This window comes from Trachypithecus francoisi, unplaced genomic scaffold (assembly GCF_009764315.1).
Source record: "Trachypithecus francoisi isolate TF-2019V2 unplaced genomic scaffold, Tfra_2.0 Contig00168, whole genome shotgun sequence".
Classification (NCBI taxonomy): domain Eukaryota; kingdom Metazoa; phylum Chordata; class Mammalia; order Primates; family Cercopithecidae; genus Trachypithecus; species Trachypithecus francoisi.
Window position 1 is genome coordinate 3,921 of NW_022680498.1, and position 143,548 is coordinate 147,468.

General features: G+C 45.6%; 1 protein-coding gene, 3 long non-coding RNA genes and 3 gene segments (V, D, J or C); 2 read left to right on the top strand and 5 right to left on the bottom strand.

The window, feature by feature from the left end:
• Window positions 1-11,772: 11,772 nt before the first annotated feature.
• On the bottom strand, window positions 11,773-12,455 carry LOC117074330. The segment is given in 2 exon segments: window positions 11,773-12,176; window positions 12,321-12,455. Coding segments are annotated over 2 exon segments (435 nt in total).
• Window positions 12,456-18,434: 5,979 nt separating this feature from the next.
• LOC117074433 lies at window positions 18,435-19,367 on the bottom strand. The segment is given in 2 exon segments: window positions 18,435-18,835; window positions 19,207-19,367. Coding segments are annotated over 2 exon segments (432 nt in total).
• Window positions 19,368-22,771: 3,404 nt separating this feature from the next.
• LOC117074671 lies at window positions 22,772-28,012 on the bottom strand. Its single transcript, XR_004433670.1, has 2 exons — window positions 27,889-28,012; window positions 22,772-27,688 (listed from the first exon to the last, which is right to left on the bottom strand). It is a non-coding gene; the product is annotated as an uncharacterized LOC117074671 (long non-coding RNA).
• Window positions 28,013-30,755: 2,743 nt separating this feature from the next.
• On the bottom strand, window positions 30,756-73,307 carry LOC117074067. The segment is given in 2 exon segments: window positions 30,756-31,198; window positions 73,258-73,307. Coding segments are annotated over 2 exon segments (474 nt in total).
• LOC117074868 lies at window positions 33,554-44,769 on the top strand. The gene is made up of 3 exons (XR_004433753.1): window positions 33,554-33,563; window positions 38,206-38,211; window positions 44,544-44,769. It is a non-coding gene; the product is annotated as an uncharacterized LOC117074868 (long non-coding RNA).
• A 16,482-nt stretch (window positions 73,308-89,789) lies between the features above and the next one.
• LOC117074802 lies at window positions 89,790-99,459 on the bottom strand. 3 transcript variants are annotated; one of them, XR_004433719.1, is made up of 4 exons: window positions 98,425-99,459; window positions 96,304-97,075; window positions 92,643-93,102; window positions 89,790-89,978 (listed from the first exon to the last, which is right to left on the bottom strand). It is a non-coding gene; the product is annotated as an uncharacterized LOC117074802 (long non-coding RNA). The 3 variants fall into 3 exon arrangements; XR_004433738.1 differs by lacking the exon at window positions 98,425-99,459 and adding an exon at window positions 93,299-93,415 and having other exon boundaries at window positions 96,384-97,720; XR_004433730.1 differs by lacking the exon at window positions 98,425-99,459 and having other exon boundaries at window positions 92,643-93,415; window positions 96,384-97,720.
• Window positions 99,460-102,588: 3,129 nt separating this feature from the next.
• On the top strand, window positions 102,589-115,287 carry LOC117073430 (melanoma antigen preferentially expressed in tumors). Of its 11 annotated transcripts, none has more exons than XM_033194306.1 (6): window positions 102,589-103,176; window positions 104,940-104,975; window positions 105,589-105,707; window positions 111,949-112,271; window positions 112,702-113,310; window positions 114,394-115,287. In XM_033194306.1, the coding sequence occupies exons 3-6, from the start codon at window positions 105,687-105,689 to the stop codon at window positions 114,968-114,970; spliced, it is 1,530 nt and encodes a 509-aa protein (XP_033050197.1). In that variant the 5' UTR covers window positions 102,589-103,176; window positions 104,940-104,975; window positions 105,589-105,686; the 3' UTR covers window positions 114,971-115,287. The 11 variants fall into 11 exon arrangements, with proteins under 11 accessions (XP_033050197.1, XP_033050374.1, XP_033050945.1 ...); XM_033194483.1 differs by having other exon boundaries at window positions 105,610-105,707; XM_033194397.1 differs by lacking the exon at window positions 102,589-103,176 and adding an exon at window positions 103,295-103,392.
• Window positions 115,288-143,548: the final 28,261 nt, after the last annotated feature.

Consider the following 143,548-nt stretch of genomic DNA (forward strand, 5'->3'; position numbering starts at 1 on the left):
CTCTATCTAGTGTGGTTTTCTGGAGACTTTTACAAGTTTACATGAAATATTGATGGAAATCCACTTTAAGCCCCATGGTTTCTGTGAGCATCCCAGGGACACAGTCTTTGCACAGGGTGTGGGCTCCGTAGGGTGGGTGGTCCCTGATCCCTGCAATGAGATATATCCTGTCAATGAGCCAAAGACCACCTGGTGGCCAGCTGTGGCCTGAGGCAGGTGAGAATCCCCTTCCCTGTGGAAACCATCTCCTTAAGGAGGCTGCAGATGTCCCATTCAGGAACCAGGGTCCTGAGTGTGCCACCCCACCCACTTGAGACTCCCCTGAGCACAGGAGCCGCCCCCTGAGTCAGAGTATGCCTGGAGCAGGAAGGAAAGGCAGAGGGAGAAGGGACGGGGGAGCCTGTGGAAGTGCCCGGGACTGAGGACTCCGCTCCTCAGAATGTTGCTGAACAGAGAGGGACAAGACCCTGAGAGTGGCAGGAGGCTCAGGCAGCAATGCTAGATGAAGGGCTTGGTCCTGGAAACCCTTATTCCTCACACCGTGCCCTCCTCCTAGAGCACCTCGACCTCGGGGCATCTTCCAGGGAATCCCCAGCCCTGTGGGAGCTGCCCGGCTGACACCAGGGCCCAGGCACCTCCAGCTGCATTTCCCAGGTGAGGTCCTCCCTGTTCCCCGTCTCCTGTCATTTGGGTGATGCTGCGTGAATGCAGCACTCAGGATGGGTTTACTGCAGCTCGAGGGGATAGGATGCACTTTACTGGGCTTCCAGACCCAGGACGGACTGATCCCCAAACAACCGTTGAGCCTTCAGGGCTGGCCTCCCTCTTAGGCTCCTCCTGGGCAGCCCCAGACTAACTTCTGGATGCAGCCCTGCTGCCCCCTGCTGGTGAAGAAGATGGACCCCAGGAGCTTCCCTCCTCCAGGTGACCACAGAGCACCTGACACCTAGGAGGCTGAAACTATGGAGTCCAGCCTCAGTCTGTGCTATATGTGAACCCCTCTGGCTCAGCACAGAGAGGTGGCATATATGGTTGCAGGGAGGTGGGGCAGGTGCAATTCTGGTAACAGAGTCTCGGGTTGAAATGCTCTTCTCTGTTCCATGGTTTTTGATCGCAGAATGGAGAGTGCAGGATAAACTGTAGCTCTTCTGTGAAAAACCTAAGTCCAGTAAATTGCGGTTCTCCCCACATGTACTCCTGCTTCCCATGTATACTGAACACAGGATTGATTTTCCCACCCCAATAAGAACAGCTGCACTGTAACTGGAACACCTTTGTTTCTGTCACTAAACCTCCGTTGTGTGCTTGAACCATCATCACCATCATTATCATGGTATTTTTTCTATTAATCATAAGATTAAGAAGATTAAGGTAGAAAATTATGACCATAAGTAGGTGGGCGCTTTCTGTGTTCAATCCACAAATGAGAAACCTCTAGCATTCCCTACAACTGTGGTTTAATCAGCATGGTTTTATTTTTCCTTGTAAACTTAAATATTTATCAAAGTTAACATTTCAGTGATTAAATTGATACCTTTCTTCCTGAGATTTTGATCATTTTTACATGTTTGATGTGAAAGTGTGCTTCTTATTGCTAGAAGGCCTTTCTTTCCCTGCAGAATAATCAAAATTACTTTTAATCCACATTAGGCCCTATTGGATCGCAGGCCCCAAGTGGATTCCTAGGCCCCAGGTGCATATCAGGCGCAGGTGTACAAGCAGGCCCTGGGTGGACTTACCTGTATACAGGTAAGGAGCTGACCTGGGGGAGGGTGAGCAGTAAGCAGCCCAGGGCGTTCTGAGTAGATCTTATGGAGAGGAAGGAGACGAGGATATGGAACCTTAAAGAAGTGAGTTCACTTCCTTGGTGACAGACCTAACAGAATTTAGAACTCTGGTAACCAGGCACCCACATCCTAGGAGACCCCACAGCCAGCTCCCTTGGTGGGAGATGCTCAGTAGAGCATGATGTTCTTGTGATGCATCCCCACATCTCGAGGTTCATGCTTCAGGAGGGCCCAGAGCGAGAGTCTTTTCCCATGATGCTGATGCAGGCTCATCCCTCACCCCAGGTGCCTCTGGCCAAAGGCACCTGCAGGTACCCAGAGCAGCCCAGAGCAGGCCCTACCCAGGCCAGCCCGCACCGGTGATCCCATCGGGGCCACATCTGTGCATTGTCCTCGTCCAGGAACATGGACCTCTGCAGTTCCTCAAGGCACAGGAGCATGGTGAGTTGGCCTATTGTGTCAGAGACTTTGTGGGGGCGGTGTTTTTCCCTATAGTCTTCTGCGGGGATGGTGTTTTTCAGGATGGAATTCCTTAAATTCAGTGAGGCTGATTCTGTATGTGGAAATTCCAGTGGAAAGTGACTGACATTGGGAACTCTTTTTTATCTTTTTAACTCCTGCTCAATGTGCAGCAATACAGGACCTTCCAGCGTCATCTGATGAGCCAGCGCCAGCACTAGGGAAGAGCCCCTGTCACGGAGAGAACTGGAGCTAGAGGCAGCCTCAGAGCCCTCCTGTCCCTGCCTCGGTCCTTCCCAGCACCAGCCCATTAAGCACTGCCTGACTGCTTGGCATCTGCTGTAGCCACAGGCCTCAGCCCTGGAGCTGAAAGCATGGCTGGAGCAAGAGGTAGAAGAGGGGGTGACCAGCACAGCCAGAGCTAGCATCTCCCACTCTGTTCTCAGTCCTGGGCACAGTGGGAGACATGGAGGCAGACACCAGGGTTAGGAGCCAGGGGCATTTCCAAGGGTATAGAAACAAAAGCTTTGAAACTCAGCACTCGTGCCCCAAAGTCGCCACGCCATACCACCACTTCCCAGAATTGATTCATAGTGTTCAATTAAAAATTTCTACAATGACATTTGAATCAAGCTTGACTTTTTGAAATTTCATGTCTTCTTTAACTCCCTGATGTTGTCAGATGGTGTTTTGGAGGCTATCCTGAAAATCTCTGATAGTTGTGTCACTTTGCTGTGGTTGTTGTGTGTTGGAATTACCATCTAATCAACTGTTACTGGAACTTTTCAGGCACGCCTTTTAGGAGACCTTGAACTACTTTAGCTTGTTTTTACTCTGGTTTATTGTGGAAAGAGTGATCATGTAGGTCCATTCCTCTAGCAGATCATTCACCTTTTGCCATCAAAGATTTGGCATCCGGTTTCCAGAAAGTATGTGTACAAGTTGATATGTTGGTACTTTAGCTAATCTGGGTGCCAAAAGAGAATGCCATAGACTAGGTACCAGAGAAACAAATTTATTTCTCATGGTTCTGGAGATGGTAAAATCCAAGGTAAACTGGTCATCAGGTTTTGTGTCTGGTGAGAGCTTGTTTCCTGGTTGATAAGCTGTCATCTTTGTACTGTGTCCTCACATGACCAAAGGGATGAGGGAGCTCTCAGCAGTCCCTGTGATAGGAACACTGTTGACATTCATAGTCTCAGCTTTCATGACCTAATCACCTTCCAAGGCCCCACCTCCAAATCCCATCACATGGGGAATTAGATTTTAACACATGAATTTGAGGGGACAGTAGATTTGGCCTATAGCATCAGGTCACCCTGAGCCTTTGCATGCACAGGAAATCTCTAATCTTCTACAAGTACTTGCAGGTCAATTCTAGGTTTAGGGAAATCTTTAACTGCAGCTCTTGATTCCACTGGTCCAAGCTTAAATTCTACATTTGCCCGCATAACTTGTTCACGGACGAGGAACGTTAGTAGCAACTGACCATTTGGAGCTTTAGGAGAATCGATGGAGAAGGGCTTGGATGTAGATGAAGAAGTGGAGGAAGGAGAGGACGATCATGCAGATGGACAGAGAGCAGAAAGTGAAAGGGAAAGGACCTCTGGATAACAGAGGGCAACTCTGGTCATCTAGATAACTCTGGTCAACTAGAGGGCACGAGGTTAATTTTCCTCGGATTCTAAACTCAGATCCCATATTACATCAGCATCACCTGAGGAATACATTTTTCAACGTATATTCCTGGGTTCTGGAAATTTGATTTCATAAATCTGGAGTTATGCCAATTTATCTGTATTTATCATAAGAATTTTGGATAATTCTAATGAAATTAGACAACAAAGCAGAGCTTGGCAACCGCTGGTTTGGGATGTATATCTGGAAGACATTTGATTATATAAAATAATCACAGAAAACTGAGGAGGAATCATTTATTTAAAATGCTTGCATATAATTCAACTCTTCCTATATGTGTAGTTTGACCACATATTGGTCTCTATAATACTAAGATTGGAAATGTGGAGAAAGTCTTTTTAAAATCAAGTAGATGGAAGAAAGCAGTTGGTGAGAAAAGAAAACTCACAATTGTCTGGTAAGAAGAGAACAGAAGAGAAGGGAAGGAAGTAGCATATTTTTGTACGTTATTTGATGCATGTAAATGATAAGCTCAAATGGTGTTTGTAAGAAAGCCAATAATACAAGTTGTCAGAGTGTGGAGAGTGTAGTGCCAACACTGATTTGCTGGGACAGAGAAGTGTACTCTGTCTTGCTGCATAATGTTAACCAGGTTCAAAAGAAAGAGTCATTCTTTAAGAAGTGTGAGTTGTATTGCTGCTGAATTATTTTATCTCATGCCTAGTCCAAAATAAAAGGGCTATAAAGTGCTTAGGTTGAACACAAAGTCCTCTGCTATCGGTAACATCTTCAGGAGCCACATTAGAGGAGGGACAGGTGGCAATAGTGGAGTGGATGGTTCTTTGCTTATGTATTAAACCAAATAGTATGGCACATATTTTATTAAGAAATCTGTTAAAATGAAGTAAAACTCAGGCTCACGTTCTTAATAGGCACACTATTTGCTATGGCAGCAATAGCAAAAGGCTTAAGTACCAAAAATGTACATTAACTACAATCATTTTCATATAAACAAAACAAAGTGAGCATCTATATATGACAGTAACTCCTATGCCCAAAATATTGTTAAGTAAGATTGAAATCATTTTCTACATAACAGATGTTATTGCTGTATTCTGAGATGATACATTATTTGTGTATAGACCCTATAAATATTAACTTATTTAAGTTCTTCATTATTTATTCAACAAATGATTCTGTGGAATATACAAAATGTTTGCTTTGGCATTGGATGTAGAATTAACATAAAATATAATTTTTAAGTGGTTGATTAATATAATAGATGGAGGTTGTACTACTAAAAATAGGCAGAGACTGACTTGCTAAGAAAACATTCAGGGAACCCAGTGTGATAATTTTTAATAATAATCAATATTTTAATACAAGTCTCTTGCTTTTTCTCATCAAAATATATTACAATGTGGAATTTCTGGTGTCTGCCATTGGAAAGTTTAAGTACAGCGGGAATGGTGAATTTTCCGAAGACATTTTACCAGCTTACCTGCTTATCAGTAACTCAGTATGATATTAAGTGGAACCACATCCTCTCCAGCAACCTCTAGTGTCAGTCTTTGTAAAGTGTGTCCATTAAATGGGTGTGGGTTTTGCAGGTGATTGTTCTGTTATTGAAAGATAACAGGATACCCAACTTTAAAAAGCAAGACATGCAGAGGCACATGTTTAGAGTGTGTCCCGACCTGGGAATTAAAACTAATTAGATTTGTGCCTCCACTGTTCAATAAAAAATTTCCTTAAGCATCCAGAGATAAGGCATTCCTTTGGGAAATCACTCCAATATGGTTTCTCACCTACTCACTGCAAGAAAATTGCTGTTATCAAAGCACAATCGATATCCATGTTGTTAAATGATGAATTGAAACGTAATTCCTCAGCCTTTGTCTTAATTTACTTATCAGCAGCATTGAACGCAGTCGATCTCTCCCTCCCTCTTTTTTTCAAAACTTTCTTTGATAGAATTCCAGAACACTTAACCTACTTTCCTCTTGACATTTTTGATAATTACCCCTAGTACTTTTGAGCTGGTTTCTTCTCATCTTTACTACTTTTTGGGTGTTAGATAACCGCTAGACTCAGGATTTTCACTTATGTTTCTTATCTTTGCTTTCTTACTAATTTTTGTGTCATACATTTCCTGATATTTTCTTTGATACCGTAACGCTAGATCACACCCAACACTGTCTGGCTTCTCTACTTGGATGTGGTTTAGGGACCTCAAAATTAATAAGTCCACATGGAGCCACTGACACTCCCCGAACTTGCTCTTCCCCATTCTGTTTAATGGCACCTCCCATTTTATAATTTCTCACCTCAATATTCTTGGTGTCCTCTTTTAATTCTCTCTGTCTCTGCAGCTCTGTCATTGTCTCTCTGTGTCTGTCTGGTTCTCATTCTCTCTTTCTGTCTCTGTCATACACACACACACACACACACACACACCACACACACACACACACACACTGTCAGATCTGATACATATGAAAATCCTGCCAGCTTTGCCTTTAAAGTAAAGTAATTTCAAATGGTATCTGCAAATTCAGCTTCCCACCCTCACCACTTGCTGACTATAGTACTTCCTCACAAGGCCAAAGTTCTACTGCAGAGATTTCTCGAGGAAATAATGAGAACTATTACACATTCTTATTTCAGGCACCCTCAAAATACAGGCTAGCCATATTCTATATGAATTTAAGCTTCTATCATCACTCTACTTTTCAATCCAGTCTCCACACAGCAAGCACAGTATGCAGTTAGAATTCCAAGCCATATCACAACACTCCTGTTTTAAAGTCCCTGATTAATTATTTCTTTTCTTCCTCATGAGGATTTAAGCTTAACGAAGCTGGGCAACTTTGTATCTTTCTCCACTGACCTATCTTCGGAGCTGGAGGTCACTTGGTGCAAGATAAATGATCAGTAAATATTTTCAAATAGTAGAATCAATTATAAATACTTTTACTTCTTTGAGTATACATTTAGACTTAAAAATCAAGAAAATAGACTCTTCAAGAGAATTGTTTTGATTTTGTCATCCCTTGATTAGATTAGCTTCTTAGTATAAGTTTCAGTGTGGGAAATACATGCCCATATATGTGGGAAGCTGTAAGCATTCTCTAAATTTTAAAATAAAATGCAAGGAATTTAAGTATCTGCTCCTTTTATTTAAAGGATAAAAAAAGACAAGTTTATCTTTTAAAAGACCTTTTATATGTGCATACAATCTAAATGTATTTTTCTCTCTTAACCCCTGAATCCTTTTTAAAGATATTCATGTCCTCATTTTTAAAATCCACTTCAATGATAACATTTTAAAATATATTTGCAACTTCCTTAAGAATATCTTGGCGTTCCATTGAACAGCTTGCCAAATAAGACATTAGCAGTACAATTTCCTTTTAATTATTTAATTTGTTTCATCAAATTTATAAATTTCCTACTCTCAACTCATAATTTCGTTCAAGTATAATACATCCTACTTGACCTTTGTGGGGTTTTCATATCATGTATTTATTATTGAAAATGGTTTTGATATCTGAATCAGAATTTTGTAATTGTATTGCTGGTTAGATTGCTCTGTAAACTTTTATTGTTTTGATTCTGTTGTTTATTGATTACAGAGTTACACTACTACTGTAAAGCTTGAAATATTTTCCTTCCTTCCTTCCCTCCTTCCTTCCTTCCTTCCATTTTCTTTCTTCCTTCCCCTTCCCTTCCCTTCCCCCTTCCCTCCTTCCTTCCTTCTTCCTTCCTTCCTTTATTCTTTATTTCCTTCCTTCCTTCCTTCCTTCCTTCCTTCCTTCCTTCCTTCCTTCCTTCCTTATATAAAGACTGTTCTCATATAACGAGAATTGAAGTGAAAAAAATAATACTAACCTCAACATAGAATGATTGGTTCATTATTTGATATACCCTGTGACTTTATTTTTTATTTTATTTTATTTTATTTTTTTTGAGACGGAATCTTGCTCTGCCGCCCAGGCTGGAGTGCAGTGGCCGGATCTCAGCTCACTGCAAGCTCCGCCTCCCGGGTTTACGCCATTCTCCTGCCTCAGCCTCCCGAGTAGCTGGGACTACAGGCGCCCGTCACCTCGCCCGGCTAGTTTTTTTGTATTTTTTACTAGAGACGGGGTTTCACCGTGTTAGCCAGGATGGTCTAGATCTCCTGACCTCGTGATCCGCCCGTCTCGGCCTCCCAAAGTGCTGGGATTACAGGCTTAAGCCACCGCGCCCGGCCTACCCTGTGACTTTATAACACAAACAATTGTGTTATCATTCCATGAGGTTCATCATATGTTACATTTGAAACCAGAATAATTTCAAATTTGATGTGAAATATGTTCCTTAGGGAAATAAATTTCAAGGTACAACCCCCTACTATCTATATCTATATCATCTATATCTGTGTTAGGCCACAGATGCAAAGACATTCTTCTAGGCCTTCTAAATTTTATTGGATCACACAAACATTGACACAATGGTGATAGACACAGATAGATGTTAATATTATTCAGAAAACCATTTCATTTCTAGTGTGATGAATGAACGATTAAGGTGTTGGTGATCTTAGGCATTATTTCCCAATAAGGTCCATATTTTTGCATGTGAAAAATAGTTACTAGAGGGAGAGAAAAGACAGAGCACTCTCATTGTTCCCAGAGAATCAGACTAGAGAAATATGAAGTCACTTACCTTCACCAGCATTTGTATTTTTTGTCTTTTCGCTCATAGCCATTCCAGTTAGGGTGAGATTGTATCTCACTGGGGTTTTGATTTTCATTCACTTGCTGATTAGTGATGTTGAACATTTTTCTCATATGTTATTGGCCATCTGTATGTCTTCCGTTGAGAAAAGTGTATTCAAATTCTTGGGCCACCTTTTAATGGTATTATTAATTTTTTATGCTAAAGGGTTGTTTCAGGTTTTTAAAAATTTTTTTTATACTGAATATTAGCTCCTTGTCTGGTGAGTAGTTTGCAAATATTTTCTGTTCTTCTACATGTTTTCTTTACTTTATTGATTGTTTCCATTGCTTTTCAGAAGCTTTTTAGTTTAATAAAGTCCCATATCTCTATTATTTGTTGTTGACTTTGCTTTTGAAGTGTTGGCCATACCATTTTTATCTAGACCAACGACCTAAAGAACTTGTTCTTCCCCTATGTTCTCTAAGTTTCCTTCTAGTAGTTTTACAGTTTGGGGTCTTATATTTGGGTCTTTAATCCACTTTTAGTTGATATTTTTATGCTGAGAGGGATAAGTGTCCAGTTTCCTTGTTCTGTACATGAGTATCCAGTTTTCTCAGCACCATTTATTGAAAATTGTGCCATTTTCTCAGTGGATGTTCTTGTCATCTTTGTTGAAAATCAGCTGGGTATAGATATTCAAATTTATTTCTGTGTTCTCTATTCCGTTATATTGGTCTCAGTGTCTGATCAAATGCCCATACCATCCTGTTTTGGTTACTATAGTTTGTAATGTATTTTAATTCTAGTAGTGTGATATCTTCAGCTGTGTTCTTTTTGCTCAGTATTGCTTTGGCTATTCAGGGTCTTTTCTGGTTTCATACCAATTTTTTACAAATTTTTTTATTTCTGTGAATAATGTCATTGGTATTTTGATAGGAATTGCATTGAGTTTGTAGATTACTATGGGTAGTAAGTTTTCTCATTTAATATTTTCTAAATATAACTTCACTGATTCAGGCTTGCATTACTTCTAATAAGAAATCCACTATTATCTGAGGATGGTTAATGGGTCAAAAAACCTGTGAGAAATAATAAATAAGGCCACTATTTGACAGCACAGCAGGATGACTATAATTAATTACAAATTAATTGCACATTTATAAAAGCGGAAAGAGTGTAATTGAATAGTTTATAACTCAAAGGATAAATACTTGAGTGAATGAATATCCTATTTTCCCTAATGTGGTTATTTCATGTTGTGTTCCTGTACCAAAACATCTCAGGTACCCAATAAAATATACTCCTACTGTGCAGACACTAAAATTTAAAAAGAAGTTAAAAACCAAGACTTTTCTTGTCATTGTGTTGTTCACCCGTATCTGTCTCTCTCTTTCTCTGTGTGTCTTTGGGACGTGTTAACCTTTTTGAATAGTAGGTTTCTAGTTTTCACAAAATTTGGGAAATTTTGGTCCTTATTCTTTCAAATTGTATTTCTACCTTTTCTCTTCCTGGTCAATCTTATCTCCTTTAATGACTTTTATATACCAATTTAGGCAGTTGAAAATGTCCTAAAGCTCACTGATACTCTGTTTATGCTTTTGTGCTTCATCTTGAATAGCTGTCATTGCTATATCTTCAAGTTCACTCATCTATTCTTTACAGCATCTACTCTGCAATCAGTCTCATTCAGTGTGTATTTTATTATGCCATATTATGGATAATTTATAAAAGTATAACTTGGGCCTCTCTTTATCTTTTTTATGTCTCTATTTAACATGTTTGTTCAATCCTGTATCCTCAGGAACAAGTAGAATAGAATAGAATGATAAGAATTGCTCTTTTTATACTTGTTTACAAGGTCTGTCATGTGTGCAACTTAATTGTCACCTTGGATTGATTCATTTTTCTGTTTGATATAGCCCTTATTTTCTTGTCATCTTGCAGGAAATATTGATGGGATGAAGACATTGTGCATTTTTCCTGTTGGATTTAAGATTATTTTACATTTCATTCTCTACTTTTGTCTTTTATGATTGAATTCAGTAAAGTTACATGAAAACTGCTTGGATTTTCTGTTTGCTTTTACACTTTCATAGTTGAGACCTGAACAGCCTTTTGTCTAGGGTCACATTTCCCCAGTACTGAGGCAAAGCTCTTCTGATGAGTCAACCTCGTGCCCTGTAACTCAGGCCCTTCCTCTGGGACTGTAGTCTGTGTGTGTGTGTGTGTGAGTGTGTGAGTGTGTGAGTGTGAAAGTACTTGTGTGTGTGAGAGAGTATATGTGTGCGTCTGTGTATGTGTGTGAGAGTGTGTGTGTGTGAGACAGTGTGTGAGCACACACTCTTTGGCATGTTCCCTCAAGTGTCTTTGGGTGGTTCTTTTCTCTTTCATAGAGTTTCTTCACACAGAAGTGCTCATCAGTACATGAATATTTGCAGACTTCAGAGTTCTCTCTTTGTGCAACTCTCTCTTCTTTGACACTCTTCCCATTAGACTGTTTTATTTGCTTTTTAAGTTTTGAGATCCTTGAATCCTACTCAGAGAGGTAGGATTCCATGCAGTAGGGTTTCAGGATATACTCTCAGGAGAGAAGTGTGGGAGGTGTGACTGGGAATGTGTTACAATGGACTGCTCAGCTAGAAGGCATTTAAGATCATCCTAAATTAAAGCATGGCTTTGGGATTAAGGCATCAGGCAGTCACTGCTCTTGAACCACATTCTGAAGAAGGGACATCTTTGCACGAAGCCGTTCTTTGCACTCAATGGCATTTTTCGGAGGGGAAAAGCTGTATGAAGCCAGGGGTGCCAAGGCATGCCACAGTCCTCACTAGGAAACTTTCCTGCTTAGAGTGTGAGATGCATGGATCTGGGGCTTGAGGGTCTCAGTTAAACATGGGCAGTTCAGACCAGTAATCCAGGGCATTTGGGCCACAGGGTCCAGGCATTGTGTTAGATCCAGTCACCACACAAGAGGAACTCCAGGGACCGTGGCCACTCAACAGCTGTCTGTCTCCCTCTTACTCTCCTTCCACTCAGGTCATCTTGAGGCAAGATACAGTCCAAACAACAGCAGAACAGCCTGGTCCTTCCAGACTCACATCCTATCCTGACACACCTTCTGCAGAGCCTACCTGGAGGGATTGAGGGAAGGGCAGCCTGGAGGTTTCAGATCCATGTGGGCCAGCTGTGCTTATGGCTTTGCTCACAGTCCTGCTGGGACTGGAGAGAGAAGGTGACACAGATAGTGAAGGGGTTTCTGTCTCACTTCCCCATCTGTCTTTGTCACTGTGGGATAGGTACCACTGCTGTCCCAGGAGTTACAGTAATAGTCAGCCTCATCTTCCACCTGAGCCCCAGTGATGGTCAAGGAACCTGTGTTTCCTGAGCTGGAGCCAGAGAATCGCTCTGGGATCCCTGAGGCCCGGTTGTTGTTACCATAGATGACCAGCACAGGGGCCTGGCCTGGCTTCTGCTGGTACCAGCTTGCATAATAGCTTCTGAGGCTGTCTCCCTGGCAGGTGATCCTGACTGTCTGTCCCAAGGTCACAGACACTGCAGGGTCCTGAGTCAGCTCAGAAGAAACCACAGAACCTGCAAAAGAGAACAGGAGGGGTGTCTGAGGATGAAGCTCTCATTTCCAGAGCCCCACACCCTCCATCACTTTCTGTGCTGAGCTAAAGCTCAGGGCTAGGTTGATCCCTGGTTCTGCAGTAGCTGAGCACTGGGAAGCAGCACCTGTGCAAAGAGTGAGGAGGATGAGCAGGGGAGGGGTCCAGGCCATGGTGGAGATGACCCAGAGCTCTGCTTCTGAGCCCACAGCTGGAGAGGAACCTCCAGGTCTCTCTTATCATAGGAAGGGGAGTCTCTTCATGCAAATTTACTTCCTTTATTCTTATGTCGCTATTAGGTGGCTCTAGTGAGCAGTGGATGCAAATCTGCTCTCCATTCCCTAAAACATTTGTCCTAGTTCTTGTCTGGGCCCTGAGCCTGATGGCCTTCTCTGAGTAATTTCTCAAGATCAGAAGAAGGGCCAAGTGTGTTTTAAGATTCACCCAATACAAGCAGCCTCAAAAAAAGCAACAGTCATGCCCTTTGCACTTGAGCATTACCAGGGGCTTGGACTCATTAGGGGCCTCAGACTAAATCTCACAGTGCCCCCTGGTGCCCACAGCATGAATGCCATTTTCTGTACATCGCTAGATCACTCAGAAGGGCTAGTTATGAGCCCGTAATTCATGCCAGATGCATTGGTGGGAGTTTTACAAGTGTTACCTCAAGAAGACTTTTATAATATGGAATAGGATGATGGGGAGCCTTATGCTCCAAACCTATCTTTATTAATGAATCAATATTAGGAGGTGAAATGTTTTTCCCAAGTCTGCCAGACAGTAGGGAGTGGAGTCAAGATTCCATCCAGGAGTTGCACCTCAGAGCCCGACCATCCAGGCCCTCCCTGCTCTGCCTCCTGCACCCTGCTCCATCTCCTCCTTCTCCCACATCCAAGGTCTTTGGGCTCCCTCCTGTTTTCTTTTGCTAAAGTTCCCACAAGAAGATACAAAAGAGCTAATGACCTAAATTGCAGAAAGATATTTTCTCACATTTCTGAAGCTTGAAAATCCACGATAAAGGTGTTGGTAGGTTTGGCTTCCCCTAAGGCCTCTCTCCTTGGCTTGTGTCCTCTCTCGCTACCTCCTTGCTGTGTCCTCACATGGTCTTTCCTCTGCACACTCATCTCTGGTGTCTCACTTCTGTGTGTGCAAATATTTACTTTCTAGGATGACATCAGTTAGATTGGATAAGAATCCACCCTAATTTCTTCATTTTCACTTAATCACCTCTTAAAGACTCTATATGCAATTTTGGTCACACACTGTGCATTACAGCTTCAGTGCATGAATTTTGAGGAACATAATTCAGCAAATAACCCCCCACCCAATGGACTCCAAAAAACTCACGTCTTTCTCCCTTGCAAAAATATTCACCTCATTCCAGTAGCCAAAATCCTAAACTAACTCAGCACCAACTCTAAGACCCAACTCTCATTTACATATCATCCAAATCAAGTGTGAGTGATTCCCCAGGATGATTCATCCTGAGGGTTTAAAGGAAAACAGCTTTGGGGGGGCTTCATCTCCAGTCTCCTGTTATCATCTGGGTTCCAGAAAAATAAACTTCTACTTCATTAAGATTGAAATAGGTCAGGTGTGGTGTCTCATACCTGTAATCCCAGCCCTTTGGGAGGCCAAGGCAGGTGGATCACAAGGTCAAGAGACTGAGACTATCCTGGCCAACATGGTGAAATCCCGACTCTACCACAAATAAAAAAATTAGCTGGGTGTGGTGGCGTGTGCCTATAATCTCAACTACTCAGGAGGCTGAGGCAGGAGAATCACTTGAACCTGGGAGGCGGAGGTTGCAGTGAGCCGAGATTGTACCACTGCACTCCAGCTGGCAACAGAGCAAGACTTTGTCAAAAAAAAAAAAAAAAGAAAGAAAGTGAAATTCACTGTACATTCCTAAAATAATTTAGAGGACATAATAATTTAAATGCGCATAAATTAAATTATATAATCAGTAGCCATGGGCTATTCTGACAGCATTTGAAAGGAGTCGTAGTTGATATGGAAAATATAACCCCAAAAAACCCAAAAATTGAATTGTTTTTAGAGCAGAATATGTCCGAGTTAACTAATATATATTGTAGACAGAAATAATATAGTCCAAAGAAAATTAAACACTTGTAAGCACATTAAATTACTAAATCCAATTTTAGCATTGAGCATCAACATTTTGGTGTGCAAATAAAGCAACCTCTCAATGGTTATATAAAAAGGCAGTTGTTGCCTACTTTATGTTACAGTTTATTGGTGGCTTAATTGTGCTTTCACAGTTGGAGAGAAGGATGTTCCAGATGTTTCTTTTATCCAAGTAAAAGGGAAAATACTCTTTTACACAAAAAGATAATTTGCAAGCTCCAATTAAATAGATGGTACAAGTATGTTCTTATGCAAAGAAAGACCTCAGGCTGCTATAGGAGGTGAAGTGAATTGCAGTGTCCCTCACAAAGAGGTCTCCACCTAGAACATATAATTGTGCAATTTTCAAACTTCAAATCACCCTAGAAACCAGGGATTGTTAAACCATATCCTGTGGGACGTCCCTGGTCTGCTACCTTTTTTTTTTTAATGTCCCCAGAACTGACAGTGGTTTTTATACATTTAAATGGTTACGTTGCAGATGGTGCTATCAGAACCTACATATTATCCCCAACATTGTCTTGTGTGTGGCAAAGACTAAAATGCTTCTTATCTAGACATTTAATAAATAGTTGAACAAATCCTAAAAGATAATGAGCCCTAAAATATGTGAGTAAATGCTGAACCTCAAGCAAAATAGGAGAAATCAAAACTCAAAGTGTACTAGATAACATTTTATATCTCACAGATTGGTACAATTTGCACTTTCACCAATGTACTCCCATCAATATTTAGGGCTGGCATTGTAAACTGGTAGAACCTCTCTGGAGGGGAATGTGAAAACAATGGGTAAAAGTTAGAAATGAACATCTTTTTGACCCAGCAATTCCACTTCTGGAAATTTATCCTACAGTCATATGCACACAGGAACTCAAAGGAGTCTGCATAGGGATGCTCATTGTAGTGTGATTTGTAAGATCAAAATCATGGTGATAACCATTAGAGGTTGCCTGGCTAAAATCCTGCTGTGGAATACTCTACAGCCTTAGAATACTTGGGCAGTGCTCTATGCCTAAGATGTCCTGGGAAAGAATAAGAAATGTGCATGTATGGGATGGTCTTTGACAAAGGCGAACCAGGACAGGCCCCTTACACTTCACTCTCTCCTTTTCCTCTGAGCTTTTCCACATCAGCCAAACGGGGTAGGGACAATAAAAGCCCCTCAGGCAGGGCCTGGCCACCTGCTCTGGTCTCTCAATGCAGCCTGGCCTGACAACTTGGCTGCAACTTCATGACCAACCCAGAGCCAGAACCACAAAACTAAGCAACTGTCAATTCCAGGTGCACTGAAGTGACAAGATCACAAACACATGTTCTTTTACCATGCTCACTATTGGGGAGCAATTTTTATGCAACAATAGACAACAAATACAATTTGGTTTCTGAAATAAATTTTCTTGTGGATATTTCAAGTATACAACATGTTGATATGGGATACACATATAGTAAAATGGTTACTTTGTTTTTCATAAAATCCATTTAATCAAAGTTTATGAAGCCTAAACTACACACTATCATGGCGATGTTTACCAATTGACTAAGGAAATTTAAAAATTGGATGCAACTAATGTCTGAATATTTTGTCAATTCATTCTCACTTTTAGTAGATTAATAAAGATTTCAGCTACAAAAGTATTGACGCCCATGGAAATCACAAATGCTGGATGTCAGTGAGGAAGAAGGAAAGGACTCAGGTTAACTCTTCCCTGTGGAGCCATTTTGGAAGCTCCCATCCTATAGGGAGACCATCCACTTCTGGGGAGTTTCCAGGACAGGGCCACAGTGATGTGAGACAGGGGGATTTTGAGGGAACACTGAGTCTGTTACTCAAAATCTCCCTAGCTCAGCAACCTGAGGTATTGAGGAAAAGAGGAGGAGCAAAAATAAGAAAAACACAGCCAGGTGCGGTGGCTCACGTGTATATTCCCAGCACTTTGGGAGGCCTAGGTGGGTGGATCACCGGAGATCAGGAGTTCAAGACCAGCTGGCCAACATGGTGAAACCCCATCTCTACTAAATACACAAAAGTTAGCTAGGAGTGATGGTGGGCACCTTTAATCCCAGCTACTCAGGAGGCTGAGGCAGGGAGAATTGCTTGAACCTGAGAGGCTGAGGTTGCAGTGAGCTGAGATTGTGCCACTTCATAAATCAAGGGTCTAAGAACTGTGTCCCCCATTGTTTCGGGGCCAAGAGCAGAAAGGCTCTGCAGCAGGTACAGGGGGGAGTGTGAGTGTCCTGCTACTGGGCCAGAGAAACTAGCATACTCTACCATAATGGAGGAACTGGACATAGGAACTGAAACCTTGTGCTTAAGGTAAAGCTTTAGAGGAGAATCCTACTGTAGACCCGTGGGATTCAGCAACATGTCTATGTCATGTGCAGTAGAGAATTACTTATCTTTTCAAAACAGCCTCTTTTATGTTCATGGGCCTTGTTATATACAGAACCACATGAGACAGCAGTGACCACACAGCCAGACCAGCTGGATCCCCTTGGTCATGAGCTCAGGCAGGGCAAGAAATGATCTACAGTGAGATGGATCTATAGTAGGATGGAGCAGGAGGAGAGCTCGAGGGAAATGTCCTCTGCACAAGCAGGTTGTCCTGTCTATTGTTCCAGTGCCTCTTCCTGGGTTCACACTTATATCATCTGGTGGTGATGGTGCTTCCTGCACCAGGTAGGTACTTGACAGCACCTGTCACCTGAAAGAGTCCTGATCAGCTCTGTCCCATAACGGTATGACACGATCCTCCTGTGACCCCTAGTGTCTAGTAATCACATTTAATATAAAAAGATAAGACAAATAAATTCAGATAAATAGTATATTTTATTTATGTCAGTAAAGCAAAATACTATCATTTTCACATGTTATAAACATGAAATTATTTATGAGATGAATTACATAGATTTTCTTGGCTATTGTTACTGTTATTTTTCTGGAGATTAATGATTTGGGGACTCTGTAGTCGATGGGGATGTGAATGGGTTTTCTGTTGATGAGGGTGACCTGCAGTGGCTTTTGATATCACAAGTGACCTGAGTTTTACCTAGTTAATCACATCTACATATCTGGTTGGGAGTGTAGAAAAGAGCGAAATTTGCAGAAGATACGGAAGGTGGAGGTGGACAGTGTCACCTGCAGCTCACCCTGTGGGTGCATCTGTGGTCCCTGCATGGGAGAAGGCTGCTCCGCCCACCCCGGGGTTCCCTGCAGGGAGATCTGGCTCCAACTCTCCCTCAACCCAGAGCACCTGGCAACTCAGGCTTCCTTTTCTTTCCATAAAATTTCAAGATACCATCAAATTTGGCATTTCAACATGTGCTCTGAAAATTTAGGACAGAAACCGGAGTTTTCAGTGCATAGTGGCCTCCTCAGGTCCGTGTTGGCCCATGTTGGGGACAGTTGGCCATTGTAGATGGGGTTCACTGGAAGCCAACTCTGCAATGGAGATTTCCATGCACAGAAGATTTAGGAGGGAGTGAGGGAGGAAACATGGGCAGAAGGAGACCCTGACTCATGGTGGGGTTGCCACTGAGGCCTCAGGTGTCCACACAGGGAGCTCCGGAGCTGGGAGGCCCTTCATTCAGTGGCATCTTCAAATGAGGTAGGGAATTGAGATCTTGGTTCATTAAACTGAACCCGTCTGAGAAGGGACATAGACTTGAGGAAGCATTCTGCAACCAACAGCACTTCCCAGTGAGGGCACAGCTCTGAGCTGCTGGGCTTCTCAGCAGTGCCAGGTGGGTCACATGGAAGAGGGGATCTGGGCAGACTTCACAGTGTCCCCTCCTCTGGTTTGCACTGTTGGGAATCACAGGCTGCCACACAGCCTCAGGCCCAGGACCTCAGCAGGGCTGGGCAGCAGTTCTAGGGCCTGATCCAGACAGTTGATCTAAGGAGTTGCCCTGTCCCAACCATATGACCATCCAGGGGCAGGACAGTGGACAGAGGTTGCCTCTGTGTTCCACCCAGGCCCTCATGATTCTGGTTCTTCCAGGCCATGTCTCTGCCTGATGTGTGCTCTGTAGAGATTCTGGGGGGGACTGGAGGGAAGGGCAGCTTGAGGGGCTCAGATCCAGGTGAATTAGACCAGATTCACTCATGACTTTATCCTCTTGGGGCTGCAGCAAGAGAGTGACAGAGGCTGGCAGGGTGTTTTTGTCTCACTTCCCCATCTGCCTGTGCCACTGTGGGATGATCACTACTACCGTCCCACACCTGACAGTAATAGTCGGCCTCATCCCCGGCCTCGACCCCGCTGATGGTCAGGGTGGCGGTGTTCCCTGAGTTGGAGCCAGAGAATCGCTCAGGGATCCCTGAGGGCTGTTCGCTATCACTGTAGATGACCAGCACAGGGGCCTGCGCTGGCTTCTGCTGGTACCAGTGCACATTTTTACTTCCAATGTTGTCTCCCCCACAGGTGATCCTGGCCGTCTGTCTTGGGGACACTGACACCGAGGGTGGCTGAGTCAGCTCATAGGAGGCCGCAAAGCCTGGAAAGGAAAAGAAAGAAAAAAAGTAGAGGTTAACTTGCAGGTGAAAGACCCTTTTTAGGAAATCCCTGTCCTCCTGGCCTGGACAAGCTACAGAGAGTCTGTGAACCCTCCGGGTATCCCCTGCAATCAGCCCCAGTCCCAGTGGCCCATGGACTTTCTTGTTGCGTGGAGCCTTTGAACTGAAAACCCACTACTCTCTCCTGGCAGGTGCAGCCGCTCAGGCTCTCACAAGCCCTTGAGCAGAGTGTGGGGGGAGGTCAGTCCCAACAGCCCCCCACCCTGCAGCAGGATCATGAGCGTCCTGCCCACCACAGGCAGGGCCCCGCTGAGCTCAGAGTCAGGGCCACGCTGGACTCTGGGGGCAGCACCTGTGCAGTGAGCAAGGAGGCCGAGGAGGAGAAGAATCCAGGCCATGGCTGAGGCACCGCCAATGCTGCCTCCTGAGGCCCAGGCTGGGCAGGTTCCTCTCAGGCCTCTTATCCCCCTGCTGGAGAGAGCGGCCTGTGATGCAAATCAGCAGAGTCAGGGGCTGCTGCTGGAGGAGATCTGTGGTTTCCAGTGAAGGGCTCAGCCCATAAGGAAACAGAGAGAGGAGGGGTGGCCCCTGCTTACCCACCCTCTCAGCCCATGCGATTTTCTTCCAGCCACTGGTCCCATAGTCTGGGCTCTCACCTTTACCCAAATGGTGCCCAGCCTTGCTCCTGGGCTGTCTTGTTCAGGCAAAAGCTCAGAGCTGAGTTTCTCTATTTTCTAGGGGATATAAAGTCCTTCCTATGGGATAGTGCTTGGCCCTGTTCAAGATGTTGCTAGAATCATAGTGGTGATGGGGGAATTACCTGGGGTCCACAGTCCCCTCCTCCCTTCCATCCTGGCTCAGGAGGGAGGTGGTTAGCTTTTGTCTGTGTCTCTAGAAATGTCCTGGTCATAACCATTTTACGTCAGATGTGAGATGTCTGGTATAGGCCTAAATCCATGTTGAAGACACATGCAGAGCCCAATGCAGGGACCCTCTTCATTCCTGCTCTACAGGGGACAGCACAAGCCTTGGACAGGTCCAGGCCCCACCCCAGGACACAGCTCCTAAGTGCTAGGGGAGAATGCAATTCTTGGTTGCCAAGTGCACATGGAGTGTTGGATGATCCATCTGATGTAGTAAGTTTTGCCTTGGCTGTGAGTTCTAGTGCCAGGTCATAGGTGCTGTGCCTCAGTATCTCCAGGGTGCTGCCAGGGCCAGGGACAGATCAGGAGGTGAAGGAAATGTTGGCTTCATGAGACAGTGAGAGGGGGCTGCAAACTCCAAGACTCTGGTAGTGAATGTTTATTATAATTAAGTTGTCTTCAGTTGCTGGGAAAATGTATCAATGGATAAATCTTAAGAATCTTAAGTCAACAAAAGATTAATGAGCAAGTATTTTGTGCCTCATAAGGAAATCAAGAGCTGTGATTTGGCAGGTTCCCCGGGACAGTTGGGAAAGACCGGGGACAGTGGACATTGAGGAGTGGCCAGGGAAGGAGAAGCCCCTGTGTCTGCAGGACAGGAGCTCCCAGAGCGAAGGGCCGGGAGGCAGGACATGTGTGACTACAGAATGGGATGGCAAGAGTGGTTGTGGGATGGGGGCCGGGCAATGGGAAGAGGAAAAATGCCTGAATCTGCGTCAGAAAAATAAGCACCATCTCCAAGAGTCAGATCTTAGAACCAGGAAGTCAGAAGAATTTAAACGCCAGTGTGAAGGACAAATACTCTAAGAAAAGGAGAACCTCTTTCCATCCAGGTCTCGAGTCATGGTCACTGACCCTCTCTTCATCTCAGCATCTCCCTGATGCCGGGCCCACTAGTCCCCAGGTGTTTTTTTCGGGTTACTCTCTGCTGCCCCCTGGTGGCCTCTCTACACTGTCAGCTGGAGGCTCAGGGGTCTCCTGGGTCCAGGTGTAGCTTCAGAATCTGCTGCTCAGGTCCCTGATTCCTTCATTCATGGACTGCTGACCTCATGGAAAGAAGTTCCTCTTATTGGTGTGGCCCCTTCCTGCCTCAGGACCTGGCACAAGGTGCTCAGATTCCTGATGGAAATATAAACGCTCCCACGTGGAGGAGGAGGTGACAGGGCCCTCCTGAGGCTCCCTGCACGTCTCTCTGAGTGGTGGGTGGTCCTGAGGGGGAACTGTGGCTTGGTACTGGGGGTGCAGGACTCAGGGGTGGCTGTGACTGGTTCTGGCTACAAATACAGTGCCAATGTGGGCTGGTGGTGACTCCTGCAATACAACAGAGACAGAAGCTCATTCACCCAACAAATATTCACCCTAACCCACTCTGTCCTGGCAAGACAGCATTTTAGGAATTCAGTGTGAGGAATACACAGTCCTTGCTCTGAGGACTTTCCTGTCCTGTTGCTGGGTCAGTGCAGTAGGCACACTGGGTTTACAGACCCAGCAGATACTCCCTACACCATCTACCTGTGTCATCCCCTCTATTCAACTGAAAACCAGGCAAATTTCCAGTTGCTTCCCCCAGGAGTTTCCAAGTAGCCCAGCGCTGGTCCATGGGATGTAAGAGTCAGATGGCTGAGGTTCTTTTCAGGGAACTTTTCCTACCGTGAAGGAAGGACTAGATTGGATTTGTGCTTTGCTTTTTCTCTTGAACATGGGTGTGATAACTGCAGCTGCAGCAGCCATGCTGAAGTCTTGCATCAACAACAATGAAAGCAAAGTCAACATCGCATTGAAAGGCAATGGAGAGTTACAAACATTCAAGCTTCCTATGGAATCGGTGAGCATCTGGATTACAACCACCAAGGACATGCAGATTTACTTTTGTGGGAGAAAATCGGATGCTCCCTGGTTCCTGCCTCATGTGTTCTTGTAGTGAAAAACATTTCTGACTGATAATGCAATGATTAATAGAAATCAACCAGTCAAAAGATAATGATAGAAAAAAAAACCGTGGAAGTGTAAGCTCTCTGAAGACAATCATGGAAAGTTCCGACAGAAGCTGACTGGCCGGCTGCTGTAAATTCAGTGCTTGGAAAAGGTGTCCTTGAAGGAGTCCGTGGAGCTCCTTTCAGTAAACAGTGAAGAAATAAGTGATGAGAGCATGTGCAGAGAGCTGTGTCTGTGCCCTGCGGGGAAGGGTCTCGGGTGTGTGAGGATCTGAAAGGACAGTGGGAGGCCTGAAGGGGATCTGGGATGTAACCCAGTTCAGGTCAGATGTGACATTTGCTCACAAGTGAAGAATTTGGGGACAGGCATGATGTGTAGTGTGTGAAATTCACTGGTAATAAATTAGGTGATCTGGGGCAGCATAACAAACAGAATCACCAATCACCTCCAGGAAGATGCTACTGTGTAGGGACAGGTGTGGCTTGCGTGGGTCCAGACCAGGTCCCAGCCCTTCACTAGTTCACCTGGCCCTAAGGACACTCAGGGAGTGGTTCCTGGTCCCACCCCTCTACCTGATGCCCACTATGCAGTCCTGTGGGGACCCACCCTACTGCCTGTGTGTCTGGTACTTAGCCAGCTTTCTAGGGCCCCATGTGGGTGACCCAGCTCTGCTTTCCCTGAAGTTCTAGAGATTTGCTGACCCAGAAGCAGAGAATTCAAGGAGTGCACTTGACAAGGAAAAGAAGGGCCTATGAGAGGGAGTGATCATTCCAAGGTCACTGGGGAAGGAAGAAAGAAGAGCAAGATCAGAGAAGTCTTAGATCCATAATGATGAGCTCCTCTTAGTGTTCTGGAACCAGCCTGGGCTTGGGGAGGGACATGGGAAAATCCTGAGCCAAATTTTTGAGGCCCTAATGCAAACAGCTTCCCCTTGTCATTTCCTCCAGCTGCCTGTGGGGTGTGCAGCTGTACCTGGACATGGAGTCAGTCAGAGCCTGGGAGGGCAGCCAGCTCCCTGCACTCATTGGCCAGTTGAAGCCCAAAGTAAAAGACTCCAGATTATAATCAAACTTTGGCCTTTTAATGATCTTTCAACCTGACAAAATTTTTCACACAATGTTTAAGGTTTAGGAATCCCCCCATAAAATTGATGTATCTAAGTTAATGTTCCATTAGCTCAACTAATACGTTGTAGACATAGCAATACAATAGCATTTTCTCAGTGCTTTTTTGAGCAGAGTATCATTCTCTTTTCTGTTTGTTTTTTTCCATTTCCATGAGATATGGCCATGAATATAAGACATGAGCATTGATACAGGAAGCCTGTGCTTTTCCTATTCAATACATCCCACACCTGACATGCCTACCTTATGTAAGCGTCCTACAGTGATTTATGAAAAACACGGGTTGAAGCAATAGGCAGAGAAATGTCACCTGTGCTAAGGTTTTACCCAAGAGCCACACAAGGTATTTAGTCCTGCAGCAAATGAATGATGCTCACATGCAGGTGACCCTGCACAGGTGTGACTGAGTCGTTCTGAGTCAGATGTGAGCTGAGCAAGTTTCCTTCCCACCGACCAAGGTGGCTTCTGTCCTGCTCACCCCTGTGAGAAGCTTGCTCTTTGCTCCTGGCTCTTCATGCTGGGAAGATGCTCTTTTATTTCTGGAATGCAGAGCTCGGGCTGTCATGGGAGAATGAGGAGACCTTATCTGTGGGCTTTGAACTTCCCGGAATCACAGGTCTTTGTTTTTCTCTGAAAACCAAATTATCAGGGAGCAGAATATCAGAGCAAGGGCCCCTTACCTCCCCCAGTTTGTACTGAAAAGACTTTTCTAGTACACATCTCCTAGGAGGTCTCCAGGAGCCTGAGACTGGCTGAGTCAGTCCTCACTGAGGCCCAAGCAGCAGGGAAATGTGTGATGCTTCCCTCTTGTATTGTGGTTCATCCAAAGATTGAGTTTTCTTTGAAATCCCAAAATCCTGTCACTTGAAATTCGGAGGCTTGCAGAGACGTGTTCAGTGGTTCAAGTGGTGGAAAAGTCTCCAAATGGATGAGTTCCTGCATCTGTCTGCACTTTCACAAGTCTCTAATTTAGAGGTCAGGCATGCTTTGTGGAGCAGAAGCTGTAATAAAGTAGGTATAGAAGAATGTGTTAGACAAGCAAGGGAGATGGTGAGAGAGACCATGAAGGCTTCCCAATCCCCTTCACCTCTAACACACATGGTCCACATCTCCCAGGAACATACAGCTGAGGGAGCATGGACAGCAGAGACTGAGAGCTGGAAATTCCATGTTTAGAGCCACAGGTTTCTTCATCTTCCTGTTCCACCAGCAAATCTAATCCCCTTATGCACATCAGTGATAAGGTGTCCTCAGCCACCATCTGTCCCTCCATGTGACTCAGTGTCCAACAGCTATGAATGACCTTTTTCTTGAGAATCAAATTCAGATGTAGACTCAGCAGTGGACACGGTCCTCCAAACACAGGGATCAGAGTCAGCAGCATAGAATCTGCCCCGTGGGCAAAGTGTGCACGGCTCCTCTGCACACCCAGCATAGCCCTACTGTGTGGAAACAGTCCTGCTGCCAACAGTGAACACTGTCATCTTGGGGGGTACTTTTTACAAAATTCTTCACAAGTCTTGTCAAAGGATCCTGGTTTAGAAATGCTGGCTGGAGACAACTGACACTCAAATATGAGCATGAGAAGTTTGAGGATTCTTCCTGGCAACAAATTAGCAGAATCAATAGACATTCCTGGAAGACTGGAAATGTGTGACCTTGGACCAGAGAGGAGATCATTGTTAGTTAGAGAAAGAGAGATAAAGTTGAGTTGTAGCATATAGAACAGAGAAAATGGTGCTTAGTACACAATTCTTTCCATTTTTAACAGTTGTATAATTTTAAAATTAAACTGGTATTACTTTGCTTCCAGAGTATGCAATATTATTATTATGGTAAAATAAACATAACAAAATATTTTACCCTTTTAATCATTCTTAAGTATGTAATTAAGCAGTAATAAGTACAGTAAAAATATGCAAACATCACCACTATCCAACCCCAGAGCTTTCATCAACCCACATGGAACTTCTGTATCTATTAGACAGCTATTTGGAAACTTGGACATTGTGGACAAAATGACGAGTGTGTGATAAAAAGAAGATCCCAATCATGAACCAAAGATGGTGTTTCCACTTCACCTGCAGCTTCTATGAAATCTCACTACAGTAAGGAGTTATGCCTTATCCAGGAACCCAGATGAGACACAGCCCCTGGGGCCCTTTCTAGGCTGTTTCTTCCCAAGGAGCAGAGGAATTTCAACAGGACGGTGCCCTCTGAGACAACTCTATTCTCTCCTGAAGTATGTGTAATCACTTCTGGGATCCTTATTTTCAGTTTACTGGACTGATCTCTATAATAGTTGAATGATCTTGGAAGATGAATTTGGGTTTGCACAGATCCATACAGGCAATAGAGGCATTTGCAATATCTGTGCCAGATGGGGATCTCCTGGAACAGAATGCTATGTCTGCAGGTGCACAGTTACACTGTTGAAGCAAATACTGAGGTCTTGTCTATTACCCTCAGAGAATAGGATCAGAATCAGTGCGCAATCACGTGGGATGGACAACAGTATACATTCACAATTTTCTGCCCAGCCTCATTAGCTCTCCATTCCCCATCATGGTATCATCACGGGGGCTCAGACCATCTGGACATCAGAGTTGAATCACATGTACATAATGGGCATGGCCTATTGCAAGCTTTTGTGAGATCCATGCAGTTTTCAGAGTGGGAAATAAATGAAGATGTTTCCTCCCCCGTATTAGCTGAAATTGGGAGTTTAGTTGTCTGGAGCAGCTGAGAGTCTCCTACAAAATAAACAACATGTTATTACACCCTTCATTTCCCCTCAGGAAGAAAGAGGCACAAGGTCTATAAAGGTCTAGTGGTAGCATATTTTACACTTGGGGATGTGGCTCAACCCATATATCAGGAGCCATAAATATCACCCATTGTTTTCCAGGCCCAGAGCATTGAGGCTATGCAGTAGGTGCAGGCAGGGTTGTGAGTGTCCTGCTGTTGGGGCCAGAGAATCCAGCTGACTCTACTGTGGGAACTGAAACCTCCTGGACATGGCAAGCCCCATTGGAGAATCCCAATGTAGACTCCTGGGGTTTTGGAAGAAGGTCATGTCATGTTCAGTACAGCATTACTTCCCTTTCTCAAAACAGCTCCTTTTGTCTTACTGGGCCCTGGGAGAGACAGGATAACACTGGACATCAAGCGACCATGTTGCCAGAACTGCCAGATCCCCCCAGTTGTGAGCTCAGACGGGCCAGCAGTGGTCTCAAGTGAGATAGATGTGACACAACTAAGACAGAGCAGGGTCAGGGCTCCAGGACTCAGTCACCTGCATAAACAGCCGGTCCTCATTTCTCTTCCACCCATGCCTCTCCCTGGCTTCACACATATGTCCTACAGGTGGAGACGGGCCTGAAGCAGGTTACTCCAAAGCACCTGTCATCTGAAGGGGTAAGACCAGACCAGCATTGCACAGTCACAACATGATGTGAACCTCATGTGAATACTACTGTCTAGTTACCATATTAGACATAAAAAATAAAAAGGTAAACTAGTTTCAATAATGTATTTTATTTAACCCAATGTGTGAAAAATAATATTTACACATGCACACAATCTAAAATTATTTGTGAGATATTTCATAGACATTTTCATAGATACTGTTACTATTATTATTTTGGGGAGATTCTTTATGTTGAGATTGTGTGGTTGATGGAGGCTTGAAGGAGTCCAATTGCCAAGGGTGAGCTGTGCTGGCTTCATCAACGTCAACTTTGATAAGCTGAAGGAGGGGTGAAAAGAGTGATTGTGCAGGATGTGCAGGGTGGAGGTGGGCAGCGTCCATCCTACAGCTGCCCCTGTGGGAGTATCTCTGGTCCCTGTATGGGGTGAGGCAGCTCCCCTTTCCATGGATTTCTTGCAGGAGGATCTGACTCCACCTCTCCTTCAGGACTCAGAGCACCAGGTATGTCAGGCTCCCTTTTCATTTCGTAAGAACAGGAGGAACACTCAGATGTAGTTGGGCATTTGGATGCTCACAATGGAAACTGAGGGAATTCGCTGGTGCATGCCAGTGTATAGTGGCCACCTCAGGTCTATGGTGGCTCATTTTGGTGAGAGCTGGCCATCTTAGTTTGCGTTTCCTGGAAATAGACTCTGAGATAAAGATTTGCATGCACAGATGACCTAGATGGAGTGAGGAAGGCACCACTCACAGGATACCCTGACCCATCATAGGGCTGCAACTTACACCTCAGGCATCAACAATGGGAGGTTGCGAGCTGGAAAGACTTTCAGTGTCATCCTGTATTAAGGCGGGGCCTTGGGTTCTTGGTCCCAGGACATCATTCAATGAAAACTCTCAAAACTGGACCTAAATATGAGGAAGGAAGGTTTCTGGAAACAATAGCACTTTCCAGTGAGGGCACAGCCCTGAGCTCCTAGAAGCTCCCAACAGTTGAGGGTTGGTGAGCTCAGAAAAGGGTACTGAGGCAGATGCCACAGTGCCCTCTCCTCAGCTTTTCCTGTTCAAAATCCCAGGCTGCCATGGAAGACTGGAAGCTCAGGTATTGAACTGAGCTCGGCATTTGTTGGGACTGATATAGGATATTTTGAAGGAGTGACCCAGTCACCATCGTATGGAAATCTAAGGCCAAGTGATGTTTCTCTACATCTCTCTCGCCTTTCATCCAGTTCTTATGTTCCCAAGTCACTCCCAAAGCCTGAAAACACCAGTAAAGTCTGAATATAGCAGCCCTAAATCCACTCCTGATCCACCCTCTGCAGAGCCAACCTGTAGGACTGGACAAAAGGATGGCCTGGAGGTCTCAGATCCAGTAGAACTTGGCCAGATCTGCTCATGGCTTGGTCCACAGTCTTCCTGGTGCTGGAGGAAGAAGTTAGCACAGATGAAAAAGGGGTTTGTGTCTCACTTCCCCATCTGCCTGTGTCACTGTGGGATTGCCCTCATCCTCAGAAAAAGAACAATAGCCTCATCTTTGTTCAGGGCCCTGCTGATGGTCAGGATGGTCGTGTTCCCTCAGGTGGACCCAGAGAATCACTCAGGTATTCCAGAAGGCCGCTCACCATCTTGATATATCAGCAGCACGGGGGCCTGGCCTGGCTTCCACTGGTACCAGTCAGCTTAATTTTCCCTCAGTACATCTCCAGAGCAGGTGATCCTGGCTGTCTGTCCTGGAGACACTGACACACACATTTCCAGTGGTATCATCCTGGGGCTCTGCCTGGGCTGAGCTCAGAAAATGCAGAACTTTCAGGGTTCAGGGAAGGACCAGCTCAGGGCCCTGCGAGGGCTGAGCCTGGGGCAGGGTCTAGGGGCAGCACCTGTGCAGAAGCTGAGGAGGGGGAGCTGGAGAAGGGTGCAGGCCATGGTAAGACACAGAGCCCAGAGCTCTGCTTCCTGAGCCCACAGCACAGCTGGGCTCCCAGACCTCTCTTATTTCGTCTCAGGGCCAGTGGGGCACTGCACGTTTGGTGTTTATGCAAATTTACTTCTCTGGGACTCCTCATGGTGGGATGTCACTCAACCTAGATCTGGGGGACACAGTTCAGTCAAGAACTCTCTACTCTACAGACTCCAAAACTCATGTCTTTTTCACTTGTAAAGCACATTCATCCCATCCCAACAACCCAAATCCTGAACTAACTCAGCACCTAAGACCAAACTCTCATTTATATGTCATCCCACTCAAGTGTGGGTGATTCTCCAGGTCTATTGATCCTGAGGATTTAAAGAATAACAACTTTGGGGGTTTTACCTCCTCTTTCCTGTTGTCATCTGGGTGTTCAGGAAAGTCAAATTTCCCACTGTATTTGCTAAGATTAGAAGAGAAGAGCGAGTCAGCATCAGCAACATCTGTGAGGTACATGTGGGGAAATCACATCTGTCCGCTCTTGAAATAATTTACCTAAGTCAAATACTCATTACTTGAATTTATTAATCAGTAGCCTTGGGATATATTTGTCAGTGTTTAGAAAAAAACAGAAATGATACAGAAAATACAACAAAAGTATATTAAGTTAAATTGTTCTAAGAGAAGAGTATGTCCTTATTAAGAAAGATAAATCACAGACAAAAATAGTCTAAAGAAAATTGATCTCATATGCATATTAAAATAGTATTTCCAATGTTAACATTAAGCATCCATATTTTGATATGCAAATAGAGACTCTGTAATGGTTATACAAGGTGCATTATTTTTTCTATTTGATATGACATTTTGTTTAGGTTCCCTTGTGGAGTGAGGTGATCTTGACTGTAGGGAAGAAGGATGTTCCAAGGGATGTTTACTTATACACACAGACACACACACACACACACACACGCACACACACACACACACACATATATATAAAAGGATGATTTGCAGCATAAACATATTTACAACAAAAAGGTGCTGTTCTTTTCCTGACAACTTGCCTTGGGGTCTTTATAGTTTAACATCTCAAGCACTCTTCCTTATCCCACTGTTGAATTCTGTTCTAGAATTTTCATGGATTATAAAAATATTCAGCACATTTAAAACTTAAATTATTTGTTTATTTGTCATTCTCAGAACCTCTATGTTCTCTTCTGTCTTTGGGTTCAGTCAAATGCTGATATCAGGATCCTTCTCTCTGAGCCTGCCCTGGATATTCTAGCTGTGGTACAAGCTTTCTGGTCCACGTGCCACCCCCCCACTCCCTCAGACATTTGCCTTAAGGGGAGTCTATTCCTGATAAATTAAAGCTCTCCCAAAATTCAGAGCAAGCAATGCAGAAAAATGTTATGTGATTGTGACCCACGGCTGTCTTAAACCCACGATCCAGTCAAATAGATGATATGATCATGTTCTTATCCAATGAAAGACCTCAGCCTAATACAGGTGAAATACAGTGACCCTCACAGAGAGATCCCCACCTAGATCATATGCTGGTGGAATTTTCAACCTTCAGATAAACCTACAAACCAGGCCACATCCTGTGGCCATCCCTGACCTGACACCTGTTTTTGTATGGCTCAGAGATGACAGTGTTTTTTTACCATTTTAAATGTTTGCATTGTAAATAATGCTATACGAACCTATGGAATATCCCCAAGGTTGATTCTCGAGCCACAAAGACTGAAATAATTCTTTTTAAAATTTATTTTTATTTTTTTTAATGTAATAGAGATGAGAGTTCACTGTGAGGCCCAGGCTAATCTCAACTCCTGGGAGCAAGCAATTGACCTGTCCTACTCTTCTAAAGTGCTTGGGATTACAGGTGTGAGCCATCGTGCCTGGCCTCAAAGACTCAAATTCTCCTTATTTGGATATTTAAGAAAAAGTTTACCAAATCCTAAAAAAGAAAATGTACTGAACTATTTCTGAAAAGGCCCAATCTTAAGCAGAAGAGGAGACTCAAAAGTAAAACTGTAACAAGGTACCATTTTTGAGTCTGGCAGATTGGCAGAAATTTACACTTTCAACAGTGTACTCTGAACAAGTACTTTACAACTGGCATTGCAAATTGGTAGAACCCCTCTGGAGGGGAATCTGACAACAATGGTAGAAAATTACAAGCACACATCTTTCTGACCTGCAGTTTCACCTTTAGAAATGAATCCTATGATCATATTCACACAGGAACTCCAAGGAGGCTGCATAGGGATGTTCGCTGCACTGTTATTTCTAAGACCAAAGTTGTGGCGATAATCATTAGAATGTAGTTGGCTAAAATTCTACCCACAGTGTGGGAGATGGTGATGCATTTAGGGTGGAGAGACACTGAAAAAAGCAGTGACTGCACCAATCAGGCAGCTCCTTGTCACTGTCCCTGCATTTGAAGAGCTAGGAAGAGTTGCACATTCAGGGACCACAGCACACAAGCATCAGGAAGCTGTCCCTGTCCTGGATGACAAACCACAGGGCAGGTTTCCTTTTGGACTTCACGGTGGGAAAGAAGAGGAGATGAGAGAGGAGAATTCTCTAGGCCGCGCTGCGGGAAGCCCCTTGCACGGGGTGAGGGAGCATCTTCAGAGCAGAAAGGGAGCCTGAGAGCCCAGGGCAGGTTTCGGTCTCAGTTCCCCATGAACTTGGACCACTGTGGAAAGTGCTACTGGTTGTATATGAACAACGGTAATAATCAGCCTCGTCCTCAGCCTGGAGCCCAGGGATGGTCAGGGAGGCCGTGTTGCCAGACTTGGAGCCAGAGAAGCGATCAGAGACCCCTGAGGGCCGATTACTGACACCATAAATCATGAGTTTGGGGGCTGTGCCTGGGTGTTGCTGGTACCAGGAGACATAGTTATAACCACCAACGTCACTGCTGGTTCCAGTGCAGGAGATGGTGATCGACTGTCCAGGAGACCCGGACACTGAACGAGGCTGAGTCAGGGCAGACTGAGGCCAGGATCCTGGAAAGAGGGAGAAACACACTCTAGTGAGTCAGTGCTGGGCCCAGGTGAGCCTGAGGAGCAGGAGACCGAGGATCAGGCCAGAGACCCCTGTAGCCCCTTCCCTGCAGTCATCACTTGTGCCCTGAGTGAGGAGGGTGAGGAGGAGCAGAGCCCAGGCCATGGTAGAGACGTCCCGAGAGCGTTGCCTCCTGATACCCCAGCACTGGGCCTGCCCCCAACCTTGTCTTATCCCCTCTGTCCCAGAGGAGGGCAGGGCATCCATGCAAATCTGCACCCTGAACTCCTCTCCTCACCCCACCCACACCTGGGTCTGGGCTCAGAGACTTCTGCTTCCCTGGACACCGGGGCTCAGCTGAGAAGATTAAAGTCCTTGTTTGTCTATTCTGATGGCAGGAACTTATTTTTTTGTACCTGATTTGCTCAGGAGAGAAAGATCTGCTGAAATCCCTTACCTGAGTGAGCTCCTGGCCTTCAGGGTCTCTGCTGTGTGGTGCCTGTGTCTCTGTGGCCCTCCAGGTCTAGGCACACAACACAGTGCCCTCGGCTTGGCACCCACCTCCAGGTTGTTTCTACTGTCAGGAAATGGGGCTGCCCACCCCGTGGAAACCTCTGCTGGGTGTTGTTGGTCTCTGGTCTCCTCAGCTGCAGCCTCATCCCATCCCCACCCCCACACTTCGTGCTGATGCATCTACAGCATTGAATCCCTGGAGCACATCAGCCTCCCCCGGCAGTGCACCTGCATCCACACGGGCACATGTGGGAGGGACCCTGTGGAGGGAACACAGAGCACCGACCAGGTCCACAGTCCTGAGCCTGAGTCCACTGCTCCTAATCCTGCCATTCCTACTCACAAGGAGGTGACTTGTCCTTCCCAGCTTCTGGTTCTCAGCCTGAGAATTGGCTACCACAGAGTCCACTCTGCACACAGGTGATCCATGGGAATACCACCCAGTAAGGGAAAAGGAAAGTTTGGTAACATGCATTTCTGAGTGCACCAGAGTGATATTTATTGGGAATGTTTTATTGAAAGATTTTTTCCATTTTACTTTGATTTTTGTTTTGAGTGGCAGATACGTTGTGTTTTTGACTTTCTTGGTTTCCTCCATCTTAGCACATTCTTTGGGAACCATAAAACTGACCTCTCTCAACCCTGCAATGCTGAAGACACACAGACAGTCTACAAGTACATTTTTGGTTTTTTCCTTAAAACGCTTTTAATCTATTTTCACCTTTCTCATTGCCTATGACAAATCTCTCTTAACATTTCATATTAGAAAAACTACTGGGCCAGGTATAGTGGATCACCTTTATAATCCCAGCACTTTAGGAGGCTAAGACAGGTGGGTCACCTGAGGTCAAGAGCTTGAGATCAGCCTGACCAATATGGTGAAACCACATTTCTACTAAAACACAAAAATTAGCTGGGCATGGTGGTGGGGGCCTGGAATCCCAGCTGCTCAGGAGGCTGAGGCAGGAGAATCGCTTGAACCTGGGAGGTAGAGGTTGCAGTGAGCCGAGATTGCACCACTGCACTCCAGCCTGGGCAACAGAGTGAGACTCTCTCTCTCAAAAACAAAACAAAACAAAACAAACAACAAAAACAAAACAGAAAACAATGAATGGATTCAGTTTCCATTTAAATATTATAACATACACTATCCTGTCTTCCCACCTAGATTCATCTCTGAAACCATGACGAGTGCATGGAGCAGCTATTTGAGCACCAGGAAAGGAAATCGTACACAATGGTATGGGGTGCTCCCAGCAGACGAAATGCAACAGAGTCAGTGCGAGACTCCTGGATTTCCTCAGTGTCCCCTGGCTGGGAGTCCAGACAGCATCAAACCTGAAGGGGCACAAATCTGAAAACCGAAAGAAGTCCAGGAAAGTCCTCTTGTTCAGAATTGAAGACAGAAAAAAAAAGTTTATTTGGCTCTAAGTGAAGGCTCAGTCCCGTGCACAAGCAGGTGGTCCACGCTCCTGTTCTCATTTCTCTTGCACCCGTGCCTCTCCCTGTGTTCACACTGATGTCTTATGGATAGAGATGGGGCTTCCTGCACCAGGTCATTCCTCAGCCCGTTACCTGAAGGGGTGCAGACCAGCACTGTTCAATCACAATATGATGTGAGCCTCATGGGAATCCCAAGGTCTGGTCCGCCACGTTGGAAATACAAAGAGAAGAAGGAAAATGACTTCAAATAATACATTTTATTTACCTTGCATATCAAAAATAGTATCATTTTCATATGTAATCTAAGTTCAATTATTTATGTAACATTTTAGATACCTTTTCATGGCTACTGTTATTATTTTTTGAAGAATCTTTATGTGGACATTGTGTGGTTGACAGAGATGTGAGTGGGTTGTCTGTTGACAAGTGTAGGCTCTTGCGGCTTTTAAAGTGTCAACTTTGATAGGCTGAAGGAGGGGTGAAAAGAACGATTTTTTCACAGGATGTGGAGAGTGGAGGCGAGCAACATCCATCCTGCAGCTCCCCCTGTGGGTGCATCTGTGGTCCCTGCTTGGGGTGAGGCTGCTTCTCCTGACCCTGAATTCCTGGAGGAGGATCTGACTTCAACTCTCCCTCTGATCCCAGAGCACCTGGCATGTCAGGACCCTTTTCATTCCACACAAATGCAAGAAACACTCAGATCTCACTGGGCATTTGCAGACTCACAACGATCATTAGGAATAAACTGGTGCTTTCTGGTAGACTGTGGCCTCCTCAGGTTCCTGATAGCTCACGTTGGGGATGACTTGTTGTGTTATTTTGGGATGCCTAGAAGCAGACTCTGAGATGGAGATTGGCTTTCACAGCAGGTATGAAACTAAGTGAGGGAGGCAACACCGGGCACAAGGACACCCTGACCCACATTGAGGCCATCCCTATAGGGAGCTGTGGAATTGGAGGATTTTCAGATTCTCCTACATTGAAAGGGAGGCTTGAGATCTTCACCTCAGGCAGTTATGAAACCAAACCTTGCTAAGAAGGGGCATAAACCTGGAGGAGACAGTTTTCTCCACTGTCCAGCAGAAAGAAAGAGGGTCTAGTTCTAAAAGTTTAACTTGGATCTTTCTCTATGCCTTCAATTTCTCCACTTAACACATTCAATCAATCCTCTATTCTCATGAGCAAGGAGAAAAGAGTTATAATAAATTGTTGCCTACAAGGTCTATCATGCGTGCAATTTTATCGTCACTTTGGATTGATTCGTTTTTCTCTGTGTTAGAGCACATATTTTCTCTTTTCCTTGCAGGAAATATTGAGAGAATGCCAATCATTGTGAATTTTTCCTTGCTGAGTTTATAATTCTTTTGCATTTTCTTCTCTATTTTTGTCTTTTATTTTTGGATTCAGTAAAGTTACTTGGAAACTCTCTTGACTTTCCTCAGTTTGCTTCTACACTTTCTTAGTTGAAAGCAGAGTAGCCCTATGTCTGGGCAACATTTTCTCCAATACTGAGCTGAAGCTCTTCTGACGAGTCCACCTCATGCCCCGTAACTCAGGCCTTTCCTCTGTGACTGGAGTGTGTGTGTGTGTGTGTGTGTGTGTGTGTGTGTGTGTGTGTGTGTGTGTGTTTTACGTAGAGTGTTCCCTCAAGTGTCTTTCTCTTTCAGAGGGAGTTTCTTTACACACAAGTGCTCATCAGTGCATGAATATTTGCAACTTCAGAGTTTTCTCCTTGTGCAACTCTCTCCTCTTCAATACACCTCCCCCTAGACTGGCTTTTTGGTTTGTTTGTTTTTAATTTTTGAGTTCCCTGGAATCCTACTCTGAGAGGGAGGATTGCATGCAGTAGGGTGTCAGGATATATTCTCAGGAAAGAAGTGTGGGGAGCGTGACTGGGAATGTTTTACAATTGAGTCCTATGCTAGGAGGGACTTCAATGTGATATTTAGGGTCTTAAATTAAAGCACGATTAAGGCATCAGGGAGTCATTGCCCCTGAAACATATTCTGAAATGAGCAATTCTCTGAGCAAAGCTATTCTCTGCACTGCATGGCATTTTCTGGCGGGGAAGAGTTGTGAGAAACCAGGGTCTCCCTGCAGCCCTGGGTGGATGGTGGGTTTGTAAGTCCTGAAATGGGAATCTAAGGTATGTCACAGTGCTCACTATGAAAAGCTTCCATGTTCAGAACATCAGGATTCACAAAGCTGGGGCTTGAGGGTCTCAGTCAAACACGGGCAGTTTGGAGAAATAATCCAGGGTACTTGGGCCACAGAGTAGAGGTACTGCCTTGGGTTCAGTCAACACACAGGAGGAAATTCAGGGACCATGAGCACTCAGTAGCTGTCTCCCTCTTACTGTCCTTCCATGCAGGTCACCTTGAGCCAAGGTATATCCATTCCAGTAACAGCAGGACAACCTGGTTCTGCCAACACCAAATCCTATCCTGACCCACTCTCCGCAGAGCCTGCCTGGAGCTCTGGAGGGAAGGGCAGACTGAAGGGCTTCAATCCAGGTGACCCAGGCTCGCCCTGCTCATGGCTGCCTCCACAGTCCTGCTAAGCCTGGAGAAAGAGGGTGACACAGACAGCAAAGGTCTTTAGATCTCACTTCCCAATCTATCTGTCCCATTGTGAGATGAGTAGCACTGCTTTCCCGTGAGTAACAGTAATAGTCAGCTTCATGTTCAGCCTAAGCCCCAGTGATGGTCAGGATGGCTGTGTTCCTGAGTTGGAGCCAGAGAATTGATCTGGGATCCCTGGGGGCTGGTTGTTGTTTCCATGTGTGACCCACACAGGAGCCTGGCCTGGCTTCTCCTGGTGCCAGTTTGTACCATGGCTTCTTAGGTTGTCTCCCTGGCAGGTTACCGTGGCTGACTGTCCCAGGGTCACAGACACTGCTGACTCCTGAGTCAGCTTAGAGGAGGCCACAGAGCCTACAAGAGAGGACAGGAGAGGTAATTATGAGGATGAGGGTCATTCCCAGAGCCCCACATTCTGCATCACTCCTTGTGCTGAGCTGAAGCTCAGGGCCAGGCTGATCTCTGGTCCTGTGGGCACTGAGTCCTGGGAGGCAGCACAGACAATGAGGAGGGTGAGCAGGGGAGTGGTCCAGGCCATGGTGGAGATGGTCCAGAGTTCTGTCTCTGAGCCCATGGCTGGGGAGGGACCTTCAGGCCTCTCTTATCACAGGAAGGAGAGGCTTTTCATGCAAATCTACTTCTTTTATTATTGTGTCTTTTTTGGGTGGGCTCCCTGATGAGCACAGGATGCAAATCTACTCCTCATTCCCCAGTGTGCCTGTCTTAGCTCTCATCTGAGCCTTGAGCCTTAGCCCTTCATATTGGCAATTTACTAAAGTCAGAAGAAGGACCAGATGGGTGTCAGGAGTGGAGAGTAAAATTTACCCAATAGAAGGGACCTGGGAGGAAGCATCTGTGAGGTTCTTCACACTTACGCACTACCAGGGGACTTGGTGTTTTTTAGAGTCCTCAAACCAAGGTCCACAGTGACCCCTCTGCCCACAGGACCAATGCCGTCCTCTACTCATCACTAGAAAATTCAGAACAACCACTTATGAGACTGTAGTGTATGCCAGATACATTGCTGAGTGTTTTACAAGTGTGACTTCAATAAGACTTGCATCATAGGGAATAAGAGGATGAGGAACCCTATGCTCGAGGCCCGATCTTTGTTCGGGATTTACTATTGGGAGGTTAATTGTTTTTCCCCAAGTCCCCAGAGAGCAGTGAGTGGAGTCAGGATTCCACCCAGGAGATGCACCTCAGAGCCTGAACTTCCAGCCCCTCCCTGCCCCGCCTCCTGCACCCTGCTCCATCTCCTGCACCCTGCTCCATCTCCTCCTTCTCCCACATCCAAGGTCTTTGGGGTCCCTTTTGTTTTCATTTGCTAGTGCTACCTTAATGAGATACCAAAGACCTGCTGGCCTAAAGAGCAGACACTTATTTTCTCACAGTTCTGAAGCTGGGGAGTCAAGATGAAAGGGTTTATAGGTTTGGATTCCCCTGAGGCCTCTCTCCTTGGCTCGCAGGTCACTACCTCCTTGCTGTGTCCTCACATGCACTTTCCTCTACACGTTCATCTCTGGTGTCTCATTTCTGTGTGTGCAAATTTTTTCTTCTCAGAAGAACACCAGTCAGATTGAATAAGAACCCTCCCTCATTACCTCATTTTCACTTAATCACCTCTTTAAAGACTCTCTCCAAATTAACTCACACACTGTGCCTAAGAGCTTCATTGTATGAACTCAGGGGGACACAAAGCAGCCAGGAACTCTCCAACCTATGGACCCAAACACTCGAGCATTTTTCACTTGTAAAGCACATTCACCCCATCCCAACAGCCCAAATCCTGAACTAACTCAGCACCAACTCTAAGACCAAACTCTCATGTAGATATCATCCAACTCAAGTGTGGGGGATTCTCCAGGGTGATTCATCCTGAGGGTTTAAAGGAAAACAGCTTTGAGGGGTTTCACCTCCTCTCTCCTGTTGTCGTCTGGGTCTTCAGAAAAGTCAATGCTCCCACTTTATTTGCTAAGATCAGAAGAGAAGAGCGAGTCAGCATCAGCAACATCTATGAGTTAGATGTGGGGAAATCACAACTGTCCACTCTTGAAATAGTTTAAATACGCTTAACTGAATTTATTAATCATTAACCATGGGATATCTTTGCCACCGTTTGAAAAAAAAACAGAGCTGATACAGATAATAGAACAAAAAATATCACATGTTAAATTGTTCTAAGGGCAGAGAATGTCCCTATTAAGAAAGATAAACCACAGACAGAAATAGTCAGAAGAAAATTCATCTCATATGCATATTAACCTACTATTTCCAATGTTAACATTAAGCTTCCACATTTTGATATGCAAATAGAGACTCTCTTAATGGTTATACAAAAGTGCATTATGTTTTGTGTTTCATATTGACATTCCCTTTAGGTTCCCTTCTTGGGTGAGGGTGATCTTTGACTAGTGAAGAAGGATGTTCCATGAGATGTTCCCTTATACCTAAATATATATATAGACATATAGAAAATGGTAATTTGCAGCATAAACATAGCTCCACCAAAAAGGTTCTGTTCTTTTCCTGACAACTTGCCTTGGAGTCTTTATAGTTTAACATCTCAAGCTCTCTTCCTTATCCCATTGTTAAATTCCGAGTTTTAGAATTTTTGTGGATTATAAAAAGAATGAATATATTAAAACTTAAACTATGTTTTCATTTGTCACCCTCAGAACCCCTGTGTTCTCTTGTGGTTTCGGCTTCAGTCAAATGCTAATATTAGGACCCTTTCTCTGAGCCTGCCCTGGATATTCCAGCTTTGGTACAAGCTTCTTTGCCCACTTGCCCTTCCCTCTCTCTGATTTTCCACCTTGGGGAGTATATTCCTGATATACTGTCACACTCCCAAGAATCACAGTAAAAGGACGGACACAAAAGTTAGGAGTTTATGACATAGGGCTATCATGGATAGACCCAAAATCCATCCAAAAAATGATAAAAGTGTGTTCTTATCTAGAGAGAAACCTCAGGCCACTATAGGAGGTGAAATATAGTGTTACCCACAAAAAGATCTCCACCTAAAATATATGCTGGTGAAATTTTTAAACTTCAAATGACCCTACAAACCACGGACCATTAAACCACATCCTGTGGCCACTTCTGGCGTGTCACCTGTTTTGTGTGGTTCCAGAGCTGAGAGTGGTTTTTATATCTTTAAAAGGTTACATGGTAAGTGGAGTTATAAGTTCCTTCATAATATGGTCAAAGTTGACCCTTGGCCCACAGGGGCTAAAACCCTCTCATAGTTTACTAAATCCTAAAAAATAAAGAGTACCAAAATGTTTGAGAAAATGTTCAACCTCAAGCAGAATAGGAGAAATCCAAAATAACACTGTAACAAGATAACAAAATTTTAATCTACCATGTTGGCAAAAACCCAAACTTTCAACAGCATACTCACATCAAAGATTTATGGCTGGCATTGTAAATTGGTACAGCCCCCCGTGAATAGGAATCTGAGAATAATCGGTGAAAATTACAAACATACTTCTTTTTGACCCAGCAATTCAATGCCTAGAGATTTATTCTATGGTAATCTTCAGATTACCCTAAGGAGTCTCAATAGGGATGTTCATTGCAGGATTATTTGTAAGATCAAACTCTTGGTGACAACTCTAGGCTAGTTGGTTAAAATACATGTGATGGTCTTTGACATAGGCATCAGCACAAGGGTCTTACACTTTCTTAGTTGACACCAGAGATGCCTTTTGTCTAGGGCAACGTTTTCCCCAGTACTGAGGCAAAGTTCTTCTCACTGGTCAACCTCACATCCTTTAACTCAGGTCTTTCTTTATGGAGTGGAGGAACAGGCACTATTCTCATTGTGTGTGTGTGTGTGTGTGTGCGCGCACATGGGTGTGTGTGTGAGCTCTATGGAGTGTTCCCTCAAATATCTTTGAATCTTTGAATGGTTATTTTCTCTATCACAGAAGTTTTCCTCCCACGCATGCGCTCATTGGTGCTCATGAATATCTGCAGACTCCAGAGTGCACCTCCTGTGCAGCTCTCTCCTCTTGGATCCTCTTTCTTCTAGACAGTTTTGGTTTGTTAATTTGTGAATTCCCTGGAATCCTACTCTGAGAGGGAGAATTCGTTGCAGCAGGGTTTCAGGAAATTTTGTCAGAAAGAAAAGTGTGAGAGGTATGACTGGGAATGTGTTACACTGGAGAACTCAGCAGGAGACACTTTGAAGTTATTTTAAATTAAAACATGGCATAAAAATCTAGGGACCAGGCAGGCGTTGCACCTGAACCACACTGTGAAGGAGGCACATCATTGGGAGAGCAGTTCTCTGCCCTCAATGGCATTTTCCAGTGGGGAACAGCTGGGACATGTCACAGTCTCCCACACAGCCTTGTTTGGATGCTGGATGCATGAGCCCTGAAAAGGGCATCTAGACAGGCACACAGGGCCCACCGCAGTGGCCATCATCCTTCAGACCAGGATACCATGAGAGGGGGGTTGGAGCATCTCAATCAAACATGGGGAGCTCAGAGGAATAACCCAGGGCATTTGGGCCACAGAGTAGGGTCACTGCCTTAGATTCGGTCACCACACGAGGAAATACTGGGACTATCACCACTCAGTAGATGTCTCCCTCTGACTGTACTTCCATTCAAGTCATTTTTCCCAAAGTTGCACTCCAGCCCAGAAAACACCAGGACCAACTGGACCTGCCAGTCCCAAATTTATTCTTGACCCACGTTCTGGAGGGCCTGTGTGGAGATCTGGAAGGGAGGCCTCAGAATCTCAAATCGAGGTGAACTGGGCCAGACTTGCTCGTGGCTTTGTCCACAGTCCTCCTGGGGCTGGAGGAAGAAGGTGACACAGATGGCAAGGGGTTTGTGTCTCATTTCCCCATCTGCCTGTGTCACTGTGAGATTGTTGTCATCCCCAGAGTAACAGTAATAGTCAGCCTCATCCTCAGTCTGGGCCCCGCTGATGGTCAGGGTGACTGTGGTCCCTGAGCTGGAGCCAGAGAATCGCTCAGGAATCCCTGAGGGCCGCTCACTGTCTTTATAAATCACCAGCACAGGCGCCTGGCCTGGCTTCCGCTGGTACCAATAAGCATAATTGTCTGGCAATGCATCTCCAGAGCAGGTGATCCTGGCCGTCTGTCCCGGGGACACCGAAACCAAGGGTGGTTGTGTCAGCTCATAGGAGGCCACAGAGCCTGCAAGGAAGAACAAGAGAGGGGGCTTGAAGACAAAGGACCCATTGCCAGGAATCCCCCCTAGCAGCAGTGGTGGGGCTTTGCTCAGGATTCAGGTCAGGTCCAACTTGGGGTCTGTGGGGACTGAACCTAGGGGCAGCACCTGTGCAGAGAGTGAGGACGGGGAGCAGGAGAGGGATCCAGGCCATGGTGAGATGTTCAGAGCTCTGCCTCCTGAGCCCACAGTACAGCTGGGCTTCCCAGGCCACTCTTATTCCCTCTCCAGCTTTGGGGGGCAGTCAGTGTTTGGTGCTTATGCAAATTTACATCCTCTGTGACTCCTCCTGGACAAATGTCACTCAAACCAGCTGCAGGGGCAGCACAGGCAACAGGAGGAAGAAGCAGGGTCTCAGATTAGAAAATCAGCTGCAGCCTTCAAGCTCTGTGATCACAGTCACCTTTCTAGGAATTGATCTCATGACTACTGTCCCAAACCTCGCTGACCTGGGGTCTGTCCTGGACCAGGCTCAGCAGGGCTGTGGACCTTCCAGGAAGTTAGCCATGGGGCTGAGCTGGGCTCTGCTGAGAGATCATCGATGACACCTGACTCAGCAGCAGGTGGACCAGGGACCCATCATCTTCCTCCTGCTGGTCCCTCAGACTCAGTCCCCTCTTGTTCATTCCATCTAAATGCTGTGCTGTGTCATCAGGACACTTGCTAATTACTTCAGTAGGAATATTTGGGTCATTTAAGCAACCACACACCCCTGTGGAGTCAACAGGGCCTCTGGTCTCATTTCAGCCATGGTGCTGCTCCTTCTACATCACCCCTCATTGCCACAAGAGATTAGCAATTGGCACCCTCAGCTTGTCTGTTATTTATGTATGTTTTTCTCATCAATGTTTTATGTAAACTTGCAAAAAGCAGGAGAAAACCACACTGGACTGACAATCTAACTTTAGGCCCCATGGTCTCTGCAGGGGTCCCAGGGTCATGGTCTCTGCACAGCACGTGAGCTCCAGAAGGTGGGTGGTCCCTGGTTACTCCAGCCAGGCTCCTGGCCACTTCAGTCAGATGCCTGGTCAGTGTCCTGTCACTGAGCATGAACAGCCCCATGGTCAGAGCTGAGGCAAGTGAGAAGCCCTGTCCTTCTGAAGAGTGTCTCCTTAAGGAGGCTGGGGATGCCCCATGAAGGGATCAGGATCCCACATGCTTCACCCCATCCACCTGAGACTCACCTGAGCACAGGAGCTGACCCCTGAGTCAGAATCAGCCTGGAGCTTGAAGGAGAGGCAGAGAGAGCAGGGGTCAGGTGTGTCTGAAAGTGCCCAGGACAGAGGGCTTAGCTCCCCAGGATGCTCCTGGACTGGGAGAGACAAATCCCTGAGAGTGGCAGGAGACTCAGACAGCCATCCTGGGTGAAGGACTCGGGATCTGGGAGCCCCGTCACCTCACACTGTGCCCCCTCCTAGACCAGTTCCAACTCTGGATGTCTCCCAAGGAATCCCCTTCCTGAGGAAGCTGCCCACGCTGACACCTGGGCCCAGCCTCCTCTAGCTGCATTTCCCAGGTGAGGCCTTTACTGTGCCAGGCTTCTGTCGGTGTCCTTGGGTGACACTGTATGAGTCTGACCCTCAGAGCGTGGTCACCGCAACCTGAGGGGATAGGATGAGCTGCCCTCACTTTCAATCTGAAGACCGATTCTTGGACACCTGTTGAACCCCAGGCGGGCCTTCCTCTTTGCCCCAGCTGGGCAGCCCCAGCCTCTCTCCTGACTGCTCCTGGCTGCAGCTCTGCTGCCCCCAGCTGGTGGAGGAAACTCAGCTCAGGAGCTTTTTTCTTCCAGGTGACCCCACAGCACCTGTCACTTCAGAAGTTGAGGACCAGAGAGTCCAGCCCCATTCTGTGCAGGGTGACCGGATCTGCCCTGCCCAGCCCAGCACAGAGAGGTCACACAGGCAGTGCAGGGAGGTGGGGCTATAGAAATGTCTCAGGGTTGAAATGCCCTCCTCTAGTGGTTTTGTTCCATAAGGACTAATTAGAGTGAGTCAACTGAAGCTCTTCTGCAAAGCTTTCAAAGTCCGGAGAGATGCGTGTGCCATCCTACAGGGACCCAGGCTTTCCATCCACTTAGGAAGCAAACTGGTGCACCTCCCACCCAATAAGAGCAGCTATGATTCACTGTGATTTCCTGATGTTTCAGGCACTGCAGCTCATTTGCGAGCTAACATCACCGTCGTTGGCACCATGAAAACATGAAATTATGTTTATCTTTATTTTATTCAACACTTCTCAGAGTTTGTGCTGAGAAGATTTCTATACTAGCCTAGTCTGTCTTCCTGATGAAACTGGGACTCTCCTGCTTATTCTCAGCTGGGGACCGCTGCTCCCACCATACAGAAAGCAAGCTCTTTTGAGCCCCTTTCTCGGAATCCCTGCAGAGGAAAGACAAGAAGTTCTATGCCTGAAGCCTATTGAAGCCCATTAAATGATATCCCCTCATCGGGCTTTAATTCACATGACTTTCATTGTTTTTCTATCTTTTAATTTTGAATTAAGAAAAGAGCTACTGAGTTCAGTAAAAGCCTCCTTCTGCTTCACAGCAGGTAACACTGAGCCCAAAAAAGACTAAGTGGCTCAGGAGAACAGAGAGCAGTGGTGGCTAGTACAGGACCTGCCCCAGGTGTCCTGAGTAATGCACCTGGGCCCTTTGGGGCAGAGCTTAACCAGGGTGGGGAGGGAGGGGGCGTGAGGGCCAGTGAGGCAGCAGGGCTGTGTCCCATGGACACACTGCCATCCCCCGTCATGGCCTGGTCATGCTGAGAAGCCCACTTCAGCCTGCAGAAGGTGGGGACTGTACTCCTGGCTATAGCTTGAGAATCTGTTGGGATTGGGGGCTGCTTTGGATGCAGGGCCTGGCCTGGCTCCTGCTGGTTCTCTCTGCACTGTTGCCTGCTCCACTCTCTCCTGAGTAGGTGGGGGGTAGGTGTCTCATGGCCAACTCTACTGGGTGTAGCTGAGTCTAACAGACCACAGAGTCTGCAGGTTGAGGACATTTTGGGGCTCATTTCCCAGAGTTTTGTCTCTGAAATCCATAGCTGAGCCTGGTTTCCTCAGACATTCCACATACTCTGAAAAGTCCCCATGAAAATGCTCCCTCCGTCGCACTGGATTGCGGAGAACTCGGCAGGCTTCAGTGTGGACTTCATGGGTTTGGTTCATATGGAATTATTCTCTTCTCATATCTCATAGGGAAGTGATTGTTACTGCCTGTTTGAACAATCTTGAAGGAATGACAGGAATCCCAACAGCCCTGGTGTCAGGACACAAGTCAGGAATCTCAGGAGGGTTTTGATCTTACTTCCTCATCACTTGGGATGTGTGGGACAGAAATAATGATCAGTCTCACTGGTGGGATCCCAGGGAGTCTCAAAGAAGCTCACTTGCCAGACTTGAAGCCCGAGAATCAATCTTATGTCCACTGTGGAAAGTGATGCTGCCTGCATATGAGCAGCAGTAATAATCAGCCTTGTCCTCAGCCTGGAGCCCAGAGATGGTCATGGAGGCCGTGTTGCCAGACTTGGAGCCAGAGAAGCGATCAGAGACCCCTGAGGGCCACTTACTGACACCATAAATCATGTGCCTGGGGGTAGATGGCACCAGGAGACAGTTATAATGCCCAACGTCACTGCTGGTTCCAGTGCAGGAGATGGTGACCGACTGTCCAGGAGACCCGGACACTGAGCGAGGCTGAGTCAGGGCAGACTGAGCCCAGGATCCTGGAAAGAGGGAGAAACACACTCCAGTGAGTCAGTGCTGGGCCCAGGTGAGCCTGAGGAGCAGGAGACCAAGAATCAGCCCAGAGGTCCCCGAGGCCCCTTCCCTGGAGGCGTCACCTGTGTCCTGAGCGAGGAGGATGAGGAGAAGCAGAGTCCAGGCCACGGTGGAGACATGCCCAGAGCGCTGCCTTCTGAGACCCCAGCACTGGGCCTGCCCCAGCCCTCTATTATCCCCTCTGCCTCAGAGGAGGGCGGGGCCTCCATGCAAATCTGTGTCCTCGCTCATCTTCTCACCCCACCCTCACCCGGGCTTGGGCTCAGAGGCCGCTTCCCTGGACAATGGGGTTCAGCTGAGGAGATTAAAGTCCTTGTTTGTCTATTCTGATGATAAGAACTTGATTTCTTTGTACCTGATTTACTCAGGAGAGAAAGATCTGCTGAAGTCCCTCATCTGAGTGAGCTCGTGACCTTCAGTGTCTCTGCTGTGTGGTGCCTGTGTCTCTGTGACCCTCCAGATCTGGGCCACCCCACAGATATCTCTGCCTGGCACCTACCTTTAGGCTCGCTCTACTGTCAGGAAACATAATTAAGTAACTACTGTAGGTATTTTGGGCAATTGGTGAAATGGAATTATGGAGTGGACAGAAAATTATTGCTGATTTTCGAAGATGGAGTAGAGAGAGTAAGAGAGACTGTCCCCTGGATAGGACTTAATGTACCCCTTGTTGCATCCAGGGAGGGAATATACAGGGTCTTATTACTCAATTCTAACTTTTTTTTTTTAAGTTGAATTATTTCCAAATTAAACTTGCTGCTATAGTTTGAATGTGTCCTCTTCAAAATTCAGATGTTGCCAGCGTGGTAGTATTAAAAGGGATGGCCTTTAAGAGGCAATTAGGGCATAACAGCTCTTCACTCTTGAAAGGATTAAGGCCCTTAGGAAAGAGGCTTCATGCAGCCTTTAGCTTTCTCCTTCCAGCCCTCCTGCCTTTGCCACATGAGAATGCAGTATAAAACCCTCACCAGGACCTTGGACTGCCCAGCCTCCAGAACTGTGAGAAATAACTGTCTGTTCTTTGTAAATCACTCAATCTCAAGTATTCTGTTATGGCAGCACAAATGGGCTAAGACACTGTACTTTATTTACAGAATGTAAATTTTTATGGTGACAAAATATGCGTAACATATGTAATTTTAATGATGGTAATGGTAAGTTTTATGGGTCAAATGGACTAGGCCATGAGGTGCCCAGATTGAACATTATTTCTGAATGTGTCTGTGGGGGTGTTTCCAGATGAGATTCGCATTTGAATGTCTGAACTCAGTTAGTACATTGCCCTCCTCTGTGTGGTTGGGATCATCAAATCCATCGAAGGCCTGGATACAACAAAAGGCACCACGAGGGAGAATTCCTCCTTTGTGTGTGACTGCATGAGTGAGATCTTGATCTTCTCCTGCCCTTGAACTGAGTCTTAGACCAGCAGCTCCCCCGGTTCTCAAGCCTTGGGGCTTGGACTAATCCACAACTCCGTCTCTCCTGGGTCTTCAGCTTGCAATGGACAGATCAGGAGACTTCTCAGTCTCCATAAAAATGACAGCTGATTTTTTATAACAAATGGCACATAGGAGAGGCTAACAACTTAATGGTAGAATAAAGGAATAAAAGCCACAGATAATCTGTAAGAACTTTTATTTGTTTGTTTGTTTGTTTGTTTTGAGGCGAAGTCTTGCTCTGTTACCCAGGCAGGAGTGCCGTGGCGTGATCTCGGCTCACTGCAACCTCCGCCTCCCAGGTTCAAGCGATTCTCCTGTTTCAGCCTCCCAAGTAGCTGGGACTACACGCACATGCCACCGTGCCCTGCTAATTTTTGTATTTTTAGTAGAAATGGGGTTTCACCTTATTGGTCAGGCTGGTCTCAAACTCCTGACTTCAGGTGATTCACCCTCCTCGGCCTCCCAAAGTGCTAGAATTACAGGCATGAGCCACTGCATCTGGCTTTTAACATGAGAGTTATATTTACAGTCAGGATGCTTTCTTTACCTCACACAGAGACATACACTGATAGATTATTACATGAATTTTTAATTGATTCAATGAATGTTTATTAATATCCATGGGAAATGGGGCTGAATGAGACATGGTCTCTCTGCTCATGTGAGACAATTGAGCAGACAGGACCAGGTGATAGGGATAATAGCAGAGCAAACAGGACCTGTAGCCAAGCATGTAAGATGAGTGTCTTCTGCGGAGAATGGAGGTGGGGGAGGCTTCTTCGTGGAGCTAATTTTGGGGTGCCCCATAGGGATAGGCAGGCTCTCACTAGACATGCAGGCAGTGGGTGTGGAATTAGGCAGCGTCTTCCCCACAGCTGTCCACGTCACCGGTTATCAGCCTTCAGGACAGAAGGTGTCACGCCCCTGCTGCTGTGGGACTGAATCACCCTGAGACTTTTTGAGGATAGATCCTGGGCAAGAGAGAGTCAATGTAGGGCCACCTGTGTCCAATAACCAGTCAATGCTGACTTTCAAAAAATTGGCCCCTCCCCATCATATATAGAAACTCTGATGGAAGTTCCCAGCCTTGACATCATCAAAGTCCTAAATCACCCTTTCCCAGCCTCATTTTTGTTTTCCCTTTTGCAGTTGCACAGATGACTGTGTTCTATGGGAGGGCCTGAAGGACATTCTGTTTAGCAAATCCCTGAAGCACATTCAGGTGACAGGGCACTAGCACCCCTGAGAAGCTCCATAGGCTAGTGCAGATGGTAGGAGCCTCTTCTAGAAGGGACTGCCTGGCAGTAATGAGATAACACTATCTGGAATTAACCAGCCAGTGAATGTGCCCAACCATCTTAGGCAAGGTGGATACAGTGAGAATGAGTGATTCAGGGTGGCTGTCCTGTGGTCTGCCCTGCAGTGGGCAGTACAGAGGGTTCATCATTCTTGGTGCCAGGAGCTAGGCAGTCACAAAGGGCCCTGCTCATCACAGCAGTCAGAAGTCACCCAGGATGGATGAGGGCAGTAGCCAAATGACAGCACTAATCTCAACTTCAGCATCCAGACCCGAGCCAATTTTTCTCACCTAGAACCCACTGCAAAAAGGCATCCCAAAGAAAGTTCCATGGGGAAATGGAAAAGCTGGGGTCAGCAAACCATGGTGACTACCTATGTTTGTGCATAAAGTTTCATTAAACAAACCCACTTCCCTTCATTTATGTTCAGTCAATGGCTGCTTTCATGCCACAAGTGCAGATCTGAGTTGCTGCAAGACAGACCTTGTGACTCACAAACACTAAAATTTGTACGACCTGCCTTTATGCATGTGATGAATTCTGATTCTCTCCCCATTTCACCCCATCAAAAAAGGTAAATAATAATCGTGCTTCACCCTTTATTGGGAGTTGCATGTAATAGTGTTATCTTTAAAGACCAAAAGATTCTCAGGTTGTAGCAGGACTTCATTTCCATCTAATTTCTTGGACTAGTTCCTATACACATTAAATGGATTCTGGAAGGTGGAAGTAGATTTCTACAGCTCCAGTAAGGTCATGGTTCCATCTGCAATGTCAATGCCAAGTGTAGCATCAGCTACAGCAGAATAACATGGCTGCGGGTGCATAGAATGCAACCCCAGTGTGGAAACTGAGATCTTCTATATTCCTCCCAGAGAGTAGCCTCAGACACATGTGCCTTCATGTGGGATAGAAACAGTATATGTTCACATTTTATGCCCTCAGATTTATTAACTCTCCCTTCCCTGTCATGATATGGTCATGGGGTCTCGGACCACCTGGACACCCAGGAGAATATCCCAAGCATCCTCCATGTGGTAGTATTTGGATGAGATGTGTATGCAGTGGAAGGTCATTGGAAGATTTGGGACCCATGCATTCAGAGAATAGGAAAGCAAACCTAGGGAGTCATCCTTCATATGAGCAGAAATGTTTAGGGTCTTCTGGTTTGAAACAGCTGAGCACCTCCCACAGAAAAAAAGGACACATTATTACATCCTAACTTTGCATCAGGAAGAAGTATATATGGTCATAATGGATTCAGGAAGAAGCATTATTCACACTTGGGATGTTGCTCCAACCCAAATATCAAAAACAAAGAAAAGTTGAATGTCTGTAGGTTCTAGAGCAGGAAGGCTCTGCAGCAGGTCCACACAGTGGTGAGACTGACCTGCTGGTTGAGCCCTGAAATCCAGCTGGGTTTACTGCAATGCAGGAATTGATGGGAGAAGAAACCTTGCATTTATGTCAAGATCCAATAGGAGATCCCAATGTGTAACAAGGCCCTGTCATCTTAATGAAATTTGCCTCTTCTGGAAAGGTTTGTTCTGTCTTTGCTGCTCACACCTGAGAGTCATGTGTGCACTTCTTTCTCATGTGCACGTGCAAGACAACTCCTATTCTCAGACACCCAGGGAAGAAAAGACTACAGAGTTGACAGTTTTCTCTTTTAGTATTACAAAGATGTAGCTACCTGTCTTCTTGCATGCATTGTTTCTAATGAGGAGTCTGCTCTTAGCATTATATCTAACATGTCTTTTCTCTCTGGCTGCTTTTAAGAGTATCTCTTCATTATTGTTCTTTAGCAATTTGATTATGGAATGTATTGGTATTGCTATCTTAACGTATTTATATTTTAAAATGTACTTTGTCAGGGACTGGTTGAGCTTTGTGAAAATGGATGGCTTATGATGTTCACAAAATTTGGATCATTTTTGGTCATTATTTTGTTTTGTAGTTTTTCTATATACTCCCCTACCCCCACCAACTTATTTTTTTTCAGTAACTCAAATTACATTATTTTAGGCTGCATCTGCATGCAGTTGTCCCATAACTCAACGATGCTCTTTTCTTGTCATTTTCAGTAGTTTTGTGTATTTCACTTTGAATAGTTCTCATTACTATATCATCAGATTCACTAATCTCTTCTTTTGCAGCATGTAATATACCAGCAATCTCATTCAAAGTACTTTGATTTCATATATTTCTGTGGTCATTTCTAGGACTTAAATGTAGGTGTTTTTTAAACATCTTTCATGTCTCCATTTAACTTGTTCAATCAATACTTTACCCTCCAGAACAAATGGATTACAGTTATAACAACTGCTTTTTGTTCTTGTCTAGAAAGTGTATTACCTGTGCAATTTCAGGGCCATGATGGATTGACCAACTTTTTTACTTCTGACTCATATTGTCCTGCTATTGTAATAAAATGCCAGACATTGTGAATTTTTGCTTTTTAGGTGCATGATATTTTTATATTTATCTACATATTTTTATCTTCTTTGATTCAGAAGGGTTTCTTGAAGAGAGTATGATCCTTTCTGAACTTGCTCTTACACTGTCCTAGGAGGGATAGGAGCAGATTTTAGTCTGTAGTTAGGTTCCCCCATACTAAGGCAGAGCTTTTCTTGTACATTTTTTTTTTCTTTTTTGAAACTGTGTGGCAAGATCATGGCTCAATACAGCCTTCAACTCCTGGGCTCAAGCAGTCCTCATGCTTAAAACCTCCTGATTAGCTAGGACTACAGGTGCATGTCACCATGCTTAGCTATATTTTTTTAAGTTTTCTGTAGAGATGGGGTTTCACAGTGTTGCCCAGGCTGGTCTCGAACTCCTGGCCTCAAGTGATCCTCCTGCCTCAGCCTCCTAAATTGCTGGGATTACAAGCGTAAGCCACTTTGCTCAGCCAGAGCAGATAAATTCTGATTAGCCAACATGATGCCGCTGATTAAGCACATTTCCACACTGGTCATGGGAACAAACACTATTCTAATTGTGTGTGTGTGCTGACCCAAATCTTCTCCTGACCCAAATTGTCAAAACCATGACTTAAAGAGTGACATCACTACTGACCTTACAAAAGGTAGAATGGTTATAGGGAATAATGTGAACAATAAGTGCCAAAATTATGGATGACTTAAATGAAGTGGATAAATATCTGCAAATACACAAATTATCAAAATTGATTCATGAAGGAGAAAATCTGAATAGATCTATGACACATAAATATATTGAATTAGCAATTTAAAATCTTCCTGCTAAGAAAAGCTCTCCTAGTACCAAATGACTTCACTGGTAAATTCTACCAAGTTTTTATGGAAGGAATGACATCAGTCATACACAATCTCATTCAGAATATAGAGAAGAAGCAAGTATTTCTCTACCACCCATTTGAGGCCTGAATTACTCTGATACCAGAGCCGGACAAAGGCATGACAAAATATCCTGTAGACCTATGTCCTGCATGAACATGGACACCAATTCCTCGGTAATGTTTCAAACAACATCCTCATGCAGGAGCTGTCCTCATGCATGCAAGGGCATCGTGGCTTCCATTCCTTCATTGGCCTTTTACTTACATCTTGAGAATCTCCTTTCTTCACCTTGATTTAATATTTCTGTGGAATGTTTTCCCTCAGCTCTGGTATAAGGACCAAACTTTTGGAAGCCAGAGAGAGGAAAGGGTGATGGGAGAGGTGATGCTTATTTCTATAGCTGTGTGTTATTAAGAGTTCACTGTGGGCTGGGCATGGTAGTTCACACCTGTAATCCCAGCACTTTGATAGGCTAAGGCCAGTGGATCACTTGAGGTCAGAAGGTCGAGACCAGCCTGGCCAACACGTTTGAAACCCTGTCTCTACTAAAAATACAAAAATTCATCAGACATGGTGGCAGGCAATCCCAGCTACTCCAGAGGTGGAGGTAGGGGAATCACTTGAACCTGGAAGGTGGAGGTTCCAGTGAGCCAAGATCGTGCCACTGCACTTTAGCCTGGGTGACACAGTAAGACGTCAAAAAAAAAAAATTTACTATGAATCCTTCTTTGTACTGCTTTGTGAAACAGACTTGGGAGTGGGAGGAATTGTCCTTAATTTGTACTTGGATTTTTGAGGTTTTATAATTTGAAGTGGTTTCTTTTCTAGGCAGCATATATAGTTGAGTTGTGTTAATTTCAATATGACATCTCTGCCTTTAATTGTGATATTTAGACCATTTACAATTAATGTGATTAACAACATAATTCTGTTGAAATATACCAACTTGCCCTTTATTTTCTATTTATGCCATATGTTCATTGCTCCTCTTTCCCTTTCTCTGTCTCCTTTTTTTGACTGATTTTTAACAATTATTTCTTTTTATCTCCTTGCTGACTTAAGTGATGTTTAATTTTAAGTGTTAGATTGACTAGGTACAGCACCCAGTTGATTTTGTCAAATACAAGTGTAGAAGTTGACCTGAAGATAATTTTCAGATGTGATTAACATTTATATCTGTAGACTTTATGTAAGCACACTGCTCTCCACAATGCAGGTGGGCCTCATTAATGAGCTGAAGGTTTTCAGAGCAAATACTGAGGATTCCTGAAGTCACACCTTGTAGAATTCAGACTCAAAACTGCAAGATCAACTCTTACCTACATTTCCAGCCTTCAACCTGCCCAACAGATTTCATCCTAGTCAGCCACAATTGTATGAACCAATTTCTTCTCCATATATATGTACTTAGATATGTATATGCACACATATACATTATATATACACATGCATATACACATATGTACATTATACATATATACACACATATATATCCTATTGATTTTGTTTCTGTGGAGAACTCTAATATGGCTTACTAGACATAATTATTTCTGTTAAAAGGGTTTATCTTAATGATTACTTGGATTTACAGTACATATATAACTTATCAAGGTTTACCTTCAAGTGTTATTATATATTCACATATAGTATAAGACCATTATAACATGTTGTTCGTCCTTCAGCTTTTGTGCTTTGTCATATAATTTACTTTCATTTTCATTACAAATCACAATGTATTTATGTTAGCTTTTCTTGGAAGCACTAATTATCTTTTTTAGACATTAACACAATTCAGAGGTTTCTATGTTTATGCTTGTGGTTACCATATCTGATGTTTTCATTTTTCGGTATAAATTCACATTTCATGGTGGTATCATTTTCCTTCTGTCTAGGGGTGTCCTTGACCATTTCTAATTGTAAGAGTCTGATAGCGACCAATTCTGTAATTTTGCATATGTCTGGAAAGGGTTTGTTTTGTCTCCTTTTTTGAAAGTTTTTTTTTTTTTTTTTGATAAAAAATTCAAGGTTGGCCAGCCCAGTGGCTCACACCTGTAGTCCCAGCACTTCGGGAAGTTGAGGCGGGCAGATTGCTTTAGTGCACAAGTTTGAGATCGGCCTGGGCAACATGGTAAAACCTCGTCTCTACGAAAAATACAAAATTAGCTGGGCATAGTGTTGCACGTCTGTCATGCCAGCTGAAAAAAAAAGAAAAAAGAAAAGAAAAATAATTCAAGGTTCACAGGTTTCTTTTAGTGTTTTCAAGACATTTCTCCACTGTCTACTGTCTTCTTTCTTGCATTGCTTTTAATGAGAACTGCTCTTAGCATTATTATTTAGGTGACTCTTTATCACTGGATTTTATTAATCTGATTATGATTTATGTTGGAGTTGTTTCCTTCATGTCTTCCTATACTTTAATTTTGTTGAGCTTCTTGGATATTTCAGTTTATGGTTTTCACCAAAGGTGAAAACTATCTGGCCATTATTTATGCAAATACTTTTTTTTTTTGAGACGGAGTCTCACTGTGTCGCCCAGGCTGGAGTGCAGTGGCGCGATCTCGGCTCACTGCAAGCTCTGCCTCCCGGGTTTACGCCATTCTCCCGCCTCAGCCTCCGAGTAGCTGGGACTACAGGTGCCCGCCACCGCGCCCGGCTAGTTTTTTGTATTTTTAGTAGAGACGGGGTTTCACCGTGTTAGCCAGGAGGGTCTCGATCTCCTGACCTGGTGATCCGCCCGCCTCGGCCTCCCAAAGTGCTGGGATTACAGGCTTGAGCCACCGCGCCCGGCCGCAAATACTTTTTTCTATTTCTCCTGCACCCATTTCTATTTCAAAGACTAATTACACACACTTTAAGCTGTTTGAAGTTGTCCTACAACTCACTGATAGTCTGTTCCTTTCTATCATTAATTTCCATCATTATTTTTCCCTTATGTGTTTCATTTTGAACAGTTTCTACTGCTGTATTATACAATTTGCTGATCTTTCTGCTTGCAGCTAATCTTTTTTCTGTTGTCAATCTCACCCAGTGTATTTTCTAAATTTCAGAAATTGTAGTTTTCATCTCTACAAGTTCAATATTTCCTCTTTTTTGGTATTTCATGTTTTCAGTTTAGATGTTCAATTATTCCTCTACTTCTTCTTCAAACAAGAATAAAATTATAATAATTGTTTGTGTATTGACTCCAGATTCACCCTTTTCATAGCCTACCTGGAGGCCTGGAGGGAAGGGCAGCCTCAAGGTCTCATATCTGGGTGAACAGGGCAAGACCTGCTCATCAATTTGTCCACAGTTTTTTCCTGAGGCTGGAGAAAGAGTGTGACCGATAGAGAAAAGGTTTTTGTCTCACTTCCCCTTCTGCCTGTGTCACCGCAGGATGAGTGCCACTGCTGTCCCATGACTGACAGTAATAGCCTCGTCTTCAACCTGAGTCCCAGTGACGGTCAGGGTGGCCATGTTTCCTGAGCTGGAGCCAGAGAATTTCTCAGGAATCCCTGAAGGCTGGACACTGTTAAGATAGATGACCAGCACAGGGGCCTGGCCTGGCTTCTGCTGGTGCCAGTTTACAATGGAGTCTTCTATGCTGTCTTCCTGGCAGGTGATCCTGCCAAATTAATTCATTTGTAAGTGCCGCTGCAGTGTAATTTACAATGTCACATGAAGCCCTGTAGTGGCCATGTGCACAAACTTAAACCTCCATGTGCTGACTCCTTGGGATTTGGTCTAAAGAGGTAACTGACCTAAGATTAGGCCATAGGCCACCAATACGCCCGCTCCTGTCCTTGATGAGTGTGTGGCACACAGCTTCTCCACGCCCTTCCCACCTGATGCACGTCCACTCCTCATCTCATTGGGCTCCTCCAGGTCTCCCTTGGTGCCCTGCTGGCCGCTTATGTGGTCAGTTCTGACACCTTTGCTTGTGGGTCCTGATACAGCATTGGATATAACTTGCTAAGACCACCCTGGGAGAATGTACCTTCATAAAAGTGATCAGCGCTTGTGGGATAGGCAAAAATAGCAATTTGTGAAAAATAGCAATACACTAAGCTTCAATAAAATATTCTTCATCATGAGCCCTTTTTATTCTAGATCTATGTATAAAAAATAGAAAAAATAGCTTTCTTGCTTGTTATTGGGTTTATCACAAGGATCTTCCCACTGAAAGGGATCCTTGGAGCACAGTTTACAGGGACCATTGCCATTCATTCCATTGGAAAGAGACCAATAGAAAACATGCCTTTGATGGCCCAGGTTCATCTTTAAAATTGAAGTTATATTCAATTTTATTCAAAGACATTAGTCTTTGAGAAGGGAAGGAGTGTGAAACACACTGTAAAAATTCCCTTGTTTCTTAGTGCCCTCAATATTCCTGCTTTGGGTGGAAAGTAGAGCTGCCATTCCTCCCTCAGGAGGCCCTTTGGGTCATGGAACTCTCCATTCTTCCCAGGTGGCTGTCAGTATGTACTGCAGGGGCTGTGACCCAAATGGACCTTTATCCATCTGGACTTGCTGTGTCTAATTCGGCGACCATGAGTCCCAGGGAGCTACTGAGCCCTGGAAACATGGGTAGTCTGAGGTAAGATGTGCTGTAGGAGTAAAACACACCAGATTTCAAAGAATTAGTACAAAAATAAAATAAATATCTCATATTTTAATACTGAATGCATGTTGAAATAATATTTTGGCTAAGCTCATTTAAACACAATATATTATGAAAATGAATTCCACCTGTTTCTTTTATCTTTTAAATGTGGCTACTAAAAATTGTATATTACATATATTATTAAAATTATATTTCTAAGAGACCAACACTAGAGCACTGCTGGTGCACTCAGAGTCATAATATGATACTTTTAAAGAGTAAAGCTTGGGCACAGTGGCTCATGACTATAATTGCAGAACTTTGGAAGGCTCAGGCAGGATGATTGTCTGAGCCCAGGAGTTTGAGAACAGCCTAGGCAACACAGTAAGACCCCATCAGTACAAAAAAACTTTAAAATTATCTGGGCACAGTAGTATTCACCTGTAGTCCCAGCTACTTGGGAGGCTGAGGTGAGAGGATCTCTTCAGCCCAGAAGGTTGAGGCTTCAGTGACCTGTGATGGTGCCACTGCACTCCAGCCTTGGTGACAGAGTGAGACTCTGTCTCAAAAACAAAACAAAATAAATACAAAGTAGAAAGAACTTTCTGGAGCCTTAAAGACACACCAATGCCTTACCTTATAGATGCAATGACAGGATGATGCCTAAAAACAGGTTTTCTGGGGCCAGAAGCATAAGCCAGGGAACAGCTAATACTGCCACATCACCAGGAGATTCTACTCCTGGGTCAGCCACTTTCTAGTTCTGACGTCAGGCATGTTTTTCTTCTTTTCTCTGCCTTAGTTTTCCCATTTCTCAAAATCTATGTATTATAGATTTCCCAGCCATAAAATGGAGGGATAATGAACAACTCATAGAATTATTGAGATGAAAGGAATTAATAAATATGAAATACTTGAAAGACTGCTTGATATGTATTAAACACATAGGAATGTTTACTCCTCCTGCTACTATTACTACCCTAATCTTCATCCTTATTTTTAATATAGAGCAAAGGCACTAGAGATAGAAGACGCAGGTAAGTTAGGAAAACAGAAAATATTTGAATTTGAAACATTTGACAGTAGGAACACTTCCTTGCAACACCGACATGGACATGTACACACATGGACACAGATATACACACATATATAGATACTCACACACAGCCCGCACACGGCACTGATTTGTGTACAAGTCAAAAGGCAGCACATCCTCCCGGCTGCTTTCCTGTTCAATGGGCCTTAAGCTGCAGGGACCTGAACCAGTTCTTACTGATGTCACCATGATGTGTCCCAGCAAAAATACAGCAAAGCCACCTTGTCGTGTCCAGACTCTGTGATACATTTATCTCCCTGGAGCTGGCATAGCTTGTGAACTCCTAGATCTAGGATGAGGCACCCAGATCTGCAGAAACTATTAGCATGATTCGCATAAGGCTGATGAGCAGTTTGGGTTCTGTGACCATCCACAGTTGGCAGTGTGGAGGCCTAGATTGGCAGGTATGAATGAACCGTCATGAGGACTGTACTGGTACCACTGAGGGAGAGAGATGCCAGGGGTGGAAAGAGCCAGGATACCTCACATTGTTTCCTCCAGGCCAGTCCACTGAGGCACAAGGGAGAGTTGATAATGTTTTTAGGATGCAAAGTCCACAGCAGTGCTGAGTTGGGCTAAGAACAACCAGACCTGTAGTTGAAAGAGAGAAGCTGACAAGCTTAGTATCCCAGGGAGACTGTCAGGGAGGCAGCTGCACTGAACTGCATGCACTGAAGGAAGGGGTTCTGGTCTCACTTACAGCCTGACTGGGAGCCCATGGAAGAAACTCTTATCCACATGTCAGAGATGTGCTCACTCTGGTGATGGTCAGAGAGCATGGATGGATGCCGGGCATTCAGAGAATATTGATAGCTGGTGGCTGATATAACTCATAATCCACCCTGGTTTGATTTCTCTGAAACCAGCCTAGGCATCTACTCAGGATGATTAGGAGGGTAAGGAAGCTTTTGCTTAAAAAGCAGAGGATAAAATCTCCTACATCAGCATGAAAAGGACAAGAACAGAATGAAAAGCTGCCCCTCAAGGTGCACAAGAGATCACGCACTTTGCAGAGGGCCAGGAGTCCTTTTGGGCTGTCGGGTAATGCCCCACCTGAGAGCTTGGTGGTGCACATCCCACCAGCAGAGCCCCGATGGGCAGCTTAAGCCAGGTCTGAGACATTGTTGGGAATTTGTTTTTTGTTTTGAGATGAAGTCACACTCTTGCTCAGGCTGGAGTGCAGTGGCACGATCTCAGCTCACTGCAACCTCCACCTCCCAGGTTCAAGCGATTCTTCTGCCTCAGCCTCCCGAGTAGCTGGGACTACAGGCACGCACCGCCACACCCAGCTAATTTTTGTGTTTTTACTAGAGACAGGGTTTCACCAGTTGGCCAGGCTGGTCTCAAACTCCTGAACTCATGTGATCCGCCCACCTTGGCCTCCCAAAGTGCTGGGATTACAGGCGTGAGCAACCACGCCAGGCACATTGTTGGGAATGTGAATTGTGTGCCCCCTTGAACTAACATGGTGAAGTGCTATCCATCGGGACTTCAGAATGGGAACTTACGTAGGAAAAGGGTGGTTGCAGATGTGATTAGTTAACATCAGGTCATACTGGAATAGAGTGATTCCCAAATCCAATAGGACTGGTCTTTTTATAAAAAGAAAAAACTTGCCAGGTGCGGTGGCTCACACCTCTAATCCCAGCACTTTGGGAGGCCGAGGCCGGCAGATCACGAGGTCAGGAGATCAAGACCATCCTGGCTAGAACCCCGTCTCTACTAAAAATTAAAAAAATTAGCCAGGCGTGGTGGCGGGTGTCTGTAGTCCCAGCTACTCGGGAGGCTGAGGCAGGAGAAAGGCGTGCACAGGAGAAAGGCGTGCACCTGGGAGGCGGAGCTTGCAGTGAACCGAGATTGTGCCACTGCACTCCAGCCTGAGCGACAGAGCGAGACTCCACCTCAAAAAAAAAAAAAGAAAAGAAAAGAAAAGAAAAGAAAAAGAAAAAACTTGGACACAGACGTGAGCGTAGGGAACATGTCAATATGAACATGGAGGCAGAGATTGGGGTGATTCACCTATAAGCCAGGGAACAGCTAATACTGCCACACCACCAAAAACCAGGGGAGAGGCACGAAACAGATGCTCCCTCAGCCTCAGAAGGAGCCAAACCTGCCAACACCTTGATCTCATTCTACCATCACCGTCAGATTAGTGAGAGAATAAATTTCTGTTCTTTGAGTCATCCAGTCTGTGTTACTCTCTCATGGCACCCCAGACAAAATGATACAGACAGCTCTAGGAACTCTGGGCTCAGGGAACCTCCTACAGGACTGGGCTTCTTGAAGATGCTTTGGTCTCTAACACCACAATCCCCTGGGGAGGGGTCTTCCTCTCCTGTGTTTTCTCCTCCCCTACAGCATCTGAATTTCCTTTCCAGGAACCTGCCCCAACACCACAGGCAGAAAACTGTTTTCTGTGATGCCTCTCACCCATGTCTTCCCCTCTGGGCCCTGGTGGGGCCACTCTCCAGCTCTGGGCTGTCAGGTGTGGGGTGAGACCCTGGGCAGGGAGGAATGCTCCAGGACCTGGAAGCCAGAAAACCTTAGACCCCCTTCAGATGAGCTCAGCCACCTCTTCCCAATCCCCTGACTACACTTCCTTTTCATGGATGAAGTTGCAACCCTTGGTTCTACAAACTCTTCTGCTTCCCTCTCTGGCTGACTTCATCACCTTGAAACAGTTTCTGAGATGCTGAGAGAATTGGCAGGAGAACACCCAGGGATACTCTCCTCATCTCCTATGCCTCAATGTTAAATTATTTAAGTCTCTCTTGTCCCAAACCCTCTCAAACTCTCTGCTCTCCCTTTCCTCCATCCCAGGTCCAATTTTCATGTGCAACGACAGTAATAATTGCTGCCAATTCAGGAGCACCTGGGGTGTGTCAGGCTCTATGTCAAACACTTTATAAATATGATTAAATTATATCCCTGCAGCCTTGTTAGGAAAAAATTTGTTTCCTCTCTCCCATTGGTCTCTGCACGCACTGGCTCCCCTTCATCTTCCCATTGGTCCTCTGCACGCACTGGCTCACCTTCATTTGCACTCCACGCAAAGTGCATGATCTCTTGTGCACCTTGAGGGGTAGCTTTTCATGCTGTTCTTGTCCTTTTCATGCTGATGTAGGAGATTTTATCCTCTGCTTTTTAAGTAGAGGCTTCCTTACCATGAGTGGAAGCAACTTGAGGCCCTCACCAGATGCAGATGCCCACTCTTGGAACTTTCCAGCCATCAGAAGCTTAAGCCAACACAACCTTTTTTTAAATTTATAAATTTTTCTGCCTCAGATATTCCTTTATAGCAATAGAAAATGGACTAAAACACCAGAGGAGGAAGGAGAGAAGGTCACCTTTGCTTCTCACACAGTGCCTTCCTTGGCAGAGTCTCACCTGTGCTTGAGTGAGAAAGGTGGATGGGAGGTAAGCCACTCAAAGTGAGGTCCTTGGAGGACCAGCAGCATCAGCCTCACCTGGGAGCTGCTGGACATAGAGACTCTGGGGCCCCACGCAGACCTGCTGAGGCTGCATCTGCATCTTAAACAGACTCCACAGGGGATTTGTTTGCTCACTGAAATTTCAGAAGCTCTGGTCTAAGCCATAGTGGAAAATCTCATTTCCTCTGCTTTAGACAACAAACCCCTGTCTCCCCAAAGTATTTCATAGGCCACCTGGGTCGGGTGACTAACTGCCCTGTCCTCATCAACCTAAGCTTGATTCCAGTGCTAGGCCCTGTCATATATGCAAGAAACGTTTCAGGAACAAACAATTTTATATCTAGCTGGGCATAGCCCTGCAGAGCACAATATCTCAATGAGATGTCCAGAGAGAAATAGAGGGTTCATGCCATTTTTCTTTTGTTATCACTCAGCTCCAATTAGTTTGGACTTTCCTTATTTCACAGACATGTTTTCCTCTATGTTCTAGTCTCTAAATTTTTCTCTTTGACTGAATCCTTTCCTGTATGTGACCCCACTCCTAACCCCCAGAACATTTGGACGCACAATATTGCAATGTTTTAGCGTTTATCAGTAAGTATCTTCACAGTTGGGTATAGGATGTCCAGGTTTTTTGCATGGAATAACACCCCCTCCAATATCGGCACCACGAATCTTGCCTTTTATGATGCTCTAGCAAGTCTGGAAAATCACAAACAGTAATGTTTCCCTATATGAAAACATCTGATGTGATTGATGAGATGATCACATGGTTTTGTCCTCTGCTTTCTCTGTATCTTCACTGGCATTTGTTATTTTTTGTGTTTTTGATGACAGTCTTTCCAGCTGGGGTAAGATGATATCTCATTGTGGCTTTGATTTGCATTCCCCTGATGATTAGTGATGTTGAGCATTTTTTCATATGCCTGTTGGCCAGCTGTATATCTTCTTTTGAGAAAAGTCTATTCTGGTCCTTTGCCCCCTTTTCAATGAAACTACTTGTTTTTTTTGTTGGTTTGCTTGCTTTTGAGACAGTGTTTTACTCTGTTGCCCAGGCTAGAGTGCAAGTGGTAAAATCATGACTCACTGCAACCTCCACCTCCTGGGCTCAAGTGATCCTCCCACTTTAGCCTCCAAAGTAACTGGAACCACAGGCTCACGACACCCTATCTGGCTAATTAAAAAGAAATTTTTTTTGTGGAGATGGGGGTCTCATTATATTGCCCAGGGTGGTCTCAAACTCGTGTGCTCAAGCAATCTCCCACCTTGGCCTTCCTAACTGCTGGGATTACAGGTGTGAGCCATCACATCTGGTCTGTTATTTAATTTTTATGCTGATGAGTTATTTGAGTTCTTTGTTGTATTTTCTTATAATGGATTATTAGGCCCTTTTCAGGTGAATAATTTGCAAACATTTTCTCCCATTCTAGAAATTGTCTTCACTCTGTTGTTTCCTTTGCTTTGTAGAAGCTTTTTAGATTAGTAAAGTCCCATTTGTCTAGTTTTGTTTTTGTTGCTTGTGCTTTTGAAGTCTTAGCCATAAAATTTTTGTCTAGACCACTGTCCTGAGGAATTTCCCCTGTGTTCCCTATGTACCTTTCTGGTAGGTTTGTAGTTTCAGGTCTTACATTTAGGTTTTTAATCCATTACGACCCAGTTTTCATAAATGAAGAGAGACGGGTCTAGTTTCATTGTTCTGTGTATGGGTATCCAGTTTTCTCAGCACTGTTTATTGAAAACTGTGTCCTTTTCGCTCTCTCTCTCTCTCTCTCTCTCTCTCTTTTTTTTTTTTTTTAGAGACTGAGTCTCGCTCTGTCACCCGGGCTGGAGTGCAGTGGCCCGATCTCAGCTCACTGCAAGCTCCGCCTCCTGGGTTCACGCCATTCTCCTGCCTCAGCCTCCCAAGTAGCTGGGACTACAGGCGGCCGCCACCTCGCCCGGCTAGTTTTTTGTATTTTTTAGTAGAGACGGGGTTTCACCATGTTAGCCAGGATGGTCTTGATCTCCTGACCTCGTGATCCGCCCGTCTCGGCCTCCCAAAGTGCTGGGATTACAGGCTTGAGCCACCGCGCCCGGCCAACTGTGTCCTTTTCTCAATGTATGTTCTTGATATCTTTGTTGAAAATCAATTGGTTACAAATATATGGATTTATATTTCCATACATACTTTACTATATATACTATATTTTTAAATTTATACTTCTATATATACTTTACTTCTGGGTTCTCTATTCTGTTTTGTTGGCCTAGGTATCTGATTTTATGCCAATACCATGCTCTTTTTGTTACTATTGTTTGTAGCATATTTTGAATCAGGTAATGTGAAGCCTCCAGTTTTGTTTTTTGTTCAGTATCACTTTGGCTATACAGGGTCTTTCGTGGTTCCATACCAATTGTAGAATTGTGGGGTTTTTTTCTATTTCTGTGAGGTATGTCGTTGGTATTTTGGTAGGGATCGTGGTGAGGCTGTAGATTGCTTTGGGTTATAAGTTTTTTCTTTTCATATTTTATAAACATAGCTCCACTGCTTCCTGCTTACATTGCACAATAACATTCTGCTCTTATCATTGTGTTCATCTGTATCTAACATGTCTTTTCTCTCTGGTTTTTTTTTTTTTTTTTGAGACTGAGTCTTGCTATGTTGCCCAGGCTGGAATGCAGTGGTGCGATCTCGACTCACTGCAACCTCTACCCGCCAGGTTCAAGCAATTCTCCCTGCCTCAGCTTCAACAGTAGCTGGGATTACAGATGCCCTCCACCACATCCCGCTAACTTTTTTGTATTTTTAGTATAGACAGGGTTTCACCATGTTGGTCAGGCTGGTCTCAAACTCCTGACCTCAGGTGATCCACCTGCCTCGACCTCCCAAGGTACTTGGATCACAGGCGTGAGCCACCACGTCTGTCCGGCTACTTTTAAGAGTATTTCTTCATTACATTTCTTCATCATCATTTTAGCATCAAATTGCTAAAATAACCTCTTCCCGAGGTTATTTCCTCCCACACATGTGCTCATCGGTATTCACGAACATTTGCAGACTCCAGAGTCCTCTCTCTGTGCAACTCTCTCCTCTTTCTTACTGTTCCCTCTGGACTGTTTTGGTTTGTTTTTAAATCTTTTAATTCCCTGGACTCCTAACTGTGAGAGGGGGAATTCCATGCAGCGAGGTTTAGGGATATATTCTCAGGAAAGAAGTGTGGGAGGCATGAGTAGGAATATGTTACAATTGAGCACTCAGCTGCAACACACTTCAAGACCATCCTAAATTAATGCTGGACTTTGGGATTGAGGCATCAAGCAGTCATTGCACCTGAACCACGCTCTGACATGGGCAAATTTTGCGGGGAGGCCATTCTTTGCAGTCAATGGCATTTTCCAGTGGGGAACAGTTGTGAGAAGCCAGGGCCTCCCAGCAGCCTTGGGTGGATGGTGGATGGGTGGGCCCTGAAAGGGGAATCTTGATGGACACTACACTGCACATTGTGATGGCCCTCCCTATTCAGAATATGAGCATGTCATGGAGCTGGGGCTTGAGGGTTTCAGCTAAGCATGAGAAGTTCAGAAGAATGATCTGGGGCATTTGGGCCACAGAAAAGAAGCACTGCCTTAGGTTCAGTCACCATACAAGAGGAAATCCAGGGACCATTACCACCCTCTGACTATCCTTACACTCAGGTCATCTTAAGCCAAGACACAGCCAGTCTAGACAACACCAGGACAGTCTGGTCCCGCCAGCCCCAAGTCCTCTCTTGACCTAACCCACTCTTTGCAGAGCCTGCCTGGAGGGCTTCAAGGCCAGGGCACTCTGGGGTCTCAGAGCCAGGAAAACTGGGCCAGACCTGCTCATGGCTGTGTCCACAGTCCTGCTGGGGCTGGAGGAAGTGAGTGACGCAGACAAAGGGTTTGTGTCTCACTTCCCCACTGCCTATGTCACTGTAAGTTGAGTAGCATGGTTGTCTATCGACTGATAGTAATAATCAGCCTCATCCTCAGCCTGGGCTCCAGTGATAGTCAGGGTTGTGTTGCCTGATTTGGAGCCAGAGAATCACTCAGGGATCCCTGAGGGCCAGTCACTGCTATCATAGATGACCAGCACGGGGGCTTGGCCTGGTTCCTGCTGGTACCAGTGTGCGTAAGAGCCTTCTATGCTGTCTCCCTGGCAGATGATCCTGGCCATCTGTCCAAAGGCCACAGACACTGCAGACAACTGAGTCAGCCCAGAGGAAACCACAGAGCCTACAAGAGAGGACAGGAGAGGTGAATCTGAGGATGAGGGTCTCATTCCCAGAACCCCACACCCTGCATCACTCCCTGTGCCGAGTTTAAGGTCAGGGCGAGGCTGATCTTGATCCCAATGGGGGCTGAGCCCTGGGAGGCAGCACCTGTGCAGAGAGTGAGGACGAGCAGGGGAGGGCCCAGGCCATAATGGAAATGCCCCAAAGCTCTGCCTCTGAGTTCACAGTTGGGAAGGGACCTCCAGGCCTTTATCATAGAAAGGGGAGTCTCTTCATGCAAATCTACTTCCTTTATTCTTAATTCTTTGTTAGTTGGTTCCCTATTCAGCAGCGGATGTAAATCTGCCCTCCATTCTTTAAAATGTATGTCGAAGTTCTTGTCCAACCCTGTGTCTGAGAACCTTCTCTGGGTAATTTTTCAAGATGAGAGGTGGGTTTCAGGATTCTATTCAATAGAAGGGGCCAGAAAGGAAAAGACTTGAGTACAGCCAGGAACTTGGAGTCATAAGTGCCCCAAACCAAGAGCCACAGTGCCCCCTGGTGCCCACAGGACAAATGTCATCCTGTATATATCAATAGATAATACAGCAGAATGACTACCTTGTTTTGAGGGGTTTTTTGTTTGTTTGTTTGTTTTGTGTGTGTGTGTGTGTGGTGGAGTCTCGCTCTGTCATCCAGGCTGGAGTGCAATGGCACGATCTGGGCTGTAAAATGACTACCTTTTTTTTTTCTTTTTGTGATGGAGTCTCATTCTATCATATAGGCTGAAGTACAATGGCACAATCTCGTCTAACTGCAACCTCTGCCTCCCAGGCTCAAGCGATTCTCCTGCCTCAGCCCCCCGAACAGCTGGGATTACAGGCAATGACCACCATGCCTAGCTATTTTTTTGTATTTGTAGTAGACATGGCGTTTCACCATGTTGGCCTGGCTGGTCTGGAACGCCTGGCCTCCAGTGATCCCCCACCTCAGCCTCCCAAAGTACTGGGACTACAGGCATAAGCCACCATGCCTGGCCTACTTTTGAGCCCTTAATATATGCCAGATGCATTGGTGAGTGTTTTACAAGCATAACTCCAAGAAAACTTTCATCATATGGAAAAGGAAGATGAGGAGCCCTATGCTCAAGGCCCAGATTTTGTTAGGGAATCAATATTGGGAGGTGAATTTTTTTCCCCAAGTTCCCCAGACAGTAGTGAGTAGAGTCCCTATTCCATCCAGGAGACGAACCTTAGCCCCTCCCTGCCCTGCCTCCTGCACCCTGCTCCCCCTACCCAAGGTCTTTGGGGTCCCTCTTGTTTCCATTTGCCAGTGCTGCCGTCACAAGATACCAAAGAACTAGTGGCCTCAACAGTAAAACTTATTTTCTCAGTGCTGAAGCTGGGAAGTCCAGGCTGAAGGTGTTGGTAGGATTGATTTTCCCGGAGGCCTCTCTCCTTGGCTTGCAGGTCGCTACCTCCTTGCTGTGTCCTCATATGGTCTTTCCTCTGCCTGCTCATCTCTGGTGTCTGATTTCTGTGTGTGCAAATTTTCTCTTCTTAGGAGAACACCAGTCAGATTGGATAAGAACCCACCCTCATCACCTCATTTTCACTTAATCACCTCTGTAAAGACCCTATCTCCAAATTGACTCACACACTGTGATTAGAGCTTCATTGCATGGATTTTGGGGGACACAATTTAGCCAATAACCCTCCACCCTATGGACTCCAAAGCTTACTTCTTTCTCACTTGTAAAACACATTCACCTCAACCCAGCAGCCCAAATCATTAACTAACTCAGCACAAACTCTAACACCTAAATATCTCCAAACAAAGGGTGGGTGAGACTCCAGGTGTGATTCTTCCTGAGGCTTTAAAAAAATAACAGCTTTAGGGAAATTTTCCTCCTCTTTCCTGTCATCTAGGTGTTCAAAAAAGTCAAAGCTCCCACTTTATTTGCTAAGATTGGAAGAGGCTTTTTTCCTGTTTCTTTCTTTCTTCTGCCCTCCCTTCCTGAGACTGAGGGGCAGTCACAGCTGCTGGCTGGTGAGCCCTTACGGAAAACACAAACGGGTCAGTTGAAAAGATTGGCAGCTGGGCCGAGGTCCCCAGAGAGAAGGGATCCCATACCACTTGCTGCTGCATGCGCATCCAAGAGTCTCTTTCCCCAAAGAGACTTTGGGCCTCATAGATTTATCTTTGAGTCTCTGGCTGATTTCCTCTTAAACAAACCTCAGTTATTTCTCAAGAACTTTCAAATAATGGAAATTGTCCATTTCAAATCCATATTGCCCTCTCTTTTGACAGGGCATGGTGACACACACCTATAGTCCCAGCAACTCAGGAGGTTGAGGTAGGAGGATGGAGTCATTGCACTCCAGCCTGGGCTACAGATTGAGAACCTGTTTTTTTTCTTTTTTTTTTTGTTTTTTTGTTTGTTTGGTTTTTTAGATTGCCCACTCTGAGTCTACTTAAGCTTAGAAGTCCTAGATCCAGGTAGCACCTGTGTGTCAAATGCCATGTTTATCTCCTGGTGCATTATGACCAAGGGAGAATGCACATGGGCGTTTGGACATGTCTTTCTCTGATGCACTCAGAAGCCCTGTTGGTGGTGGACACCAGGTATCAGCAGAAATAGGATTCATTGGTCTGTGTTGAGTGTCTAGTTACTCAATTTTTTCCAGTCCTCTTGGGAACAACTGAGGGAGAAGAATGGGATACTGCATGTATCCCCATTCTTTGGTACAGGGCTGAATATTTTAGATACTCAGTACTCTTTGATTTGAATAGACTGGGATCCCTGCATAATAAAATGGCTCAGTCAGCTGCAGGGATTTGAGACCCAGAAAACTGAGACACCAAAAAGTCTCTGGAGATTAATTGCCTTCCAGAGATTCAAGCCCTAAGTGGGGCCTGAGCATTCCCTGAGAAGTGATAGTGACTTCCAAATAAAATCTTAAAATCCAATCCAATTCTAATAAAAATTCAAACCAGATTTCTAAATTGTGTTAGAAAATTTAGGTGATAAAAGGTTAATTCAAGAAATGAAGGGAAAATTTCACTGGTGTTTGGTGAAAGCACTTTCATTTGAAAGCCAAGACTTGTAGAAGGCTTGGTTTTAAGCTCACAATATGAGGGGAAATATTACCAAATGCATACTTTGGCAATCATTGTAATAAGGGATCAAAAACGAAAAGACTCAGAAGTAGATGGAGTTGTTTCCTGTGGTGTGGAACATGGGACAAGATGGATGACTTAAGCTAGAAACACAGGCCCTGCGGACCATGAGGAGGACTTTATGATTTCCTCCTAGTGGGATTAATTGTCAATAAAGGTTTTAAGCAAGTGGCTGGGTGTCAACCTCTGGTTACTGGTTTCAGAGATGACTGTGGGGACCGTGGATTCTGAGTCCAGATTGGAGGTGTCCTCGGGGGGGCTGAGCTGCGGATGATGGAGCCCTGGGGGAGGCTGGAGACCATGTGCATGGACAGGGATCACTGCAGCAAGAATTCACAGGACTTGGGGGTGGGCAGGAAAACCAAAGGAAGAGAACAATGTAGAATGACTCCTAGCTTCATGACAAGGAAAGGGGGAGTAGTGACATGAGGACCAACAGAGGACTAACTCTGGAGAAAATTCAAGAGTTTATTCTAAGTGTGAAGCACGTGTGTCATATCAAGGGAGATGCTTAATTGGAAGTGAGCTACTGGGCAGTTGGACTGTGGGTATGAATTTGGGAGCTGGTGACATAATAAAGATGTTGAATTCATGGGACCAGCTGAGCTCATCAGACCTGGATAGGAGACAAGAGCTGAAAACCAATAGTTCTCCAACTCTAACCTGCAGACATCTGGGAGAAGTGGAGAAGCCAGCAAAGGCAGAGGGTGGAGAGGCAGGAGGGAGAGGAGAAGGAGATTGAAGGAACTCAAGTGTTTATCCCAGAGGAACTCTGCACCCATCTCTGATCCCTTCCCCTGCTATTCCCCAGCACCAGGTTTTTTGCCTTCTCAGCACACATTTATTTGTTTGCTCATTTATTGTGTATTCCCCAACCCCAGTTCCTCTTCACATAGAAAGAATTTAGGTACCTTGAGGGCAGGGGCCTTGTGCACTTTCATTACCAAAGTACCTCTTAGAACCTAGTGCATGCCTCGCACCATAAATCTTTCTGGATGAACAAGTGAGTATCAAGGAGTGAAGTTGAGGCCGTGGTGAAGTATTGGGCTAAGCAGGGTTGCACGGCTGGGCAGAGTTACCCAAGAGCTAAAAGAGGACAGACACTTCCCTTATCACGCTGGGCTGGTCCTGGAGCCTCTCTACCTCCATGCCATGAAAATTCTCCTTTATTCACCATGGGTCTCGGAAGATAGTGTGGAGCTGATCGAAGGGAAATAGCCAAGGGTGAGAATGTCCCAGGAAGTCCCACTCTCTCAACAGTGGGACAGGCACCTCTGAATAGGGAGCTGACAGTTAATGCATCTTTTTGGAGCTGTGCCTACAGGAAGCAAAATCCCAGTGAGTCCATAAACTCCATGCCTCCCATGCTAGAAAGTAGCCAGTTTCATTCCGTTGGCAGGTGCTTCAGAAGAAAATAGGCCAGGGCTGCTGCAAGCCCTCCTGGTGAGTCAGCGAGAATATGCAGTGGGTGTGTGCTACATGGGAACAAACAGGCACAGAACACATGCTGCTGTTCCTGCTCCAGGACAGCTCAGACAACTAAAGAAACTGTCTTCAACTGGTGGCTGCCCACCCTGTAAGCAGTATCCAGATGGCGTTTGGGCAACATAGTTGATGGTGAATGAAAAGCAAAAGACACTTGGGACTTGAGTCTATTTCTTTATAATCTGAGATTTTCATTTCATTGTGATTTAGAGAACCAAAATAGCATCTCTCTCAGAACAGAATCATTTGTCACAAGCTATTGTCAAATACGCCCTTCAAATTGTGTCCAAACGTGTCCAGATGTTTTCAAATTATGCTTAACAAGCGAATTAAGATACCATTAATATTGTGTGTATCACCAACGTGCTCTTAAACCGTCACTCATGTAATGCTCCAGGGCCATATATTTGAGACTGAATGTGAGGATGGGGGCAGGGAGGGATCTGTGCATGAGCACAGGAGTGACCCTTGCTCATCTTCTCATCCACAGACATACGAATCTGTCCACAGGTAGCAGGGGCTGAATTGCTTCAACTGCAAGCTCCAGGTTACTGTAATCAGAGGCCACATTTGATATTGCACTCCAGTAAGTATGCAGTTGTGACTTCTGATCTTCTTTAGAGCTATTTTAGGTCATTCTTTACGAAAAAAAATTCTCATCTTCTCAGAATGCAAGATAGGTTACAAACACAGTTGCATATTCAATAGGAAAAACAGGGAGACAGCAGGAGAGACAGGTGGAGAGAAAGCACAGCTGTTTTTATACTGGCAGAAAGGATAGGCATACTATAGAGGCTACGTCAAGACAGTAAAAACTCTCCTAATCCTGCATGGCCCAGATGAAACAGCTGCTATAAGGCCAATGAAAACAGAGTCTAGAAAAGCGTTTGGTAAAGATCCTCTACGCCATACCTAAGCTTTGACTAATTACCCATAGAAAGATCAAGGAATCTGTTCAAATTTAAAATGCTCTGATAAGAAATGCAAATCAAAACCACAATGAGATACCATCTCACACCAGTTAGAATAGCGAGCCTTAAAAAGTCAGGAAACAACAGGTGCTGGAGAGAATGTGGAGAAATAGGAACACTTTTACACTTTTGGTGGGACTCTAAATTAGTTCAACCATTGTGGAAGACAGTGTGGCAATTCCTCAAGGATCTAGAACTAGAAATACCATGTGACCCAGCCATCCCATTACTGGGTATATACCCAAAGTATTATAAATCATGCTGCTGTAAAGACACATGTACATGTACGTTTATTGTGGCACTAGTCACAATAGCAAAGACTTGGAACCAACCCAAATGACTATCAATGATGGACTGGATTAAGAAAATGTGGCACATATACACCATGGAATACTATGCAGCCATTTAAAAAGTTATGAGTTTATGTCCTTTGTAGGGAAATGCATGAAGCTGGAAACCATCATTCTGAGCAAACTGTTGCAAGAACAGAAAACCAAACACCGCATGTTCTCACTCATAGGTGGGAACTGAACAATGAGAACACTTGGACACAGGAAGGGGCACATCACACACTGGAACCTGTCATGGGGTTGGGGGAGGCGGGAGGGAGAGTATTAGGAGATATACCGAGTTAACGGGTGCAGCACACCAACATAGCACATGTATAAACATGTAACCAAAATAAAATGTTCTGATAAAAGTAGTTAATTGCTCAGTTTCACACTAGTAAGACATTTGGAAGCTATGTAGCTAAACTAGGCTGGGGTTTAAAAAAATTAAATCACAGTTATTAAGAAGTCAATGTGGAAAGAAAAAGTTTGAAAACACTTCTAGTTCAAATTGTACCCATTTTCAGTGGTAAAACTCAGGATAGGGTTTACCTCCGATTTGCCTGAGAACCAATGTGACTGAGCTGCCAAGACAGCTCAGGACCCTGGACAGAGGCCCTTTATCAGTCCCTGCTGCGAATACCCCTTCCCACCATCCCTCCAGGTAGGTCTGAGTGCACCCCCAGGGCCCTGTGCTGGGCCCTCTGCTCCATGGTGCCTTCCCTCTGACACTGGGATTCTACCCGCTGTGGGGAGCTCCCCTTTTCCCTGAACTCATCTACATCTGCCAAAGAGGTTAGGGACAGTGGAAGCCCCCTGAGGCTGGGCCTAGCCACATGCTCTGGCCTCTGAATGCAGCCCCTCGATGCAATTCTATGAGGAGCCCGGAATCAGAACCACCAAACTACGCAGCTCTCAAATTCCTTATGCAGCAAAACCACAAGATCACAAATACGTTGATAGGGTTTGACTCTGTGTCTCTACCCAAATCTCATCTCAAATTCTAATCCTCATGTATTGAAGGAGGGATCTGTAATCCCTACATGTTGAGGGAAGGAAGGGATTGGATCATGGGGGCAGTTTCCCCCTTGCTGTTCTCGTACTGGTTAGGGAGTTATCGTGAGAGCTGATGGTTTTAAAAGTGTTTGGGGCCAGGCACAATGGCTTGCACCTGTAATCCCAGCATTTTGGGAGGCCTAGGTGCACAGATCACTTGAGGTCAGGAGTTCGAGACCAGCCTGGCCAACATGGTGAAACCCCATCTCTACTAAAAATATAAAAATTAATCGGTCTTGTTGACGCATGCCTGTAATCCCAGCTACTCGGAGGCTGAGGTGGGAGGATCACTTGCACCTAGGAGCAGAAGCTGCAGTCAGCCAAGATCACGCCACTGCACTGTAGCCTGGGCAACACAGTGAGACTCCATCTCAAAAAAAAAAAAAGTATTTGGAAGTTCACCCTCCCCAGCTCTTCTCACCTGCCACCTTGAATAAAGTTCTTGCTTCCCCTTTGCCTTCCACCGTGATTGTAAGTTTCCTGAGGCCTCCCCAGCCATGTGGAACTATGAGCCAGTTAAGCCTCTTTCTTTTATAAATAAGGTATTTCTTTATAGCAGTGTGAAAACAGATTAATGCATATGTGTTCTCATTAAGAATATGTTAATTTTAGGAGTAATTTTTATGCAACAATAGACAACTAAAGCACTTTGTGTTTAACAGAATCTATTTAATTGAGGTTCATGAACTCTAAACTATAATAATGACTATGTTTAAAAATTGGCTCACAAAATTCCAGAGAATTTAAATACTGGACTCTGGATATGTCTGAATCTTTTTTAAATTTTTAATTCTCACAGTCTGTCAATTAATCAGGATTCCAGCCCGAAATTTATTGATTTCCCCAGAGAAATTAGATATATTTGATGCCTATGAGGAAGGGTGGGTGTGTTCAGCTCAACTCTTCCCTTTGGAGCCATTTGGAAACTTCCATACAATGGGGAGATCCTCCACCTGTTGAGTGTTTCCAGGACAGGGGATCAGTGATATGAGAGGAAGGGGATCCTGAGAGGGCACCAAGTCTGTCACTCAAATACTCTCTAGCTCAGCAACCTGAGGTGTTAGGGCAAAGAGGATGGACCCCACACACACACACACACACACACACACACACCTTCCTCTTTGTTTTCATTGCTTTAAAACATCTTCAGAGCTTTACACAGTGGTTACTGCTTCCACAAAAGACGTACATGAATAACCCAGCAAGGTGGGCTATCTTCACTAGAGTTGGGTGTTCATAGAGCAGTGGTCCTTTATCATAGAAGAGGACAACATCATTTCTGAATCCAGGCTGTGCTGCACAATGTGGGAAGTAGAGGCATTTAATGCAAGGATTTACACTGACAGACTTTAGTGCATACAAAAATAAAAATAAATAATCAAGGGAGGATCATCCGGAGAAGTATGAGGACTGCACTAGGCAGGCATTTCCCTGCCAGTATGTACTTCCTGTCAAAGAGCTGGAAGTAGTTTCCAATTCAGAGAGGACATCCATTATATGAGTAAAGAGGAAGCTGTCATATCCCAGAGAGTAAACAAGAGAGGAGGTTTCTTTGGGGAATTCATGATGGAAAAGGAGAGGAGCTGACAGAGAAGTGAATTCTCAAGGCCCTGTTGCAGGAAGCCCCTTGTACAGGGTGAGGAAGCATCTTCAGAGCAAAGATGGAGCCTGAGAGCCCAGGGCAGGTTTTGGTCTCAGTTCCCCAGGAACTTGGACCACTGTGGAAAGCGTAACTGCTTGAATATAAGCTGCAGTGATAATTAGCCTCATCCTCGGACTTGAGCCCAGAGATGGTCAGGGAAGCCGTGTTGCCAGACTTGGAGCCTGAGAAGTGGTCAGAGATCCCTGAGGGCCGAGCATGACACTGTAAATCAGGAGCCTGGAGGTCGTGCCGAGACGCTGTTGGTACCCCAGCGTCACTGCTGGTTCCAGTGCAGGAGATGGTGACTAACCGTCCAGGAGCCCAGGACACAAAAGGAGGCTCAGTCAGGGCAGACCGGGCCCAGGACCCTGGAAAGAAGGAGAAATACACTCTACTGGGTCAGTGCTGGGCCCGGTGACCTTGAGGAGCAGGAGCAGAAGAGCAAGCATCAGCCCAGAGGTCCCTGAGGCCACTTCCCTGAAGGTGTCACCTGTGCCCTGAGTGAGGAGAGTGAGGAGGAGTAGAACCCAGGCCATGGTGGAGACTGAGAGTGCTGCCTCCTGAGACCCCAGCACTGGGCCTGCCCACAGCCCTCTCTTATCCCAGCTGCCCCAGAGGAGGGCGGGGCCTCCGTGCAAATCTGCGTCCTAAGCTCCTCTCCCCACCACACCCTCACCTGGGCCTGGGCTCAGAGACTTCTGCTTCTCTGTGAGGCTCAGCCGAGGGGATTAATCCAACCTAGGCATGGATTTCCTGAGACTGAACCCATGAGAGTGCCCAGTACATCAGGCCAGTCCAGAGGTATCCGAACCCTCGCTATTGCAGGAGCTTCAGGCTGAGGAAATCAGGACTTCTCCTTTGTGCTGTGAAGGATGAATGTGAGGACAGGTTCCCAGGCTGGACGGGAAAGTTCAATCACTCCTCCTCCCAGAGACTTCAGACAGTGATGGGACTTCTCATTTCCTCATCCTCTGCCCAACCATCTTGGCCCTCTCAGCGAGGGTGGGTTCTAAGCACCGCTGCATCCCCTGCCCCTGCAGTGGTTTAAAGCTGGGGGCTGACATGTTGAACTAGGACCATTAATGGTGCTTCTAAAAAGGAATTCACTGGGCCACAAGAGATTTGGAACACTGCTTCCCGGTACCTTTAGAGATATTCAAGGGTAAATAGCTCCTGAGATTTCCTTTTTTTTTTTTTTTGTAACTTTAATGGCTTTTTATGAATGAGCAGCTGACTGTTCATAGTTAACTATAAAATCACATTCCTTTTTTTTTTTTTTAGATTCAGGGACTTCTTTTTTTTTTAGATGGAGTCTTGCTCTGTCGCCAGGCTGGAGCACAGTGGCACAATCTTGGCTCACTACAACCTCCAACTCCTTGGTTCAAGTGGTTCTCCTGCCTCAGGCTCCTGAGTAGCTAGGATTACAGGCACAGGCCACCATGCCCAGCTAATTTTTGTGTTTTTAGTAGGAGACGGCGTTTCCCCATGTTGGCCAGGATGGTCTCGATCTCCTGACCTTGTGATCCGCCCGCCTTGGCCTCCCAAAGTGCTGGGATTATAGGCGTGAGCCACCGCGCCCAGCAGATTCAGGGACTTTTTAAAGGTCAGGATAAACTGTATCAATCATCATCCCCAACCTAGTCCCCTGCTGCCCCCTGGTGGCCTCAGATAGTTCATCTCAAGTACCAGGACACAGTTCTAAGTGCGAGACAGGAATACCTGCTTTGTTCCCACTCCAATCTGCCTTTTTCTCCCCCTAGCTCAGGACCAGGCCCCCGACCCATGCTAATCCTGACCCTTTTCCTCTGACTTTTTCCATGATGAATGTGTCCTCTGCCATACCAAGTCGCTAAGATACTCGTTCTCAGGACCGTTTTGCTTGTGCCAGAATAGCTTTGTCAGAGGTGCATGAGGTGTCTTAGCTCCAGGCTGAGAAAACGTTAGATGTAAAATGAATTAACCTCAGTATAAGCACTAGGTGAGAAAAATGGTGTGAGGAAAAGACTACTCGACTTCTCAATATGTCTTCTTACATGCACAGGGTATATTCTCCAGGAGAGAGCACACGTTTGGTCACAGAACAAGTCTCAAGAAACTTAAGGAAAATTAAATCATTCCAAAAATATTTTTTACAACAAGAAATGAACTTAGAAATTAATAACAGTAAAAAAATGGAAAAATTCCCAAATAGGCAGAAATCAGACACCACATGTTGAGCAACCATTGGGTCAAAAAGGAAAACCAAAGGGAATTTAAAAAATATCTTCAGACAAATGAAAATTAAAACACAGCACACCAAACCTATAGGATGCAGTAAAAGCATTACTAAGTAGGAAGTTTATGGAGATAAGCAAACATTAAAAAAGAAGAAAGATCTCAAATAAGCAACCTAAAAGTATAACTCAATGAACTAAAAAAAGAGGAACAAACTAAGCCCAAACTTAGCAGAAAAAAAATGAAATAATAAAGATTACAGCAGAAATAAATCAGACAGATAATAGAAAAACAATAGAAAAAATAAAACTAGGAGCTGGTTTTTTTGAAACATTAAACAAAGTTGACAAATCCTTAGCTACACTATGAAAAAAGAGAGAAGACTCAAATAAATAAAATCCAAAATGAAAAAAGGAGCTATTACAACAGATGTGTCAGAAATAAAAAGGCTGACACCTGTAATCCCAATGCTTGGGAGGACAAAGCAGATGGATCTCTTGAGCCCAGGAATTCAAGACCAGCCTGAGCAACACAGTGAGACCCCGTCTACAAAGAAAGAAAAGAAAAGAAAGGGAAAAGAAAGAAAGAAAAGAAAGGAAAGAAAGAAAGGAGGGAAGGAAGGAGGGAGGGAAGGAAGAAGGGAAGGAGGGAAGGAGGGAGGGAAGGAAGGAAGGAAGGCAGGCAGGAAGGAAGGAAGAAGGAAGGAAGGAAGGAAGGAAGGAAGGAAGGAAGGAAGGAAGGAAGGAAGGAAGGAAGGAATTATCCAGGCATGGTAGTGCATGCCTGTAGTCCCAGCTACTCATAAAGCTGAGGTGGGAGGATTACTTGAGCCTGGGAGGTTGAAGCTGCAGTGAGTTATGATCAAGCCTCTGCAATCTAGCCTAGGTGACAGAGAAAGACCATGTCTCAGATAAATAAGATCATAAGGGAATATTTTGAATAATTATACACCAATAAGCTACATAAATTAAAAGACAAAAATAAATAAATTCCTAGAAACATTCAACCTAAAAAAAAAAAAACCCAAATCAAGAAAAAATAGAAAGCCTGAACATACCAATAACAAAGAAGGAGATTGACTCAATAATCAAAAATCTCTCAAAAAAGAAAAGCCCAGGACCAGATGGCTTCATAGCTGAATGTTCTACCAAACATTCAAAGATGATTTAATATGAATTCTTCTTCAGGTCTTCCAAAAAATAGAAAAGGGAACATTTTCAAAATTGTTTTGTGAGGTCAGCATCACCCTGATACCAAAGCAAAGCAAAGCAAAGACAACACCAGAAAAGAAAAGAAACTACAAGCCAGTCTACCTCTGATAAACATTAACAGATACTAAATGAAAAATTCTTAGTAAAATACTAGCAAACCACATTCAACAGCATGTAAAGAAGATCATACATCAGGAACAGGTGGGGTTTGCCCCTGGATACAAGGATGATTCTGCATGTGCAAGGATGGTACAGCACATCCACAGGCTGAAAGATTCACACACACACACACACACACATGATTATGTCCACAGATGTACAAAAGGCATGTGACCAAATTCAACATCCATTCATGATTTTAAATGAAGATGAAGAAGGAGGAGGAGAAGGAGAAGGAGAAGGAAGAGAAGAAGAAAGAAGAAGAAGGAGGAGGAGGAAAGAAAAAAGAAGAGGAAGAGGAGGAGAAGAGAAATGAAAGGAAAAGAAAAGACAAGAAATGAATAGGGGAAAAAAGGAAAAGAAAAGAACTCTCAACAAAATAGGTATAGGCTGGGCACAGTGGCTCATGTCTATAATCCCAGTATTTTGAGAGGCTGAGACAGGAGGATCGCTTGAGCCCAGGAATTCAAGACCTGCCTGGGCAACATAGCAAAATTCATCTCTATTATAAAATAAATTGTAAAATATAAAATAAAATAGGTATAGAAGAAACTTACCATAACACAATAAAAACCATATGTGAAAAGCCCACAACTAATGTCATAATCAATGGGGAAAAAAAAAAAAAAAACAGAAGCTTTTCCCCTAAGATCCCATGCAAGGCAAGATGCCCCCTCTCCACTTTTACTCAACATTGCACTGGAATCCCTAACCAAAGCAATTAGACAAGAAAAAGAAATGAACTGCATCCAAATTGGGAAAGAAGAATTAAAATCCTATTCTCTATGTGCAGATGACATAAACATACGTGTAGAAAACCTAAAGACTCCACAATAACAAAAAGTCTGTTAAAACTAATAAATGAATTAAGTAAATTTGAAGGATAAAAAATCAACATACAAAAATCAATGATGTTTCTACACACAGACAATAAATAAATGAAAATAAAATTAAGAAAGCAATCACATTTACAAAAGGAATAAGTATGTGGGAATAAACTTAACGAAGGAGGTGAAATACTTTTACATTGGAAATTATAAAATACTGATGAAGAATGTTAAAGAAGATACAGATAAATATCAAGACATCTCATGTTTATAAATCGGAAGAGCTAATATTCTTAAAATGTTCATACTACCCAAAGTGATCTCCAGATTCAATACTAGGCCTATCAATACCCAAATGTCATTCTTTACAGAAATAGAAAAAATAGGCTAGGCGTAGTGGCTCACATCTGTAATCCCGGCACTTTGAGAGGCCGAGGCAGGTGGATCACTTGAGTTCAGGAGTTCGAAACCAGCCTGGCCAACATGGTGAAACCCCGTCTCTACCAAAAATATAAAAAATTATCCAGGTGTGTTGGCGTGCACCTGCAATATAGCAAAAAGATAAAAAATAACACATGTTGGCAAGGATGTGGACAAAAGAAACTCTTGTACACTGTTGGAGGAAATGTAAACTAATACAGCCATTGTAGAACATGTATTGGGATTCCTCAAAAAATTAAAATAGAACTACCATATAATGCAGCAATACCAATTGTGGATATATCTCGAAAGAAAATGAAATCAGAATCTTGGATAGATATCTGCTATATAGCCAACACATGGAAACAACCAAAATTTCTGATGACGAATGGATAAAGAAAATGTGATGCACACACACATACACACACACACACACACACACACACACAAATATTGTCAGGTTTTAAAAAATAAAGGAAATCCTGTCCTTTGCAACAACGTGAATGAAGCTGGAAGACATTATGTTAACTGATATAAGCCAGAAACAGAAGGATAAATACTGCATGATCTTATTTGCATGTGGAATCTAAAATATTCAAACTCATAGAACCAGAGAGTAAAACAGTGGGTGTCAGGACTAGGGAGGGAAAAGAGAAATGGGAAGATGTTTATCAAAGGGTACAAAAGAGTACAGTTGTACAAGATGAATAAGTTCTAGATAGTTAATATACAGCAGTGTGACTATGGTTAACAATATTGTATTATTTACTTTAAATTTGTTAATTTGGTAGATTGTAAGTGTTCTCACCAAAGAAAAAAAAAGAATTAAGATGATAATTATGTAAGGTTATTTTATGTGAATTACCTTGATTGTGACTTCACACAATTATTGCCATAATTTTACAACAAATATATGTGTCAATATATCAAGTTGTATACCATAAATATATAGAACTTTTATTTGCCAATTATATAGCAATAAAGCTGAAAGTAATACTGAAAGAAAATATTACATGAAGGAGATACAGCTCACTAGATTTAAGAATGACCTGATAGAATGCAGAACAGGAATTCTAGTGTTCAAGGGTCTGAAAGAAGAGGACCAGAGTCAGGATTAGACTAAGGGCATCAGCTCTGGAGACCGCTCATCAGTTCCTGTCTGTCTATCACACAGGACATGGGACTTTTCTTTGTCTTGCTCCATCGTGCACATTGAGGCCACCTCAGCTCAGAGCTGTGTGCCTTCATGAGGCTCCCCCATCCACAGAGAGATGCTTAACCTAGTGTGTTTTTCTAGAAAGAGATGGATATGAGTTAAAAACACGAATCAGGGCTGATTGGTCTTTGCCAGATTAAAAATGGAAACGTCCACTCAGGAAGCAGGATAGGGATTCTATGGAGGTGAATGTTCTTGGGGGACTATTTGGTGTTCTTGTTTGTAACACACGACAGATACTTGCAAAAGCACCAGAAAGTGAAGCCAAAGGAGCAATGAGCTAAGTGGCGGCATTGGGGCTTGGTGGACAAGGAGATGGGTGATTGGGGAAATGATAGTTTTGAATATAAGACCCTTGTTTCAGTATGCATGCTTTAAACATTTATGTGCTATATTATATTAAACAATATTGAGATAATGTCTATAATTTGAGATAATATTAAAATGGTAATGGTCAATGACCAGCTCAGAAATCCATCCGGGTGGGTGTATTGGAGCCAGTAGCCCAGATCACTGTGAAGAGAGATTTTCCTGCAAGAAACAGACATCTGATCTTTACCAGAAGCTGCTTTGCCCTCAGTTCCAAGGACACAATGAGAAAATGGCCTTTATGAGGAAGTAGACAGTCATTAGACACCAAATCTGCCAGCACATTGATCTTAACACTTTGCAGCCTCCACGAGTGTAAGAAATACATTTCTGTTTTTATAAGCCACCAATTTAAGGTATTGTGTTATAGCAGCCCAAAGGTACTTGGATAATAACCAATGTACTTTTTAAAAATATGTGATCGGTCTCGATGGCTCACGCCTGTAATCCTAGCACTTTGGGAGGCCGAGGCGGGTGGATCACGAGGTCAGGAGTTCAAGACCAGCCTGATCAACATGGTGAAACCCAGTCTCTACTAAAAATGCAAAAATTAGCTAGGCGTGATGGCACATGCCTGTAATCTCAGCTACTCGGCAGGCTGAGGCATGAAAATCACTTGAACCCAGGAGTCAGAGGTTGCAGTGTGCCGAGATCGTGACACTGCACTCCAGCCTGGGCAACAGAGCGCGACTCTGTCTCCAAAAATAAAATAAAATATATAATCTGCTTAATTGAAGTTTATATGTTTTAAGGTTTAATGATGATTATAATTTAAAAGTGGCTCACAAAATCAAAGAAAATAAAATGGCTAGAGAACACCTTGCATGTTTAAAAAATTAATTCTCATGGTTATGAGATTAAACGGGATTCCAGCTAGAAACAGAATTGGCTCACCTTGAAAATAAACTACCCATAGAGTCTTTGAGGAGCAGGAGGCTCATCCATCGAATAAGCTTCCCTGTGGATCATTTAGGAAAGAGCCCATCCTAACAGGAAGACAGTCTATGTTCAGGGCTGTTTCCAGGACAGAGGTTCAGTGATCTGCTAGGAGGGGCCATTCTCACAGAGAACAGAGACAGTCATTCAAATGTGCCCTGGCTAAGCCCCCATAGCTAGATATTGGGTCAAAGACAAAGGAACCTAAAAAATAAAAACAAGGCTGGGCACGGTATCTCATGTCTGTAATCCCAGCACTTTGGGAGGCCGACGTGGGTGGATCACCTGAGGTCAGGAGTTCAAGACCAGCCTGACCAGCATGGTGAAACCCCATCTCTAGATTAGCCGGGCATGGTGGCACATGTCTGTAATCCCAGCTACTCAGGAGGCTGAGGCAGGAGAATCGCTCAAACCCGGGAGGCAGAGGTTGCAGTGAGCTGAGATTGCGCCACTGCACTCCGACCTGGGCAACAAGAACAAAACTCTGTATCAAAATAAATAAATAAATAAACAAATAAATAAATACAAAATTTAAAAAAGAAAACAAATCAATAAAATCCTTTACTTTTGTGCTCAGTCTCCCAACATCTTCGGCTCTTCTCTCAGTTGCTGTTGCTTTAGGAAGAGACCTGCAGAGGTATAAATAACCCTGCAAAGACAGCCATCCTTATTAGAGTGTGGTGGATATAGAGTTGAGTAAGACATTATTTCTGGAGCACTGACCCAGGCCAGTCAGCACAGTGAGGGAGATGGAGGAATTTAATGTGAGGGTTTCATTGAAAACTGCAGAAATGGTACTGAGCAGCCAGTTCCTGTTGCTCTGTCCCTGCCATTGAAAAATTGGAAAGAGTCGCCATCCGGGACCACATCACACAGAAAAATAAGAAGCTGCCGTTGTCCCTAGACAATTAACCAGAGAGCATGTTTCTCTTGCATTTCACTGTGGGAAGGGAGAGGGGCTGAGAGTGGACTAAATTCTCAAGGCCATGTTGCATGAAGCCACCTTCTGCACAGAGTAAGGAAGCACCTTCATAGCGAGAGAAAGCCTGAGAGCCCAGGGCAGGTTTCCATCTCATTACCCATGAACTCGCACCACTGTGTAAAGTGTTGCAGCCTGCATATGAGCTGCAGTAATAATCAGCTTTGCTCTCAGCCTGGAGCCCAGAGATGGTCATGGGGGCCGTGTTGCCAGACTTGGAGCCAGAGAAGTGATCAGGGGCCCTTGAGGGCCAATTACTGACATGGTAAATCACGAGTCTGGGGGCTGTGCCTGGGTGCTGCTGGCACCAGGAGACAAGGTCTCTGCTTATCAGGAGACAATGTCACTACTGGTTCCAGTGCAGGAGATGGTGACCGACTGTCCAGGAGACCCAGACACTGAGTGAGGCTGAGTCAGAACAGACTGGGCCCAGGACCCTGGAAAGAGGGAGAAATACACTCTGCTGAGTCAGTGCTGGGCCCAGATGAGTCTGAGGAGCAGAAGACCAAGGATCAGCCCAGAGGTCCCCAAGGCCCCTTCCATGGAGGTGTCACCTGTGCTCTGAATGAGGAGGGTGAGGAGGAGCAGAGCCCAGGCCATGGTGGAGATGTCCTGAGAGCGCTGCCTGCTGAGACCTCAGCACTGGGCCTGCCACCAGCCCTGTCTTATCCCCTCTGCCTCAGAGCAGGGCAGGGCCTCCTTGCAAATCTGAGCTCCTCTCCTCACCCCACCCTCACCTGGTCCTGGGCTCAGGGACTTCTGCTTCCCTGGACAGCGGGGCTCAGCCGAGGAGATTAAAACTTGTTTTCTATTCTGATGGTAGGAACTTGATTCCTTTGCACCTGATTTCCTCAAGAGAGAAAGATCTGCTGAAGTCCCTCATCTGAGTGAGCTCCCAGCCCTCAGTGTCTCTGCTGTGTGGTGCCTGTGTCTCTGTGACCCTACCTGCCTGGGCCACTCCATGGTGCCCTCTGCTTGGCACGCACCTCCAGCCTCTCTACACTGTGAGGAAACGGGGCTGCTCAGCCCATGGAAACCACTGCTCTGTGTTGTTGGTCTCCCATCTCCTCAGCTGCAGCCTTTTCCCATCCCCACCCCCACCCTTCATGCCGAAGCATCTGCAGCATCAAATCCCTTGAGCACATCAGTCATTCTAGGTCATGGAGCATCCAGGGACACACGTGGGAGGGGCCCTGTGGAGGAAACAAGGAGCAATGGCCGGGGCCACAGTCCGATGCTCCCAATCCTGCCCTTCCCACTCATGAGCAGGTGACTTGTCTTTTTCAGCCTCTGGTTCTCAGCCTGAGAACTGAAGACCACAGGGTCCACCCATTGCCCATGCAGGGGATATGTAGAGAGATGAGTGTGAGGTGGAGAATGAAAGCTTCTAAAATGGGTCATTTCTAGCCAGTAAAAACCACTTATTTTTATTATAGACTTCATACTTATCTAAAGATTTCAGACCAGGCGTGGTAGCTCACTCCTGTTCTCCCAGCAGTTTGGGAGATGGAGGTAGGAGGATCGCTTGAGGCCAGGAGTTCAAGACCAGCCTGGCCAACATGGCAAAACTCCAACTATACTAAAAATACAAAAATTAGCCAGGCATGGTGGTGTGTGCCTATAATCCCAGCTACTCGGGAGCCTGAGGCAGGAGAATCACTTGAACCCAGGAGGCAGAGGTTGCAGTGAGCCAAGATTACGCCACTGTACTCCAGCCTAGGTGACAGAGAAGGACAGCAAGACTGTAAAAAACTATATATATATATATATTTCATTCAACTTTATCTTTGGTTTTTTTCCTCATATTACAAAGAAGTGTTCTTTTTGCTTTCTAGGTTTTCTTCCATCTCACTATATCCACAAGCCACAATAAAACCAGCTTTTAGGCCAGGCATTGTGGCTCACCCCTGTAATCCCAGCACTCTGGGAGGCTGAGGCAGATGGATCACCTGAGGTCAAGAGTTCCAGACCAGCCTGACCAACATGGTGAAATCCCATCTCTACTAAATACAAAAAATTAGCCAGGCGTGGTGGTGCACACCTGTAATCCCAGCTACTTGGGAGGCTGAGGCAGAAGAATCGCTTGAACCTGAGAGGCGGAGGTTGCAGTGAGCCCAAGATTGCACCATTACACTGCAGCCTGGGCAACAAGAGTGAAACTCTGTCTCAAGAAAACAAAAAACAACTTTTCTTAATCAAGGAGCACATAAGAAACACAGAGGGTGGGTGTGGTGGCTCATGACTGTAATCCTTCACCTTGGGGGACTGAGGCGGGTGGATTGCTTAAGCCCAGGACTTTGAGACCAGCCTGGCCTCACATAGTGAGATCTCATCTCTATTTTTAAATTTAAATTTAAAAAGATAAATAGAATAAACATAGAACCATTGTGAAAACATTTCTCCCTGTTTCTTTCTTCAAGTCATTTTTAAAACTCTTTCATCTTTTGACGTTTTCCACGGCCTGTGATTCAAGATTGATTTAATTTTCATGTTTAAAGTATTATTACTGTTTTCAGGTTCCATTTAGGATGCAGTGGTGTATACCACCTTTTCTCCAAACCCAGCTATAAAACCTGGGACAGAATCCTTGGAGCATCAATTGATTACTTGGAAAACCAAATCATTGGAGGCAGACTAGGGGAGATACCAGCACTTTTAGTAACATCAAACAAGCAGAGAGCTTCCCATTTTCCCCCAGTGTCCCCTGGCCTGCACTCAAGGCAGCCTGAAACCTGGAAGGGGCACCAGTGTGCGGCCACAAAAGTTCCAGAAGAAGCTCCACTGTTCTGGCTTGTAGATGAGAAAGGAGACCCCTAGTGCTCAGGGCAAATTTGAAATGTCCGCATTTCCCTTTTCTTGTGTTTGTTCTTCTCTCCATTCTACAAGATCCAGCCTCCAGGAAATTCTCCGTGGTGACAGCTGGGACAGTGGAGACTGTGGGGACTTTCTTTCCTCATCGTCGGAACTGATTTCCAAGAAAGTTGCACTTAATCCCCTTACCTTTGTTACTCTCTGTCCTCTTGGTGTTTCATTGGACACAGACTCAGTTGCAGGAAGTGCACAGCAGTGCAGGGTAACTAAAGTCACAGTTTTTTCACCAGAAGACCAAAAGGGAAGGTCCGGGGAACCATAAATAACGGGCGGACTGGAGAGAAATAAGTTTGAGGGGAAAAAATCCCTGTAAATTCCTTATGAAATCTTCGGCTCAACTCTGAGCTGCACGTGCATGGATCTGATCCAAAATAGAATAAGACTCAGGGAACAGAACCAAGGAAGAGATCTCCACCAGATCCCAGATGACCACTGTGGAGTGATCCAGGCGCTCTGTTTCCCAGGGACCAAAGGCAGAGCTGGGAACTGTTTATTCCCACTCGGTACCTTCTAGGTTCCTTCAGTTAGAATGACCCTCAAATATCTCTGTCCCCTTCCTATGCAGTGCTCTGAGGCTGGGGGCTGAGGCTATTTATTAGCCTTTCTAGAAACTAACATATTGGGACGCACTAACATATTTTGGACGCTCCACTCCCAGCTTCTCCCTTAGAAGGGTCTCAGGAGGAAGCAGTCCATGGAACTCCATACACTCCCTGGTTAAACCACAGCCATTCCCTTCCCCAAATTCAGGCCCTCGCCGCCCCCTGGTGGCCTCAGATAGAGGAGCCCAAGCCCCAGGAAGGCAGCTGAGTGGAGCTGGAAATCCCTGTCCTGCCCCTGCCCCTTCACACTCCTTCCCCTCCCAGCTCAGGACCAGGCCTCCTGGTCCCTTCTAATCCCCGCCAGGCTCCTGGCCCTTGGTCCTCTGGCTTCCTCCAGGATGGCATGCACCTTCTGCCACACCAGGGGGCCCAGACCCTCCCCAGCAGAACCTCTTAGCTTGTCCCAGGGCAGCCTGGTCACAGCATTAGTGCACCTGAGGCAGCTGTAGAGGCTCAGGGTTACAGAAATATTGTTAGATGGCAAATAAAACCAACCCCAGGAGGAAGGCTGAACGAGAAAAATGGGATGAGGAGAAACTGATCAGTTCATCAAAATGGTTTGGAAGAAAGACTAGTTCATGAAGGACAAAGAGTACAGTCAGACTTGAGAACAACTGAGTGGACAGCCAGAGGTGAGTTCCTGAATCTGAGGACATGGGAGAAGGGTCAGGGATCAGGCTGGGGCTAAGGGTTCCAGCTCCAGGGGCCTCTCATTAGACATTAAAGTGATAAGCGGCCTGGCGCAGTGGCTCACGTCTGTAATCCCAGCACTTTGGGAGGCCGAGGTGGGTGGATCTCTTGAGTCCAGGAGTCTGAGACCAGCCTGGGCAACATGGCAAAACTCTGTCTCTACCAAAATTTTTTTTTAATTAGCTGGGCATGGTAGTGCATGCCTGTGGTGGTCCCAGCTACCAGGGAGGCAGAGGTTGCAGTGAGTCAAGATCATACCACTGCACTTCAGCCTCAGTGAGAGAGGGAGACCCTGTCTCAAAAAAAAAAAAAGGAAAGAAAAGAAAAAAAGATAGGTTGTAACCTCCACCCCACAACTTAGTTTTCTTTCTCTCTGTGAAGTTCTAGAACTCTCAGCATCCCTCCAATTCAGATTAACTCTTGCTTTTCCAAAATAAATATCTTGCTAATCTGCCTCCAAAAAATTTTTTTGATTGATCATAGGAAAAATTTTAAGTGTACATAAAAGTTGAGTAGAAATATCACCTAAATTCTCACAAACCTATGAAACTATTGTTTCATTTTGGGAACCATCCCTCTAGATTTCTTGCCATACTTAAATGTGATGTTTACAAATATGAATTATAAATCTTCCATAAGGATGAACACATAGTAAGTTTTGTTCATTTTTCTATCTCTAGCCATAAAAGATTATTTGGCATATAGTAGACCTTTGGTTTATATTACTGGAAACAATTAGTGATGTATAAATTGAATTAAGGTAACTAAACATATATGATTTTACATAAATAGGATCACATTATACATTCAGGTTTATGAATTGCATTTTGTACCCAAATGTTACAGACATCATCATCTTGTTACTTGTATCTTGTCTGTCTTCTCCAAAAAATCCTCATGAGTCCAAACAAAGCACTTTATGTTTTTCCCTCAAACCTGTTGCTCTCCCATCTGTCTCTGTCTCAATAAAAGAAAGTAGTAGCCACGCTGTTGACCAAGTCAAACTTCCAGGAGTCAACAACTCTTTCTTTCCTTCATGCTCCAGATTCAATCCAAGAGCCAACCTGCCAACTCTAATGGTGAATCTCCCAATCACTCTCCATGACTCTACCTGGGACAAGCTTCACTCTCTTGTGCCCAGACAAAGGCCATAAAATGCTCGGCCTACTTCAATTTTTCTTCCATAAATTTCACGCAACATGAATGCTAAATTTCATTCATTTAACCCATCAATCACTTCATGTAAAAATGATGGAAGATCTTCGAATAAAGTCTCTTTTCACTTACAAAAACATCCAGCCATTTGCCTCTGCTTTCAAGTGATCTGTCTGCACATGATCTGTTGGCTGCCTATAACTCCCCTCTCATCTCCTTCCTCTCTTTCCCCAGTTCCACTGGATTTCTTTCTGTTCTTTCAATTATCAAGGTTCTCTCTACCTCAGTGCCTTTGCACAGGCTCTTCCTCTGACTGGAATTATCATATCTTCATTTTTTGCATGCCTAGATCCTACTGAGGACACACAAATGTACCCAACAATCGACTCAATAACACCTGCTTGTTGAATGAATGAATGAATGGAGACAACTTAAGTAGGGAGGCTAAGCTATTAGCCTCACCCAAAGAGTCTCCAAGCCACATTTAGGCATGTTAGAAAAAAAGATTCCCAGAAAGGTCTGATAGTGGATCCCAATTAGACAATTAGATAAATGTGGTTTTTTGTTTTGTTTCTTAGAGATGAGCTCTCACTATGCTACCCACGCTGGTCTTGAACTCCCAGCCTCAAGCAATCCTCCAGCCTCAGCCTCCTTAGTAGCTGGGATTAAAGGCACACACCACAACTTTGCTAGAAATAGGTTTTGATGCAATTATCTGTTCCTCTGCAAACGTCACAATCAGTGCTGTGTTTTTACCCTCTTGCTCACTCTCTGCAGTCATCCCATGACTTAGAGGAGGAAGAGCCATGGGATGTGATCTTTCCCACTTTATCCCTCCCTGAAAAACACAGTTGTGGTTGTGGAGAAAGCGGAGGACTTACTCATCCCTGCTCTGAGTGGGGAGGGTGAGGAGAGGATTCCAGCCTACCTGGGAAATACCCAACATCTCCCTTCACAAGGACCAAAGGCGGGGCTGGGGACCTCTCATTCCTATTCAACCTCTCTGAAGGGTGGATGCTTACACATCCATCTCACTGTCCTCAGCCCCTACAGTGGCCTGAGACTGAGGCCTGGGGATGTTTATTGACCTGTTCAGAGAAGGCACTGAGTGGAGACAAAAGACTTGTAAGTTCATCCCCTTTGGAGTCCCTGTAGAAAACAAAGCTCTTGGGACCTCCCACAAGTAGGATAAACCCCAGTAGTACCTTGGGGCTATTAGAGTCCTCAAACTCATACCCTCGCTGTCCCCTGGTGGCTTAGATAGGAGGGTCTAGTCACAAGAACAACTGAAGGAGGCCCAGTCATCCGTGTTCTGCTTCCTCTGCACCCTTCCCCCTTTCCCTCCCAAATCTAAGTTTGCTCCTTCTCCCTCCCCTCATTTACCCTTGTGATCTATGCAGTGCTCCCTCCCTGGTTCCTCCACCCAGAATGGAATGTGTCACCTGCCATGCCTGCTGACCCAGGTTCTCCAGGCTAAAGGCCACTCGCTTGCCCCAGGGACCCCAGTCCACAGGTCGCTGCTTGGGAGGTGGGTCTCAGTTCTAGGTCAGAGAAATATTGGATATAAATTGAAGACAACCCTGGTAGTAGGACTGGAGGAGAGAAATGAGACAAAGAAACCCTTTTAGAGTCTCAAGATGTTTGAAATAAAACATCAGGAGGGAAGAGAAAGAGATAAGCCTGAGCTGGGGCTATTCCAGGGCCCACATAAAGAATCTTCCTTCTCAGCAAGTGGGAAAAAGTTGGACAATGCTCAGAGGAAGCTTGACCCAAGGGTCTAGATCCAAGGACCTCTCATGAGAGTGGAGTTCTGTTTGAATACACGAGATTCTGGGTCCTCCTTTTGCTGTCACCAGTGTCCATCTTTGGAGTCACAAATCAGAGTAGTTCACTAACCTAGAGTGAGGTCTTCCGCCCATGGGATGATGCATGATTTTTGTATTCTACAAAGACTTGGAAGCAATGTATAGTAGATTGAATGGCTCCTCCAAAGATATTAGGTATAATCATTCAGAGGTCTTTGTTTTTAGCCACTCAGTTTATGGTTTGTTCATTTATCACAGCAACTACAGGGAATTAATCCTTGGGGTAAAAATCCTACTCTGGAATGACTGGACATTGCAAGTTGGACTCTTTCAGAAACTTGTTAATGGGGTTTGGCCCTCTTCCTTACTTCCCTCTGAAATATAGATTAAAAGCTAGGCCAGAGGCTATGGCTCACACCTGTAATCCCAGCAATTTGGGAGGCTGAGGCAGGAGGATCACTTGAGGCCAGGAGTTCAAGACCACCCTGGATAGCCTAGTGAGACCCTCATCTCGACAAAAAAAATAAATAAATAATAAGCTAAAAAGATTAGAAGCCATCCCTTTCTTGGTGGCTCGTGCATCTTGCCGTGAGAGGTGCCATGCTATACTGACTGACTCCATCATTCAATGTCAGGGGCTTTGGCTGCCACTTCATCTTTTGCCACACACCTGCCTCCTATGCTTAAGCCCTGACAATGTGACACTATGACGGCATGGTCCTTCCATCCCTATTGCTATCAACTTCCTTACCAGCCTCCCCTACTGGCCTGGTCTAGAGAAGAACTACCCACTGAGTTTCTCAAGGATGCTAGGTTTCTCTCACCAGTGCACCGCTGATCAATCAGTTACAGACTACAGCCCCCAGGCTCTCCTGAGAATTCCCTCACCTGGGGAGGTGTCCATGAGTACCTGGTATTGCCTTTCCAGCTAAGCACTCTCAGAACCCTTCTCTCTCCTTCCTTCCTTCCTTTCTGTTTCCTTATTTCTTTCCTTCCTTCTCTCTTTCTCTCTCTCCCCTTCTTTTTTTTTTTTTTTCACAGTCTCACTGTGTTGCCCAGGCTGGAACAGCTCGCTGCAGTCTTAAACTCCCCAGGCTGCAGCAATCCTCCTACCTCAGACTCCCTAGTAGTTGGGACTACAGGAATGTGCCACCATGCCTGACTAATATTTTTTAATCTTTTGTACAGACAGGGTCTCACTATATTGCCCAGGCTGGTCTTGAACTCCTACTCTCAAGCCATTCTGCCATGGTGGCCTCCCAAGGTGCCAGGATTACAGCCGTGAGCCACCACACCTGGCCTCCCAGGACCTTTTGATTCCTCTCCCACCATCTGCCACAGCAAGTCTGGCATTATGACCTTGCTTGGTATGGACCATTGCTTTTTCTGTCCTTCTAAGGGCCATCCTTACAGCGGGCTTGCAGAATGCCTCAGTGTCTTTGCTAGGAGGGTAAAGCCTGCATCCCAGGAGAGTGCTTCCAGCAGATAAACCTTCCCCAGTCGAATCTTAGGTTTTGCACTTTGATCTTGCACCCCCAGAATCCAGCCCTGTACACACTTGCCTGAGGCCCACTGCACATGTTGGCTGGTTCTGGAGCTCCTTAATTCTGCAGCAAGTCTATCACATTCCTTGTCAGGTTTCTTGGTGACTCAATTCTGGTTATTGGTCCACTGGTCTTAATGGGAGGAGGTGGCATATTTCGGGGGACACTTATGCTGGTGAATATAATCTCACAGGTCAGAGGCCTCAGCGTCATCTTCAAGCAAAAGGAAGGGAGACATGGGCTTCAATGAGTAAGGGAGGGCCACTTCTGCAGGCTTAGAAAATTCAAGGACATCAAGATTTTCATATACATAACTCCAGATGGCCTCATCCTGTGACTCAGTACCCCAATGTTACCCTGTCAGGGTCCTGATTGTCTGTTACACTTAGGATTAAGCCCTGGGCCTCAGTCTCCCCTGCCCTCTGTCCAAGCAGAAGAGAAGGTAGGGATGGCTCATGCCCAGAGAAAGAGTGCAAGCCAAAAAGCTTTTTCAGCCCAAAAGGAAGCTTTTTTTTCAGCCCAACAGGAAGCTTTTTGGCTTGCACTCTGATGGAATTAAAAATATACCAGTCTAGCAAATTGACTATTTAAGTAAAAGGCACTTGAAAACACCAATTGCAAAAAGATCATTCTGCCCTCTTTTCTGCTTCTTAAAAGCAGAAGACAAAAGTCCCATGTGAAAAACGCTGTCCCTCCCTATGCTAGAAGGAAAAGCAACATTCTTATCCTCAAGGATGAGAAATCAAAACTGAGATACTTCTGAACAGACCTTATTATAATAACTTTTATCTTTTAAGCAAAATCAGTGTGGACTGGGAAAATTCCAGAAGCCTCAAAAAGATTTTTTCTTCTCAGCAGCTGGGAAGAAGTTGGATGGGGCTCAAAGGAACCTTGGCCCAAGAAACCTGTCATCAGAGTGGAGTCCTATCCAGATACACCAGATTCTGGAGCTTTTTTTTTTCACATATTTTAGTTGCTTCTTCACAACTGACTATTCTTTGACCAATTCATTATATACATAACTGACTCTAACTGCTTCTTTGGGTCTTCATTTCCTTGTGAGGGCTCCTGTGCCATGTGAAACTTGTATTAAGTAAATTCTTATGCTTTTTCTCCTGCGAATCTGTTTTATGTCAATTAATTCTTGAGCCCAGCTGGTACCATAAGAGGATGGAGCTGGAGCCTTGTTTCCCCACAACTTCTAGTTTTTCATTGCTAATTAATCATTCCAGCCCTTTATCTTTTGCAAATCATCAATCACACTTAGTGTCAGTGCTACCACGCTGTTCTAACAGAGGAAGCTGTGGAATTGGTTCCTTTAATATTCTGTTTTCTGGCCGGGCACAGTGGCTCAAGCCTGTAATCCCAGCACTTTGGGAGGCCGAGTCGGGTGGATCATGAGGTCAGGAGATCGAGACTATCCTGGCTAACACAGTGAAACCCCGGCTCTACTAAAAAAAATACAAAAAAACTAGCCGGGCGATGTGGTGGGCGCCTGTAGTCCCAGTTACTCGGGAGAATGGCGTAAACCTGGGAGGCGGAGCTTGCAGTGAGCTGAGATCCGGCCACTGCACTCCAGCCCAGGCTACAGAGCGAGATTCCATCTCAAAAAAAAAAAAAAAAAAAATTCTGTTTTCTTCACATCTCTCTGTTGTGGGAAGTTAGGGACCCCGAACAGAGGGACTCGCCTGAAGCCATGGCAGAAGAACACAAATTGTGAAGATTTCATGGACATTTATTAGTTCCTCAAATTAATACTTTTATAATTTCTTACGTCTGTCTTTACTGCAATCTCTGAACATAAATTGTGAAGATTTAATGGACACTTATCACTTCCCCAATCAACACCCTTGTGATTTCCTATGCCTGTCTTTAATCTCTTAATCCCGTTATCTTCGTAAACTGAGGAGGATATATGTTGTCTCAGGACCCTGTGATGATTGTGTTAACTGCACAAATTTCATATTGTTCAAACATGTGTTTGAACAATATGAAATCTGGGCACCTTGAAAAAAGAACAGGATAACAGCAATCTTCAGGGAACAAGGGAGATAAGACTTTGGAATCTGATTGCCAGTGAGCCGGACGGAACAGAGCCATATTTTTCTTCTTTCAAAGGCAAATAGGAGAAATATCGCTGAATTCTTTTTCTCAGCAAGGAACATCCCTGAGAAAGAGAATGCACCCTGAGGGTAGGTCTACAGATGGCCCCCTTGAGGTGGCCGCCTTTTACGGTGGAAGCCAAAGGGATGAAATAAGCCCCAGTTTCCTGTAGCACTCCCAGGTTTAATAGGACAAGGAAATTCCCACCTAACAAATTTTGGTCAGACAGGATGTCTGCTCTCAAACGCTGTCTCCTGAAAAGATGTTATCAATGACAATGCGTGCCCGAAACTTCAATAGCAATTTTAATTTTGCCCCATCCTGTGGTCTTGTGATCTCACCCTGCCTCCACTTGCTTTGTGATGTTTTATCATCTTGTGAAGTATGTGATCTCTGTGACCCACACCCTATTCGTGCACTCCCTCCCATTTTGAAAATCGCTAATAAAAACGTGCTGGTTTTACGGCTCAGGGAGCATCATGGAACCTACCAACATGTGATGTCTCCCCCGGAAACCCAACTTTAAATTTCTCTCTCTTGTACTCTTTCCCTTTATTTCTCAAACCAGCCAAGATGCTTAGGGAATAGAAAAGAACCCACGTTAACCATCGGGGGCAGGTTCCCTCGATATCTCTCAAATGTCTGACTCATGGCCCTGCTTTTTCATTTCCTCCTATAGGTAAATCATCCCTATTCACCACTAGTAAAAAGTTTACACACTGCATTGTTCCACCATGGTAGGGGCTATACGCATATCTACCCCCGCGCCCCTACCTCTGACTCCCGCATATTGGGGTCTCCATTGCTCCAGAATCCCATCTCTCAGTGTCTCCTTTCTCAGACATTCCTGGTCCTAGGATAACTCAGGACTGTCCTGGTTTTAGCACTGAAAGATCTATGTCCTGGGAAAACCTTCAGTCCAGGGCAAATAGAGACAATTGGTAATCTTCCTGGAAACAATGGTCACAAGCTGGGTCTCCTGGAAACAGATGTTAAGGTGGAGATGAGCACACAGAATTTTATTAGAGAATGCTTTGAGCATCACCTGGAATCTGCCTGGTGAGCAGATCCCTCCAGAGTAGGCAAGTTCAGGACAGCATTTGCAGGTGAGGGCTGACTTCTGGCTGCATCACACTTTTGTCCTGACAGGTGATCTAGGACATTGGCCTTGACATTGGCCCATCAGCAAATGGCAGATCTCACTTTCTTCAATCAATGAGCTGGGAGTAAAGTCCTGTGGAGTGTGAGGCACATAAAGCATTTCCAATAAAATGCCTAACACATTTAAAAATGACAAGCATGCGAACTGCTGCTCAATTGGGGAAAAGCCTCAGATATTTGGGGGAAGGGACTTCAAAGATCCCATGTCAGTTTTAGGCATGCTTTGAAATCAGCGTGTCATCAGAGGAAGAATAACATCAATAAAATACCTGTAGGTACATAACTGGACCAGAAGCCCACCAGACTAGAGGTGTGTGCTGGATTAGGGCCCAGCCTCCATCATCTGTGGCCCACAAGGGAAAGCACTAGAAGGTGCCAGGTATTTCCTAAAGGAAGTAAACAGATGGTTTCTCCTATGTAATCAGTTTACATAATGTACAAAAATAATTTCCTGTATACCAAGGTTTACCAGTTAGAGGGCAAGGAATCCTTGCACAGTACAAATCAGAAAGGTACCATATGTAGAGAAGATGTCAAAATGTATGGTACCTTAGCTATATTAGATTCCCATTGTTGCTGTAACAAGTTGTCAAAAACTTAGGGGCTTAGAATAACAGCAATTAGTTTTCTTACAGTTCTGAGAATCTAAAGTGTAAAAGAAGGCTTACAGAACTGAAACAAAATTATCAGCAGGACTGGTTCCTTCTGGAGGTCCCAGGGGAGAATCTGTTTCCTTGACTCTTCCAGTTGCTAGATACTGCTGGCATTCCTTGGCTTGTAACTGCATCATCCAACAGCTGTTCGTGTCTCCTTCTTTTCTGTCCTCAAATCTCCTTCTGCTTCCCTCTTTTTTTTTTTTTTTTTGAGACGGAGTCTCGCTGTGTCACCCAGGCTGGAGTGCAGTGGCCGGATCTCGGCTCACTGCAAGCTCTGCCTCCTGGGTTCACGCCATTCTCCTGCCTCAGCCTCCCGAGTAGCTGGGACTACAGGCTCCCGCCACCTCACCCAGCTAGTTTTTTTTTTTTTTTTGCATTTTTTAGTAGAGACGGGGTTTCACTGTGTTAGCCAGGATGGTCTCGATCTCCTGACCTCGTGATCCACCCGTCTCGGCCTCCCAAAGTGCTGGGATTACAGGCTTGAGCCACCGCACCCAGCCCTGCTTCCCTTTTAAAAGGACACCCATGATTACATTTAGGGCCCATTGGATAATCCACTATAATGTCTCCCTCAAGATCCTTAATTACATCTGCAAAACCCCTTTTGTCATATAAGGTAATGATATAGCTTGGATATTTGTCCCCTCCAAATCCTATGTTGTGTTCTGTGCTCCCAGAGGTTGAGAAAAAGAAAAAGAAGGTGGGAAGTTTTGGAGCCATGGGGGTAAATCCCTCATGAATAGCTTGGTGCCCTCCCTGTGGAGATCAGAGAGTTCGTCTATGAGAGAAATGGTTGTTTAAAGAAAGTGGCACCTCTCCTCTCCCTCTTGTCCTGCCTCTTGCCATGTGATGCCTCCTCCCCCTTCCACCAAATTGAAAGCTTTCTGAGGTCCTTACCAGAAGTAGATGTGGGCACCATGCTTCTTGTACAGTCTGCAGAACCCTCAGCCAAATAAACCTTTCTTTATAAATTACCCAGTCTCAGTTATTCCTTTACAGCAACGCGAAATGGACGAAGACAGGCAGTATTCACAGGTCCCAGGAATTAGCACGTGAATGTCACTGAAGGCCATGACTCAGGTTTCCCTACCAGCCTTCAAGTTTTACTGAGGCACAGACAGGAAACATTCTGAGGTGTTGTTCCCAGGATGCTTTGCACAACAGTACACTGACATATTCCAAAAACAAGAGCTGTCCACGTCTAATTTTTAAAAGCCACTATCATGTGACCTCTCTGTCCTCCTTTTCTTAAAATAGTATTCTAGACTGAATATTCGTGTCCCCCCAAAATTCATATGTTGAAACCTAACCCCTAATGTAATGGTATTTGGAGGTAGGGCCTCTGGAAGATGATTAGGTCATGAGACCAAAAGGTTTGAGAACCACTGATCTAGGAAAGATATTTACCAAAAAAGAAAAAAGAGGAGAGGCAGGAGGAGGAGGAGGAGGAGGAGGAGGAGGAGGAGGAGGAGGAGGAGGAGGAGGCCATCCTAGCTCCCCTGGTATCTCACACTAGTAATGGTTAGTATGCAGCAACCACCTCTTTCTCTCTGTACTCATTCTCAGTTGGTTCTCTTAGATTTAACAGCTAAATCAACTATAAGTGCAAATATTCATTTCTGTCTCTTCCATTGTAAAACTGTCTTTTCTTTTTACTGTCGTATTTTTGAATTTGCTGGAATAATTTTTGATATCAGCATGCAGTATGCTGTCCACTGCAAATAGACAAAGAGTGTAGAGGAACACAAGACAGGTATCATTACTGAAGTGTATTTTTAGTAGGATAGGCCAGACCAACCAGAGACCATGGGGCCAGGCAGGGAGTGAGAAGAAATAGGGGTGGTAGGTTTTCCCAAGGGGCCTCTCCACAGTGGAGACCAAGAGATACTACTCTATCCCTTGGCTCTAAACCCAGATCTGCATACCCATCTAATAGCATCTGAACTGTCATCAGCTCTGTCATTTTATTATTGTGGTTTACGCTTGGAAAATCTACTTTCTAGAACACCACTAAAAATCAATGAATAAAATAACAGTGTCTTAAAAAGTAAAGGATGTCTTCTTAACTTCTGAACAGAAAGCACAAGTCTTCTCTGTATAATTAGAGTCTCCTCCCCTAGACCTCACTGCACACAATTACTGAGGATATACCCTATGGTTACCCCAAATAAGTCATATCCTTGCACAATCTCTTCACTTGAATTCAAGAAGAACCTGTGACTGGCTTCTAACCAATAAATACGGCAAAGGTGATGAAATATCTCTCTTTTCATTAGGTTACATGAAATGGTAAATGAGCTACGAGTGACTTCTAGGAGCTCTAGGAACTAACGGCACTGACGGCAAATAGCCCCCCAAAACCCTGGCTTCAGTCATATAGCAGCAAGGAAGTGAGTCCTGCCAATAAGTTTGGAAACAGATTCTTCCTCAGTTGAGCCTCCAGATGAAAATGTAGCCAAGCCAATGCCCCAATTTCAGGTTGGGAAGACCCTGAACAGATGGCTCAGCTAAGCTGATCCCATACTTCTGATCCAGGAAAGCTGGGAGATCATAAATGGGTGTTCTTTTAAGGTGCTAGGTTTATGGAAATTTGTTACACAGCAAGAGAAAACTAAAACCTGAATCATCTTGGTCACTTTGGTCAGACAGATGGAGACGAGGTAAAGAGCGAGACCTCAATCATTGAGTACAGGAATACCTGGGCTCACACTGATGGACATCTTCAGATGAGGTGGCCCCTGAGCTGTCTAAGTGCAATAAGAAGCTGTTGTTCTTCCTCCAACCTTGCCACTGAAGAGGGAGACCAAGTCTGCATTCAAAGGTCATTTACTGCACAGAGGAAAGAGGGAGTTTTTATTTTCATTTTTGCAAAGCCAAGTACCCTGGGAGATGGTTTCTCTTTCCCATATCATTATAAAGAGCAATGAGAGTTGCATAGGGTCCCATTCCTGAAGTGTCCACACCCTTGGGATGATGAGCAGAAATGAAAGCAAACACCACCATCTGACTGCCTGACTGGTGTGAAGCCCCGTAACACTGGTCACTCATGGCAGATTTGGTCTCTGTTCCCCACGGACTTGGAACACATCTGGGTAAAATGCTATGGCTGTCCCAGAACAAACAGTGACTGTCAGGCCCATCTTCAGTCTAGAGGACAAAGATGGCCAGGAAAACTGTGTTGCCAGACCTAGAGACTGAAAATCAAGCCCTAAGGGTTGAGACTGGACATAATAAATCAGGAGTGTGGGGGCAGTTCCTGGGGATTGTAGGTACCAAGAGATATGGTTAGAACCCTCAAGGTCACTGCTGTTTCCAGTGCAGAAGATGGTGACTGTTTATCCCAAAGTCTCAGACACTGAGGGAGGCTAAGTCGAGGCTGAGCTCAGGCCCCTGAGAGAAGAAAGAAATACAGATGGGGATTAGGTCAGAGCATGACCCCAGGTGAACCAGCAGAGGAGAGAGGAAGAGTCAACCCAGGTGCCCAGGTGCTCTTCCTTGAGGACTCTTGCCCTGAGGGTGAAAAGTTTGAGGCAGCAGAAGTCAGACCATGGTGGAGATGCCCCAGAGCTGCCTTCTGAGACCCCAGCATTGGGACAGGACACTCAAGGCTCTCTTAACTCCTCCCATGTCCTGAGATGCAAGAGGATCCTCCCTGAAAATCTGCCTCCTGAGCACTGACAATTCTTAGCTCTTCCTTTGCTCCAAGCCCTGGAGGCCTACACCCAGGGGAGTGTGCAGATGCCCTGGCCCAGGCTGGAAGGGTGTGGAGGGCATAAATCCTCTTCCAAAGTTGCTTTGAGGCTGGATTGGTAGAACACAGGGATGCTAAGCACCATCCATCAGTGAGCATCTGGATTTCTAGTGTGTTCCCTGACCCAAACGCCTCATCTTCCCTTCCTCTCACATACCTGGGGAGGATCCTCCTGCCCTTTGTACACCCAGGAGGCCTGAATCTGGGATGGAATCATGCTGCTCCCTACCTGAAGGCTCCTGCCTTTCCCTCTGAGCTCATTCACAGCTACCCACAAAAGAATTTTTCTCAGCCGGGCGCGGTGGCTCAAGCCTATAATCCCAGCACTTTGGGAGGCCGAGACGGGCGGATCACGAGGTCAGGAGATTGAGACCATCCTGGCTAACACGGTGAAACCCCGTCTCTACTAAAAAATACAAAAAACTAGCCGGGCGAGGTGGCGGGGCGCCTGTAGTCCCAGCTACTCGGGAGGCTGAGGCAGGAGAATGGCGTGAACCCGGGAGGCGGAGCTTGCAGTGAGCTGAGATCCGGCCACTGCACTCCAGCCTGGGTGACAGAGCGAGACTCCGCCTCAAAAAAAAAAAAAAAAAAAAAGAATTTTTCTCTTTTTTTTTTTTGAGACAGAGTCTCGCTCTGTCGCCCAGGCTGGAGTGCAGTGGTGCAGTCTCGGCTCACTGCAACCTCTGCCTCCCAGGTTCAAGCAATTCTCTTGCCTCAGTCTACCAGGTAGCTGGGACTACAGGTGTGTACCACCACACCAGGCTAATTTTTGTATTCTTATTAGAGATGGGGTTTCACTATGTTGCCCAGGCTGGTCTCGAACTCCTGACCTCAGGTGATCTGCCTGCCTTAGCCTCCCAAAGCACTGAGATTACAGGCATGAGCCACCATGCCTGGCCTCCAAAAGAATTTTCCAAAGTGGTGATTCTCCCATTAGGACACATGGTGATGGGAACATAGGCAAGCCATTCTGAATTCTCTCCAAGACCTTCCACTGTGGCCTCTTGTGCATCTGCTGAATCCTGCAACAGATTGGGAATCAGGGGCCATTTCAGGCACATGTTATTAAGTCAGGAGGCCAGTGTGCACTAAGTGTCATGGGAGCACAGCCAGCCAGAGTGGCCCCACGCTGGAGCCTTGCACCAGGACTACACAGCCTGAGTTTCTTCTTGACTTGACCACTCTGTCTTGGACCCGTGGTTTGTCTTTTCGGTCAGTGTCTTCACCTGAAGAAAACTAAAACAGCAGTAAAGTTCACAAACTCCTTGCATTCGCCTGCTTAGAAAATCGAAAGGCAAAGTGTTTCCATTAATCAGCAAGGTCTCTATGATTTTTATTCCCAGAATGGTTAGGTTGAGACTTCTGGCCCCTTCAACTCCAGGTTTATTTTAGGTGGTCATAGAAAAATACATATTTTTCTCTCTCAGTTCTCTATGTCACCCGTGCAAAGGTTAGTCCCGACTCAGCCTCTTTCAGTTCCAGGAGCAGAGCAGAACAGACTGTCAAATGCATACCCCTCCCATGCTTCCCTCATTGCAGTCTTTTAAAGTATCTCTTGTCATTACTTTAATTCAGCACAGGTTGACTCTCACTTTCCAAAATGAAGATACCTCTATTTTAATTGCTGGTCAAGGAAAAAAAATTATGATATGTTTATGAACTGAATGTGCCCATCCCCCCGCCACAAATTCGTATGTTGAAGCCCTAACCCCCATTGTGGCTGTATGTGGAGATGGGGCCTCTAAGGAAGTAATTAAGATTAAGTGAAGTCACAAGGGTTGGGTTCTCATCAGATACTATCAGCATCCTTATAAGAAGAAACACCTACACTGTCTCTCCACACATGCGCACAAAGGGGTCATATGAGCACAACGCCAAATGGCCTCAGCCTATAAGCTAAGAGAAGATGCCTCAGAATGACACCTACCTTGCTGGCACCTTGATCTTGGACTTCCCCGCCTCCAGAACTGTGAGAAATAAATTTCTGTTGTTTAATCCATCCAGTCTGTGATATTTTGTTATGGCAACTGAAGCAGACAAATAAATGATAAAAAAAGAAAAAAAAGTTCAAGAGAATATAGAAAAGTATTTTATAATAAACAGTGTTATCATTTTAGTAACCATTTTCCGTACATGTTAACCCACTTATCTAAGACGTTCACAAATACGAATCACTGATATCCCAGGAACCTTGTAACTCCTACTCCCCATTCCAGGCCTAGTAGAGCCCCAGGAATACGGCATACGACTGTAAAGAACGTGAAGCAATGAATGAGTGAATGTTATGGTCATACACGATTTTACAGGAATAGAATTACATTAGACAAGGCCGGGCGCGGTGGCTCAAGCCTGTAATCCCAGCACTTTGGGAGGCCGAGACGGGCGGATCACGAGGTCAGGAGATCGAGACCATCCTGGCTAACACGGTGAAACCCCGTCTCTACTAAAAAATATACAAAAAATTAGCCGGGCATCGTGGCGGGCGCCTGTAGTCCCAGCTGCTCGGGAGGCTGAGGCAGGAGAATGGCGTAAACCCGGGAGGTGAAGCTTGCAGTGAGCCGGGATCCGGTCACTGCACTCCAGCCTGGGTGACAGAGCGAGACTCCGTCTCAAAAAAAAAAGAATTACATTAGGCAATCATTCATATGATCTGCATTTTTTTTTCAAATATTGCAGACAGACATCATCAATCATTAAATAGAAGGGAATCTTGCCATTTGCAACAATACAAATGAACCTGGAGGAAATTATGCTAAGTGAAATAAGCCAGATGCAGAAAGACAAATACTGTATGAGCTAATAATATGTGGAATCTAAAAAGTGGAACTCTTTTGACATTGTTTGGTAATACAATAAATGCAAAAAAAAATTAAAGGAAAGGGAAAAAATAAACACAAAAAGTGGAACACATAGAGGCAGAGTACAATGGTAGTTCCCAGGGGCTGTGGGTGGGAGGAATGAGAGATGGTGGTCAAAGGCTACAAAATTTTAGTTATAAGATGGTAAGTCCCGAGGCTCTAATACACAGCATAGTAACTATAGTTAATAATGCCGTATTATTAATTGAAATTTGCTAAGAGAGCATATCTTAAGTGTACACACACACGCACACACACACACGTTGACTACTGTGGTGAAAGATGTGTTAACTAATTTGATTAATCATCAAACAAGGTATATGTGGATCAATGTATATGAATTGTACACCTCGAATCCACACACTTTTTATTTGTCAATTATACCTCAAGAAACCTGGAAAAAAATCAAACATTACAGACATCTTATTGTATTTTGTGTGTCTTATCCAAAAAAACTACCCAGAGCTCAGCAAAGCACCTGTTTGCCCTCACACTGTTCCTCTCCCATTCCGACTGTTGACCAAAAGGAACCATCAGACAAAAAACACCTCCACATTTGTTGAATTTATTCAGGAATCAGAATACAGAATTATAGGCTGGGCACCGTGGCTCATGCCTATAATCCCAGCACTTTGGGAGGTTGAAGTGGGAGGAACACTCGAGGCCTGGAGTTCAAGACCAGCCTGGGCAACACAGTGAGACTCTCCCTACAAAAAAAAAAAAAATTTAATAAAGTAAATACATACATTAGCTGGGCACAGTGGCACTTGCCTGCTGTCTTAGCTACTCAGGAGGCTGAGGTGGGAGGATTGTTTGAGCCCAAGAGTTGGAGGCAGTGGTGAACTACGATTATGTACTACACTCCAGCCTGGGTGGCAAAGCAAGACCCTGTCTCAAAAAATAAATAAATATAAAAATAAAAATAAATTTACAAAAAAAGAAAAAAGCATTATAACCTAAGATGCACAGCTACAGCAAGCCGCATATGCATCTCAAGAGGGGAGGACAAAGGGAAGGTTGTATTGGCAAAAAAAAAAGGTTTAAGTAAGTTGCTTGGAAACAGTTCACTGGTTATGGAGACTCAAAACCACAGGTGGCGTCAGTTCATTGGTGGAGATGCTGTTCCTGGGCAGATGTTCCTTCAAAAGCATCTTATCTGAATTGTTGTGGTCCTAAAACTGGAATATCTTGCAGGGCTATTTCAGAAAGTCCTGAGACAGCCATCCCTTTTTAAAAATATAGATGGGGTCTTGCTATATCGCTCAGGCTAGTCTTGAATTCCTGACCTCAGGGGATCCTCCAACCTTGGCCTCCCAAAGTGCTGGGCTTACAAGGTTGAGCCACCATGTCCGGTTTCCTGAAACAGCTTTTATCTCAGCCTTGTAAGCATGAGCCCTTCCCTTTCATACCCTCAGGGTTTTACTTTGGGTCAACAAAAAGCGAGTGTATTTTAGTATCTGCAACTTTCACACACCTGTTGCCATAAAAGAAAGAACCAGCCTTGACTGACAGTCAGCACTCTGCAGGTATCCTCCACAATCCTCTCTCCTCTCTCCCTCTTGCTCTGCAACCTGGCCATGCCATGATTCCTCCCTATCTGTCCTCCTCTGTGGACTTCCATGGCCACACTCTGTCCTATGAGGCTGGATCAAGGTCATACTCACTCACTTCTCTCCCCTCCCTGACATTTGCTCCACTCCCCAACTTGTTCTCCATGCATGGATCTCAGTAGAGCAACAGCAATCAGAAGATAAAAATAAATAATGGTGACCGGTCTTCAAATGGATCCCCTTTTCAATCTCGCACTATCCATCTGCTGCCTTCTCATCAGCCCTCTGCCCCAGTTTCTTTCCCTTCTCAAACCAGACAAACACCTTACTCTGTGAAGATGTGTGCAGTCCGTTCCCATGCCCTGAACTCCATCCCTTCAATCTCCTCTGGCTGCTCCCTGCTTAGGTCTCAGAAAAGGAGTCCTGGGCAACCCTCCCAGGGAGCCGCCTGCCTGTGTAACTTTCAGTAACAGTCTGTTTGCTTTCTTGAGATAATTAGTTACAACGGCCACTTTAAAACAATGGTCTTTTTGTTTTGTTTTTTGTTTTCACCCTATTTATAAAGTCAGAAATCATAAGTCCTTGAACATCCACAGCCACTCAAGGACAAACCTTTGCTGAATGCCTCAAGCAGAGAGGGGGAGGCTGAGTATTTCCAAGGTGAAAGAAAACACGAAGGTTTTTATCAGCCCTGTTTTATGCGACAATCCCAGGCCGAATCTGGATCAATGTAATGACTTCCTTTGTATGGACCTAAGTTTTGTTCGTGCATTCATCAGTGCAGCTGGGAACCTGCAGCTCTGTTCACTGGCATGGCGATACCTCGGGGAACGGCAGGACAGAGCCACGAAAAGACAGTCAGCCTCACCACACTGCCTGTTGCTCTTAGCCACCATGGCCATCATAGCCTGTGGCAGGAGATTTGGGGTTCCCCCGACCCCTTTCAGGAAAACACAGTTTGTGGAGGCTGAGTACTTTCCAGGCCTGACCCAGAAAACAATTCAAAAGACCCAAAGAGATTCCTCGCCTGTCCTGTCCCTTGAATGGCCTTGAACAGGGGGTCCTTCCGCTTGACTCCTAGCCCCTCCGTCTCCCCTCACCAGGAAAGGATCCTCCCCATCTCTGCAGAAGCTTGACCGTCCCCCTAGAGGGCCTGGGAGGAAGTGGGTTTTGCAAACAGTCCCTGTTGACTCCAGTGCCCCCTGCTGGTCCCGGAGGCGAGATTCCAGCGAGGCTTCAGGGCACGGCTACCCGGCAGTCAAAAGCTGGGCCTGCCGCCTCCACACCGCTCCAGGACACCCCACCCACTTCCCAGGCGTGACCCGTCAACAGGTCTGTATTGGCGACTGGCGACAAAAGGAGCAGCCCTGGATGTAGGGAAAGCAGGGCTGAGTCCTCTGCAGGCTCTCGGGAGGGGAGGGGCGTGAATGTGTGGATTTCCGTGGAGAGCGGAAACACGGGGAGTTGGGCGGAGCATGCGCGGGCCTCAGAAAGTTGCGGGAAAACTGACTCCCGGGAACAGGGAGGAACGTGCTCTCCAGACAGACAGTAAGTTAATAGAATCCCGGGGCAGTGGGTCTCTTCAGCCCAGGGGGTTACAGAAGCAGGTAAATCCAGAGATTTGCCCAGCCAAGGGCAGGGGCGTCTTTTCTAGACAAGCGGGGCGGGGTGGGGTGAGGACCTGAGCTCAGGGGACCCTGGAACCGGCCCCTGCACCCCGCATCCAACTGAGGAAAAGGGAGGTCGCCAGAAGCACAGGTTCAGGACAGAGTCCAGACTTGGCCGTCTCCGTTATCCCAGAATACCGCATCCCACACTCCCAGCCAGTCCCCCACCTCCCCACTGCCTCTCCATTTGCCCACGGGCCCCCCTTTTTCCACCCTGCCCCCACCCTACTGTCGGGAGGGAAGGGACGCAGGCGTCACCTATTCACCCACCCCCACTCCCCCACCATCCCTTCCCCCCTATACCTTCTCCCCCTTCTTTCTTCCCACATCCCCACCCATCCCCCACTCTCTGCCTCTGTTCCCTCCCCCATCCCCCACTCTCTTCCTCTCTTTCCTCCCCCTCCCCAACCCTTCGTTTCTCTTCCTCATCCCCACCCCTCCCACAACCTATCTTCCTCATCCCCACCCCCACCCGGTCTCCCTTCTCCCATCCCAACCCCAGCCCACCTTCTGTCTCCCTTCCCAATCCCCCCTCCACCTTCTGTCTCCCTTCCCCCATTCCCTCCCACACCCTCTGTCTCCCTCCCCCATCCCCACCCCTCCCACACCCTGTCTCCGTTCCAATCCCCACGGGCCTTTGCCACTGTTTCCCTTCCCTCATCCGACCCCTCCCCCACCCCGTTCCATCCCCCACCCCACACTGTCTTTGTTCTCGGATCCCCACCCCGTCTCCCCTCCCCCAGGCCCACCCCTCCCCGACTCTGTCTCCTTCCCCAGTGCCCACCCCTCCCCCACCGTCTCCTTTCCCCCATGCCCACCCCTCCCCCAGCCTCCCTCCCCCATGCCCACCCCTCCCCCACCCTGTCTCCTTCCCCCATGCCCACCCCTCCCCCACCGTCTCCTTTCTCCCATGCCCACCCCTCCCCCACCCTGTCTCCTTTCTCCCATGCCCACCCCTCCCCCACCCTGTCTCCTTTCCCCCATGCCCACCCCTCCCCCACCCTGTCTCCTTTCTCCATGTCCACCCCTCCCCCACCCTGTCTCCTTTCCCCGTGCTGACGCCTCCGCCACTCCTTGTTTTTCTCCCATCCCGACCCCTCCCCCACCCTGTGTTCCTTCCGCACCCCACCCCTCCTCCACCTTGTCTCCCCCATTCCTAACCCTCCCCCGCCCCCTCCTTCCCCACCCCCATCTCCCCCAACCCTGTCTCCCCTTTTCCCCTCCTGCTCCCTTCTTCTCTGCCCCTCCCCCCACTGCTCCTCCTCCTCCTAGTCCTTGAAAATGGGTGACCTCGCTGGATCTCGTGAGATTTTGCCCTGGAAGGACTGAGAGACAGGGATTGGTCAGGCCAGGCTGCTTGCCCCCCCCCCGCCCCCCACAGCCGCTAGGGCGCTTGCTGCGCGCCATCGTCTCATTCTTTCCTTCCAGCGACTTCGCGGCGTGGTGCACTCTCTGAGGAAAAACGTAAGTTCGAGCTGTGATTCCTCCCCTTCCGCACAGGGTGACCTTGGGCTTGTGCCCCGGCACCACCCCTGTCCCGGGTCCCCGTTTTCTCTCCAGAAATGGGTTGAAGACCAAAGAAAATAAAGTGCGCCATTTGAGTCACCCCGGGCCGCATGCCCCGGAAAATTGGCCACAGTTGAGGAGTTGTGGCTGTCACGAAGCCTTGAACCGAGTTGGCGGTGCTCGTGTTTGGAGCTCCTCAGGGCGGGTGCGCATTTGTAATGCGGTGGACGCTCTGGGACTCGGCCCCTCTGAAGGTGCTGGGGGTTGGGGACGGCCCAGGGAGGGGCGGAAGCGTCCTAGGAAGGCGGGAACAGAGGCAGAAATGTGGCTAGAGGACGGTAGTCAGGGTCCTTGACCACAGGGGTCACTTGTGACCGACCACATGGTCTGTTGTTCCTCCTGCCCCCTGGTTCAGCCCAGGAGACACTGGTGCTCAGGTTTGGAGCTAGAGATTTGCAATGAAAGGGCGAGATTGAGTCGCCAGTTGTCAGTTTCCTCAGCAGTATTTGCGGAGGTTTTTACAGGAGACCATTGCTTCCTAAATATTATACATGTGTCCTTCCTTTTGGAGCATTTTGATTATTACTCTCAGACGTGCGTGGAAACAAGTGACTGAGACCTAGAAATCCAAACGTTGGAGGTCCTGAGGCCAGCCTAAATCACTTCAAAATGGAACAAAGACGTTTGCGGGTAAGAAGGTCCCCTGAGCTGTCTGAGGTGCTCAGAGAAGCCCTGTTCCCTCTGTCCTTGTCCCTCGAGCCAGATGGGAGCTGCATCCTGAGGTCCTTCACAGTAGAGGAAGAGGCTGGAGCCGCTTTTATTGTTTCCGGTCATTTCCCCAAAAGAGCATTTCACTCCTTCTGCTGTCTTTGTCTAAGAATCAACCCTGGTGGCTCGTGCCTGTAATCCCAGCACTTTGGGAGGCCGAGGCAGGCAGATCACGAGATCAGGAGATTGAGACCATTCCTGTCTAGCACAGTGAAACCCTGTCTCTACTAAAGTACAAAAAATTAGCCGGGCGTGGTGGAATGCGCCTGTAGTCCCAGCTGCTCAAGAGGCTGAGGCAGGAGAATCGCTTGAACCCAGGAGGCGAAGGTTGCAGTGAGCCAAGATCATGGCACTGCACTCCAGCCTGGGCGACAGAGCTAGACTCCCTCTCTTAAAAAAAAAAAGAACCCGGCCGGGCGCGGTGGCTCAAGCCTGTAATCCCAGCACTTTGGGAGGCCGAGACGGGCGGATCACGAGGTCAGGAGATCGAGACCATCCTGGCTAATACGGTGAAACCCTGTCTCTACTTAAAAATACAAAAAACTAGCCGGGCGACGAGGCGGGCGCCTGTAATCCCAGCTACTCGGGAGGCTGAGGCAGGAGAATGGCGTAAACCCGGGAGGCGGAGCTTGCAGTGAGCTGAGATCCGGCCACTGCACTCCAGCCTGGGTGGCAGAGCAAGACTCCGTCTCAAAAAAAAAGAACCCTAGGCTGGGCATGGTGGCTCATGCCTGTAATCCCAGTACTATGGGAGGCCGAGGTGGGGGGATCACCTGAGGTCAGGAGTTTGAGACTAGCCTGGCCAAAATGGTGAAATTCTGTCTCTACTAAAAATAGAAAAAAATTAGCCAGGCGTGGAGGCCCACACCTGTACTCCCAGCTAGTCGGGAGGCTGCGACAGGAGCAGGAGAATAGCTTGAACCCAGGAGGTGGAGGTTGCAGTGAGCCAGGATGGCACCAGTAGCTTGGGCGACTAGAGTGAAATTCCTTCTCAAAAAAAAAAACAAATCTTAATGTATTGGGGACCTTATTGCCAAAGCCACGATTAGATTCAGAACCTTTGCACGGGGTAATCAGATGCCACAGCCCACACTTCCGAGTGGTGTCAGAGAGCATGAACTCAGGGAGGCTTTGATCTCACCACCCCACGGGCTTGGGCCATTAGGGGTAAGTGTTCGTCCTGGGAAGTGAACAAGAAGATTGTTGGGTGCCTCCTGGGGAGGTCAGGGAGGACATGCAACCTGACTTGAAACCTGGAGACTCGTACTGGAACCAAAGGCTCAAGGATGACCCTGTGCATTGGACTGTGGGGTCGTGCTTGGGTGCTGTTGGTATCCGCTCGCCTGTATTGGGTGCTGTTAGTATCCACACGCCTGTAATCCCAGCGCTTTGGGAGGCTGAAACGGGTGGATCACTTGAGCTCAGGAGGTCAAGACCAGCCTGGGAAATATAGCAAGACCCTGTCTCTAAAGAGTAGAAAAAGAGGCTGGGCATGGTGGCTCACGCCTGTAATCTCAACACTTTGGGAGGCCTAGGCAGGTAGATCACCTGAAGGTCAGGAGTTTGAGACCAGCCTGGCCAATGTGGCAAAACCCCGTCTCTACTAAAAATACAAAAAAATAGCCATGCGTGGGGGTGCATGCCTGTAATCCCAGCTGCTCAGGAGGCTGAGGCAGGAGAATTGTTTGAACCCAGGAGGCGGAGATTGCAGTGAGCCAAGATTGTGCCATTGCACTCCAAAAAAAAGACCTGAAGGACCTAGTGCAGATACTTTGGGGGTCCTCATTGGAATTCTGTGACTAGAGAGGAGGGTGCAGACCACCCCTATGATGAGCTCAGAGGCCACTCTGGCCTGTGCTGCCTACAAGGACCATAAGAACCTGTAGACAGGACATGCAGAAATACCTCCCCAATTCTTGCCCGGACCCTAGGAGTCATGCTGGGCCCATCTTTTCACTCCTCCCTTACACTGGGAGGAAGGACAGCACCTTTGTGCAAACGTGCTCCTGGTGCTGCTTCCTCCAGTGCCACTGGCAAACTGGCGATGTGAAGCTGGACGGAGGAGTGTCACTGCCTCACAGGGAGATTGCACAGCTCAGAGATTGCACAACTCCCACTTCATCACAGTCCCTCCTCCTCCCTTGGATCTCCTGGAAGCGGGGATCCCATAGAAACTTCCCTAACTGTTGGACTTACTCAGTTTTCCTGTTTTTCCATGGTTTATGTGAAGCTTACCGGCCCTTTCTAACACTTAGATTGTTTGATAGGGAGGGAAATGAAGATCTATCTAAACTCCTCACACAAGGGCTACCAATTCCTGCCTTCCTGGAGCTGAGCAGGTTCTTCCCCAGAAAGAGTCAAGGACTTACAAGACTAAAAACGAAAATGATGGTGAATTTTAGATTTTCTGTGAAGGCTATTTGAGGTAATGAATGAGAACTGCTGCCGCCTTTGCTGTGCCCAGTAGGTGCTTGATAATTAGGGACATTGACAATGACCTTGATTACTAATCTCAGTCCTCCGCGGCTGATGAGTAAAGATGATTGCCTGGGAATTAAAGGAAATGTAGAACCAATTGTAGTTTAACCCAATTTTCACAAAGGCCATTTGGTGTTGAGGGTGAAAAGTAGGAGAAAGTAGTCTCCAGAGAGAGAACCGAAATGGAAAACACCCTTCAACGCATTACAGCCTCCTTAACGCAGGCCAGAGCAAAGCAAGCTAGGCCCCAAGACATTCCAGCTGGACACTTGCCAGTAGAATATAAGAATTGTGGGGACGTCATAGTGCATGAGGCAGAGAATGGCCTGGAGAATTCTTTGGGTGGAGAGGTTCCGAAACTTCAAAAGCAGCAATGGGTAATCAGGCCCAGGATAGGAATCATCCCTAAGCAGATCCTTAAATGCCAAATATAACTTCGATTTTTGTGAGAGAAAATGTATTTGTGCACAGTGCCTAGCATGGAAAGAGGGAAAAATTGAGTCTTCATTGATAGGCCTGATTGCATCTCGCTGACCAGAATCTCTGTACCTGAGAAGCTTAGGGTCAAGAAGGAGTCAGCTGTTTCCTTGAAGTGTGGAAACATTAGTAATACTTAGGAAGGGACTGGCCATTGGAGATTATGTTTGGGGTAAAGGCCTGACCTGCTGCTTGTGAACAGCCCTGGTTTGGAAGAGGACACCTAACTATAAAGAGAAGGTCTTCTGAGAACTTCCTTAATGGCAGGGATGTGTGCTTTTGGCCCTTGTTTATTTCTCTCCCTGGCTCCAAGATTCCTAAGAAACCACAGGGTCTTTCAGACTTGAAAACGTTGCTGTCCTAGGTTTGGTCACCAATATTACCCTCCATCCCACCTCTCCAGCCCACATTCCTAGGTTTAATCTTGTCAAGGCTGTTTGCCGAGAGGATCCTGACTTTCTGGCAGAAAACACCCTTTCCCTCTAGGGAGGGAGGAAAATTGAACTGCCTCGCTGTCCCAGTGATTACCTTGGCTTTACTGGAACTATCTTTTGTCTTCCTTAGCCATTCCCCTTTTTAATTTCTCTACTCCATCCAGGCCAAAGTCTTTCAATTCCACCCCCCAAAAGAATATCTGTTTTTTTGGTAATCCTCTCAGTCCCATTACAAATGCCCAGCCTTACTTCTGACTAACTCCTAATCGTAGTGTAATTTTGACCCAGCTTCCTTGAAGACAGCCTTGACCTTCAAAGTCTGGAAGACCAGCCACCCCTCTGTTGTACCTCCCTTTCTCCCTGAATAGGCATGTGATTTGCTGTGTTAGGGAACCTGAAGTATAAGTGACAATTTGATACTTGGGGATTGTTTGGGAGTGGCGAGGGGTAATGACATGATGCTCTTCATAAAGCTATCTTAACTGGAGTATTTGGGTAATTTTGATGTGGCCAAAAATTCCCCCAACAGTTACACTTTCTGGGTGGTTTTGTTCACTTTTTCTTTCCGTTTTATAAATGGACATCCCATTCAATCAGTTGAACCTGAAGTAAGTAAAAAACCCCACCAGGATTCACTGGCTGGAAATCCAGGAATGTAATTAGATTTGGCTCTCCCATTGGCAGCGTGGAGTTGAAAGGGGAAGGATGCCCAGAAAGGCATATAATAGCTTCTGAGGGGCTAGAGGAGGGACCCAGAGGCCTTGAAGTCAATGTTGTGGTCCTCTCAGAGGTCTGGGCAGATGGCTTCTGCACCACACCTGGGTCTGGTGAGTCGGGAACCTCAGGCTATGGCCACTGCCGCCTTCCCACTGTCAGCTCAGGGTCTCCACGGGCCATGAGGGCCAATGCTGCCTAGATGATTTTCCTTTTTCTTTCCTTACAAAGGAACAAGCTTTGCTTTTGCCTCTAAATGTATTTTTGCCTTAATCCCAAACATTTTTCTTTGGTTATTGGATTATTTCTTAATGGATACACGATAATCGTATGTATTTGTAGGGTACATGTGAAATTTTAGTTGATGCATATATAGTGTGTAATCAAATTATGGTAATTAGTATAGCCATTACCTGGAACATTTATTATTTATATTGAATCCCAAACATTTTGATTTCTGCCATTTTGTATATGTTAAAAAATAATTTCTTAAACAGCTTTTTTGGAAAATAAAAGTTATCTAATTAGTTGGAATTTTACTTTATTACAATTTAAATAGTATGTGGCAAGAAATTATAATTTGCATCATTTATGATTCTTTAAATCTTTAGCGATTTACTAGTAAGGCTTTTTTTTTTTTTTAACTAAAAGGTTAAAAAATATTCCATAGATTTTTTTTCTTTTTTTTTGTCAGATGCTTTGGAATTCAAGACATCTTCTGTTTTCTTTTCTTTCTTTTTTTTTTTTTTTTTAAAGTAGAGATGAGGTCTCGTTGTGTTGTCCAGGCTGGTCTTGAACTCCTGGGCTCAAGCCATTATCCCACCTTGGCCTCCCAAAGTGCTGGGATTACAGACATGAGCCACTGTGCTGGAGGGTGGAGGCTTTTTCAAAACATCTAGTATACAAGATGGTAACCGTAGTTAATAATGTATTGTATACATGAAAATTGCTAAGAGTACATTTTAAGTGTTCTCACCACACATAAGTGAGATTATACATATGTTAATTAGCTTAAGGTACCCATTCTACAATGTATACATACTTCAAAGCATCATATTGTACACCATAAATATACACAATTTTTATTTCTCCAGTTAAAACTAATGTTTTGGGGAAAAAGAACCAGGCTTTGTTTTACTGTGAATTGTTTGCTCCCTTGATTTCCGTGTCAAAGTAGTAACTCTTAATATACGTAAAAGAGACACACTTAAAATACATGTCTCAGAATGTTTTTTATTTTGTTTTAATTTTACTTCCAATTGCTGTGTAATACTATTGGGCTGCTTCTGTAGTTTCTCATTTAATTTTTTTTTTTTTTTTTTTTGAGACGGAGTCTTGCTCTGTCGCCCAGGCTGGAGTGCAGTGGCCGGATCTCAGCTCACTGCAAGCTCCTCCTCCGGGTTCACGCCATTCTCCTGCCTCAGCCTCCCGGAGTAGCTGGGACTACAGGCGCCCGCTACCTCGCCCGGCTGGTTTTTGTATTTTTTAGTAGAGACGGGGTTTCACCGTGTTAGCCAGGATGGTCTCGATCTCCTGACCTCGTGATCCGCCCGTCTCGGCCTCCCAATCATTTAAAATTTTTTAGTGAAATATAATGGCACCCACTGTGCACTGTGTGTGTGTCCCTAATCTTTCCCATCTGGCTTACTTGTTGGAGCAGAGAAGGATGCTGTCCTGGGCTATGTGACACTCCCGTTTGAATTGTCTTTGAGTGATCATCAGAAGCTTTTTCCCGGAATGAGTAGGCTCAGCTCTCAGGCTCCTTAGTTCTCACTTCCCAAGGGGACTAGAATTAAATAGAGTAGTGGATAGATACAGGATGGGGCCAGTGGCCATCCTGTTTCCTCCTCTACACTTGATGAGATGCTCATCCTGATGCCAGCAGAGCTGTGTCTTTGTGGCCACCGAGTGCAGAATGGAATCGGGATAAACTGAGAACTCCTGCTGTTGCTAGCACAGTGACTTTGGCCCTGAGTTGGTCCCTCAGAAGGGCGAGGAAAAGATAGAGTTGCTTATGCTTGGGCTGAAAGGGATGCTTTGTTCCCTGTGTGTTTCCTCAGGGTTCCATTCAGAGCCCATACGTCAGCATGAGCGTGTGGACAAGCCCACGGAGACTTGTGGAGCTGGCAGGGCAGAGCCTGCTGAAGGATGAGGCCCTGGCCATTGCCGCCCTGGAGTTGCTGCCCAGGGAGCTCTTCCCGCCACTCTTCACAGCAGCCTTTGACGGGAGACACAGCCAGACCCTGAAGGCAATGGTGCAGGCCTGGCCCTTCACCTGCCTCCCTCTGGGAGTGCTGATGAAGGGACAGCAGCTTCACCTGGAGACCTTCAAGGCTGTGCTTGATGGACTTGATGTGCTGCTTGCCCAGGAGGTTCGCCCCAGGTAAGGGTGATCTAGCAGCGTCATGTGGGGCCCTGGGAACCTGAGCAGGATGCAGCTGGGGTCAGGGAGCGTGGAGCACCTAAGGCTGGACCAGAGGCTCTGATGGTGCCAGCAAGGAAGTTCAGGGAGGCCTTGGGGGCCACTGCAGGGGTCACTCTTGGAATGGCTTCTGGACATGGGGCACTCATTAAAATGCAGGTGTCTGAAGGAACATGCACCTGCTTCCTCCTGGTGGGGCAGGAAATGGGGACCAGGGAGGATCCCAGGATCCTAGTGGGAAAAGGAGCAACTGATGCCTTTCTGATGTATGGAGTAAAAGTGCAGATCTAAGGCAGATGTCTGGTTGGTTCTTACCCACATTATGAGACTCATGGTCTTATCTTGAGTTGATTTTAAAGCATCTCAGCTATTAACCTGTTTTTCCCCACAGAAGGTGGAAACTTGAAGTGCTGGATTTACGGAAGAACTCTCATCAGGACTTCTGGACTGTATGGTCTGGAAACAGGGCCAGTCTCTACTCATTTCCAGAGCCAGAAGCAGCTCAGCCCATGAGAAAGAAGCGAAAAGTAGATGGTTTGAGCACAGAGGCAGAGCAGTCCTTCACTCCAATAGAGGTGCTCGTAGACCTGTCCCTCAAGGAAGGTGCCTGTGATGAGTTGTTCTCTTACCTCATGGAGAAAGTGAAGCGACAGAAAAATGTACTACACCTGTGCTGTAAGAAGCTGAAGATTTTTGCAATGCCCATGCAGAATATCAAGATGATCCTGAAAATGGTACAGCTGGACTCTATTGAAGATTTGGAAGTGACTTGTACCTGGAAGCTACCCACCTTGGCAAAATTTTCTCCTTACCTGGGCCAGATGATTAATCTGCGTAGACTCCTCCTCTCCCACATCCATGCATCTTCCTCCATTTCCCCGGAGAAGGAAGAGCAGTATATCGCGCAGTTCACCTCTCAGTTCCGCAGTCTGCAGTGCCTCCAGGCTGTCTATGTGGACTCTTTATTTTTCCTTAGAGGCCGCCTGGATCAGTTGCTCAGGTAAGGGATGGTGAGGTTTCTCTGCAGACCAGAGCAAGCCCTTCTTTACTGTAGTAAACAATAAAGGACATCTTGTATGTGCCAGCCACTGATAATGCAAGAGTGAGCAAGTCACTACCAGTTAACATGTCTTGTTCACCACTCTATCCCCAAGCATGATATCACGTAACTACTACTCATTAGGGTTAGAGATACACATTAGGATAGATGCTATTAACAGTGACTCCTTGTTAGAAAACTCTGTAATGGGAGCTTGGGGTCTGGCAAGGGTGCCTTTAGGCATTCTTCCTTAGGAAGTGATGCCTAAGATGACCAAAAATAAGCAAGGAGGGCATTGAAGAAGGGAAAGTCCGTCAAAGGTGAGATTTGAAATTGTAAGCTGTGTACTCACCAGCTTCTCAACATGAGCTGTTCCCTCTAAACCCGACTCAAATTTCCTGTCTGTAAAGTGTGATTTAGAACTCCAGTTAAGGTAATAGGTGGGAAATGGATTCTTCTGGAGATGTGGGAGAAGGAACAAGAGTGAGGAATTGCAAAAATTAATAGGTGGTTTGCTGATGATGTGATCTAAGGTAGCCCTGCAGCCTGGGAACCCCCTTTGGATGTTGCTGACCCTGCCCAAGTTTGTCCTCTATGACTACTCCCCAGTAACTTCATCAGGCACAGAGATACAGGTGACTGGGGCCCAGGCTGTGGCAGAGGAAGCCTGAGTTGAAAAAGTATTTTCGGTTGTATCTTCAAATACTAAAATTCACTGATGCCCTTCCTTGCTTGAGACATCAAATCAGGCTCTCTCAATTCAGTTCATGCTCACACCACCTAAGAGGTCTGTGTTGGATCCTGCCTCACAGATCAGCCAAGGGAGTGTTTGAGATCTTTGTTTACTTGACCCACTTGTGCAGCAAATAATGGAGAAAGGACTGCACCTGAACTTATACTCCCTTGAATGCTCCTTTACAGCATGGCATCCTGGGGGTTAACCATCATCTGGAAGACTTTGGGTTTCGGTGAAACGGGCCTCTCTCCAGTCTGCCCACCCCAATACCACCATTCCCCAGCACTAACTGCTTTGTCTGTTTGCAGGCACGTGATGAATCCCTTGGAAACCCTCTCAGTAACTAATTGCCAGCTTTCGGAAGGCGATGTGATGCATCTGTCCCAGAGCCCCAACGTCGGTCAGCTGAGTGTCCTGAGTCTAAGTGGGGTCATGCTGACCGATATAAGTCCCGAGCCCCTCCAAGCTCTGCTGGAGAGAGCCTCTGCCACCCTCCAGGACCTGGACTTTGATGAGTGTGGGATCATGGATGATCAGCTCCTTGTCCTCCTGCCTTCCCTGAGCCACTGCACCCAGCTTATGACCTTAAGCTTCTGCGGGAATCCCATCTCCATATCTGTCCTGGAGAACCTCCTGCACCACCTCATTGGGCTGAGCAATCTGACCCATGTGCTGTATCCTGTTCCTCTGGAGAGTTACGAGGATGTCCATGGTACCCTGCACCTGGGGAGACTTGCCTATCTGCATGCCAGGCTCAAGGAGTTGCTGTGCGAATTGGGGCGGCCCAGCATGGTCTGGCTTAGTGCCAATCCCTGTCCTCACTGTGGGGACAGAACCTTCTATGACCCAGAGCCCATCCTGTGCCCCTGTTTTATGCCTAACTAGCTGGGTGCACATACCAAATGCTTCATTCTGCATACTTGGACACTGAAGCCCAGGATGTGCATGCATCTTGAAGCAGCAAAGCAGCCACAGTTTCAGACAAATGTTCAGTGTGAGTGAGGAAAAAAAGGAGAAGTTGGGGGTAGGCAGATGGTTGACTTGAGTTAACGGGATCTTTTGGGAGATGCATCCTATACAGTTAGAAATAGAATCTGAATTTCTAAAGGGGGATTCTGGCTTGGGAAGTACATGTAGAAGTTAATCCCTATTTAGACTGTTGTAAAGAAACTGTTGAAAATAAAGAGAAGCAATGTGACGCACCTGGTGTCTTCTAGTATATGAATCTCCTTTCCCCGTTAAACCCCAGGAAATCTCCAGTTGCTGGTTAAGACACTGTTCATCCATGGTACTTATACCTTTAGGCTGGACAAGGTCCCGGCCCCCAGATGTCATGGCACCGTTAATCTCTTTGAGGCATCAGTTATCTCCTTGCTTATTTGGTATTCAAAGGGTCAGAGCATGCAAGGTGCATCCTCAGGGCTGGAACATACTAAGGAAGGGGCCAATAATGAACACCACTGAGTGAAGGGTTCTTCACAGGAGCCCTCACTACTAAACCCCCTGAGACCCTGGACTCAGTCCTCCCTGTTTTCCAGTGCACTCATAAGCCTCCATCCCTGGCCGGTGGCTGTGCCAGTATTGGGCTTGACTATGTACAAGTCAGACCCCCAGTACTGGGAGGGGATGTCCAGTACTGCACTTGAGGTGGAGCCTCTGGGCCTCACCAACCCATCCCATCAGGTCCAGCCCCTTTTTGAATTTAATTGTGGCCCGTTTAAAACATCTAAATTCCTTTTGGCAAAACACTAAAACCATATTTATTTAGTATTTGTACCCACATTAAAAATAAGAGTTCATCTTGTGGTCCTATCAGAAAATGACTTCTTCAACGTAAGAGTCTCCCCATCAATGAGGTAGTAAGCTGAATCTCAGCCAGTGAGATGCCCTGGATTTGGGGTGCCAATAGTGAACAAACTCAGCGCAGGTGCTAGGGAGCACTTAGGGGGAAGTAGAGGAATGAATGTCAGATTTGGGAGTTGGGAGTAGGTGGAGGCCACCCTATAGAACAATCTATCCAAAAGGATGGGAGATGTCATACTGTGCAGGTGGACTCTACAATCCCTGGGCAGTCAGCCCACTTGCCTGCCACTGCTCCCATGCTAGTATGTCCTGCCCTTAGGCTGTGTCACCTCCCTCACTGTACAGCTTTCCAAAGAAGCACCTGGGAATAAGGTCACAAACCAAGGCCGAGGGGCAGGCTCCATCTGCATGTAGCTGTGAGTGCTCTACTAAAAATACAAAAATTAGCCGGGTGTGGTGGCAGGTGCCTGTATTTCCAACTACTCAGGTGGCTGAGACAGGAAAATCGCTTCAACCCGGGAGGCAGACGTTGCAGTGAGCCAAGATCACGCCATTCTACTCCAGCCTGGGCAACAGAGCAAGACTCCGTCTCTATTAAAAAAAAAGAAAGAAATAGGCCCATCAGCTTGTGGGCACATTTTGCCATATTTTAAAAGCTCTCCCTCTTTCTCTCTTTTTAGAGATAGGGTCCCACTCTGTCACCCAGGCTGGAGTGTAGTGGCATGATCACGACTCACTGCAGCCTCAACCTCCCAGGCTCAAGTGATCCTCCTTTCTCAGCCTCCCAAGTAGCTGGGACCACAGGCACATGCCACCATGCATGGCTATGTTTTTATTTTTTCTAGAGATGGGGATCTTCCTATGTTGTCTCGACTGGTCTCGAACTCCTGGGTTCAAGGGATATTCCCAACTCAGCCTCCCAAAGTGCTGGGATTACAGGCATGAGCCATTGTACTCTAGCCTTGGCGACAGAGTGAGACCCCACCTCAAAAAAAAAAAAAAAAAAGATTAATAATACGTACCTTGGCCGGGCGCGGTGGCTCAAGCCTGTATCCCAGCACTTTGGGAGGCCGAGGCGGGCGGATCACGAGGTCAGGAGATCGAGACCATCCTGGCTAACATGGTGAAACCCCGTCTCTACTAAAAAATACAAAAAACTAGCCGGGCGAGGTGGCGGGCGCCTGTGGTCCCAGCTGCTCGGGAGGCTGAGGCAGGAGAATGGCATGAACCCGGGAGGCGGAGCTTGCAGTGAGCTGAGATCCAGCCACTGCACTCCAGCCCGGGCCACAGAGCGAGACTCCCTCTCAAAAAAAAAAATAATAATAATAATACGTACCTTGTAATGTCACAGTGAGGTTGACTTGGGCTAACTTTTTATGTAAAGCACACATTAGAATGCATAGAACATGGATGGTCCAGCACAGGATAATGGTTATTAGCTGCCTGTTGCAAGTAAAGAAAGAAAAATGCTGCATCTTGTTTCTGAAGCAGGATGCCTGACAATAGGGACATTATTTGACCTGGAGATCTCATTTGAGAGATGAATCTGGAAAACTTTTTTCAGACTTGGGAATCGAAATATTCATAAAGTAGCTGGGTGTGGTGGCACACACCTGTAGTCCTAGTAACTTGGGAGACTGAAGAAGGAGGATCACTTAAACTCAGGACAAGGCTGCAGTGAGCTGTGATCACACCAGTGAACTCCAGCCTTGGCAATAGAGCAAGACCCTGTCTAAAAATCAAAGGCCAGGCACAGTAACTCACACCTGTAATCCTAGCATTTTGGGAAGCCAAGGCAAGAGGATCAATTGAGTCCGGGAGTTTGAGACCAGGCTGGGCAGCATAGCAAGACCGCCTATCTCTATGAAAAAATTTTTGAATGAGCTGAGCATGTCGGCGTGCACCCATAGTCCCAGCTATTCAGGAGGCTGAGGCATGAGGATCACTTGAATCCAGGAGTTCAAGGTTGCAGTGAGTTTCGATCATGCTACTACACTCCAGCCTGGGTAACAGAGTGAGCTCCTGTCTCAAAAAAAGAAAAATAAATGGCTCATGCTTGTAATCCCAGCATTTTGGGAGGCTGAGGCAGCAGGATCACTTGAGACCAGCTTGGCCAACATGGTGAAACATTGTTGCTACCAAGAAACACAAAAATTAGCTGGGTATGGTGGTACTGCCTATAATCCCAGCTACTGGGGAGGTTGAGGCAGGAAAATCACCAGAATCTGGGAGGCAGAGGTTGCAGTGAGCTATGATTGTGCTACTGCAAAAGTCCATCTCCAAACAAAGTATTTGAAGTGGCATGGTGGCGTGGTACTAATTGATGAGTTTTTTATAAGTCGAGTTTGGCTGGAGAGAGACCTCATCTCTTTGGTAAGAGTAGCCATGCAAGGGAAAAAGGGAGGTGGTGGCTACCTAAGGTAGGGAAGTCATGTATATGAAGGCCCAAGGAAGGGGTGTCCAGATGGTAGGCCATTAGGAAGTAAGCAGGGGGAGTATGGTATACACAGTAGGTTTCTGGGTATTGACATTCATGTTAGAGACACCCCATCTCTTTGGCAGACAGGCAGACTGGACTTATAGCATCTGGGCAATATGGATTTGAGAGGGAAGAATCTAAATATAAAAGAAATAGAGTGAGGTCAAGTGCACTCCCAGGGAATCATCCAGAAGCAGAAAAGAGACAGAAAGAAGGCCTGAGGCTTGGGCAGAAAGGATAACCGTCTTAGGAAACAGAGTCAGGGAAAACCCAACAATTTCTAAATGCCAGAAAGGACGGCTGACTTGACCCAAAATTCAGATCAGTATGAGGAAACTAGAGTAATCCTGCTCCTACTACTATTACTAACGGGACGTATCCAACGGGGTTCTGAGCGAAATAGCCCAGATTCTGCATCTGACATAAAGTCATTGTTAGAGATACATTTTCTTTGCTTTGCTTTTTAAATTTTTATAGAGACGGGTTCTCATTTTGTTGCTCAGGCAGGTGTCAAACTCCTGAGCTCAGGTGATCCACCTGCCTTGGCCTTCTAAAGTGCTTGGATCACAGGCATGAGCCACCATGCCTGGCAAAGACACATTTTCATCATCTGTAACATTTCATATCTAACTGGCCATCTTGTGTCTTGAAACTGAAGAGAAATTGGCCAAGCAAAGGGAGGTCTTACAGGCTGAGCTGAATTTGGATTTGGATTCATGAGCTGCACTGGAGACAGCAGAACATCAGCGTGAGGAGTCGTCAACCCTTGGGTTACTGCAGAAAGGTGTTGGTCCAGGCACCTAAGAGGGCTGCGTGGCTACAGAGAGATTATCTCAAGAAGAGAAAGAGGAAGAAAAAAAGGTTAGGTGACCTACTTTTAGACACAAGCAAAATTTAATAGAACATGAAGAGGCAAGACTTCAGCAGGCTGGAGAACAAAGCTGTTGCCCTCGGAATATTATTGGACGTTTTCTTCAATGAATCTCCTTCCAATCCAAAGAAATGTGAGACAGAGACATAGATCCTTTAGTGTGTCTGGAAGTAAACTGCAGAATGTGGAAAAGCAGCTTGTCACCCCTGTGATAATTATGAAGGTGCCAGAGGTGGGTGGCTGTGATGTGCCAGCGCCCAGTGGATCCTGCATCTGTCAGACCTCTGGAGGCTCCCACTTCCATGGTCCCAACAAGTAAATGCACAGCTTTATTCTAGTCAATGGGCTATTTGATGGTTTGAAGAGATGGCTCTATATTTTTATCATTTTACTCCTGGGTGAAGACCCATAAGCTCCACTTGCTTCTTTCTTTCTCCTAGGTCAGCTCCACCAATGTTTTAGCTGAGGGATAGAGAAGTGTTTCCACTCAATTCCTTAACAGGACCAAAATGCATCAAGACAGAGATGAAATCTGATATACATGTCATTGTTATTGCCTGTCAAATCTTCCTGCTCATGGAGTAAGGAGCCCAGGCTATGCAGTTAGGTTCCTGTCTACAGGGTGGATAATAAGCCACGGGAAGTAGAAAGATGGGTCAGGGTAGGAAGGTGTGCTGGTTTGGTCATTTACACAATAACAAATATATACAGGCTTTTTAGCCGTTAGCCAGATAAACAAAGGTTTACTAACTTTTTTTTTTTTTTTTTTTTTTGAGACCGAGTCTCACTCTGTCGCCCAGGCTGGAGTGCAGTGCCGTGATCTCGGCTGACTGCAACCTCTGCCTCCCAGGTTCAAGCAATTCTCCTGCCTCAGCCTCCCGAGTAGCTGGAATTACACGCACGTGCCACCACACCCGGCTAATTTTTGTATTTTTAGTAGAGATGGGGTTTCACCACATGGCCAGGCTGGTCTCAAACTCCTGACCTCAGGTGATCTGCCTGCCTCAGCCTCCCAAAGTACCAGGATTACAGGCATGAGCCACCGTGCCTGGTCAGTTTATTAACATTTTATATGGTCAGATGCAGTGGCTCATGCCTGTAATTCCCAAATTTTGGGAGGCTGAGGCTGGAGAACCACTTGAGGCTAGGAGTTTGAGACCCACCTGTACTACATAACAAGACTCTGTCTCTACAAAAAATTTAAAAATTTAACCAGTGCTCACCTATAGTCCTGGCTACTCAGAAGACTGTGGTGGGAGGAATTCTTGGGCCCGGGAGTTCAAGGCTGCAGTGAGCTGATTGTGCCACTGTACTCCAGCCTAGGCGACAGAGCAAGACCCTATCTCTGAAAAAAAAAAAAAAAAACACACGCAGAGAAAACAAAGCCGGGCTTGGTGGCTCATGCCTATAATCCCAGCACTTTGGGAGGCTAAGGTGTGGGGATCACCTGAGGTCAAGAGTTGGAGACCAGTTTGGCCAACATGGCGAAATCCCATCTCCACTAAACATACAAAAAGTAGCCGGGTGTGGTGGCGGGCACCTGTAATCCCAGTTACTCTAGAGGCTGAGACAGGAAAATCACTTCAACTCAGGAGGCAGAGGTTGCAGTGACCCGAGATTGTGCCATTGCATTCCAGCCTGGGCAACAGAGTGAGACTCTATCTCAATAAAAGCCAGAAAACAGAAAACAGCTGGGTGCAGTGGCTCATGCCTGTAATCCCAACACTTTGGGAGGCCAAGGCAGGTAAATTGCCTGAACTCAGGAGTTTAAGACCAGCCTGGGCAACAGGGTGAAACCCAGTCTCTACCAAAAATCCAAAAAACTAGCCAGGCATGGTGGTGTGTGCCTGTGGTCCCAGCTACTCAGGAGTCTGAGGTGGAAGGATCTTTTGAGCCTGGGAGGCAGAGGTTGTAGTGAGCCAAGATCGTACCACCACACTCCAATCTGGGTGACAGAGTGAAATCCCGTCTCGAGAAAACCCCATTTTATGTGGGCTAGCTCCTGTATTCGATGCTGAGGATACCTAGGACATAAGATAATGTGGCTGCCTCCCTTCTAGTACTTGGGAATATATGAGGGCCTTAAGAATAGACTGTAAGATTGGGCGCGGTGGCTCATGCCTGTAATCCCAGCACTTTGCGAGGCCTAGGAAGGTGGATTGCTTGAGGTCAGGAGATTGAGACCAGCCTGACCAACATGGTGAAACCCCGTCTATGCTAAAAATACAAAAATTAGCGGGGTGTGGTGGCAGGTGCCTGTAATCCAAGCTACTCAGGAGGCTGAGACAAGATAATCTCTTGAACCCAGGAGGCGGAGGTTGCAGTGAGCCAAGATCGCACCATTGCATTCCAGCCTGGGCAACAGAGCAACTCCGTCTCAAAAAAAAAAAAAAAAAAAAACACACGCAGAGAAAACAAAGCCGGGCTTGGTGGCTCATGCCTATAATCCCAGCACTTTGGGAGGCTAAGGTGTGGGGATCACCTGAGGTCAAGAGTTGGAGACCAGTTTGGCCAACATGGCGAAACCCCGTCTCCACTAAACATACAAAAAGTAGCCGGGTGTGGTGGCGGGCACCTGTAATCGCAGCTACTCTAGAGGCTGAGACAGAAAAATCGCTTCAACTCAGGAGGCAGAGGCTGCAGTGACCCGAGATTGTGCCATTGCATTCCAGCCTGGGCAACAGAGTGAGACTCTGTCTCAATAAAAGCCAGAAAACAGAAAACAGCTGGGTGCAGTGGCTCATGCCTGTAATCCCAACACTTTGGGAGGCCAAGGCAGGTAAATTGCCTGAACTCAGGAGTTCAAGACCAGCCTGGGCAACAGGGCGAAACCCAGTCTCTACCAAAAATCCAAAAAACTAGCCAGGAATGGTGGTGTGTGCCTGTGGTCCCAGCTACTCAGGAGTCTGAGGTGGAAGGATCTTTTGAGCCTGGGAGGCAGAGGTTGTAGTGAGCCAAGATCGTACCACTACACTCCAACCTGGGTGACAGAGTGAAATCCCATCTTGAGAAAACCCCATTTTATGTGGGCTAGCTCCTGTATTCGATGCTGAGGATACCTAGAACATAAGATAATGTGGCTGCCTCCCTTCTAGTACTTGGGAATGTATGAGGGCCTTAAGAATAGACTATAAGATTGGGCGCGGTGGCTCACGCCTGTAATCCCAGCACTTTGCGAGGCCGAGGAAGGTGGATTGCTTGAGGTCAGGAGATTGAGACCAGCCTGACCAACATGGTGAAACCCCGTCTATACTAAAAATACAAAAATTAGCGGGGTGTGGTGGCAGGTGCCTGTAATCCAAGCTACTCAGGAGGCTGAGACAAGATAATCTCTTGAACCCAGGAGGCGGAGGTTGCAGTGAGCCAAGATCGCACCATTGCATTCCAGCCTGGGCAACAGAGCAACTCCGTCTCAAAAAAAAAAAAAAAAAGAATAGATTATAGCAAAGGTGGATCATGTAGTATGATTATGATCCTCCATAGACTGACCCCCTGACATGAGGTTAGCTCATATCCATTTCATTTCCTGAGACCTTCCTTTGGGAACTTCTGGAAATACAATTTGTGCAGCAGAGCATAGGGAATTAGAAGACAGCCTGATATTATAGCTTACTTAATTTGTTTGTGCTGCTATAACAAAATACTTGAGACTGGGTAATTTATAAGGAACAGAAACATTTCAGCCAGGCGCAGTGGCTCCCGGCTGCAACCCCAGCACTTTGGGAGGCTGAGGCGGGCGGATTGCCTGAGTTTGAGACCAGCCTGGCCAACGTGGTGAGGCCCCATCTCTGCTAAAAGTACAAAAATTGCCCAGGCGTGGTGGCACACACATGTAATCCCAGCTACTCGGGAGGCTGAGGCAGGACAGTCCCTTGAACACAGGAGGCGGAGGTTGCAGTGAGCCAACATCACACCATTGCACTCCAGCCTGGGCAAAGAGAGCGAGACTTTGTCTCAAAAAAAAAAAAAAAAAAAGAGCAGGAACATTTCTCACAGTTCTAGAGGCTAGGAAGTTCAATATCAAGGCACCAACAGATTCAGATTTGGTGAGGGCTGCTCTCTGCTTCCAAAATGGAGCCTTGTTGCTTTGTCCTCACATGGCAGAAGGGTGGAAGGGCAAAAAGGATGAGTGTTGTGTGGAGACTCGTTTGTGTTTGTTTGTTTGTTTGTTTGTTTTCTGCCCTCAGCATGGTGGAAATTGAATCTCTTTGATAAGGACATTCATTCATTCATCATAAGGCTGGGTCTCTAATAGGCTAGTCATTTTGTAAAAGCCCCACCTCTTAATACTGTCACATTGGGTCATAAGTTCCAACATGAACTTCGGAGGGATATGTTCAGACCATAGCACTCCCCTATTCCAGAACTTTTAGTGTAAAATAACAGATACCATTTCTTCTCTCTCTCTCTCTGCCTCTCTCTCTTTGCGGTGGAGTCTTGCCCAGTCACCCAGGCTGGATTGCAGTGGCACCATCGCAGCTCACTGCAGCCTCAAGCTGCCAGGCTCAAGCAATACTCCTCCTGCCCTAGCCTCCAGGGTAGCTAGGACAATGGCATGTACCCCTGTGCCTGGCTAACATCATTTCTTGAGCGTAAACTCATTTAATCCCGAGAGTACATCTGTTGAGTACAAGTATGTGAAGGCTCTATCAGATAATTTTGGCCATTCAGATTGAATATACCCTTGTGATGGTTAATTTTAGGTATCATCTTGACTGGATTAAAGAATGCCTAAAAACCTGGTAAAGTATTATCTTTGGGTGTGTCTGTAAGTGTTTCCAGAAGAGAGTGTGAGTGGACTAGGTGGAGAAGATCTGCCCTCCATGTGGGTGGGTACCATCCAAAGGCCAGGACTGAAGATAACAAAAACAGAGGAAAGGTGAATGTGTTGCTCTACCTCTTGGAGCTGAGATACACTCTTCCTCTCCTGTACTTAGATGTCGCAACTCAAGGCTCTCTGGTCTTTGGACTCTACCACTTGCACTAGCAGTGTGCCCTCACTCCCTAGCTTCTCAGGCCTTCAGCATTGGACTGAGAATTACACCACTAGTTCTGAGGCTTTTGGACTTGGAGTAAGCCATGCTGTCAGCATCCCAGGGTCTCCAGCTTGCAGATGGCCTGCTGTGGAACTTCTCAGCCTTCATAATTGCATGAGACAGTTCTCCTAACAAAATCCCCTCACATATCTATCTATCAATCTATCTATCAATCTATCTTTCTATCTATCTATCCATCTATCTATTCATCCATTCTATTGGTTCTATCTTTCTGGAGAACACTAATATACTCCTCCAGATAATTGTTAGACTAAGTGCTCACTCAGATACCAAGGCAACAAGTATTATAGCACCACTCAGAATCTCAAAGATTGAGTGTCCCACTTGGATGGTAGTGATCCTGACTGGACAATAATGGTTTGCCATGCATTCTTTAGTGGCATTCAGTATTATAAAGTATTTTCTTGACTGGGTTCAGTGGCTTGTGCCTATAATCCCAACACTTTGGAAGGCTGAGGCAGGAAGATTGCTTAAGCCCAGGAGTTTGATTCCAGCCTGGGCAACATAGCAAGACCCCATCTCTACTAAAAATACAATAAAATAATTAGCCTGGAGTGGTAGCACATGCCTGTAGTCCCAGCTACTCAGGAGGCTGAGGTGGGAGGATTACTTGAGCCCAAGAAATGGAAGCTACAGCGAGTTATGTCATGCCAGTGCACTCCAAAAACTGCAGCCTGAGCTACAAAACAAGATCCTGTCCCCCCCCAAAAAAAGTACTTTTCTTATTCATTGTGACATGAAGACTCTGTATAGAACATACTCAGTATTTCAACATTGTTTTCATTCTCTGAGAATGAAAAAAAAATCAAGCATTTGAAGCAGCCAGAATCCTGTTGATTGAGCCAGATGCACATTCAGCCTTCTTAATAGAATCTGGTTTATTTTGATAAAAGAGGTGTTTAGACCTTCAAATGAGAAATTAGGGCAGTTTCTCCAGTTGAATGCTCCACAAGTGATGCTGGCAAGTCCTCCCAAAATTCATTTGTTGAAATTCTAACCCCCAGTAACCTCAGAATGTGACTTTATTTCCAGATAGGGCTTTTAAAGAGGCAGTTAAGGTGAAAATGACATCATACGAATGAGCCCTAATCTAAAATGACCGGTGTCCTTATAAGAAGAAAACATTAGGACACAAATGTGCACAGAGGAATGATCTTGTGAGGATATAGCAAGAAGGTGGCCATCTTGCAAGCCAAGGTCTCAGAAGAAACCAACCCTGCCAACACCTTGATCTTGGATTTCCAGCCTCCAGAATTGTGGGAAAATAAATTTCTGTTGGTTAAGCCACCCAATCTGTGGTATTTTATTATGTAACTGGCAAACAAATACATGATATTTACTGGAATCATTCAGCTAATTTTGTGTATGTTCATTGCAGCACTATTCACAACAGAAAAGACATGGAATCAACCCAAATTTCTATTAATAATAGGCTGGTTAAAGAAAATGTGGTACTGGCCGGGCGCAGTGGCTCATCCCAGCACTTTGGGAGGCTGAGGCGGGTGGATCACCTGAGGTCAGGAGATTGAGACCATCCTGGCTAATACGGTGAAACCCCGTCTCTACTAAAAATACAAAAAACTAGCTAGGCATGGTGGTACACGCCTGTAATCTCAGCTACTCAGGAAGCCGAGGCAGGAGAATCACTTGAACCTGGGAGGCGGAGGTTGCAGTGAGCAGAGATCGTGCCACTGTACTCTAGCTGGGTGACAGAATGAGAGTCCGTCTCAAAAAAGAAAAAAGAAAAAAGAAAAAAGAAAATATGGTACATACATACCATGGAATACTATGAATCCATAAAAAGAATGAGATAATGTCCTTTGCAGGGATGTGGATAAGCTGGAAGCCATTATCCTCAGCAAACTAACTCAGGAACAGAAAACCAGACATTGCGTTTTCTCACTTACAGGTGGAAAGCTTAACAATGAGAACACATGGACACAGGGAGGGGAACAACACACAATGGGGCCTTTTGTGGGAGGGAAGGAAGAGGGTAGAGCATTAGGAAAAAGAGCTAATGCATATTGGGCTTAATACTTAGGTGAGGGGTTGATAGTTGCAGCAAACCATCATGGCACATGTTTACTTATGTAACAAACCTGCACATCCTGCACATGTACCCTGGAACTTACAAAAATAAAATAGAACAGAATAGAATTTTAAAAACTTGATTACATAAAAAAGAAAAAACTCTGGTGGGCACTTTTCCCCTTGTGAGCCCAGCATAATTCAGCGGGGAAACAAAACAGTTTAATACAACAATGCACTGATGTGGTAGTGACAGTAATAAGTACCAAACATAATAAGCACAACTGTATTAGCTATCTATTACTACATAACAAATTATCCCCAAACTTAGTGGCTTAACAACAATAAATCATTATTATGTCAAAGTTACTGCAGCTTAGATGTGTGGTTCTGGCTCAGAGACTCTCATGAGGTTATGCTCAAAATGTTGGCTTGGCAAACTTGTTGAGAGCTGGAGGATCCTCTTCCAAGATGGCTCTTTCACTTGGCTGTTGGAAGGAAGCCTCAGTTCCTTACCACATGGACCTCTCCATAGGGCCGCTTGAATGCTATGACATAGTAGTTGTCTGTTTTCCACCAGAGCAAGTGATTCAACAGAGCAAGGCAAAATGTTTTGTATGACCTAGTCTTGGAAATCACACATCATTATTACCCAGTATCCTGGTGGTGCCCTGCTCATTGTGAAAGTACAAGATAAAAGTGTGGGGACACCATGAGGAAGGGATCATTGGGGGCACAAAATGTTTTGCATGCATTATTTTACAACAGTCCAGGGAGGTAGTTACCATTTGCCTTTGTGCCCTAGAAATTGGCATTATATCTGGCAAATGCTAAGTGCATGAGAATTTTTGTTGTTGTTCAGATGGGGTCTCGTTATATTGCCCAGGCTGGTCTTGAACTCCTGGCCCCAAGGAATCCTCCTCCCTTGTCCTCCCAAAGTGCTGGGATTACTGGGACACAATCACTGCACTGCTGCAGCTTTGACCTCCTGGGCTCAAGCAATCCTCCCATCTCAGTCTATCAAGTAGCTGGGTCCACAGGTGTGCACCACCATTCCCACCTCATTTTTTTTTTTTTTTTTGAGACCGAGTCTCGCTCTGTCGCCCAGGCTGGAGTGCAGTGGCCCGATCTCAGCTCACTGCAAGCTCCGCCTCCCGGGTTTACGCCATTCTCCTGCCTCAGCCTCCCGAGTAGCTGGGACTACAGGCGCCCGCCACCTCGCCCGGCTAGTTTTTTTGTATTTTTTAGTAGAGACGGGGTTTCACCATGTTAGCCAGGATGGTCTCGATCTCCTGACCTCGTGATCCGCCCGTCTCGGCCTCCCAAAGTGCTGGGATTACAGGCTTGAGCCACCGCGCCCGGCCTCCCACCTCATTTTTTAAATGTATTTTTTGTAAAGATGGAGTCTCACTATGTTGCCCAGGCTGGCTTCAAACTCCTGGCACTGTTCTAGGAGTTCTATATATTTTATTCCATTTAATTAAATCCTGAGAGAGTGTGCATTTATTATTATTATATTCCTATTACAGATTTTTTTTTAAATGGAGATGTTAATAAACTTGCCCAAAGTCACACAGTTAATAACATCCAGGATTTGGACCCAGGCAGAGTGAATATAGATCCTAAACTCTTTTTTTTGAGATGGAGTTTCACTCTTGTTGCCTGTTGCCCAGGCTGGAGTGCAATGGCACCATCTCGGCTTACCGCAATGTTCGCCTCCCGGGTTCAAGCGATTCTCCTGCCTCAGACTTCCCAAGTAGCTGGGATTACAGGCATGCGCCACCATGCCTGGCTAATTTTGTATTTTTAGTAAAGAACGGGTTTCTCCATGTTGTTCAGGCTGGTCTCGAACCCCTGACCTCAGGTAATCTGCCCGCCTTGGCCTCCCAAAGTGCTGGGATTATAGGCGTGAGCCACCCTGCCCAGCCAATCCTAAACTCTTAATCACTCAGGTACATGTCTCAAAAAATTCTTGGTGGGCTGGGTGTGGTGGCTCACACCTTCAATGCCAGTACTTTGGGAGGCTGAGGCAGGAGGATCTTTTGAGGCCAGGAGTTTGAGACCAGCCTGGGCAACATAAAAAAAAAAAAAAAAGTAGTAGCCAGTCATGGGGGCGTGTGGACCTGTAGTAGTCCCAGCTACTTGAAAAGCTAAGGTGGGAGGATCGTTTGAGCCAGGGAGGTCGAGGCAGCAGTGAGCCGTGAGAGCACCACTGCATTCCAGTCTGAGTGACAGAGTGAGACTTCATCTCAAAAGAAAAAAAAAAAGGTTTCTGACAAGAGGCTAAATAAATAAATAATAAAACAAGAATCGCATAATTAGATAACACAGTGTTTTAGTTCATTGTCTGTTGCTTACAACAACATATCTGAAACTGGGCAGTTTATAAAGAAAGTGAGTTTCTCATAGTTATGAAGGCTGGGAAGCCCAAAGTGGAGGGGGCACATCTAGTAAGAGCCTTTTTACCTGGTTGGGGGGCTCTGCAGCATCCTGATGCCGCAGACAGCATCTCATGAAGGAGGCTGAGCATGTTGGCTCAGGTCTCTCTTCTCTTCTTATAAAGCCACCAGTTCCTCTCCCATGATAACCCATTAACCCATTAATCCATGAATGGATTTATTCATTCGTGAAGGCAGAGCCCTCATGATTCAATCACCTCTTAAAGGCCCCACCTTTCAATAGTCCCACATTTGAAATTAAGTTTCCGACACATGAGATTTGGGGTTTGCATTCACACCGTAGCATACAGATATGTCAGAATAGCATCCTTTGGCATTTATTGATAAGTTGCTTTGACTTTTGGGTTTGGGGCACTCAAGGCTTTGTGTTAATGAAACATCTCATGCTTGCCTTTGCAGTATCAACCCACATCCTACTCAGAAGATAAGACGCATTACTGTTTGCTTTTGAACATTTTAAACATAAAATTATAATCATCAGTCCCCTTTATAAATTTATCTCCATTCAAATTAAAATAAGTCAGTAAAATTATGTTAATAAACCACAATTTTAATACAGAGTAGGTAAATAATAAACACCCATTTACATAAAAAGGCAGGGGAAGATGCGCCAGGCACAGTGGCTCACGCCTGTAATCCCAGCACTTTGGGAGGCCGAGGTGGGCGGATCACGAGGTCAGGAGATCAAGACCATCCTGGCTAACACGGTGAAACCCCATCTCTACTGAAAATACAAAAAAAATTAGTCAGGCGTTGTGGCAGGCGCCTGTAGTCACAGCTACTCCGGAGGGTGAGGCAGGAGAATGGTGAGCCCAGGAGGCGGAGCTTGCAGTGAGCCGAAATCATGCCACTGCACTTCAACCTGGGCGACAGAGTGAGACTCTGTCTCAAAAACAAACAAACAAAAAACAAAATGGTAGGGGAAGATGAGTCTATGTAGATGCAGAGAATGTATATTGAAGGACACATCAGAAATTCTAAACAGCCATTTATTTTGGGAATAGAGACAGGTAACCATGACCTGGGGCAGAAGGGAAATTTACTTTACAATTAATGGATGAATTTTGGCAGGGTGCAGTGGCTCACGTCTGTAATCCCAGCGCCTCTGGAGGCTGAGGCAGGGGATCACTTGAAGTCAGGAGTTCAAGACCAACCTGGGCAACACTGTGAAACTCTGTCTCTGCTAAAAACACAAAAATGAGCTGGGCGTGGTGGTGCATGACTGTAGTCTCAGCTACTCGGGAGGCAGAGGTAAGAGAATCACTTGAACCCAGGAGGTGGAGGTTGCACCATTGCACTCCAGCCTGGGTAGACAACAGAGCAAGACTCCACGTAAAAAAAAAAAAAAAAAAAAGATTATTTTTTGTGTATTTGATTTTATTTTTAGCTCTATTTAAGTATTACTTTTAATCAAAAGGCAGTGTTTTGTTTGCTTATTTATTGCAACCCAGAAAACACACTTCCAAACTAAGTTTGGGGAGGTGCTCCCAAAGGTAGTTTTTAAGAAACAATGGAATAACCCTGAATACATTGTAAAAATATGCCTTTAGACCACTAATCTCTCCTGAGTGTTTTAGTTAGTTTTGTTTTTATTATTATTATTACTTTTTAAATTTTTTTTTTTTTTGAGGGTGGGTCTCACTCTGTCACCCAGGTTGGAGTGCTATGGTGTGGTCTAGGCTCACTGAAACCTCTGCCTCCCAGGCTCAAGCAATCCTCCCACCTCAGCCTCCTGAGTAGCTGGGACCACAGGCACATGCCACCACACCTGGCTAGTTTTTCTATTTTTTGTAGACGTGGGATTTTACCATGTCGCCCAGGCTGGTTTCGAACTCCTGAGCTCAGGCAATCTACCCGTCTCAGCCTCCCAAATTACTTGGATTGCAGGTGTGAGCCACCGTGCCTGGCCTTGTTTTCTATTATTATTATTCTTATTCTTATTATATGTTAGGTTCCGGGATACATGTGCAGAATGTGCTGGTTTGTTACATAGGTATACACGTGCCATGGTGGTTTGCTGCAGCCTTGTTTTTAAATTAATAAAAACTTCTACGAAGTAAGGTATTTATTCAATAGCTGATAGAAATGCATTTCTAATCACTGAAGCGGTACTTTCAATTTCAGGATTTCAGTGTTAGATATAACTTGGAGATTTTCTCCTCTACTGCGATGATTCATTACTGTTACTTGGAGTTTTTTCCTTAATCCACCTGGTAATGACTTAGCATTTACCCAAAGCCTCAGTCTCCCCCAGTCTTGCAGTGGTGAACCTTGCAGTGGTAAGACTCAGCTAAATCACTTGACCCATCAGAGGACATTTCTGTCACCAGTTCTCCAGTCTTCTTCCTTGCAGTACCCATTAAAGTTGGGGGCTCCCGCTGACCATCCCTTTTATTTCTTGACAGAAGGAACTGGGGATAAACTGGGTCACCATAATTTGTCACCTAAGAATGTCCTATGCAGCCACAAAAAAGAATAAATTCATGTCCTTTGTAGCAACATGGATAGAGCTGGAGGCCATATCCTAAGTGAACCAACTTAGACACAGAAAACCAAATACTGCATGTTCTCACTTACAAGTTGGAGGTAAACGGTGGGTACACATGGGACTCCTCGAGGAAGAAGGAAGAGAGCAGGTAGTTTCCTCAGCCCAGCCTGCTGTCTGGGAGTATCCCCATATCGACTAGCAAGAGGTGGCTCCAAGACCCACTCCCAATTTTGGCTTTCGTAAAGTCAGAACTAGACATTCCTCTCCCTGGCTTCAGGGAGCCCACATGTCCAAGGTTCATAGTGTGGGCATTCTAGAAGTGGAGAAAACTGAGTAGCAATAGACTCCCCTTTTTAAATTCTCCCTCTACTCACATTACTGCCAACAGGCCCAAAGCGTACCTGAAAAGTTTGTCTTCTCTCCACTCAGTCTGCAGAAAGCATCTTGTCCTTCTCCATGGAAACCACCTTGGGTAAGTAGCCATCTCACCCCAGCAGACCTGCCCAGCATCTGTAGACCGCACTGAACTTACACCCTCTGCTTCTTCATAACTTCACACTGTAAGGTCTTTTTTATATTAGGCCATTAGCTTTCAGACCATTCTAATATACAGTTATCATTTGTTTTTATTATTTTCTTACCTATATCAGACAGATAGAACACAGATATTCCCCTAGCTTTTGAAACACTGTAAAAATTTATCTCTCTCTGTCCTCAAGGTTTTGTTCTTCACAGTTTAGGAAAGAAATCAAGGGAGTCGGGGCCAGAAAGAGAATTGAAAGGGAGTCCCTACCAGCACTGGTCTCTAGGAAATAGCCAAAAGTGGGAGAAGGCTGTTCCCTGGAAAATCAGGGTAGATTGATATAGTAAAAAAAAAAAACCCTTGGACAGCTGTGGGGACCTCACGCCTATAATCCCAGTACTTTCAGAGGCAGAGACAGGAAGATCAGTTGATGCCAGGAGTTTGGGACCAGCCAAAGCAAAAGAGTGAGACTTTCATCTCTGAAATTAAAAAAAAAAAAAAAGAAAGAAAGAAAAAAATTTTTGCCAGGCATAGTGGCACGTTTCTATAGTCCCAGCTACTTGGGAGGCTGAGGTGGGAGGATTGTTTGAGCTCGGAGATTGAGGCTGCAGTGAACTGTGATCATACCATGGCACTACAGCCAGGCAACACAGCAATACCCCAACTCCAAAAAAAGAAAAAAGAAAAAGAAAAAGAAACCCCCTCTAAGGGCATTTGTTTGTGTCCAGGAGGCACCTGAGCTATCCCTGCACATCCCCTACCTATGCATGAAGTGGCTCTCATTTTGCAGAGTATATTAGTTTGATATTGCTGCCATAACATACAGACTGGGCAGCTTAAGCAACAGATGTCAATTTTCTCACCACTCTGGAGGCTGGAAGTCAGACATCAAGGTGTCGGCAGGTTTGGTTTCTGGCAAGGCCTTCTCTCTCTTGCTTGCAGCTGACCTTTCCTTTATGTGTTCGCATCCCTGGTGTAAGCTTGTGTCTCCATGCTTCCTCCTCTTGTAAGGGTATTGTCAGCTGGAATCAGAGCCAACCATAATGGCCTATTTAAAGGCCTTATCTCCAAATATGGTTGCATTCTGAGGTACCATGGGTTAGCATTTCAACACAGGAATTGAGGGGAGCACAATTCAGCCCGTCATAGAGAGTGATGGAGAGGGCTTCATTCACACTGGGTGCTTTACTTGGTGACAGCTGAGCAGGGGCCAGGGCCATCAAGGGCAGTGGTTTTCCAGCCAGGCTGCTCATTAGACATCTGGGAGCTTTCATAATACATACTCCCAGGTCCCACCTCTGGAAATATTGATTTCATTTGTCTGGGTTAAGAATCAAATGAAAAGCCAGGTGTGGTGGCCCACATCTGTGATTCCCACTACTTGGGACCCTGAGGTGGGAGGATGGCTTGAGCCCAGGAGGTTGAGGCTACAGTGAGCTGTCATTGCACCCTACAGCCTGGCAATAGAGCAAGAGCCTGTCTTAAAAAAAAACAAAACATGGCTGGGAGCAGTGGCTCACGTCTGTAATCCCAGCACCTTGGGAGGCTGAGGCGGGTGGATCACGAGGTCAGGAGATTGAGACCATCTTGGCTGACACAGTGAAATCCCGTCTCTACTAAAAATACAAAAAAAATTAGTCCGGCATGGTAGCAGGCGCCTGTAGTCCCAGCTACTCGAGAGGCTGAGGCAGGAGAATGGCATGAACCCAGGAGGCAGAGTTTGCAGTGAGCCGAGATCGCACCACTGCACTCCAGCCTGGGTGACAGAGTGAGACTCCATCTCAAAACACATACACGTGCACACACACACTCACACACACACACACACTTTGGGAGGCCCAGGCAGGAGGATTGCTTGAGCCCAGGAGTTGGAGACCAGCCCAGGTAACATGGTGAAATTCCATCTCTACAAAAGATACAAAAATTAGCCGGGCATGGTGGCACATGCCTGCAGGTCCCAGCTACTGGGGAGCCCTGGAAGACTGAGGCTGCAGTGAGCTGTGATCATGCCACTGCATGGTGATAGAGTAAGACTCTGTCTCGAAAAATAAAATATAAATAAATAAAAAATAATCTGAAAACGGTGAAAGAAAAGCCTTCTCCTGTGAAGTGGGAGGTAGAAAATGTACTTCCCCTCAACCCTCATCACTAGCGTTTTCTCAGGTGGAGGGCACATGGATCCTTTCAGGATCTGAAAAGGGACTACTCTAAGTTTTAAGCTAACTGATCTGGGTTAGGGTTGGGCAATTTGAATGTGTAGCAGGATGAGAACCACAGGCTTAAGAGTCCTAGATTAGGTGCCTTGCTAAATAATATACAGCCAGTCCTCCACACCTCATGAGTTCCTCATCCGAGGATTCAACCAACTGTGGATTGAAAATATTTCAAAAAATAATAACAACAATTCAACAATTAAAAATAATACAAATTTTAAAACAAATACAATATGACAACTATTTACATAGCATTTACATTGTTATAGGTATTGCCAGGCTCAGTGGCTAGCACCTGTAATCCCAGCACTTTGGGGGGCTGAGGCCAGAGGATTGCTTGAGCCTGGGAGTTCAAGACCAGCCTGGACAACACAGTGAGAACTCATCTCTTCCAAAAAAGAGAGAGAGAGAAAAAAAAAAAAGGCTAGCAGGGCATGGTGGCTCATGCTTATAGTCCTAGATACTCAGGAGGCTGAGGTGGGAGGATCACTTGAGCTCAAGAGGTCAAGGCTGGAGTGAGCTATGATCAAGCCACTGCACTCCTGCATGGTGACAGAGTGAGACTCTGTCTCAAAACAACAGCAACTATAATACATTGTCTTAAGTATTATAAGTAATCTAGAGATGATCTAAAGTATACGGGAGGGTGGCAGGGCATGGTGGCTCACGCCTGTAATTCCAGCTACTTGGGAGGCTGAGGCAGGAGAATTGCTTGAACCCGGGAGGCGGAGGTTGCAGTGAGCTGAGATTACACCGTTGCAGTCCAGCCTGGGTGACAGAGAGAGACTCTGTCTCCAAAAATAAATGAATAGAGAAAAATAAAGTATATGGGAGGATGTGTGTCGGTTATTTGCAAATCCTAGGCCATTTTATATAAGAGATTTGAGTATCCGAGGACGCTGGTATTCAATCCCCTTCAGAGAGTGAGGGATGTCTATACTAAAATACTATACTAAAATATTTGGGATGAAGATGACTGTTGGGATAACTCTTAGATTAAGCTGCTGCAATCACTAGAGACACTTCTGTGGGTTGTTAGGGACCACATCATTCTGCATGTGCCCCTCGCCTTAGGTTCTGCATGTGCCGCTCGCCTTAAGTTCAGAAACGAGTGAAGTGTAAAATACACATCTCAATAAGCCAGATTGGGGTACAGGCAATTCACAGTTCAAATCAACACACAGATGTGCTTTATTTGGCTTCACTATGCTTTAAAACTTAAAAAAAGAAACTTTTTACATTTTAGAATGAGAGACAACATAAAAGTTTAAATTTCTAGTGTTGCTAGAAAATAGATCAGCAACATCAGCATTGCCATCAAACAGAAATCAGATAAAATTGAGTAGTAGCATTAATATCCTTGAAAGACTCCTGCATGATTCTATTTTCCAAGGGCTCATTTCTCTTTTACCCTATGCTGCAAATGTGTTTGATGCTCAGCCCTTATAAACTTTTGACTTTAAGAATTCTGTTCTTAGTTATTAAAATCCAGTATAAAAAGAAAAAAAAGGCCAGGCACGGTAGCTCACGCCTGTAATCCCAGCACTTTGGGAGGCCGAGGCGGGTGGATCACGAGGTCAGGAGATCGAGACCATCCTGGCTAACATGGTGAAACCCCGTCTCTACTGAAAACACAAAAAAATTAGCCAGGCGTGGTGGCAGGCGCCTGTAGCTACTCGGGAGGCTGAGGCAGGAGAATGGCTCGAACCTGGGAGGCAGAGCTTGCAGTGAGCCAAGATTGTGTCACTGCACTCCAGCCTGGGCGACAGAGCGAGACTCTCCGCCTCAAAAAAAAAAAAAAAAAGAAAGAAAGAAGAAAAGCTAGACACGGTGGCTCACCCCTACAATCGCAGCACTTTGGGGGCCCAATGCGAGTGGATCACCTGAGGTCGGGAGTTCCAGACCAGCCTGGCCAACATAGCAAACCCTGTCTCTATTAAAAATCCAAAAATTAGCCAGGCATGCTGGCGGCCACCTGTAATCCCACCTACTCGGGAGGTTGAGGCAGGAGAATCACTCGAACCCGGGAGGTGGAGTTTGCGGTGAGCTGAGATCGCGTCACTGCACTCTAGCCTGTGCCACAGTGAGACTTCGTCTCATCAAAAAAAAAAAAGGGCCAGGCTTGGTGACTAACGCCTATAATCCCAGCACTTTGGGAGGCTGAGGTGGGAGGATTACCTAAGGTCAGGAGTTTGAGACCAGCCTGACCAATATGGAGAAACTCTGTCTCTACTAAAAATACAAAATCAGCCGGGCATGGTGGCACATGCCTGTAATCCCAGCTACTAGGGAGGCTGAGGCAAGAGAATCGCTTGAACCTGGGAGGCGGAGGTTGCTGTGAGCCCAGATTGTGCCACTGCACTCCAGCCTGGGCAACAAGATGAAACCCTAGCTCAGAAAAAAAAAAAAAAGAAAGAAGTTAAAATACATTTTTAGAAAAAAAAAGTAGCAGAATATTTTCTAAACTCTAACTTAGAAGTGTGAAAGTTGTCAGACTCAAAACGGAGCCACTAATGTTAAAACAACAACAACAACAACAAAGCAAAACTTGACAAACAGAGCCTGGGAAGGCCGTGAAGAGAGGGTTTTCACACTTGCATAGCTGACAACAAAACAATGACAAAAGACTCTACAGAAACAACCTCGTACAAAGGCCGTCGCAACCTGAAGCAAAAAATATTTCCATAAGGGCATCTGCCCAGCAACTGCCTATCCAACCTTGGACTAGCATCACCCTTACTCTTGATCTTTGTAGTCAAGGATAATTCTCTCAAAACAATTATGTAATCCTTCTTATCTCTCCTTTAAAAACCTTTGTCTTCCTTTACCTCCCCAAATGCACACAAAGGGCATACATATTTTCATTGCAATGCTCTATTGCTAAATACACATCATTTTCTTTTAAAGAGCTTCTCTCCATTACTAGGTTGACATAAGAGTGTGCGCGTGTTTTGGCTGGGTGTAGTGTCTCACGCCTGTAAACCCAGCACTGTGGAAGGTGGGATGATCTATTGAGCCCAGAAGTTCAAGGATGCACTGAGCCATGATTATGCCACTGCACTCCAGCCTGGAAGACAAGAGGAAGACCCCCTCTCAAACAACAAACAAACAAAATGTTAGCCTCACAAAGAACCTCTCCTGGGGCAGTGTGGAGGGGAAATATGGGGTTGGAGCCAACACACAGAGTCCCCACTGGGACACTACCTAATGAAGCTGTAGTGGATCCACCCATAGCTTGCACCCTGTACCTGGAAAAGCCTCAGGCACTCAATGCCAGCCCATGAGAGTAGCAGCAGGGGCTGCACCATGCATAGCCACAAGGGTGGGGCTGAACCCTGCAAAGTCACAGGGGTGGAGCTGCCTAGGGCCTTGGGAGCCCACCCTTTGCATCAGTGTGTCCTGGATGTGGGACATGGAGTCAAAGGAGATTATTTTGGGGCTTTAAGATTTAACAACTGCTCTGCTGGGTTTCAGAATTGCATGGGGCCTGTAGCTGCTGTAGCAATCTCCCACTGGGTCCCTCGTACAACACGTGGGAATTATGAGAGCTACAATTCAAAATGAGATTTGGGTGGGGACACAGCCAAACCATATCAGAGGCCAAGGCAGTAGGATCACTTGAGTATAGTATATATAAAAATATTAAATGAAAGAAGAGGCTGGGCACAGGGGCTCACACCTGTAATCCTAGCACTTTGGGCGGCAGAGATGGGCAGATCACTTGAGGTCAGGAGTTCAAGATAAGCTTGGCCAACATGGTGAAACCCCATCTCTACTGAATATACAAAAAATTAGCCGAATGTGGTGGTATGCGCCTGTAATTTCAGCTACTGGAGAGGTTGAGGCAGGAGAATCACTTGAACACGGGAGACAGAGCTTTCAGTGAGCCGAGACTGCACCACTGCACTCCAGCCTGGACGACAGAGTGAGACCCTGTCTCAAAAAATAAAAATAAATAAAATAAAATAAAATGCAAGAAGGTAAGAATTCCTGCCATGGCACTAAATTTAAATGGAAATATGAGTACACTGTATTTTCTAGGTCTGTCTACTGAAGCAATAACAATTGAACATACTTGGCTGGGCGCGGTGGCTCAAGCCTGTAATCCCAGCACTTTGGGAGGCCGAGACGGGTGGATCATGAGGTCAGGAGATCGAGACCATCCTGGCTAACACGGTGAAATCCCGTCTCTACTAAAAAAATACAAAAAACTAGCCGGGCGAGGTGGCGGGTGCCTGTAGTCCCAGCTACTCGGGAGGCTGAGGCAGGAGAATGGCGTGAACCCGGGAGGCGGAGCTTGCAGTGAGCTGAGATCCGGCCACTGCACTCCAGTCTGGGCGACAGAGCCAGACTCCGTCTCAAAAAAAAAAAAAAAAACAATTGAACATACTTAGTGCCCAGATCTTAAATGTGTTTTTAAAAGTTTGATTGACAGATGACAATTTGGATACATTTTATGATGTACAACATGATAAATATATGTGTACACATTATGTAATGATTAAATCAAGCCAATTAACATAGCAATCAAGCCAATTAACATAGCAATCACCTCATACTTATAATTTTGTGATGAGAACATTCAAAATCTACTCACTTAGCAATTTTAAAATATACTATACACTATTATTAATTATAGTCACCATGCTGTAATACTATACATTAGGTCTCCAAAACTAATAATTCCTCCTGTTTAATTGAAACTTTTGTATTTTTATATATACTATATATATTTTTTCCCCATCCTCAACCCATCCTGACCCTAGTAACCACCATTTTACTCTCTGCTTCTGTGAGTTTAACTTTTTTAGATTCCACATATAAGTGAGACACTGTGTATTGGTCCCTCTATATCTGGCTTATTTCACTTAACATAATGTCATCCAGGTTTATCCACGTTGTTGCAAATAACAGAACTTCCTTTGATTTTAAGGCTGAGTAGTGGTAAAGCGTGGTGGCTTTTGCCTGTCATCCTAGCACTTTGGGAGGCCAAGAAGGGAGGATCACTTGAGTACAGGAGTTTGCGACCAGCCTGGGTAACAAAGTGAGACCTTGTCTCTACAGAATTTTTTTTTTTAAATTAGCCAGGTGTTGCTGGCATGCACTTGTGGTCCTGGTTACTTGGGAGGCTGAGGTGGGAGGATTGCTTGAATTCAAGAGTTCAAGGCGGCAGTGAGTTATGATGGTCATGCCACTGCACTCCAGCCTGGGTGACAGAGGAAGATCTTTTTATCTTGTTTCAAAAAAAAAAAAAAAAAAGGGCTGAATAGTATTTTATTGTGTATACATACCACATTACCTTTATCCATCTATCCATTGATGAACACTCAGGTTGATTCCACATCTTGACTGTGGTGAATAATGTTGCAGTGTACATGAGAGTAAAGATACCTCTTCAACATATTGATTTCATTTTCTTTGGATATACACCCAGAAATGGAATTGCTGAATCATATGGTAGCCCTATTTTCAATATTTTGAGGAACCACCATGCTGCTTTCCATAATAGCTATACCATGGCCAGAGCAAGAGAGAGGCGGGAGGTGCCACACACTTTAAAACAATTAGGTATCGGGAGAACCCACTCACTATCATTGAGGACAGTACCAACAGGATGGTACTAAACCATTCATGAGAAATCCACCTGCATGTTCCAATCACCTGTCACCAGACTTCATGTTCAGCATCAGGGGTTACATCCTGATGAGTACAACACCCAAACTATGTCAGGAAGCATGTCAAAAAGACATGGAGAGCAAGACTGCTAAAAGCAGAGAGCGGAAACACATTTCCACCTTTGGGCCCCTTCTCATGCTCTTGGATTCCATTTGGGCAGAGTAAGTACTAGTTCTCTGCAGACCCTGGACTAGTCCCTGTGGCTGCAATGAAAAGAACCTTAGGAGGAAACTCAGGAATAAAAACGGAGAAAGTGTGACTTAAGACTGAAATTATGAAACCAAGGAACTAAAAAACCCTCAGAATAGTTGATTAAAACATGGAGTGACTAGGAGATCCAGAGTTTCATCAAAGAACGGGAATTACTTTCCTTTTTCTTTTTTTTTTGAGATGGAGTCTCGCTCTGTCGCCCAGGCTGGAGTGCGGTGGCCGGATCTCAGCTCACTGCATGCTCCGCCTCCCGGGTTTACGCCATTCTCCTGCCTCAGCCTCCCGAGTAGCTGGGACTACAGGCGCCCGCCACCTCACCCAGCTATTTTTTTTGTATTTTTTAGTAGAGACGGGGTTCCACCGTGTTAGCCAGGATGGTCTCGATCTCCCGACCTCGTGATCCTCCCGTCTCGGCCTCCCAAAGTGCTGGGATTACAGGCTTGAGCCACCACGCCTGGCCTTTTTTTTTTTTTTTTTTTTTGAGACAGTCTTACTCTGTTACCCAGACTGGAGTGCAGTGGTGTTATCTCGGCAAACTGCAACCTCTGCCTCCTAGGTTCCAGGTGATCCTCCTACCTCAGCCCCCCAAGTAGCTGGGACTACAGGCACCCACCACTACGCTCAGCTAATTTTTCTATTTTTTTTTGTAGAGACAGGGTTTCGCCATGTTGCCCAGCCTGGCCTCCAACTTCTGGCCTCCCAAAGTGCTGGGATTACAGGCATGAGCCACCATATCTGGCCAGGAATTTCCTTATTGTGAAGAGTTGAGGAAGAAGAATCATGAATAGTCTAAAGCAAGCGACTAGCATCTGAAGCAGAGGGGCATAAAGAAGAGTTGGCCACACTGACTCCAGATGGTGATAAGTTTGCAGGACTCCTACTGGACTACTCATGAGGACAAACAGAGGCCAAGGAACCAACCTTGGCCCTGTCCTCATGGTTCTACATAGGATTCTGGGATACAGATGGAAGGACAGCAGTTTTTCAGTTTCTCCCTGTGCAAATATGGTGGTTTTTCCAACTCCCAAGTACCAGCCCCATGTTTGCCATCCCCGTTTGCTTTGAGGAAGTGCTGTCACACCCCAGTCCATGATCTCCGTGAAAGATCCTCAGGTACCCAGATGGGAGTTCTGGAGCATGAACCCTCCATGGTCAGCTCCATGCCGGTTTCCTGCTGTTCTCTCAGCAGCCCCCAGTCCCCAACAGCAACAGTTAACCTCTTTGGGCTCTGATCCAGATCCTGAACTTAAAAATAATTAGAACCTGGATCCCAATATTGTCTGAAGGATAATAGAACAGCACAATTGTATGCACTGGTGCATGACTCCTTCCTCTCTGACTGATGTAATGAGAATTAGGTGTGAAATAAATGGATGACCATGACTCTCTCTCTCAAAAAAAGGAAAAAAGGCCGGGTGTGCTCAAGCCTGTAATCCCAGCACTTTGGGAGGCCGAGACGGGTGGATCACGAGGTCAGGAGATCGAGACCATCCTGGCTAACACGGTGAAACCCCGTCTCTACTAAAACAAAAAAACTAGCCGGCGAGGTGGCGGGCACCTGTAAGCTACTCGGGAGGCTGGGCAGGAGAATGGCGTAAACCCGGAGGCGAGCTTGCAGTGAGCTGAGATCTGGCCGCTGCACTCCAGTCCGGGCGACAGAGCGAGACTCCGCCTCAAAAAAAAAAAAAAAAGATATGGGGACCATGGTAAAGGGACTCTCACTTGAAATTTGAAGCATCATAAAAATAATGACAGTATCTGTTTATAACATTTTTAAATAACGTAAATCTTCCTGATGCCACACTGATAGACAAATCCTACATTCTTCTTTACTAAAGAATTAATAAATGTTGAAGGAATGTTAGAATTTGAAAATTCTTAAAGTAGGAGATTAGACATATTGTCACTCATAGGCTAGGCATCTCTGCATCCTTCACGTAGAATTTTTTTTTTTTTTTTTTTTTTTTGTTTGAGACGGAGTCTCGCTCTGTTGCCCAGGCTGGAGTGCGGTGGCCGGATCTTGGCTCACTGCAAGCTCCGCCTCCCGAGTTCACGCCATTCTCCTGCCACAGCCTCCCGAGTAGCTGGGACTACAGGCGCCCGCCACCTCGCCCGCTAGTTTTTTGTATTTTTTAGTAGAGACGGGTTTCACCGTGTTAGCCAGATGGTCTCGATCTCCTGACCTCGTGATCCACCCCTCTCGGCCTCCCAAAGTGCTGGGAACAGGCTTGAGCCACCGCCCCGGCCACGAGGAATTTTTTTTTTTTTGAGACAGAGTTTTGCTTGGTCACCCAGGCTGGAGGGCAACGGCATGATCTTGGCTTACTGCAGCCTCTGCCTCCTGGGTTTGAGCCATTCTCCTGCCTCAGCTTCCCGAGTAGCTGGCACGACCACGCCTGGCTGATTTTTTTTTTTTTTTTTTTGAGACGGAATCTCGCTCTGTCGCCCGAGCTGGAGTGCAGTGGCGGGATCTCAGCTCACTGCAAGCTCCGCCTCCCAGGTTTACACCATTCTCCTGCCTCAGCCTCCCGAGAAGCTGGGACTACAGGCGCCCGCCACCTCGCCCGGCTAGATTTTTGTATTTTTTAGTAGAGACGGGGTTTCACCGTGTTAGCCAGGATGGTCTGGATCTGCTGACCTCGTGATCCGCCCCTCTCGGCCTCCCAAAGTGCTGGGATTACAAGCTTGAGCCACCGCGCCCGGCCTTTTTTGTGTTTTTATTAGAGACAGGGTTTCACCATGTTAATCAGGCTGGTCTCGAACTCCTGATCTCAAATGATTCGCCTGGCTTGGCCTCCCAAAGTGTTGGGATTACAGGCATGAGCCACCGTGGCAGGACCCTTCACGTGGACTTTAAGAACCTGGCCCAGATCCTTCCAGCATAGCCCTGAAGTCCCCAAGTTTAGAGGCATCAACTGACCTGTCCAGGTTCTTTCAAGGACTGCTTTACGATGCTCTATTCACTTCCAACAGTTTGAACTTAAACCAAGGCCTGGTCTTGGGCTCCCAAGGCATTGCCACCCTTCCTGGTTGGGACTGCTGCTCCATTCTCTGGTCCCCCTGTCCCTGTGTGTAAACTTCATCTTTATGTCTGCACTAAAGAAACTGCTAGGACATTTACCAGAGCTTAAAGGGTCAAGTTGGATTGTGTATCTAGCAACATTGGCATGCTGCAAAGAGCTCCCCTGCTCATTTCATCCTTTTCATGCACTTGTTTTCATTCTCTGAGAGAATTTGCCATACCAAGTTGAAAGACATATTGCAGGCAGATATACCATAGATTCCCAGAAGGGTATTGCCTTGGTAGTGGAGCAAAATCAGGCCACCTAAACTTAAAAGCAAGCCTTAAAGGATTAAATGAGCTTGAAGTAATTTAACTGCATCCCAGAAGAAGGTTCAAGCATATTTAAAGGAATACAAAAACATTCAAGTCCAGCAAGATCAAACCTGGCACCTAATAAAAAATTACCAGGCAGGCAAAGAAGCCAGGAAATACTATCCATAATAAGGAGAAAAATCAATCAACTGAATTAGCTCCAATGATGTCATAGATGATATAATTAGTGCATTAGCAGACAAGAAGATGAAACAGTTATTACAATGATATTCCACATGTTAGGGGAAAGCTGGAGAATGTTAAGCAGTGACACAGAAGA

Coding starts and splice junctions, on each gene's coding strand:
- LOC117073430 (XM_033194306.1), top strand. CDS start 105,687: ATGGAACAAAGACGTTTGCGG. Junction 112,272..112,701: donor GCCCAGGAGGTTCGCCCCAG/GTAAGGGTGATC, acceptor TTTTCCCCACAG/AAGGTGGAAACTTGAAGTGC. Junction 113,311..114,393: donor CGCCTGGATCAGTTGCTCAG/GTAAGGGATGGT, acceptor GTCTGTTTGCAG/GCACGTGATGAATCCCTTGG.